Below are 140,314 nucleotides of genomic sequence, written 5' to 3' on the forward strand. Positions count from 1 at the left end.
TAAACTCCAGAGTGTTTTTGTTATGTGTGGTTTTCCCACATTCATGGGGGACCTGTGCCCCTAAACCCAATGAATGTGGAGGGACAAGTATATATATATATATATATATATATATGTGTGTGTGTGTGTGTGTGTGTGTGTTGTGTGTGTACACACACCCCCAGTAAGAAAGAACCTGTGGCAGGAGCACTAGGGAAAGCAATCGTCTGTTTGCAGGTTTGCCCTTTGTACAGCCAGCATCGCATAAAGCGGTGCCAAACCGGGTTATTTCTCAGTACAGGGCTGCATCCACACAGGAGAAATAATCCGGGTTGACACCACTTTAACAGCCCTGGCAACACGCTCTGGAATTCTGGGAACAGTAGTTGGTTGTGGCACCAGAACTCTGCTGTAAATTCATGCTCCTTAGCCCTGGTCTAAACGGAGGGCATTTGGGCATCCCTCCTGGACAGAAGGCTGTGAAATGGAGGACGCGTCCGGGAAAAGGAGGACGCTGGGCTGCGGAGTCCCGTGCCGCCGCCCTCCTCCTGAGGTTCCAAATTCGAACGCTGCGGAGCTGAGGGTTCCATCCTCCCCCCCCCCCCCGCAGTAGCAAAGAGAGGGAACACCCGGCTGCTCTGCTGCAGTCTTCTGGAGGGCGCAGAGGTGTCACCTGACCGCCGCCCCGCCCCTCCCGTCCCCCCCTTAAGTAAGGAGGGAATGGTAGGGTCCGGGGGAGGACTCCGCTGCGGCGGGAGACACCACCCCTCCCGCGGGGGAGCTCCCCAGGAGGACTGGCTGAATGACTGGCTGCTGGGCAGCCTGCCTCTCTGTGTGTTGTGTGTGTCTTTCTCTCTGGCGGAGCCCTCAGGTGAGTCAGAGGGAAGCAGGGCTGCGGGGCCACAGAGGAGCCAGGGATGGGATGGGCATGGCTGGGTTTCATGAGTCTTATTCTGCAAGGTATAATACATACATCTATAAAGGAAGAGCCTTCTATTGGAGATAAGGAAGAATGTGCAGAATAAGATAAGGACCAAGATACAGAAGGGAAGGTGCCTCTTCCTCCAGAGATGGAATTTGGACCTTCCTCCTCCTCTTCTTCCTTTTCTTCCCCTTCCATTCATTTTGTGTGGAAAGTGTTTCCTCCAGAGGAGAAATGTGGACCTCCCTCTTCTTCTTCTTTCTTCTACCTTCTCCCCTTTTTCTTCCTCCTCCTTTTAAGTAATAAGAGCCCCCCCCCAAAAAAAATTCATTTGTGTGGAAGAATTTTCTCCAGAGGATTTTCATCACCATCATCTTCTTCATCATCTTCATCTTCCCCTTTTCATCATCATCATCTTCTTCTTCTTCTTCTTCTCCTTCTCCTTCTTCTCCTTCCTTTTCTTTTTCTTTTAAGTAATAGGAGCCCTCCCTCCCATTCATTTTGTGTGGAAGTATTTTCTCCAGAGAATAAATGTGGATTTTACTCATCTTCTTCTTAATCTTCATCTTCCTCCTCTTTCTTCTTCTTCTTCTTCTTCATCATCATCATCTTCTTTTCCCCCTCCATTCATTTTGTCCGGAATGTATTTTTTTTCCAGACAAGAAATGTGCATTTTCATCCTCCTCCTCCTCCTCTTCTTCTTCTTCTTCTTATTATTATTATTAACCTTTATTTATAAAGCGCTGTAAATTTCTTCTTCTTTTTCTTCATCTTCCTTTCTTTTCAAGCAAGAAGAAGTTTCCCCCTCCATTCATTTTGTGCACAAAGTATTTTCTCCAGGGAAGAAATGTGGATCTTTTTCTTCCTCCTCTTCTTTTTCTTCCTCCTCTTCCTCCTTCTTCCTTTTCTTCTTCTTTTCAAGTAAGAAGAGGTTTTCTTCTCCATTCATTTTGAGTGCAAAGTATTTTCTCCAGGGAAGAAATATGGATCTTCTTCTTCCTCCTCCTCCTCCTTTTCTTTTTCTTCTTTTTCCTCCTCCTCCTCTTTTACTTCTTCCTTTTCTTTTCAAGTAAGAAGAGCCCTCTCCATTCATTCTGTGTGCAAAGTATTGTAAGGTACAGGAAAAGCCAGCAGGGGTAGTGTTCTTTTCTGGCATACACACAGGTCAAGTTTTTACCAATCTTTAAGAAAATGGTTTTATTTAAACATGGCATGGGTTGGCTTTGTGTTTGGTAATCTTTAATGAATTTGTAATGAATTTCAGTTGTTGTGGCACAAGGTTTCACTTGTTCTCAAATACATTTTCTGGTTGGGGTTTGCGGTGAACTCCTTCAGAAAAAAAGGAGCAGAGATATGTCTTTAAGATATATGGGTTTGGGAAGTGAAAGGAGGGAACAAGCTGATAATATTTCACATTTTCCAGCCTGGACATGGTCAATTGGCATTGTCACATGCCACAGAAGTGTATTTCGAGTAATGAAAATGGGGACAAAAAGGGTTAAAAAAAGAAGTCTGCATTTTAAAATGACGATTGGGGGGGAATTGACTAGAGGCTACTGTTGGTGCAATCCTATGTATGTCTCCACAGGCGTCAGTCCCACCTAGTTGTCTTGGATTTGCTGCTTGAGCTATAAAGCTGAAATCCTCTATGCGCCTGCCAGGGATATCAGCCCTATTGGATTTAGTGGGAGTTAAGGAAGGAACTGGCAAAGCCACCTCTGAGGATCCCTTGCCTAAGAAAACCCTATGAAATTCATGGGGTCGCCATAAGTTGACAGGCGACTTGAAGGCATACACACACATACAAGTGTACATAAATGTGTATAGGATTGCGCTGCAAGGCGTCTGTTCAGATCAAAACCAGGAATGCTGGCAGCTTGGCTATTGATCTGCTTGGAAAGGGAGGGTGAGGCGGATAAAATCCAGGGATGTGCAAAAATGGGTGTGTCCCTTAGACTTTTTTGCCAAGATTTGTAGCTCACGGTGTGCCCTGTCTGGACTGTGTGTTTGTCGACTCCAGAATGAAGCCAGAGCTTGGCTTTTATCAGCAGTCTACGATTGAAAGATATAGAACAAATGCGTAGGATGGGATAACGCCCAACGCATGTGTCTTTCTCTGAGACCCATGTTTGTACTCGATTAAACAGAAGTATTTTTTCCCCTCATTAACCCCCCCCCCCCAAAGATTAGATTTCAGAATAGAATCCATTCTCAGGTTAACAGAACAGGAAAAGAATGGTGCAGAATGACTAGTCAGTGTTTAGCTGAGTAGAGATAAGAGCCACAGAATAATGGCCACATTTTATGTATGTTTCATGCAATCCTTGTATATGAAACAGGGTCTTTATGATGCCTTATATAGCTGTAGAATATGCCAGCCCTATACAATTTAAGATGCTCAAGATTTGCCTTTGTCTCTAAGGGGTGAATAATGCCTAAGAGAAAGACTTTTCAGCACTTGGCTTCTCGATTGTAGAGCAAGTTATTAACAATGGTCCCTATTGCCATTATACATTTGACTCATAGTTTGGTTCAAGCTAAACTGTTTTAAATGAAGTCGGGTGCAAAGATTGATAGACTATTTAAAATGCGGCTGTGTTTTCTATTTCACTGAGACTGCTATACGGATTTTTCCTGTAACATTTTGAATCTCATCAAAGCAAGCAACGAAAAACCTATTTTCAGATATAAATGTAGATCACCAGACGTGAATTGGGATTAGTGGCGAATTACCGTAAGAGTGATTTAATGAAATTCGTTTTTTGGGAGTGTCCATTTCGACAGTCATGCTCATGTACATCTCCGGTTTTCATTTTAAAATGAACATGTATGTTGGCTTTTGTAACTGACTGTGGCATAAGACTTGAAACACTACGGGGTTTGTGTATGTGTGTGCCTTCAAATCGTCTGTCAGATTATAGCAACCCCATGAATTTCATAGGATTTTCTCAAGCAAAGAATACTCAGAGGTGGTTTTTCCAGTTCCTTCCTCAGAAATATAGCCTACAGCACCCTGGTATTCATTGGCAGTCTCCCATCCAAATACTAACCAGCTTAGCTTCCACGATCAACCGGGATCTGGTCCTTTGGGGTATTTAGGCCTGGTACCGAGGAATTTACGTCTGTGCAAAAACCCTAAAGGTGCCCAATCATACAAACATTCCTAGGATCAGGTTGTTTTAAAACTTATATGCTTCCTAAAACCATTTAGATTGGTAGACTCAAGAGCTTATTTCTGGAATAGGGGTGTATTCAGATTTTGAAAAAAACATACATGGTTTTTTTTTTGGTCATATTATTATTATTCTTTATTTGTATAGTGCTGTAGAATATGGGGAGGAATGCATTAGTTGGACAGAATTTGCATAACTAAAATTTCATCTCCTCCCTTTCCTTAAGATGAAAAATACTCAGAATTTACCTGAGTATATTTTAATATAACGCTTAATATTAGTAGGTCTGTGGTTTTCTGTCTTCTCGATGTTTAATTTTCTAAAAGTTGTTTTACAAAAAATAATCTTTTTGATCTTCGATAAGCTTGCAGCCTTGAATGTGATTGTTTGCGGAATCCGTATTAATGGGTGTGAAATGTGTGCCATCAGGTGTAGATTTTTGTGTTGCTATAAAAGAGAGGAGAATATATTTAGTTTCAGGGGTTTGTTGCCACCAAAGCAGAGAATGATAAGTGTGGTTGTCAACATGAATATGAAAGTGTCTTAAAAACATGACATTTCTTTATAAATACCTGTGTTATGGCGTTTATAGTCATGAGGTGCATTCTGGTTGTATGCTTCTGTTTGATCGCCCGGTATTTGCTGCGTTGGAATGTTCTGGAACAAAATGGCTCCTCACGTTGTCTCAGCGCATAGAGTTATGGAGTAGAGCATTCCAGAACACCTACCTATTCCTAAATGGCCAGTCAAGCTGAATAAACAATTAACTTCTCAAACTGACACAGCAAATGAAGTCCCTGGTTCAGTAGAAAAGTGGGAGCATTGAAATGGATCGTCTATGATCTTATACCAACTAAGCTTTTGGTCATGAAAGCACTAAAGTGTAAAGCAGTGCAAATCGCTCAAGCCTTTCTGTAAACTCAGAAGATGTGTAGCTGATCTGTTACCAGGATTTTGTTAAACCAGTTCCTTGTTTGAGATCCTCTCTCTGTAGCACCAGGAGAACAGAAAAACCCGCTGCATATCAACCAACAAACCAAATCAGTCTGGTGCGATAGGGAGTCTTTAGCCCTTCAGATGTTTTGGACTACAATTCCCATAATTTCTTATCAATGGACATGCTATCAGGTAGTTCTCAAAGATGAAGTCCAAAACACTGAGAGAGCCATGCCTACAGTATCCCTGATCTTTATCAGGACTAATGCAAAACCACAGGGTACTACTAGCACTTTACTGTGGAGGGAGGGAGGTGGTCATGAAATGGAAGATGTTTGCTTTCCTGTATCAGAAGTACTTCCAGATTACAGTTTGAATCAGTTATAGTATAAAATGAAGAAGCCTTTTTTTGCATAATTCATGAAGTTAGATTTAGATTGTGTCTGGTGCAGAAGATCTCTGGTTACAGCAAGGCACGATAGTGCAAAGAGGCTATAATCATTGTACCTTTCGAAAATACAAAACCAACATTTACTTAGATCTGGCCCTATATACTTGCCTGGATGCTGCAGTGGGTACAAATTGTCCTAAAGTAATCAGCAGAGCTCAGGTGTAATTAGTTACAAATAATTGATTACTGTACAGAATGCCTTTTTCCAATAGCAAAATTGCAAGTAAGGTAGGTCAGAAGTACTGGACAATTGCGTTGAGGCTGGAAGACCACTTTTCAGGTTGGCCCAGATCTAGAGGGCTTCACTTCCTTTGTTTTCTTGTTTTATTTTAAAAGACTGTTAAAGTTAACATATAAAAATTAGCTATGTACGTGTAAAATAAGTTGAAATTACATGAAATTAATTAAAATAATTGATTAAACGCTATCATTATTAATATAGGAAATCACTGTAGTCATATTTCATTGAGGTTAAATTTATATTTTGCTCTAAATTAACCTTAAATGTACTTTTGTTACTATGATACTGGTTAATTATCGAACTAAATGTAACAGAATTAGCTGTGATATTGTAGTGAGTTTAGTTCTTTCTCCCATTGGCGTTAGTGCATTTATTTCTTTTCTCCATGGACTATAGTCCATTTAGTGGCTCACTGCTTGAACCATAGTGGCAAATTGCAATGTCAGTCTTGGAAAAAAATCTGGGGACACTGGGAATCTCAGCAAAATTTCATGGGTGCCACATATGCACCATGGGCTGAACATTGCCCTGAGTTATTTATGATTCTAAGTTAAGGAAGGATTATTACTTTTGCGATGTGACTACTGCTTTTTAGTTCACATTTATAGATTTGGAATGCACTCATTTTTTAGTTACTTAATTTCTTTCCCAGAATTTGCACTCATGATATTAACCCCCTGATTCTGTTACCTCCTTTTAATGTGTAGCTATAAAGTGTGCCTATAAAGAAGTGTTTTTTTATGCTTCTGTATGGATAGTAGTCATCATTGTGGCTGCTACAACGTGCAAGAGATGGGTTTTTGAGACACTCAAAATTTTCTCTTGATGCTTATTCCTGAGATCCAGCCCCACCCACCCCCTTTAACCAGTTGCATAAAATGATGCATCTTTGTACTGTGCTCCTTTTTACTTCTAGGCACAGTAGATACATGCTGAAGGTTTTGGGGAATTTTTTTGGTTGAAGAGACTTTTTGCTCCAAAATTTAGTTTTGAATTAAAATTATAAGATTGGAAAACCAAATAAATCCTGTTCTGTGGTGTTTATTTATTTATTTACTTTAATCCTATGTATTTTCCTAAATGATATGCTTTTTCTGAAACTGCTGAGGTAGAAGAGGGCTACATTTTAAAAGTAAAAAATTTAAAATAATTAAAAATCTCAAACATCTTTTTTTGGGATATAATTGCTGGAATGTGGACATAGGTCTGGGTGAACGATTGTTGTTGTGTGCCTTCATTTCTGACTTATGGGGACTCTAAGGCAAACCTATCACAGGGTTTTCTTGGCAGGTTCCTTCAGAGGAGGTTTGCCATTTCCATCCTCTAAGGATAAGAGATTGTGACTTGTCCAATGTCATCCAGTGGGTTTACATGACCAAGCCGGGATTCAAACCCTGGTCTCCAGAGTCGTAGTCCAGTGCCCAAACAACTACACCACACTGTACAGTCATTCTCTTCTTAATTACACATGCTTAAAAAAAATACTGTGTATGTTTGTGTTTGTATTTATTTTCAGTGTTGTCTTGGGCTGCTTAAGTGTCTTTTGTTCCAAATGCCACTGGCTTGTACCATTCACATTTTAAAATATGAACAGGAATGTAAAGAACGGCTTTGGGGAAAATACAATTTTGCCAGTGTTTGAGGGGCTTAGAAATATAACAAATTGCTTTTGAAAATAACTCTCTAAACTCAACAATTTGTCACTGAACAAGCAGAAGGGGGATGTTTCACAATGTGTGACTGAGGCTTCTATTCATGCTTTATTTGTTCCCAAGTAAGCTCACTGGAAGAAGATGTTATCTCTAAATCAACATGCATAGGATTTTTCTGCACATAGGATGTATTTGTGGGCAAACACACTATTGTTTATTTATTTGTGGAATGGAGGAGATGGCCTAGTAGCTTTCAAGGTCTTTTTTTGCAATGCTGACATAGTATTTTGTCATTGTGGATTATGGTTCATTTTATTTCAGGAATACCGGATACCTGTGTGTGAAGGATGTTTGTTTTAAAACTTGAAACAATGGATTGTTGTATCAGATACTGTTCCTAAAAGTCCTGTAATTTCCAAAGCTGCATGCCATGTGGCATTTGGCTATATTGGGTTGGTCTTTTGGGTGGCAGAGGGACAGACAGAAGCACAGCGGGTCCTTGGGTGTTTTGAACTAGTTGTGTGCTTCTCTTGGATCCCTTCTGCCATTTCTCAATTGCAAAAGCAAAACAAACAAGGTGACTGTGTCTTAATTTGAAAGAAGTTGCTCCATTGTGTTGAAGCTTCATGAAGGTGAACAAACAGAGTTAAGTTGTGCCTGCGCTGGAGATTCTGTTGCCCATCTCAAGTCCATTTATATATGCTATTTTTCCATTAAGTCAAAGCTCTTTTTTGATATAAGTAGGGATTTGATTTGGTATCAAATTCTATGTACTTGCTCATCGAACATTCTCTCTCCTTCCCCAAACTTGGAGACCATAGAGTGGTTGGGAATATTATAACAGATGTTTGGAGTGCAGTTAAAGAACGACAGTGCCCATGGTTATCTGACCTACTCTGCATTCGTTTCAAGATGGACAAATGTGCAAAGCCACCATGCAGGTGGCCTATCTCTTTAATCCACAATAGATATTGAAGCTGAAGCCAAGCTTTTAAAGGCATGCACAAGATCATTCTTGCACTGAAAAAAATGCACACTTTTACGTAGGAGTCTAAAAATTGTATAATGTCTTCTAATTGATGTATTATGGAAGGGAACTATGTGTGAATTAAGAATGTTAGTCATATGTACTATGCAAATATATATATGTTGTCTCAGTTTCTTCTTTAGAAAAATACTGGACTGCCATACTTGGATCTATAGAGGAGTGGGGGGAAATCCCAGGAATATATAAAAATGTGTGTATTATGTGTCTTCAAGTTGTTTCCAATGTATGATGACCTTAAGATGAACCAATCATGGGGTTTTCTTGGCAGGATTTGTTGGCAGATGGGGTAGGTAGCCTTTGCCTTCCTCTGAGGCTGAGAGAATGTGATTTGCCCAGTGTAACCCATTGAGCTTCCATGGCTGAGCAGGGATTCGAACCCTGATTTCCAGAGTTACAGTCCAATGCTCAAACAACTATACCACTAGAAAATATGTGGCCTTTGAAGTATGTGTTTAATTTTTAATACTTTATTATGATTTTTGTATTTATTTCCCATTGCTGGTGGCTGTTAAGACTTCATACAGTTTTGCAGGATGCATATCAGTGGGTCTGATCATGATTAATTGTAATAAAACAACCCTACATATCTTTTAAGAGTAATTTTCTATAACGATGTCAATATTTCAACACTTGGCTAACATGTACCTGCTTATTTCTTTAACAATGCTGACTTGATTTTGTTTGGACATATCTGAGTATGTGTCTATATGTCTTTTAAATTGTCCTGCAGATGTCTTGCAGTGTTTGCATTTCAAATAGAGAACCTAGAGGTCTGTGTGCCAAAGTAGAAATAATCAGTGCCAGTATGTTGGCATATCATTGTTCACTGCAATCCGTTATATGGCATCACTGTTTGGACTGATATGTGCTTTCAGTAATATCAAAATTGGTAGTTGAAACATTTTGCTCCCCCTGGATGGTTAAAAATGCTTATTCATGCTCAAATTAATGCACCAATGTACCATTTGGGAACACATCTTCATGCTGTAACTATTGCAGACCGAAGCAATGTTGTTGTATTTCTAGATTACACTTGTTCCTTTTATATAGTGTAAATTTTATATAATATGAATTTAAAGATGATTGATTAAGAATGTTTAATTTAAAATGTATCAGTACCTGACGCTTTTCCTTGCAGTGATGAACAAGAAGTATTTCTTAATCATGATTTGTGTTACAAGTGATGTGTGTGTGTGTGTGTGTGTTCAGATACACTAAAAAGCTGCAGACAAACGAGAAATTAGTCGGAAATCTATTGTAATATAATAATCTTAGAAAATAGAAGACATGATCAGTCTTAGACTGAGCAGGGTGGGGCACAATGCAGTATTCAGCGCCCTGTCTTTTGTCTGGTAAAATGGCCGAGATGAAGTTCTTATTTACAAGTCATCATTTTGCATGACCTTTAAAAGGCAGGGAAACAAGTGAATGTATCTTTTTGTTGCCATGTAATACGCTAAGATGTTTAATGTATTGCCTTGACTTTTTGCTGCTTGGATTCCTTTCACAGCATGACTTGTTGAAATTAAATGTTGAAATTGATTCAGTGCATGTTAATCGCCTTATTTCAACTTTCGGGGGTGGGAGGAATTTCATTTGTAAATAGGTTTTGTTTGCAAAGGTTTTATTTTTTTCATATTCTGTCATGAAGCCTAGAGATTGCCATTATTTTCACATGTAAACCAAGGAGAATATACTGTACTCATATTGGTACTTAGAAATGTAGCATTGAAAAGCTATTGGAAAGTTGGGGGTACATTTCTGTACATTTCTGTCTGTTTGGCAAAGACAGGCATTTTAAACGCTGTGTGCAGATATCTTTTGAATTGCAATACTGTCTGTTGTAGTAGATTTTTAAATGGTCTTCTCTGGTTATTTTGGAACCAACATTTTAAAAATATTTTTACAGACATAATACATAGGATATTTATATTGTAATTTCAATTATTTTCTCTTTTTCTTTGCTCTTTTTAATGTCTTAATTGGCTCTGCCAATGTAAGAGTAATTAAAATAACTAGAAAAATAAATTGCACTACTTCATGACATGGTATATAAGAAATTAAATTCTTTGTGGATTGCCATGGGTTCTTTAATGCTAAACATTCACTTCTGCATAGAAAATAATGAATGTTCCTCGTTTTAGAGCATTATGGCCAGCTGAAGAGTGCTATAATGGAGACAGAGCCTTAGTTCTTGCCCATTTCTAGTGTTTGATTGTGTGATTCCAAGAATCAACTCACGGTGCCAAAATAATCATAGGAGCAGCTTATAGACACAAGAAGTGGGGGGCTGTTGTTGCTTTTTGCTGTATCACAGATTTGAAGTGGCCATATACTGGTTGGTCTTGCTCTTGGAATTGTAGTTCTGTAAGGTCTTTGAGGATCTATTTACCAACCTTCCAAATCTGGTGCCCACCAGATATATCGAACTATAATTCACATGGTTTACATTACAACCAGTGGACATGGTGGTGGGAGACTATAGGATGTATAATGCATGTGTATGTATTTAATACACTATATAATTTGCTTAACAAAATAATTTATTGAAGTGATGTGTGATACAAAAACATAACAACAGCCAATAAAAATCAGTATAGAAATAGTTAAATATCCAATTCAGTATAAACATATCTAAATGAAGAAACAAATTCAGGGGTCGCCAGGTTAGTATGCAGCAAAATAAAACAAAACGCAGAATCCACAAAAGGGCAATAATTTTGCTGGCCAACCAAAATGCACAAAACACATCATGCAAGCTTTTGAAGCTTCACTGGCTCTTGCTAGCAATCTCTAACACCATCAGTTTTATTCTCCTGTATGATTTCTAACTTCTTTCCCTGACAAAGAAGCCAGTGTAGCTTTGAAAGCTTGCATGATGTATTTTGTATATACTGGTTGGCCAATAAAGATATGAGTAACTTAAATGAGTAATCTAAAAATCAGGTGGGGTATCTACAACTTACAATCATAGATGCATTCCTTAATTCTAGGGGTGGAGTATTCAAGAGGGCAGGACAACTACCTTAAGAATGTACCCACAATGAACTTTTACAGCAGTTATGTACTATGAAATTGTCATGATTCTGTCCTATGGAATCCTGGGATTTGTAGTTTGGTGATGTATCTAGGATTCTCTGCTAGAAAGTTCTAGTGCTTTAGTGGATACTAATAGCAAATTTTAACCTTTTTTTCATTTGTCTCTGGTAGTTTTAAGGCTTGGGGATTAATTATCATGTCAATGGAAGCTACAATATGCAAAACCAATGTACAATCGCATGGTCATATTTCCTTGGAATAATTAGTTTTCCTAAGGATATATCTGTTCTGATGAGCAACATTTCTTGCAATATTGTGCTAAAATGAAAGGGAAGAAAAGGTTAGCATTCCCCAGGATATATCTCTCTGCAGGAATATGGTAGGGTTTTCTGAAATTAAATCTTGTGCTGTATATCTATTGGGACCAAGAGCCTTAAGACCTCATCATATTATGGTTTAAATGATTTTGAAAAAAAAAGTCATTCAAAGTCATACAGATGTAATCTGTAGACTAGGAACTTTCACTTTTTTTTCTTAGTTTCAGAAGAGTAGCACTTCAAAAAATACCAGTTTGGTTACCCATTAAGTGGACTTCATTTTAATGTGCTAGTACTGTACTTTTGCGATGAAATAAGATGAATCAAAAACAAGTTCTCTAGGTGAAGGGATCTGTTATTTAATTTTATGATACACCTTGTTTAAACAAGGGGAATAAACATAATTATATTTATAATGTTGAAGTACACCTCCAACCTGTGGCATGAGAACAAAAAATAATGTGGATAAACCAATTGGCGTAAAGGCAGTCTTAGATGACAAGCCAATCATATCCTCTCAATGCCTGGGATTGGATTAATTGTTATTGTTGTTGTTAGCTGCCCTCGAGTCAAAAAAAATGTGCATAAAAATGTGTACCCTTGAAAAGAAATATGTTTGAAAAATGCAGTCAAACATACTTTAGCCCATGGGGAAAAGTCTGTTGAAAGCTTACATTAAGAAAGTTGTTACATAACTTGTGTAAATTAGAAATAGGCTTTGAGTCCCATTTGGAAAAAGGTGGGATAATTTATCAAGTATTTATTGGTTTGAATTGTTTTCCTTTTCTGTTTTAAAAATATGAAACCATGGATGAGGGATATTATGAGATTAACTACTGTAAATGGTGTAGGTCATGTATTAATATTTATGCACTGTGGTGTTCCTTCTGGACCGAAGAGATGAGCAAGACACCAGAGGCAGTAAAATGCAAGAGATGTCCTAGACATATTCATTGATGGGTAAGTGATCTTGTACAGTACTTGGTTTAGGAAATGCAGCTATCTTCAGTGTGTTCGCTTCTCAAACTGTGAACACTTATGTCTCTACAAACCAAACGTGGTGGACATTTTCTTACTGCAAATTGAGATAGTCGGTTTGGCTGTTTAACTACTTGCCTTTGCTTCTGAAAACTTACACTTTACTCCTGTTCAGGTTTACTTGCAAGCAAGCCCCAATTTAACTGCCAAATAAGATTGCATAGGATTGCCCATCTCTTTTGTCGGGGATCACACGAGATAAATTGTGTGTGAAGTGTGAAATGTTCTAAATACTTGAAACCACTATTGCTGTACCTAATAGCGCGAACAGACAGGCCAAAATAAAGCTGCTTCAGGTCACTTTGGAGGTATGCTGTTTAAATGATGTATACATCCTAAGAGGCCAGAAGCTGCACCAAAGCCACGTTCCAGTCCTAAGGACTGGAACGCAGCTTTGGCACAGTTTCTGGCCTCTTAAGATGCATATGTCATTTAAACAGCATACCTCCAAAGTGACCTGAAGCAGCTTTATTTTGGCCTGTCTGTATGGACCCTTAGGCGCGTTACAGACACGCACAAAGTACGCGCTCTGCACGTACTAGGGTTAGGAAGGGGCGTGCTAGGGTTAGGAAGGGTCTTACCTTCCTCACGGCCCCTGACCCTAGTACGTGCAGAGTGCGTACTAAATGGCGGCCCCCATCCACACGGGGGCCGCCATTTTGACGTCTCGGAAGTCATGCGGCGGAAGTGATGCCGCGAGTGTGCGACTTGCGCCTTGCAGCACCACTTCGAGGTCCGAAGAAGAAGCGCCATTTGGGCGCTTCTTTTTAGCTGCTCCGGGAAGCCTTGCGGTTTAGCTGCTCCAGGAAGCCTTGCGGCCCGCTTTTGGGTGGTCTGTAACGCGCCCAAGTTAACAATACCTCTAACAGGGACGTTCCTTGTTACTGACATTATCATGCCTACTCAGCCCACCTCCTTTCCTCTTCATCCTTTTTAGCTGGAAGTTTTATTACAAGCATCAATATTGGGAGGATGGTGAAGGATATCTCTCTCTGCAGGAATATGCTAGGTTTTTCTGAAATTCAATCTTGTGCTCTATATCTATTGGGACCAAGAGCCTTAAGACCTCATCATATTATGGATGAGGAGGAGAGCTGGGTTGCAACAGCGTGAATGCAGTGAACAATGCAACAGACAAAGCTTGAGCTGGTGAAAGAGTGGGATTCCACTCTAGATGATCCTATTATAGCCATATGTGCCTACCTAAAGCGGGCAAGGTAAATAACAACTGCTGTCCAAATCCCTTATTGATCATGCAGGAACAATAAAACAGAAGAGGGCCTAGCAGATAAGCCTGCCACATTTGTCACCCCCAGAATGTTAAAAATAATGATTGTCAAAACAAAAATCATAGGAAAAGCAGAGTCTAGTGAAAGAAAAAATAATCCTAGGATGCATATTGAAAGAAGCTTTCAGGTGGTCTCTAGAAAGTTAGTTTTGTACCTAACTTGATCATTTCATTTCACATGTGCCTATTGTTTAGTTTTGGATGAAAAGGTTGCTGAAGCATATTGAACTGCCTTTTTTTGGTGGTGTGGGAACTGAGCCCCATTCCTTCCATATTATTTCTGCCTCTGGTACCAAATTTTCTGTTAAAGAAATTATGCCTAGGAACACATCTACCTTGTTAAAAAGTGTGGGGGGGATACACACACGCGCACAAACACAAATGTTTACTAGTATGTCTGCAGACAGAAGTCTGCCTTTATCTCTGAGGGCATGTCTACATGGGCTAAATGAACTGGTTTCCCCCTGTCCTCTTCATGATGCAGGGACGAAGAGCCCTGATTCGGCTATGGACTGTCTTCACAACGTAAAGCTAGTTCTGCATTGAACCTGGGCTGTCTCTTCCTTACACTGCATTAGAAAGAGTTACCTGTTGCATTGGATTTTCCATATCCAATGAGGAACATATGAGAAGTATTCTTTTCCTAATTTCGTCACCCCTTTTAAAAATAATTCTTGATGTCACATATTTCATCAACATTTTTCAGCATCCTGTCTCTGCTGCACATCAGAAGAGGCTTCTAAAGCTTTTACTAGGAGCAGCAGGCAAGACATCCCCCTATAGCATGAAGTGCATTTCTTGGATGGGAAAAGCAAATAAGTTAGGCAATGGGCTTAAGGCAAGGGGCTACAGGAAGTGAGGGTTTCCTGAACACCAGATATAAAGCGCTGCTTCCATCACATGACCAATAAAAAAAAGCAGTGAGATGGAAAGGTTGTTCAAAGGAGGAAAACCAGTTTCTGTTCCATAATGTTCCTGGATGAAGTTAGGGCAGCAAGTCAGATGCTAGGCATACACAAGTCGCAAGTTGAGTGGTGCATCATTTATTGTGACGTCAAGTCCAAACTGAGTCACTGAAGTGACTTGAGTCTGAGTCAGTCGACTGGAGTCAACATCACTGGTAACTATAATAGTATGTAGCCACTTCCTTGGATGTGGAAGCTAAGGTCTCTCTGCATATTTTGCAATTAGCTACCCTTGAAAACTATCCACATGTGCTGCTAATAATAATTGCTAATAAACTGCTTTCCTCCAAGAGTGCAGGTAGAACAAAATAATCAGGATCATCACCATCAACATTTAAACCAGAGGGTGGTGGGCAAAGTGAACTAACAAGAGAAAGGCAGCTGAAAATTATAATTGTAAAGACAGAGTTACAGGATTTTAATCTACTTTGTGTTTCATAATATTGGAAATTGAAACTGGAGAATATTCTCCCCTCTAAAAAAATAATTTAAACTTCCACAGAATAACATCATAACCAAAGTGTCTCCACTGTAGGCTAAATGGGTCTCTGGTATTAGGTTCCACAAATTGACATTAACTCATACTTCACTATAGTGTACAGATAGCTAACCATTATTAATCATTGGGTCTAAGAGGCTTATCCCCATTTTAAAGCACTTCTCTGGGGCCCTAATCCAGTTGTTAGTTCCAACTAGAGTAGACGCTTGGGAACTTGATCAGACAACACTTATATAAATTCAGTGGGTCTGCTTTAGCTGATGTTAAAAATTGGATTTAAGACCATTTCTTAACTTTTGATCTTTTCTCCCTTGTATTTCTGACTTGAGGCCCTTTCTTCTTCTAGTCGATGTTCTTTTTCACAAAAATTCAGTAGAAGTATCAGAGCTCAGAAAAACTACTTTTTTCAATTGGCTAGGCAGTTCTGGGAAATATAGCTCCAAAGAGGAAATTTTCCAAGCTTTGAAAAGCATAAAATATAAAATATGTGAAAGTATATTTGATATTTTCTACAATGTTAGTGAATGGTTTTCGAATAATACTTAATGTCATTTACCTCTTAGCACTAGATTTCCCCACCCTCTTCTCCTTTTCTAAAGAATTGTCAGCTTTTAAATATTTGGAGTTATCAGCCATTTCACTGAGTCCCTGATATTGTAGAATGTGCATCCCTTGGCAAAGGATGCAAACACTCCTTCTGCCCTTCTTCTTTTTATATCACAATTATTTGTCCTGTGTACACAATGCACATTAAGCAAATCTGCTCTGTAATCTGCATCTGCTTGACAGAAGTGCAAAGAGTGCTGAAACTGTCTCAGTCTGAAATGATTCTGATAACAAAGAACTCAAGAGACTGTCATCTCTCTACATTACTGTACATTATCAAACTCAACCACACTCTGTTTGATATCGAAGATGCTGCAAATTAAGTTATTTGTTTATTTATAATACTTTATATGGTTCACTTGTTTTCTTGTGAGCCTAATAGATTTCTAGAGGGGATTGAGGAAGAGGTATGTGACTATGTGGAATGTGTACTTCAAAATGAGATGATAAAAGATGCTACTTGTTTACCTTAGACAGTATTATTTTTCAGTTGGGCTGCAGAGATAGAAAGGTAACAAAACAGTGAGGAGAATGAGGCCCATTTAGTGATTTCTGTGAATGAACTGAAAGCCCATTGGGATTGTGGAAACCCTAAATGCCAGGCCTAAAGAAGAAGAGAGTGTGTAAACTGGAAATATGGGGAGGATGTGAAGCACATGCTGGTGTTAGCACTCATCATCTTTAGGGAACTGTCAAACAGGTTCCAATGCTGGGAGCCTTCTGACCAAGGCCCTAACATGCTGAACAGCAGGAGCAGCAACTGGGAACCATAATCAATAACTCACTGTGCCCCAGGCAACAGTATATTAGGGGTTTGTGGGTCAGTTCAGTGCTGAATGTTTTGTAGTTGCCTCAGCTCAGAAAGAGCTGAGGCCAGTCTCTGACCCTGATCATTGTTGTTGTTGTATGCCTTCAAGTCGTTTTTGACTTATGACCACCCTAAGGCAACACTATCTTGGGGTTTTCTTGGCAAGATTTGTTCAGAGGAAGTTTGCCTTCTCCTGAGGCTGAGAGCATTGGTGACTTGCATGTGACTCATTCCGTAGGTTTCATAGCCAAGTTGGGAATCGAACCCTGGTCTCCAGAGTCATAGTGCAGAACTCAAACCACCATGTGACACTGGCTCTCTACTCTGACCCTTATAGACAACTCCCTTCGGCATCACCACCTCCCTTAAGATGCTTATTTGTTTATTTATTGCACTTATGTCCTACCTTTTTCTTTAAGGTGGCTTATAATAATTTTTAAAAGGACTGGCCCTTATAGATCCTTTAAAAATTATTATAAGCTGCTATGGATCCCATTTAGAGAGAAAGGCAAGACAGAAGTGCAATAAAATAAATAAATAGGCATCTCAAGAGAGGCAGTGATGCCACAGGGAGTGAACCAAAGTCTCTTTGTGTCTGCGTGTGCCTTCAAGTTGCCTGTTGACTTAGTATGACCCCATTAATTTCCCAGGGTTTCTTGGGCAAGAAATACTCAGAGGTGGCTTTAACAGTTTCTTCCCCTGAAATATAGCCTACAGCACCTTGTATTTGTTGGCATTCTCCCATCCAAGTACTAACCAAGGCTGGCCCTGCTTAGCTTCTAAGATCAGACAGTATCTGGTACCTTAGGATGTTTACACTGTTGGTGTTTCTTTCCCCTTGTCAAAATAAAAATTAAAAATTGAAAACCCCAAGGTCCATATTTTGAGGCCCAGAAAATCAAGTGGAGAATGGGCAGGATGTCTAAAGGAAAAAGAATAGAATAGGCAATGCTCTGGGGAGGAGCGACATAAAATATCAGAGAATACTTGAGGGAGGTAACTCTGGAGCCTGATGACAAGAGAGACTGTCTGCTCTAATATGGAAAGGAGGTATGGAGAAGTAAGGACTATAGGCTGGGCAGGTGCCAAATTTTGCATGTTGATTTGATATAATTAGACAGGTCTCTAGTCACTAATGAATATATTAAAGGCACAGATGTCCGTGAATGTCTTTGGGACATTAACAGTACGCTTCTCTTCATTACGTTTCATCTGAAATTTGAAGATGTGAATAGATTATGATAGGTAAAACTACTTTGATATTTACAGACTGATGGTATCTTTGTGATACGTTTATATTTAGGGCTCAATTCACCAGTTTGCAGCATTTTAATAATTCTTTCAGTCTCGAGCTGCTTGAATATTTCCAAACTCCAGGAGAACAAACTTACTGAGGCACATCTGTCCTTTTTACCTTCCATGGCTCAATCCTGATGAGTTCTGTCATTTTGAAAAACAAATGAATACTAAACATGTTCGCAGTTTGACCACTCAGATTTGCATATGTGGCTAGGCTAGCTTGTGATAAGATATATCTTGTGTTCTAGCCACTGCAAGATTTTTCACTAGATTCAGTTTGAACATTCAGACTCCAATCATCAGGTGAAATAGGATGTGTATGAGCCAGCCCAAAAGAAGGGTCAGATCTTGGTGAAATTACTTTTTGGACTATAGCTCTCAGAATACCTCAGCCTAGTTGGGCTATTTTGGAAACTGTAATCCAAAAGTGGCTTTTCTAAGCTTTCGGAAACAGTATATCATGATAAGAACCATTGACCTCCTCTACCGGTTATTTCTGAGCTTACTCCTCATAATTGAAGTATAGACAGCTTTATTAGCTTATAGATAACACATTCCATGTGTATGTTACCTGGTCAACATTGCATTTCTCTTTTAATTCAAGTGTACTTTTTCTTCTGTTGCCCATCTGCAGTGCTGCATTATTTTCTTGTATCCAAGCACTGTAGGACAAAACAGTTGCCAAAAGAGGTTTCCTTGTTGCAGATCTCTAAGAAAAATGTTTCTTCAGTTTAGAAAATAATCTTCCATTACTCTCCAAACAGTTTTTCTCCCTTAATTCAGTGTTACCTGTAAACAGAATAACCAAGGTTAGGTATAATAGTTTTAGGTAACCTACTGCACATAAGCTCTTCACAGAGTCATTTTTCCCACCCCATTGACTCTCAACAAATATTGTGATTTGAAAAGGAGAAGAGCCTGGAAAAGCTACTTTTTTAGACTGCCATTTCCAAAATCCCTTAATCTATGCCTGGAGGATTCTGGGAGTTATAGTGGGAGGGGGGGGGGAAATCACCAAGAGACATTATTTCTATTCTAAAGGATAAATCCAGGAAAAAGTTTATTTGCTTTACTTCCTACTTAGACCTTTTCCAAACTCCCAGAATCAGTCTATTCCAATAAATAGAATTATTTCCACTGAGAATCTGGCAATGGAATAAATAGCTACTCTCTCAGAATTCTGCATTTATGCTACAACTCACTTCCTCTTTTAAAAATTTGTTTCTGAAGAAGAAATGTTTCTTCCTCCCACTGTAGGCTCTGCAGATTTTGACTGCCCTTGGTAGCTAGCCATTTACAGTTGTTGCTGCTGCCTCCCATTTGCCAGCATGCATAAAAGACAAGAGAGAAGGAAGGGATCAGTCTCTCTGATACATTTATGCTTTTGAAGACACATGCTTGCCACCAAGTATTTCTGAAACATTTGACTGGGCTGTCTTTGCCATGAGGCAAGCTGAACCAATTTTGTCAGGTGGTGAATTGAGATGAACAGTGGGAGTACTCACTTGCTGATCTCTGCCAGCCTTCCAAAAGAAAGCTGGCTCCATGCTAAAGCAGCAGTGCTGCTTCAGCTGACCCTGGGGCCATTTTTTTCAGTCATTCCACAGGGTCTCATTCTGGGATGCTCATGGTGTCCAAGCATAGAGGTGAGCCATTGTGAGTACTAAAAGATGAGCAGTCACAGAAAAGGATTGTCAAGTTGCTATAGCATGGGCTTCAGGTTGTGGCAACAAGGAGAAAGAGTGGCAAGTGAATGTCATTTACTGGTCCACCTTTGGTGGCAAAAGACTTGAACCAGCTCACTTAACTGACATTAAGTGAGAAGCTGCCTGCTGTTTACTTTCTCTCTGTACATGACCAAGACTTAAGGAGAAGTTTAGTGTTTGTTCCTCCTCTGTAGCATGGAGTGAAATTTTCCACTGAACACCTTGCTTCTCTGAAGTGCACTGAGCATTTACAGAAGGAGAGGGTTCTCATAGTGCTAGACAACCTTAGGTGGTTTCCAAAAAGATTTGTGGTCAAATCCTTTTTGTGCCAAAGCATTTCTGGAACCCAGCTCCAAGTCCCCATGTGTATTTGCTTTGTTGCCTAATGTAGCAGGAAAAATAGGTTACTTCGTCTACTAACTCAGCAGTAAAGGAACAATATGAGAACCCCAAGGCTTTCTTGAGTTTAACAGCTGTAGTATAGCAACTGTACTGGAAGAAGGAGTCAAATGATCATTTACACCCTGCTGCAAAGAGCTTTTGTGTGTGTTTTATTTTGCAAACCCACTGGGACAAGGCAAGAACTACATGAAATGTGCACATGTTAACTGGCTGAAGCACATTGAGCACTACTTGTAAATGTTGGGGCGTGTGTTGGTTTTTTGGACTACAGCTCCCAAAATACCCTAGCCAACATCACCATGACCTTACTGGTGGCAGAATCCTGGGAGCTGTACTCCATACTCTGAACTTGACCTTAATCACCAGCATCCATCCATCCCTTTATTTATGCCCTGCTTTCCCCGCACACTGGGAAACCAATATGTTACTGACAGCACTCAGAAACTGAATATTTTAAGTATGGGATATCTTGATTGTTAAATACCATGGATCTCAGGTGACTCTCAGTATGAGCTGATGTCTAAAATAGCATTTGCAGTATAGTCTGAAGAATGCAGGTGTGATTAGAACTAAGGACTTGTTAACATGTACAGTAAAATCTGGTGTGCTCCAGATTTGCAGAAATCCTGGGGCTTGTATCTACTATTAAAAGTGACATTGAGGCTGTCCACAGCAAATTTGGATTAAGTGGCTACATGTTGCTCCATTCAGAGGTCATGCTGGTGTAAATTGGTTGAGATTTCCTGAATTATTTTAGGTCACACAACAGTGGCTGCTCTGCATTATTATTATTTTTACCTGTCTGCCAAGGATGTACACGTATGTATTTGGTACCAATGCAGAGAAGTGCATGTAAACTATATCAGACAAGCCCTTTAAAAAAAAAAGGGGGGGGGGGATCATACCACTTAAACATTTTAGATGTCCCTTGGAGACTCATCACTTCCTGATGGGAACAGTCCCACCCACACAATGTTTTCCCGCCATTGCCAGTGTGACTCCACTGGCCACATTTATTGCACATCCAGATTTTTCAGGAAAACCCACAGAAAATCACAATTATTTCCCACTCAAACTATCTGTAAAATAAGCCCTCGAGTGCTTAAAAACTCCCATGCTGAGAATTGTTCAGAATGTCGTGTGTTGCTGCCAATATATATTAAGGGTAAGTGAGGAATTTTTTATAAAAGTGTAAAGAGAAGCCCTACAAAGGTGTGGCAAAATCTAATGCAAATGAAAATTGACACTGTCAAATAACTGTAGAGGAACTAGAGGGGGAGACAATGATAAGGGTGGTGGTGGTGATGATAATGATGATGATGATGACAACAATACAATAATTAAGATGATGATTTGGCATTTCTCCTAGAGCACTATTACTACTATAACCTCAGTTCTCTTTTTCCAAAGGCACAGATTCTCAAACTGTAGATCTCAACATTTTATAAACTTTTCTCCCTCTTTGTCTTCTATTCTGCTATTCCCCAGCATGTCACATCTATTAGGCAAGCTTTCTTCCTTTTGACCATAGTTATGTCTGGCATATTATATTCCAATTGTTTGTCAATTTGAATCTGCCGTAAGAATTTTTACATCACCATTTCCAGCTTTTTCAGGCATATGTTCCCACCAGTTCTTTGTGGATTGTAGATCACACTTTTTGCATAGATTCTAATGTGTCATTCCAGTCAGTTCATCATGACATTTCTTATATCCAGTCTGCAAGATCTTGCTGCATGAGCAGATAAAGTAGTCCAATGACTATCCAACAATACCTCACAGATTCCTTGATTATTAGATAGATCCAGAATCATAGATGGGCCAGAAACTCCAGTCAGTAACACCTACTAGATTGTGAAACCAATGATGATGGTGATTATGATTATGATGATAAGAAAATTTAAACAATTGTGGTTGTAAAAATTGTATATTATGAATCTAAAACAATTAGCTCATAGAGGTGACTGTAATTCGATGGTGGCTCACATGCTTTGCATGCAGAAAGTCCTAGGCACACTCCCTTGCATCTTGTTTGAGCTGTAAGAACTCCTTCCTGAAACTGGGGAGTCACTGCCATTTGGGTCAAATAAGGTGGCGTATTTTGGCAAAGCTGTGTACCCACTACAAACTGCACCAGGCCTCAAAATAGGGGCTTTTTTTAAAAAATGCAAAAAAAAATTGCAGGCATGGAGTGGACTTTTTGGGTTAGGTAAAGAAGCTTTTATAGCCCCAAGTTACTGCTGCTGGGGTGAGGGAATGGCAATTTTTTACCAGAAAAAAAAGTTTTGGAGCTGGGGGGTAGAATTGGTGTTTCAGGCACCAAAAAGACTTCAGGGGACTGTATGTGGGTCATAGATCACACACTTAAACCACCCTGCAGCTAGATGGACCAAAACCTAACTGTTGAAAATGCCGAAGGGTTAGCTGATACTGCCCAGCTTTGGGACACTGCAAGTTTCTTAAAACTGCCCTTGCCCTGACCTAACTTGCTGTGTTGGCATTATAGCTGTGTTCCAGGCTGATCTGGTGCTGCACAGTTCCTCCCTGAGTCCATCCTTTCCTTGTTCCTTTTTTGGTTTTTCTACTAGCAGATCAGTCCTGTCAGCAGATCTCTCTATTAGCAGATTGGATAACAGAAGTGGGTACAGCTAGCAGAATAACATTTCTGCTAACAGAAGAGGCATAATTTTAAGTCCTTCCAATTATGCCTCTTTGAGTATATATAGTGATCCTTAATGAGGAGGCAGCTTTTCCATTTTGCAAAAGCCATAGAATCTCCACTGCTGATCTTTCCCTCACTGTGAAGAAATCCTCATTTTTTTTTCAAGGAAGAAAGTGCGAAGGCAGGCTTAATGTTGAACATAAAGAAAACAAAAATAATGGCCATGGAGAATCTACACAAATTCAACATAAACAATGAAGAAATAGAAATAATAAAAGAGTTCTCATACCTGGGATCAAATATTGACCAGAATGGGGACTGCAGCCAGGAATACAGAAGAAGATTAAGAATGGGGAGGGTGGCTATGAAAGAACTAGAAAAGATCATAAAATGCAAAGCTATACAACTGAGCACAAAAGTTAGAATCATACAAGCCATTGTGTATCCTATTATCATGTATGGATGTGAGAGCTGGACAGTTCGGAAAGAAGATAGGAAAAAAATCAATTCGTTTAAGATGTGGTGCTGGAGAAGTGTGCTGAGGATACCCTGGACAGCCAAAAAGACAAACAAATGGGTCCTAAAACAGATTGGATCAGACATCTCCCTGAAATCCAAGATGACACTTTGGCTGTCATACTCTGGACACATCATGAGATGGCATGAATCATTATTAAAAAACAATAATACTAGGAAAGGTGGAGGGAAGCAGAAAGAGAAGAAGTCTGCATGCTAGTTGGATGGACTGTATTAAAGGGGACACAGGTATGAGTTTACAGGAACTAAGTAGAACAGTGAAGGACAGGGAGTAACTGGAGATGTCTCAACCACAGCGTTGCCATGAGTCGAGATCGACTCGAGGTGGATATCAACAACTAAAGCTCTGTTGCCATGATAAGCAGAAACATTCTTAACCTTAACAAAATTAATTGATTGATTCTGTATCCTGTACTCTGCAGGGTCTGCGATTGCCAAATTAAAAATGGCAGTGGGTATTTTGGTATGGCAGGGTTTGCTTCTTTGTTTTAAAAACTGTTTCGTATACAGGAAGGATATATAAGTTCTATGCATGGTGAGGCAAAGGCGCATGTCTTCAGCTCACATACTGTCTCGCATGGCTAGCGATGGGAAAAAATTCATTGAAGTTGACAGTCTCAATTAAAGTAGCCTCTTCACATCTCTCGAGGCACATTGTAAGGAGAAAAATAACATTACTTCAAGAATTCTTACCGTTGTAGGGGTTGTATGTCTTTTAAGAGAAATAAAATGTGTACATAATAGTGTACATATTCTAAAATGTAAATAGTTAAAAATGCATACAGTTGAAAACATATGCAAACACACTTTAATGAATAAAAGGATGGGTGTTTTTGGTAAATGATTAAATAAATCTGTACACAATGAGTAATGTGTGCAAAATATACACATTTCAATGGGGGAAGGAAAACTACAGCTTTGGTATGTGATAGGAAATAAGAACAAGAAGAAAATCCAGATGGGGTTTGGAGAAATGTAACAAAGCTGAGAGTGTGAGATTTGCACATCACTCTGCATGTCACATACAATCTTTAACATAAATGTAGGCAAATGAGTCCTGGTTGCATAATCTGTACTGCAAAATAGGGGCCTAATTCACATTTAGTTTAGTTTATGCACTTTGCAGAGAAAGAGCATTAGCCCATGATTCATCATAGTGTCTTCATGTGTTGTACAGCCATCATATTTTATCAGTAAGTGAACTGGCTTCACATTAGAACTGGAGTAGATGGCTGTCCAAGCCCATGGTGAACTCCTTGTGAGAAATGAAGGCTGAACAGAAGGGGAAAATCCGTGGGAAAATCAAAGTGTCATAGGTGTTTGCCTGCCTGCAAGCAGTTTGCATGCAGAGGCCATCATATATAGGACCAGGCTATTTGTGTAGTAGTGACACACTAAAAAGAAATAGAAAAGAAGATAAAAAAGAAAGAAAGAAAGAAAGATTGGGGGGGGGGGGATGGATGGATTTGTGAACTTGGTAACATTTCCATGCCACGTGCTCTCATTATGACCTTGCAGATGATTTTTAAATGCAGTCTTCTATCTTTCCTAGGAAAATGTGGTGCTACTATTGCAAAATTGCTGTGAAAAATGCTCATTGCTATGGATGAGGGTGAGGGAAAGAAGGCAGCACTGAAAAGAAGTCTGTGCTTTGTATGGACAAAAGGGTGTGGCTTAGGAACCAAATGATGGGAGAAGAAAATGCTCTTTGTTCTGCAGTCAGGTAATGCAGGTGGCTTTGCTATTTAGCTTTTTTGGCATCCAAAATATAAATGTAGCTTCCCTCCAGAGACCCAAATAAAGCTGTTTCAAAGATAATAAACAATACGTTGTCTTGAGAATTGTAATAACAGGCAACATTTACTATAATGCCATTGCTTGAATACTCTAGGGTTCAAGCTACAGGTTTTTTTTTTCTCTTTAAAAAAACTATTTTATTTATTTATTTATTGCTACTGTTTTCTTTATTATTAGATTCTTTGCTTTGATATTCTTCCATAAATTTCTGCAGTTTTTAATACTTGTTGTTTCAATTTTTGGCTTAATCGTAGGGGTGGGGACCCCCACATACACCCTTTTGGCCTAAAATTTGTATGTATATGGATGGATATGAGTTTTTGGCTTGTGCTTTGCCATTTCTCGATAATGTGAAACAGCATACAATATGGGTAACTGTACCATCTACTCTTAGGGTGAATGGGGAGGGGGGAAATAATGTGAGGGAAACAAAACAATTGGAATCCAGCGGCTGTTGTATATGGGGGAAATGAACATATCAATACATTTGGCAGATTTGAAAACAGGAAGTAGAAATTGCTTAGATTATATATATATATATAATCAATATAATCCAAGTAAGTAAGAAATCTGTCCATTTCCTCCCCATCCTTTATATGTCTGTACTTGATCTGAAACAGGGGATAAATTCCTACCTTACAAAGGAAATCTAAGTAATAGAACAGGGTAAATATTCACTGTAGAATTAATGTTGTAAAAATTGAAGTCTCTCTGTGTAAATCGGGATTATAAATTCTCTTTGTTTGCATAAAGCAAATTGAAATGCATGCACAATTACAATGAGAAATGAGCAGCATCTCCTTCTCTGTTTTACTAAATTCTTCTCAGAAAGCTAGATTCTGTGATTTTAAAATTCTTCCATTCAGATATTTCTCTCATCCTCCTAATTCCCCCCTCCAAAAAATATCCAGTTCCCTTTCTGGAGATGAATGAAGACAACTGCTTCTCAATGGAATCTTAGGCCGTCCCATCCAATGACTTGCTCACCTTAGTAGTGTCAGTGGTTTGTAATTTCTTAGTCAAAAAGAACCTTTCAGATCAGTTACCTCCCATTGAGAGCCAATTTTCCAGCAGCCAGGCTTTATCTGGATAAATAATTAGAGAGCAAGATGAAGACTATCACACTGAGGCTGTCTCCTATAACACACTCCATACAGTTAATTCTTGTGATTTTTCATTTCTTTGGAATACTTGCACAGTCGCCCTTCTCTAAAATCTGTAGGGACAATGGGCAACAAAGGCAGTCGCTTTGCATTTGTCATCGAAGAATTAATGACACTTCTTATGTATTTGTCAGAAGTAAGCAAACAGCTGCCTCTTGCATCTGCGGGCAAGGGATCTTGGCTTGCTGGCTGGCCTCCTCCTGTTAAGTCAGGAAAATCTATAGGGTCAGTATTGTAGAGAAGCAGTTTTTTTAATTTTATAAGAATATGTATCTTTAAAAAAACCTTTTCTAGATTGGATTTTTGGGCTTTTTAAAAGAAACTGTTGGAGAGCTAAATTTAGCTGGGATAATTAAACGTGACACTCGAGCAATGGAGAGAGAGAGGCACACATGTGTAGCAATTTAATGAGTAGACAGTATTGTGAACTATCTTTTGCTGGAGCTGCCCCTCTCTTGTAGGGTCCTCAAGCAATTGCGCTGCATTATTGACGCAAATCCCCAAGGAATATGTAGCAGCACACTGACACCTGCAAGTCCTTCTGTGCATACTGCTATTTTTAAATGGAGAGCTTTGGAAATCCTTCACTACAATTTATTCTCTCTGGGTAACTTCACAGCATTCTTATAGAGATCTGATTTAAAGTAGTTTGTATGAGAGTGTGTCTTGCACACTTTGAAGCGTGCTTGCCCCTGGCCCCTCCTCTCCTGCCGCTGCACATTTACCTTGAGGGGGCATGACACTTCCTTTGAAAATCTAGACATTAACAAAAACACTGCCTAGAGGTACTTCACAATCTCATTCTTTTACACATCAGCAAAATCAGAGGGCTAGCGGCATTTGTCCCTGAGTTGAACTAAATATATTCTTTCTCTCTCTGTCACAGACAATACTGGGGTTTTTCCCTCCCAGTGGAGCAGCATGCAGAGAAACCACCTACACAAAGGGCGGTTTTTATTCTCGATTCTCAGCATCTATTCATATAGCGAAGAAAAATGCTCCAAATGAACATTGCAATCCATTAAAAAACAGTTTTATTTAATACAAAAATAGCTCTGTTGGCATAAAGTCACTGCCTGCAAATTTCCTTGATTGCAGCTGCTTTGCTCCCTTGAAATGCATTTCTGGCTGTTGGGTTGGTATAGGGAAGGGTGGGGTAAGCAATAGCAGTGGGACTGTAGATGGGATGGTGATGGAATGTGACTTTCCTCCCCATAGAAGGACCACTTGAGATGGTTACTGTCTCGTGATTAAAACACACACACTCAACTCTGGATTTCCATATTATAGGAAAGGGATGGGCTTCTCCTTTTCAATATAATGGAGCCATTAACATCTATTAATAATGCAGACAGGGTAAGTAGCTGGAGTTGGAGGCTCCCAAGGGGCCTCGTGAAACAGATGTGTACTGTATCTTCCCGGATTTGATGGCTGCTGGGGTCGAGGGGGTTGCTGTGGTTCCTGTTTATTTCCTCTGGCAGTGGTTTTCTAATTTAAGCACCTCTGTCTCCTGGCTACAGTAGCCTGCTGTGATGCAGAGTTGGTGGGGGGGAGAGATGGAAGAAAAAGAAGGATGATGGTGGCATGCCCCGTAGCCACTAAGCCTGGTGCCTGAAAAGGGCATGCTGGGTTTTAATCGGTACACCTCTGTGTGCACCTCCCAGGCTGACTTTACTCTTTGTGTTTTCTTTATAGAGGCATCTGCTGTGCAGAAGCAACACAGAGTGAAGGTCCTTTCTTTTGTTACCGGCAATGAAAGGTAAGCCCCTTCTTCCTTCCTCCTGATTTGAAAAGGGGCTGTTTGGGGCATGCATTCTGCTGTTGGGGGGCAGGCATAGGGTGAGGAATAATACCTCTCATAAAAGAGCCCGTACTCTTCCATGTCCTTTGACACACATAATCGGAGGATGCCTGGAAATGAAAATTACCCCTTATGCCCCCACCCAAGCAAGAAAATTTTGCGCTTCAGTTTGTGTCAACTCTCCCTCCCTCTCTTTCTCTCTTCTTTCTGGCATCTATTCTGAAGAGACATGGATGCTTTCTTTTAGCTGCTTGGGATTAGAGAATGGTGACAATAGGTTGCTTTTTTAGAAAAGAAAGAAAGGTAGGTATAAAAGTTCAGAAAGCGTGTTGCACTGTGCCTTCTTAAAGTCCAGTTCACACTTCCTAGGACCGCAAATCTTTAGCTTGGCTAAACAAAAGCTTTTGTTCTAAGCGCCAATTTCTCATAGACAATATAGTGCAGCAGCGTTATTTGCATGATTCAGGGTAGGGCTAACAGTGTGGGTGGGGGTCGGCTGAATGTAAGGCAAACAGTGGGTGTAAATGTCTATGCTTGTCCACAGCTGGCTAGCAGCATTGTCATGTGTGCTTGCACTATAATGCAGCGGAATGCATTTCCGGACAGATTGTCAAGAGACATGTTTTAAAACACTGCAACTGTTTCCATGACTCATTTCAGTCCCCTGCAGCAACAAAATAATGCTGGAACTTTGGGACTGTACAAGGCAATAGCATAACTTCTTTGAAATGAGCCGAGCAATTTCCATTCCTATACAGGCTACTAAATAATAGTCTTTTGTTACAAAGAATGCCACCATATAAAGGGGAATCTATTGCATTCAGTTATTCTTTTTGTCTTGGAGCATTCTGTGGTTTCATTTAGTTCTAGAGATGTATATTAAATACTAGCAAGGGAGAATTGCTAGGAGCATGACCTGTGTTTCTTACTTTCTCTAAGGTGACACAGGAGTTGACCATATACAGTATAAAGATAGCTGCATTGTGTTGTCCACACAGTGTTGTTAATTGGAACCATCAGCATACTGTTAAAAGAATAAGGAACTGCTGTGGTGGTCCATTCACTTAATTCATATACCTCCTTCCCTATTTGGCATTGATAGGCATAAACTGTTCCCATGTCTCCTGGTAAGAATGATGATGTGACCTCAGCAACAAATGTATTTGCCTTCTCTGTGAACTCCAGCAGTCTTTATTTTGAGATTACTTTACATTTTTAAATTTCCAGACTTCTGCATTGTTATTAAGCATAGGAGAGCTATGAGCTATGTATGCTTTGTTTGATGGCACGCATTTTACTAGATATGCAGGTCTTAACTATAACATCTCAGTATTGTTGAATCAAGACTAGTAGTGTATCAGATACCTGGAAATGTAATATTTCTTAAGACAAATAAAATAAAATGTAAGGATGGTGCACAAGAAATGGTTTGGATTTATACAAAATACATGGACAATACTGGCTTGAAAGTTAACAATTTATATATACAAATACAACAATAAAATATGCACTTCTTTTAATGTGGTTGTAAAATTGTGTTGTATTATAACTTTCAGTGATGGATAATTTAAACATGGATTCATGGTGCTCAAGTACAGTACTATTTTTATGGCAAACATCTGCTGTAATGGACTAGTAAGAATAATGAAGGTTAAACATTGGATCCATCCTTTGGAATAAGAAAATTACAGAGAGCAAAAATTGTTGTTATTTATCTTTAACATAGAAGATATGGGCAATATTACAATGTGTGGATGAATTTCAAAGCAGAATTTAAATGCTATGACTTTCAGGGCAGTGGCAAATGTATACTTTACACTGATGATCTGATTTTGAAAAATATGGTTTAAAACCTTTGTTATCTCTGGAACTTTTTATTTAATAAATCTAGGAATATCAAAATTATCCTTTCATTTGGCATGGATGAATGCTTTACGCTTAGCATTATCCTTTTGTTCCTGATGAATCCCACTCACAAAGATTCAGTGATACCTTTCAGGATAGGAAGAAACTGGGGCAAAAATAGATAATTATTATTCCTCAAAATAATCTTGGCTTTAGGTTGTTGCTTTTTTTTAAAGTTTGTGTTACTCTGGCTTTATATCGCTGTAAGGGTAAGAATGCCCCAAGACAGATTGCTGAAGTCTTGGGGGTGAGAACAATTAAAAGTTTTAATGCTTATTAGTATTATGGTTACATTTTATAATAGCACCTGCTTTGTAGAGAATTTTGGTACAAGTAATGTGCCTTTGCAACATGAGGGTATTTTATATTTAACTATGTGCAAAATGTAGTATCTCTTGATATACATTTATCTATTGCAACAACTAAGATTTAAGGAGAAATGTGTAAAAGACAGTGAATTCTGGAATTCAGTAAGATGTGGAAGTAGTAGCTCTTGATTGTATCACCCTCAAATCTGTAGAGAATGTTGCAGAAAGAAAAGGAATAAACATGGGAATTTTATGTTATGCTTGTATGACACACCTGTTATCGAAAGCCTGTGTTCTGTGGGAAACAAAGGAAAGACTTCCTTTTGTTATTATTCTTTATATCTTTAACTCTTTAATTGCTAAAGAGGTTGCTTAATAGATGAAACATTTTATTCACTGCAGACTTTTTAGATGGAATATATAGTAACGAGAAGAATACCAACTTTATAATAATAAATGCTTTCTGGAGTAAAATGAGAAAGAAATACATTGCAGTACACCTTGTGCACAAATAAATGTGAATTTTCATGTTCAGAATATTTGCTCTGCAAAAATATTAAATTATGCAAAGAGAAAGAAGAGTTGAACAGTGTATATTTTAGTGTCACTGAGAAAAACAGTATACAGTTCTAATTAGCTATTTTTCTTGCACTGGTGGTGGACGGCGGTTTTTAAGAAGTAACAAGTGAATGGTACATTAGAAATAACTCCCCATTTATATAGTATGCAGATAGGGCTTCCCTCCAAGATTTAGTGTGACAGGCTAGTTTAAAAAGAGAAATTCACTGCTTCGCCACATCTGTTTATTTGTTTTAAAATGCAGAGTAGAATGCCTGCAGCAAATTTCTTTGTAGGTTGTTTTTTTAAAAGCATTCTGTTGCGTATGGTTTCCCCCTGCTCCTTCTGTGCCTTGGACGAGTAAAACCTTGTCTATTGAAAGTCTTTTTTATCTTTGAACTTTGGTTGTATGTGTGCTGGCATGTACACATACTGAATGTTTCAGTACCATATTTAACAAGTATACCAAAAACACATCATGTCAGACTTAACAAATAGTCATATATGTGTACTCTGATTTGCCTTGTACTTTCTCCTGGGTTTGCCTCAAAGGGGGAAGAAGATTAAGATGAATAAAACCATAATAGCCTTTTGAATAGGAAGACCATAGAGAAAGATTCATGGTCACTAGTGGCCTCTTTTACTATCTAAGAATCAAAAACCTTTTTATGTTATCAGTCAAAGTCTATAATGCAAATATGGAAAAAAGACAGTTATCCTCAACTTAAAACAATAACAAATTGCTGACATTGTCTTATTGCTGTACCGCCAGAAAGCAGAAGGACTCTTACTAAAGTAAGATTTGCAGTATCTTATATTTGGTAAAACTGGGTTATTTCATGTTTCCTATAGAAACCTGAAAAGTAGCTCACTTACCAGAATTATTTCATGGTAGAGTTGTACTAAATAATAAGGAATTGTTATAATGAATGAGAATATGTATTTTGATTATTCTAATTTACTAAAACACGGTTTAACAGTAAATTCTATCTCTTTTGTGCTGTATGCTTTGAAAGACTGAGGCAGACAGCAAAAGATCCAGTATGAACTATGCACTCCTTTTACAGGTCTGATTCTTACTTTCTCAGAAATATTTCCCTTGCCAAGAATTGCATAAGATAGGGAGAATACTCTTAGTAATTTCATGACTGCAAGGGATGAATTGTAACTTAAATATCTGAAATGACCACCACAGACAAAGCATTTATGACTGCTTTATATGATTTTGATGGAGACAGTTCACATGATCCTTTGAAGGGGAGCTTCACCTACATACTCAGCCTGAAGTGACTCCATCCACTTTCCCCAGTAGCCCTGCTAAAGAGCTGGGAGGGGGACTGAAACTGCCATTTTCACACTAGCAGTAAAACAGCAATCTTAGTAGAAGTTGCAGGGGAATGGGAGAGGCTTTTACCTTCAATTGTGTATCCTGTGTAACCACCACTGATATTAATTTACAGTACAGTACACAGGAAGCTTTGATTGGATCTAGCCCAGCATTGTTTACACTAGAAGTTCTCAGCTTTTGGGCCTCCAGATGGTTTAGACTTCAGTTCCCCAAAGTCCTAGTTAGTATGGCCAATGCTCAGAACGTACATAGGAAACTCAGTTTGGAAACTCAGGAGTTCTCAACTTTGATCCTCCAGATAAATAAAATCATGTCAAGTTCATGGAACTCTAACACAGATCAGAACTGTGGACAGCTCCTGGCAAGTATGAACTGGCTGGAACTTTACTGAACACGATAGAGTGATCTCCAAGTCATAGCTGTGTTAACCTGGAAAATCAGTATGTAAAGGGAACTTGTAGCATCTTTGAGACTTACTGAAAGAAAGAAGCTGGTAGAATGAGCTTTTGTAGACATGAGTCTGCTTCCTTCGATGCATGGAGTGGAGGGTTCAGGGACAGACCTATATAAGAAGGATGTGTGTGAGAATAGCAATAGTGTTACCCAAAATGCTGAGTTACTGAGAAGGCACCCATAAATAATATTCAATAGGGAAGTTAATTTAGCTCTACTGAATTATACCTTTGACTGGGGCAATGTTCAGCCTGGGATCTTAACCCTTTTTATACCAATCCCAAATCATACAAAATTCCAGAGGCAATTCCAAATAGGTTTTTCAGTTTTATTAATAAAGAATCAAAACACACATGCACACATGCTCTCTCTCACACACACACAAGAACTAATGTAGTAAAGGTAGAAGAAGGAGAAAAGTGGAGGCTTTGCTAATGGTAATACCGTACCAATCCTGAAGCTTGGCTTCAGTCAAAGAGTGTCTGGAGTTGGAGATGACTCAATAGCCACTGTGGCAAGTGGGCAGGCTGGCTTATTGAGTAGTGTGGCAGAAGTTGAACAGAGTGTCTGTCCTGCTTCAGACTAGACCACATTGCCAGTGTCCAGGCAGTGGTCTATATACTAAAAATCATATTGCGGGGCAGTAAACACAGAATGAATGGATTACGTCACTGCTAAATTGTTTTTCCAAAAGGGAAGAATGGTTGAGAGACTGAGGAAATGTTCGGACAATTGGCATGAATATCTCACACAAAGGAAACACTCGTGTTGCTTGAGAAGAGTACTTTGTCTATGTATACACAGCCACCTTCTTTGGCCAGAATCCCATCATCGCCCTCCATTGACAAAGGGATTAAGATGATGTCTTTGGGTGATCCCATTGTAGTGGGTGCCCTTGTTTCCTCGTTGCTAGTGACAGCTGGATTTCCAAATATGGTATGGCCAGGTTTCCGCAGTGGGGTCACCCACCCCAGCTTCTTTTTTAATATTAAATTGATATCAAAATTGAGGGGTGATTGTAGGGGCTGGCTTTAGGCATTTCAACACTATCTAACCCCCCCCCCCTCCTCATTGGAGTTCCCTTGGCTAGTTCATTACATGTCCTCTCTGGTTCCCACATTACATTCCAGTACTCATTCATATGGTTATCTACTCTTCTTGGCTTTAGGCAACATCCTTTGTCTTGCCTTTGTCCTCCTACAAAGTTGCCACTTCAGCTCCATACCCACAAGGTTTTGAATTTCAACTGACATTCCCATACACAACAGGCTTATATAGGTCTCTGGACTCTCCAGTCCACTGCATGCGTCTGAGGAAGTAGGCTCAAGTCTGCAAAAACTCATGCTTCCAGCTTCTTTCTGTCAGCTAGTCTCAAAGATGCTACAAGATCCATTTGGATATTGATTTCAGTGATATTAAAGAAATTATAAGGTGTGGTACAACCATGTCCTCCAGATGTAAGCACATGAAAGAAGACACTGAAGATCCCCATTGGAAAAAGCTGCCCAAAACTTGTCTTCTGATGAGTTAAAGCATATGTTTGGGGAGCAGTGATGTCTGTCACATGTAGTCTGTAATTCCTTGCATCCATAGGTGATTATATCTGGTTGCCGAATGTAAGTATCTGTATATATTAAGGTTGGAGAGGACACCCCCTTGTTGTGGGGGAGAGGCTTGCGTACCCTAATGAAATTGTGAGCTATGCTGGCGGTGGTATAATAGCCACTGGTAGGGCCTCCCATGCCAGACAGGTCACAACCAAAGGGTCTGACTAAGAGCACCAAAGGGCAGGATGGGCTCTCTAGCCTTATGGCAACCATACTAGGAGAAGGAAAACTCTAATCCCAAACCCGGGCAGATGTTTGGTCAACCACCTAAGAGAAGGAAACTCTAATCAAACCTACGACCCGAGAACCTCGCTGCCACCATCCATGCTTGTCAAGGCCTCAGCAGTCGGACCTCTGGTTTAAAGGGTGAGGCCAGCTCTGTGCACGCTGCGCTCCACCAGAAAAATCCATTGCACAGGCTCGAAGGATAGAAAGCATGGATGAGTCCTTCCTGAATCTTCGTTCGCGAAGTAAAGCTAGAGAGATATATCAAGGTTGGCCTAGTAGCCAAGCCATTGACATCACTAGTTGTTCTGCTCCCACCCCATCATGTGCAGAGGAGTCTTGAAAGAACACAAGATTATTTTATGTTGTAGTATAGAGAAGATAGGAACAAGCAAGAGTCTTCCTCTTTCTTAACTATTCCAAAGTGCCGCAACAGTGAAAAGATGGCATCTTTGTTCCTCAAGTCCTTTGTCAAAGCTGTGGGGGTGGGAGTCTATACATGTGGCTGAGATGAAAAGCAGCTGGAGAACAGCATGCTGTTTCTTTTCTTATTTGAAGACATCTTGATGTGAGGAAAGCCCCATATCTCTCCAAGCTGTGAAGAGATTTAAAAAAAAAACTTCAAGAAGGGAAAAGTGGGGATAAATTTCTCCTCTTTTCCATCCTATAAGTGATAGAATACTTTGTCTCCTCTTCATCCCACTGGCAACCTCAGGGATAGGAATAGTCTTGCAGAAATCTTTGGCAAAGAACATAAACAGCTAGTCCTTCCCCCACCCCAGTGCAGTTTCTGCCTTTTTATGGAGCTTCTGCAAAGAGAGTAGGCTCTTCATCTCCCTCATGCCTTCTAGGCTGCTGCTACACTGCAGACTTAATGCAGCTTGACACTGCTATAATTATCATGGCTCCATCCTGTGGAATTCTGGATTTGTAGTTTGTTGTGGCATCAGAACTCACTGGCAGAGAAGACTACATATCTTTAAAACTACAAATCCCAGAATTCCATAGCATTAAGCCATAGCAATTAAAGCAGTGTCAAACAGCATTAATTCTGCAGTGTAGTTGCAGCCCCAGAAAGCATGGAAGGCCAAAGGAAAGGCTGGGATCTTGTCCTACTTCTGTAGAGGCCAAAAGGTCTCCAACCACCTGAGGTGGAAAGAAAATGCCAGCTACAGTTTATATTTATTACTTGAACTGAGTAATTTCCATCTCTTTTGTCCAGCTCTGGGACTCAACATGGCTCACAGAAATCAAAGCAGTTACAGATTTTTAAAAAGTGTAGGTACAAAGATACCAAAGATTATTGTTACTATTTAATTTGATTTATTTGTAGGATTAAACAGTTAAAATCATATCCATTGAAAAGGTAAGAAACAAAAATAATGCAGCATGTTATTAAAAGCCATTCTGTTAAAAGAGTCAGCTCCCAATGCTTATCAGAATAAAAGAGATCTTGCCTGTGACTAGAAGGACAAGAAAGAATCCAGTCTGACCTCCATAAGAAGATTGATCTGAAACCTAGGAGGAACCACCAAAAAGGCCTCCTCTCATGTTCCCTTTAGCCATGGCTGTGAAAGTGGTGGGGTCTGGAGCAGATCACAAAGCTCAGAAAGGTTCATGTGGGTTCATGGATATGATCCTTCAGATAGCCTATGTCCACCCCCAGTATTACTGCTGCTTCACCCTTTCCCCTCCAGACATACCCTTTCTCCCTACTTGCCTTGTCGAGTCTTAAAGCAGTAGCAGCATCTGCTACTTCCCTAGTTTATATGCAAGGAGGGCAAGGAGGTATGTTGTGCTGCCATGCGGCAAAGCACAGTGAGAGTTAAGGGAGGCATTGCAAATAATGGCAGAATTTTTCATAGGAAAGTGGTAGAAGTCAGTGTTACTGCTAATCACCTTTCAAGGCAGCTTCTTGGTGGATGGCCAGCTCTGATAAAAGCTCAAGAGAAGGACAGAAACATCAGAAATGGCTTCTGCTTCTGTTATCACCTGCAGTAAATAGTGCCCCCATGAGTGACACTTGCCCATGGCAAGCAGGCAAGTAGCACTGGCGGTGCTTGGCCTCATGGATAAAGATTAGATGCCCAGAAAATGCATACAAGATGAAAAAATAGCCCTATACAGACATGACCTAGAAAGCTATAGAGTACTAAACTCACCACCACCACCATTTTACTAGAGGGCATTCTAAAGCAATGGGTTTTTGGATGGGCAGAGATGCACATCTGGTATGCATCTAGTACAATGCATAATCAGTGACACAAAGAAGAATGAAATGGCCAGTCTGAACTTGAACTTGAACAACATGACTATGGTCAAGCGGAGAATCAAACCCTAATTTCCCAGTGTCCTAGTCCAGCCTTCAAACCACTACCACACACTGAGTAAAAACCAACAAACCACTAGTTTAAATAACCTACCAAAAATCTAAGATTTAGGTCAGTAATATTATTTGTTTGATGAATAAAAGATATCAAACTCTGTATGTACTCAACCTGTTTAGAGAGAAAACAATCTATAGTGCAGTTGTGCACCACCAGTATGGTCTCTCCTGGGTCATCGCTTGCCTTTTCTTACCAACAGAGGCTCTGAGAAAGCAAAAGGCACTGAAATGGTGTGCAGCTACCTGCACACATTGATTTTGTACATAACTTTCAAAAATTGATATAAAATTTTAACTTGCCTGACATTAAGAATATAAGAGGATTCCTACTGAATCAGACAAAAGGTCTGTCTGGTCCAGCATTCTGTTCTTATAATGGCCAACTAAGAGGACATCGGCATAGTAGCAATCTTCCGCTTGTGTTCTCCAGCAACTGGAATTGAGTGCCATGTTACGTGTGATCTTGAAAGTAGCATATATCCATCATGACTCCATAGCCACAGATAACCTTGTCTTCCATAAATTTGACTAATCCCCTTTTAAGGCCAATGAAGCTGGCAGGCATCACTACATGTTGCTCTATATGTGTGTTGGGGCAGGGGGTACCCCAGGCTTTATTCAGCAATTGCACTGCTTCATTCATGGAAATGCATGTTTTCTCTTTGTTTTTCCATCTTTTTAAGTGGACCATAACAAATCTGTTAAGGAGGAAAAATGGATTAGTTGCACCATGCACAATTCCTTTTAATTGTCAATGTTAGGAACCTTCAGTCTGGAAGCACCATTATTAACAGCCTCATAGTTTAATTATGCATTGTGTGAAGTGCTTCCTTTTGTCCATTCTCAATCTCTCACCAAATTACTGGAAGCTTATTCAGATTGATGACATTTCAGCAGTGACCTCTTCTGTGTCCCTTTATCCTCACTCCAGTATTTAGAAGGCTTTTTGTTATCTCTCCACTGAACATGACACCATTTTGAATTTTAGTGGAACATACTATGGAAAAAGTGGGGAGAATGGAGTACAGAGATTTCTCTTTCAAGAGTTGAATTATACTAAGAGGCCTATCTGGTATCATAATGGGTCTGTAATTGGGTTAGCCGGGCTAAAAATGGCACAGATGACAATTCAAGTGAGGTTATATTAAATTGCTTCTATTTTCAGACACTTATTTTCTTATCCCATATGCTGTGAAGCTCAGTTTGCCACAGGTCTGAAATTATTATGTTGTGACAAAGTGACTGCCTAATGCTTCATTCTCCAACCTCTCCCCCCCCCCCCCTCCAATTTACTGGAGTATAATGCCCACAAACAATGGGGTGCTGGATAGGGATGATGGCTGTTGTGGTCCAAAACAGTTGGAGGCACCAAAGTATGGAAGGATACTCCATAGAGATACTAATTTACCAAAGGACAAAACATCTGTCTACTAATACAAAAACTCAAAGTATAATGTCTATGTGGGTGTGGTAAGTGTTAAGTGGCATCAGAGTTTGGACTAGGGCAGTAGGACTAACTGTGGGATAAAAATCTGTTGTGTTAAAATACAGACTGTTTTAAAAAAATTAAAAAATTACCAAGCTTCTTATAAAAAATAATGAAAAATAATGTGTAAGGAACATACAAAGTAGTATAAATAAGATTTTTTTATTTTAAATCCTGTATCAAATTGGCCTTCCCCCTCCCCCCTTGCTGATTTAAAGCAGTTTTACAGTATGATGTCAAATTTTGCTTTGATTTAAATCAGTCCACTGGGCGAACATTACACCTCCCATATTGCTGAACCTCCCTGTGTTAAAGGAAAGCACTTATATTCAGATCCCTTACTCTCACTCTGTATTACACCTCTTCCATATAGTATGCAGTGTTTTCTGTCTGTTAAGCTAGATGAAGCCAAATGATTGATCACAGAGTCACCAAACGTGGGACCATAGCAAGAGGCTAGTAGCTTCTGTAATCATGGCCCAGTGAATGCACTCTGGAATCAAACTTTGCCTTTGCAGGGGAGGGGGACTGCTGTTTTTAGTCCATGTTGCTTGCAAATGGATGTGGAAAAGGGTTGTAGATACTGCCACTGACACATTTCATTCAAATTGTAAGTAAAATCATCAGTATTGACCCAGGCCACAGCAGGCAGATTTCCTAATATATATATCTTCCTATGGGTAACTAAGGAATGGAGCTTAATTCCATGTAGATCAATGTGATTGACTTAACAGAGAGCATTTGTTGTTGTGTGCCTTCAAGTCATTTCTAACTTATGGTGACTCTAAGGTGAACCTCTCAAGTGGTTTTCTTGACATGATTTATTCAGAGCAGGTTTGCCATTGCCTTCCTCTGAGGCTGAGAGCATGTGACTTTCCCAAGGTCACCCAGTGGGTTTCACGGCCTAATGGAGAATCAAACCCTGGTCTCCAGAGTTGTAGTCCAACACTCAAACCACTACTCCACACTGGCTCTCATTCTAAACTACACTCTTTCAGGGATCTACCAAATGAGGAAGAGCTCTCCAACATGTTCCTTCATTACCACCTGCCCTTTTAGTGCCAACATTGACACTAGTCCTTATAAACATGCAGCCAAATCACTTCCTTCTCCACTAACTCTGAGGCAGTTTATTCCACTGTCAAACAGTTCTTAACAGTAAAATAATTGTTCCTAACAAATGCTGGTGAAACATCAGGAATAAACTCTTCTAGAACATGGCCACACAGCCTGAAAAACCCACAAAAAACTATGGATGCTGGCCATTAAAGCCTTTGACTTTACCTAAGCCATTCCTCATAAAGCTTGGTTTCCAGACCATTGATCATTTTTGTTGCCCTTCTCTGGACATGTCCCAGCTTGTCAATATCCTTCTTGAGCTGTGGTGACCAGAACTGGACACAGTATTCCAGGTGTGCTCTGACCAAAGCAGAATAAAGTGGCTCATTTTCATAGCTCCCAAGATCTGTTGTCTGACCCACTATTTTTAAGGCTTTAAAATTAATTTAATATTATGCTTTATTAATGCATTACTAATAAATAACCATCAAAACAATGGTAATATGAACACTAACACATTACACATTTTCAGTAACATTTCCAAGCTCTGTCTCTTGATTTGTTGCATGCACTTATTGTCAAGTTTTTCATTACCTAACTGGATGTAAAGAGGACCTCCCACACTCTCAAAATGTATTTTCCCAAGGTTTCTTTCTTCACTTTAAAGTATGATAAGAATCAGGAGCACTCCCATGTAGTTAGAACACTTACAAAAACATCCCCTCTGAAACTACAGATAGCCAGCAGTTCCTCACCTATACCATGACTGAATCCTCCTTTTTTTTTAGTAGGGGAACATTTTAAAAACCAACATTTATCATAGGATAATAAAATGTTGCTTCAAATGTCCACAGTCCAGTCCAAAGGTCACACAATACCAGTCAGTCAGTCACAGCAAAGAGCAGAGGCAAGAGCATAGTCACGAAGCAAGTCCAGAAGTCAGACAGCCAGAGTCTTGAATCCAAGAGCAAGGAACAAAGGAACAACAAAACTGCAAGACTGGTTGTTGGCTGCAAAGAATCTCTGCAGCTGGAGGTCTTTTAAAAGACTTCTGCTTCTCTCAACAGAAACTTATCAGGTCTCCTCTTGGATTCTAGCCTGGAGGAACGCCTCAAAGTCTCCTTGACCTGTCTTTGCTCCACAGGTCCTAGCACCTGCAGTCTAGAGTCCATAGAGTCTGTTTCTCCCTCTGCAGCTTCCTGAGCCTCCTCTGAGAGTGCTGATCCAGGCAGCCCCAGATCTGCTCCTGTCTCAGCCTCCTCCATGTCTTCAGAGTCTGAGTCCTTTGTGCCTCTAAGTCAGGCCCAGGGCAGTCCATGACAATTAGGACCACAGCAATGGTAAAAGAGTTATCTCCCTTGCCCTTAGTTTTCCCAGTACAAATTGTGATATATCCATCTGAGTTGCTCTGTGAAACAAAATACAGAGATGATATTCCATTTGTAATTGCTGTTGTTTTGAAGCTAGAAATCTAAGCCAAGGTACTCCCCAAGTCCCTCTAGTCATTTTATAACAGCACCCAATCTAGATCTTTAAGATCAGCATTCTAGAACAGCAGCTTCAGCTCAGAAATGGTGCTTTTGTAAGATTAACTACAAGGAGAACTCTGTCTCCAAGGCTGGTGAAGGTGGGAGTTGTAAGAAGAAAGACAAGGGTCCTCTCCTGACCATATGTCTGGGAATATAGTTTCTAGAGATGTTGGATGCATAGATACAGCATGGATGGGTGCAGTGCACATAAATGGAGCCATGGGGATAACAGTGGGAACAAACAGAGAGAAAGGAGATGAAAAAAGCAGCAGAAATCAGGGAAGATGGCTGCTGCAGGATCAAAGGAACCAGAGTTTTAAAAGGTGTTTTTCCCCTTATGGTTGGGACCCTAAGGAATCAACATGCCCCTTCCTGGGCTTCTCTGACTGCAGGCTGTACTTTTCACCTCATTTTTCCCATCAGGAAAATCACTTAAAACCTAGGCATGTTTTACATGTTCTATTACATACAGCAGCTAGAAGTTACAAACCAGTAGTACATAGCCTCAGTCTTTGCTACAATGTTACTCCATCAACCTTGGTTACTTTATCCTGCTTTCCCATGCTTTTTTTTTTTTTTTTTGCAATATTCCAATCCGTATAATAAATGGATTAGAATACTACAAAACAGCACAGCAAAGCACCTCTCAAGTATACCTTGCCTAAGAACAGCTTATAAAATTCATGGGTTGCCAGTAGTCGACAGGCAACTTGAAGGCGCACATACACACACACACACACACACACACACACAGAGTAAATGGACCAAAAGTGATGCACCGTGGGACATCTTTGCTTAGATCTCCCAACTTTCAGATCTCCCAACTTAAATCCAGTTATTAGTCACACACAGAACCAAATCCACTGAATCAATGGAACATATTTAAGTATTGATTTACTAAGTTTCCACTGATGCAAGTTGAGACTGGCAGTTTATTTTAAGCCAATGATTTGGGGACTGGATAGGGAAATCCCTCCTCTCCCTCACCTCTGTTTCATTGTATTGCAGTTCTGCACAGTCCATCTCACCTCCCAGATATGCAGTTTGAGGAAGGAGCCCTTCCTTAGAGTACAGCTTGTTCAAAGCAGCATCCTGAATAATGCTGCTGACACTGGTTGTTGTTGTGTACCATCAAGTCATTTCCGACTTATGGTAACCCTAAGGCTAACCTATCACAGAGGTTTCTTGCTTAGATTGTTCAGTAGAGGTTTGCCACTGCCTTGATGTGGGGCTGAGAAAGTGTGACATGCACAAGGTCACCCAGTGGGCTTCCATGACTGAGCAGGGATTCAAACCCTAGTCTCCAGAGTCTGAAGCTCCTGTCATACTGCAGAAATAATGTAGTTTGACACTACCATGGGTCAATGCTATGGAATCCTGGGATTTGTAGTTTGTTGTGGCCAGAGCTGTCCAGTAGAAAAGGCTAAATATCTCCTACACATTCCAGGGTTCCTTAGCTTTGACCCGCGGCAGCTAAAGCAGTGTCAAGCTGCATTATTTCTGCAGTATGCTGCAGTATGAGAGGAGCTTCAGACCCTGGAGACCAGGGTTTAGATCCCCACTTTACAATGTAGATGCAGCCATAGTTCACCACTCAAACCAGAACACCCCACAGGCTCTCAGCATTGGCAGATATAGTATTTAAATTATGTTAACATTTAAGGACTTAGGGTTCCAGGCTGGCATGGGAGCAGGAGTCTGGGTTCTAAGGCAGTTCTAGGCAAAAAAAGAAGTGTCCAATTCATGTACTCACTAGTGAGAGGAGCTGAGCAGGAGGGAATGGACTTGCATAGTAAGCTGCCATTTACCAGCAATCTGGCTGACTGTTGTGTGCAAATGTATCCGCTGGCTGCTTTATCACATTTTAAATTAACGTTCTGATTTTAAGTGATGAAATAAGAACCTTGCTCTCATTTCTCAGTACAATGGTTCTAAACTGGACGTTAATTGTGTACAGATAATTAAATATATGAGCCTAGGCTTTTTAGGCATGGCTTATGGAGGATTCTGTGTGTGTGTGTGTGTGTGTGTGTGCGCGCGCGCGCGCGCGCGCAAGAGAGTGCATATGAGAAAGAGAAATGAGTTTGCAAGTTGTGCTGTATTGCAATTCATTCCACTCTAACCTGCAGCTCAAGCTTTCCCTTTTTTTCTTTTTCTTTTTTTGCTTTTAGGGATTGTATTTAAAAAGGCTTTTCTTCCCTTTTATTCATTCAGTTGATGATATTAATTATGCTTCTATTGTAGCACAGTTAGGTTATCGTGCACCAAAAATCATTTGGCATTTTCAAAAGGAAAGAAAAATGCTTGTCTTTTGAAAAATACAGCTCTATCCAACTGAGGTCAGAATGCCTGGTTTTTGGTGTAGGAAGAACAAAGAAGAGGAGGTTGAATAAATGTTGGCACAGCCTTTTCCTTATTACTGTCTTATAGCCAGTGCAAGGTGTTGCAAGCTGAATTTAGTGTACATTAATATTGTTTTACATATGATTTACATAATTTTAAACAATCAATTAAGACACTGAAATAGTTCAAGATTCTGCAGTCATTAATCAGAATGGAGACTGCAGTGAAGAAATCAGAAGAAGACTAGGATTTGGAAGACCAGCTATGAAGGAACTAGACAAGATCCTGAAGTGTCAAGATACATCATTTAATACTAAAGTTAGAATTGTCCATGGCATCATATTTCTCATTTCTATTTATGGCTATGAAAGCTGGATAGTGAAGAAAGCTAGTAGGAGGAAAATCAACTCAGCTGAAATGCAATGCTAAAGAAGAATTCTGTGGAAACCATGGACTACGAAAAAGACAAATACGGTAAATGAGTCCTAGAGCAAAGCAAACCTGAACTCTCCCTCTAGAAGTCAAGATGACAAAACTGAGGCTGTTGTACTTTGGCCATATCATGAGAAGACATGACTCACTATGAAAGATAATAATGCTTGATAAGGTAGAAGTCAGTTGGAAAAGAGGATGACTGCATCCAGATGGATACACTCAAGGAAGCCACAGGGTTTTCTTGGGAAGATTTGTTCAAAGAGGGTTTGCATTGCCTTTTTCTGAGACGTGAGTGTGGGACTTGCCCAAGGTCACCTAATGAAATTCCATGGCAAAGCAGGGATTTGAACTCTGGCATTCTAGAGTCTTAGTCCAATACTTAAATCCCAACTAGGTATGCCTTTATATATGGAAAGTGAGACTGACGGTGCATTTGTACTTTGTATGCATTGTAATGGTTGTAATCCTGCCTCGATCTGCAGGGAGAGGCGGGAAATATAAATAAATTTATTATTATTATTATTATTATTATTATTATTATTACTATTTGCATTCATTTCCTCCTGGAAGACTTCCCACACGCAACTGGTTGGTGACTGTGTGAACAGAATGCTCTTCAAGCTAGTTTCAGCTAGAAATTTTGTTCAGCAACACCTCTGCTTTCTGTAATTCGTTCATACATTGACCCGTGTAGTTTCAGGCATGGTTTCCTCCTCACCATAAGGATTAAAAATTTCTGTCCCTTCCTTCTGAAACTGTGGCACAGGCAGAGCTTGGAAATGATACTTTTTATTATTATTATTATACTTCCCAGAATCCCCATCTAACATGTTCACTCTTTGGAGTTAAATATCCTGGTTTACTATAGCACATTGATTTTGCCAGGTGCTTTGTGTATACAAGATTCAGTCCCTAATCATAGGTATGACTGGGGGGGGGGGGGGATACTTGCCTGAAACCCTTGAGAGCCACTGCCCATTGGTTTCAACTATACCAAATGTGATGACCCAATTGTCTGATTTGATATAAAGCAGCTCGGCCATGTAAATACACTGGATGACCTTGGGCAAGACACTCTCTCAGCCTCAGAGGATGGCAATGGCTGACCCTCTCTGAAAATGGCCAAGAAAACCCCATGATAGTTTCACCTTAGGGTCACTATAAGTCAGAAATAACTTGAAGGCACACAAAAGAAGAAACAACAAGCTTCCCGTCTTCCTTTGTTCTTGTGACTGTGACAAAGGGCACACCCAGGGCTTTATAGCATGAGGATTTTCACAGTGGTCGCGTTTGTGGGGATGAAAACATGCCCCAGTATCACACATCTTTGCAATTATATGACTGCGGCTGCTGCTGCTGCTGCTGCCATCAGACTTTCTTCCTCAGTCCTCTTTAATGCAGCCTCCTTTATTTTATTTTAATTTATTTTTCTTTTAACTCAGACAATTCCACATCTCTACTAAAGTGACATTAGTAAAAAGGTTTTTAAAAAAGAATTAAAGAAATTGCAGCAGGGAAGGTAACTGGGTTGCTTGGGAATAGTAAGGTGTTGATGGGAGGGAGGAAGAGATACCGATCCTTGCTGACTGCCAATATCGCAATTGTCCTGGCAGCAACATTTCACACCTGAACACTTGCACTATTGACAGTTCATTGACAGGTTTCCTTCATCAGTTAAAAGGGACACTCTGAATGTGGTTTAGAGACACAACAGCTAAGGTCAGAGACATCATCATGTGATAAGTATCTCCAAAGTTATTTTTTTCCAGGTGTAATCACAGTGTTAAGCTAATATTTATCTGGATTCTCTGAAAAAGAGTTTCCATCATTTTGACAGAACAGCATACATGGCTTGTGACAAGAGTGTAGTGGGAAACTTTACCCTGAAATTTGTGCATGAAGTCCCCCCTCCCATACACTTGGACCACAGGCCATGACAGGTAGAAAGGGCACAAATTAAGATTGGTCTTGGTAATAGTATTAAAAATATGTGCCTTCAAGTTGTCTGTTGATTTATAGCAGTCTCGTGTATTTCATAGAGTTTTCTTAGCAAGGTATATTCAGAAGAAGTTTTCCATTTTCTTTCTTTTAAATATAGCCTACAGCACCTGGTGTCCCCTTGCTGTCTCCATTCCAAGCATGAGCCTGATTAGCTTCCAAGATCAGATGGGATCTGGTAACATCAGGCCAACCATCCCATGTTTTCCCCCAGCTAGTCTGACACTTGTAAATAACTTGAAGGTGGTGGTAAGGAAAGTGGTCACTGCCTCTTACTTGTCAAAGGGCTTATTTGCTGCTTCTGAGTTTTCTTAATAGCTGTGGCAAAGGCAGAAAATCCACACCCCTGAGATTCCTATGCTTGCCACAAAAATCAAGAAAGATCTGTCCATCTGTATCCTGTCAAAAAATGTTAGAGACCTTCCTCTTTTACCTCAGTTCTTTGAAATGTACTGAGATTGAAAAGGAGGATGTACAAGAAACCCTTTGCCAGTCAATCTTCATCTAAGTTACAGAGGTACCAAAAAGTCTGGAGTCTTGGAGAACTAGAGGTATAAAACATTTTTACTGCATTTGTTCTCTGGTTTGTTCCTGGTTGTTTGCTGGTCACTGGCTTGAAGTCTGGTGGAAGGTTATCAAAAAAGGAACACACGCTATCTTCTCCATAGAAAAATCTTAGAACAAAATGTTCTTCTGTACTTCTACATAAGTGGCAAAGGATCATTTTAGTTAGGATGGGTCAGGGTTTTTTTGCTCTGTTCCCCAATGGATTATCAGTCCCAAGCTTTTTTCAAATGGAACTTGTAACCGTGCAACTTCTTAAACTATTATCTTGAGAAGGATGACCTTTAAAATCTGATTTAATCCTTCTTATTGTTGAATAAAGCTGTCTTGCTCTCTGTTAAATCACATGGAGCTTTTTGACTACTTGGCACACAGGGTGCTTCGCTCCAGGGAGAGGAACAGGAAATAACAATTTACTAGTGTATACCCATCACTCTTATTTCACACTTGAGAAGAAAGGAGAAAAGCACATGGGCAAGGAACAGGGGCAAAGAAGTTCTGTTTGGACTGTTCTTTGCTCCCTTCTTTGCTCAAGAGGTCAAGGCAGAGGAGATACCTTGAACGCTCCCACACATTTCGCCTCTGGCATTTTATATTTTCTGGGTGGAATGGAAATGGAAGTGTAATATGCTTGTTTGATTCCAGTCTTTTCACCTCCTGTAATCATGTTTAGGAACCAGTGTGGTGTACTGGTTTGAGTGTTGGATTAAGGCTCTTGGAGAACAGCGTTCAAACACCTGTTTGGCCACAGAAATCAACTGGGTGACCCTGGGCAAGTCACACTCTTTCAGTCTCGGAAGAAAGTAATGGCAAACATCCTTTGAACAAATCTTGCCAGGAAAACCATGTGATACTTTTGCATTAGGGTCCCCATAAGTTGGAAACTATTTGAAGGCACAACAAAAACATCATAAGTATGAGATAAGTGAATAATACTATGAGCATTTCTTTATATTCCACTCTAATGAATGCATGCATATATGCTGGTAAGTACTGTACAGTGTTGTCATAATGGATATAAGTTGTTGTTTATTAAGGAGATAAAGAATAACTACAGATTTTCTTTTCCTCTTTGAGAAAGAGTGTCTCAACACACTGAGATGCCCTATCAAGAAAATTATTACCTGTTACTGGATTGTATAATTATTTATATTTTGCATTTGGGACTTTTTTTGCAAATAAATTAAATTGTTTAAAAAAAAACTTGCATTTTGCATTTGGATAAACTTCTGAAATTATTTGCCTTGCCTGCAAGAACTGCAAGTAAAAGTTTATCTCCCTAATAATCATAAAATGCAGAGCATATACATAATGTTTATGGCTAGAACACTTAATGTACTAATAAATTTCCTTGGGTGCTTCCATAACCTACAGATTTAAATTTTGGAATGCAACTGCTTTGAAAACCTGAATGTTGCAAGAATGCAGCAGCCCCTCTGATGCATCTGGGACAGTTGCATCCTTTACAGTGATGCTCATAGCAACCCATGCAAACCCAATTCTAATAAATTTAAACATTTTTTCTTCAGATATTTACTCATACATGTGTCTATGTAAATTTAAGCAATTGAAGAGTATACACTTAATCACCACAGGCTAATTTTACTGGCATGGGTGGGAAAGGCTCTCTAGTCATTTTCTTCCAGAGCTCAGAAGTAATTTGCTACAGATGAGAAGTTATTTGTGATGAATTTCTTCTTTGAAATAAGAAAAGTATAACCTTGGTTATTAGAAAAGCTATATGATTGTAACCTGATGAAGTATAACATCAGTCTTTTTGATATATAAAGATAATTTTTAGTGGCTTGTATAGTTGCAGGGAGTAGCCTCACTTTAGGTAAGGAAGGAGGACAAGCACATGGTTCAAGCGCTGGCTTGTGCCATACCTCACATCACTGAATGACACATTCAAATGTTGTTTCCCCACTAAATTAACTATTTTAGTTACCATAGAAAAAGGAGGAAACAAAAGGTACTTTTAAAACGTAACTATAACAATGCATTTTAAACATGTAGGGAACCAATAACTTTTTTAAAAAGCCACTTTCTAAAAGTTCTACTTTTGTCAAGTTCTTTTGATTTTTTTAAAAAATGAGCATAGTTTTCCTTTATTCTCATCATGCTAGAACATGATGAACTGGCACCACTACTGTTGTGCTGCTATAGTTTCTAAACTCCACACGTTGGGGACATAGGGGTATATTGGCATCATACAGTTACAGTAATTTCATCCCACCCAAATGATCATGGCTCCATTCTGAGGATCCTGCATATATGCAATGGTGAGTTTTCTGTTAGAGAATTTGAACTCCAGTTTCCATGATACTCTGAGAAGAGACAGATTAAACATTAAATCTAATTCAGTAGATTTATTTATATAGAGTGGCATTCAGGGTCCCTTGGGAACTGGAGTTCAAGGAAGTGGACTAGAACACACTGCAAAGAGCTTTGAAGTATCTCATGAAACTACAAATCCCAGAGTTCCTTTGAATGGAACTGTGTCAATTAAAAAAGTCTGAAAGTGATAAAACTGTGTAATGAAGATGCACTGGTTGTGATTAGTCCCAGATGCTTTTCCCACAGCCTCCTCTCTCTTCTTAATGAAATTAAACAATTTAAAAATAGCATTGTTGTTAAAGGGGGAAAATGTTGATAGCCACTTTAATGGTGGCATCTCTCAGGGCAATAGAGCATTTGGGACTACTGTGGTGCTAATGTGAGTGCATAGTAGCTGGCGTACTAGTGTACAGTTCTTCTGAAAAGAGAAGGAAAGAATGAAATCTGAAAGCAAAACTGCAGCTTTTATGCGCTATACCAGTGCCACCCAATGAAACGACTGTCTGGGGAAGAACTGGCATTTTTCAAGTCTGCCCTTGCCAAAGTTGCATCTGCAACCATTTTAATGATAGGAGCAAATATCTATCAGTGAAAAGGAAAGAGAAATCCATATCGTTTTGAAGAATGAATAGAAGGAGAATCGTTCACAGAAAATTATTTTGATGTGCAACGCTATATAGATGACGCATGATACCAAAGTGGCTATTCCTATTTTTGGAAAAAAGATGAAGTGTAATTACATTAATATTTGTGCCCATTGCAGCTACTACTGTTGCAATTACTGAAAGTAAATCTTTGTGTAACAAAAAAGGTGAAACTGTTAACTACCTTATCCCTTCATGTAGCAAGATGGTATAAATTGAATATAACAAATGCTATGGCAAAGTAGAGAGCTAGCATGATGTATTGGTTTGGGACCAGGGTTCAAATCCACATTCAGCCACAGAAACCCACTTGGTGACCTTGGGCAAGTCACACTTGCTCGCCCTCAGAGGAAGGCAGTGGCAACCCCACTATGAACAAATCTTGCCAAGAAAACCTTGTGATGGGTTTGCATTTGGGTCACCATGTCAGAAATGACTTGAAGGCACACAACAACAACAACGATAAAATAGCTGCAGTGATATTTTGACATTATTAAAACTGATGATGTAAATATCATATAGGGCTTTAAGATTCAAACAATTACAATGGATTCTCCAGAATTTTGAGCAACTGTGGATCATCTCTACCTCATTATTAAATGCCAGCAATATGAACATACATATTTCAGCATATCTGCATTGATATCACTGCTGTTTAATAATGCTGGGCACAATTATCCATGTTTTTTTCCTAACCATGGGGGTGGGGGAAGCCAGAACAGGACCCCTGTGGATCCGAAGGGCCCACTGTAGAACATACTATCCAAGACATCTGTGGTTGGAAAAAAGAAAGCTTGGGTTATAGATGTGGCAGTCCTGGAGGATAGCAGAACTGAAGACAATAAGATGGAGAAGATGATCAAATATCAGCCACTTTCAGTCAAAAAATCAGTATATTGCTTCTAGATCCATTTTGACACCCCCTCATTCTCCACCTGTTCATTTTGTGTGGAATTTGGCGGCACCTCTACCTAGCAAAGTAATCCACTGAAAGCAATGACATCATTTTTTTTAAAAAAAATGTAAAAACAGGTTAATTGTTGCTTTTAAACATTGTAACAACAGGTTATCTGTTACTATTAAGCACTGTAACAACAAAATTAAGCTTCACATTTTTGTGTCGTGAATACTCTATGTTGGTTATTTCAAAAACATGAGTTTGGAGGAGATATAAAGTGTTGGAAACAAAGCAGGATAGATAAAGTAATCCGTTCAGGCAGTGCATTTAGCTTGTTAAAGGTCTGTCTTTGAATCTCTCTCCTTTTTCTGAATTAGAGGCCGCCAGCAGTTTTTTCCCTCATCCTGAAAGGCTCCACACCATTAAGAACTCCATGACCAGGCAGGTACAACATGTCCTGTCCATGCTGGGGAAAGGTGTGCATAGTGAATTTGGCCAATGCTGCTAGTTAAGAATTTTGTTGGATTCATTATTGGATATGGGCTTCCTGAAACTTGCAGATTTCTTTATAACCAAGGTAGAAGGAATTTGAAATTAATAAATTGGGTGATATAAAACTGACAGATGGTCATCCAAATAACATTTAGGGGTAGCCGTGTTGGCCATATAGCAAATCCAATAACATCCAAACAATGGCCCATTCCGCACAGGTGTAAAGTACGTCCCCAGGACGTACAAAATGGCGGCACCCGTTCTACATGGGTGCTGCCATCTTGACTAGCGGATGCTTAGCGGACACATGTCGCGCAGCACTAATGACACCGCAAGTGTGCCATTGGCGCCTTGCAACATCATTAGTGCGCTGCAACAAGAAACGCCATTTTGGCGCTTCTTTTTTGTGGCGCCGGGGAGCCTCGCGGTTTGGCCGCTGGGGCTCCTTGGCGCTGCTAATGGCGGCGGCAGCAGACCGCCGTTTTCAGGCAGTCTGTAACATGCCATAGATACCTTTATTGGGCCAAGCAAAATGCACAATTGCATGTTACAAGCCTTCGAAGTCACATTGGCTTCTTCATAAGACAAACACGAGAAAGAAATTGAAGATGTTAGCCATAGGCCTGCATTTTCTGTTTCTGGTCTTAGTTCAGATGGTAGGGAGGGCTATCTGCTGGCTGGCACCTCCCTCTTTTTTGGCCTTGTGGTTATTGGTAGATTTTCAAACTCAAGGAAATTTAATGTCCATTTGTAATTCAATGAAGATGTTTCCTTGGAATTCAGCCTGTCCCCTTCTTTTGGGAAGCCACAGGCTCCTATGTAGATAGAGAACACTGGATTTCTCAAGAAGTCTTCATGTTTTGCATGAGGAAAACTTTAGGTGTTATCGTGGTAATGCATGCCATTCACTGTCAATATTAGAAAACATTGCTTTGCCTGTTGGAGGCAGAAGCTTCAGATGGCAAAGTCCCAATAACATCCAAACCTTTATTGGTCCCACCAAAAAGACTTCTTGAGAAATTCAGTGTTCTCTGTCTACATAGGAGCCTGTGGCTTCACAAAGGAAGAAGACATGCTGGAGGAAGTTCAGAGACAGAGGCTGAAGCCCTGTTGGCCAAAGCTGGGCTTGGGTTTCGTCCTGAAATCCGAGCCCAAAACTGGCTCTGGCTCCCTCTGGCTGACAGAGCTTCAGCCTCCCTCCCCAGCCTCAGAGGAGGAGGGGCAAGTGAGGGAGAATTTCAGTCCCATTGCCCCCAGTGGTGGAGGATAGGGAGTCCTGCAAATGTCTCAACAACAGGGTCACCATGAGTCGAGATCTACTTTGTGATTAACAACAACAACAACAGAATCAAACACATGATCTGATAGAGAAGAGAGAAGGAAAAAATGACTAAAGGTTAGCATGATGCAAAATGAAAATGAGTATGGCAAAGCAAAAAACCACAAAGTCAGCAAATATACATTTAGTGAATACAGTCGTCCCTCGACATTTGGGACTTTGACACTCGCGGTTTCGATTGTTTGTGAGGTCAAGGCCACTGTAAACGCACTCCTCCTCCTCATCATCATCCTCACCAGGCTTTTCCTCTGAGGAGGGAAAAAGCACAGGAGGGAGAAGAGGGAAGGGTGCATGCGCCAATCCCGTCCTTTCCAGGACAGAGAGCTGCCTCATTCCCTAAGCAGCTGTCTGCCTTGGGAAGGGGTTTGGGGGAAATAATCTGCCACCCTTTTCCAAGGGAAAGACAGCTTTCCTACCTTGGGAAGGGGTTTGGGGAAAGCGAACACGCCCTCCTTCCTGCCACTCCAAGGCTTCAGAGAGCTTCCCAGAGCTCCCTGCTTTATTCGTGAATTTTGACTTTTGCAGGGGGGGGGGGTTTGTGCTCCTAATCCCCATGAATGTCAAGGATTGACTGTATAGGCATACAAAGGTTGCTAATTCTTAACAGTTGGCTGGGGAATACTGGAATTGTGGTTTCTCCCCTCCTAAACAAACAAACAGAATCCTACTATAATAGCTTCTTTTCAGAATTCATAGCACTGGAGTTACTAGGTGGGCTGAAATCCTCAGGCATGGTATATTCACTATGTGCTGCAATCCATTTTCCCAAGGCATATGCCCAATTGTTAATTGTCTAAGCCAGCCTTGGAGCTGCCTTTTCTTTTCTCATACTCACACTTTTATTACGTAAAGAATTCAGCCACTAAGCTTTAGTTATGTTTCAGGATCTCACATTTTGCTCTGGATTTGTACTAAGTAGAAGGCAGCTGAACAATATAAGGTAGAACAAAATTCCCTCCTCTTTTCTTATTAGAAAAGCAAGCAAGAAAGCTTCTGTATATTGGGAGAAAGGTAGGGGAAGAAACAAGAATTACATTCATGAGCTAGTTCCCAGATTACAGCTGATAATAGTTCTGTGGACAGACTGCTGGGAATGAAGGAACTTAGTAGAGGCATTATATGAGAAATCAGGTGAGTTTTAATCAGTTCAAGAGTGCTGTGGAGTCCTGCTAAGGGAAAATGGAAACTAGAATTGTTAGCCTAAAACAGAAAGCACTGTTATTGAAAAATGAAAAAGGGAAAGAGCTTATTTCTTGCTGAGGGAAAGCTCTTTGTTAGCATGCTCATATTCTAAAAGGAATGAGCCCAGGGCACTAAACTGCCTGGGTTTTATGCCTGTTCTTAGTAGTAGTAGTATCGTGTGCCTTCAAGTCATCTTTGACTTATGACGAGCCTAAGGTGAACCTATCACGAGGTTTTCTTGGCATGTTTCTTCAGAGAGGGATTGCAGTTGCCTTGCTCTGAGGCTGAGAGAGTGTGACTTGCCCAAGGTTACTCAGTAGGTTTTTATGGCCAAGTGGGAATTCAAACCCAAGTTACAGTCAATGCTCAAACCACTACACCACACTAGACTTTACTTTATGTTTGTTATTATGTTGCTAAATTAGCACTAAAGATCTTAATTAAGAGAAATTCAGATAAATACCTAGGAAAAGGTTTTTAGAAGATGCCTCTTTCAGTATATCACAGCAGAACACAGAGAAAGGGACCTAAAGTGTTTAGTGCAGTGGTCCCCAAACTGCTCTTTAAGGGATTTTGGACTTCAGCTCCCAGAATCCCAGACTATTGGCCAACATTGCTGAGGCTTCTGTGAGATGAAGTCCAAAATCTCTTAAAGGGCATAGTTTGGGGACCATTAGGTGAGATGGAAAGTGTGCAGTGGAGCAAAGGATTCAATGGGATTCTCCTATCCCATCTCAATATGTCTACATAATTCTGTGTAAGTATGAAAAGATGGGGATGGAGACTGTAGGGAAATGGAGAGAGTCGCCTGTCTATTCATGGTGACCCCATGATTTTCATAGGCTTTTAAAGGCACAGAATATTCAGAGGTGGTTTGCCAATTCCTTCCTCTGATGTATAGCTTACACCACCTGGTATTCATTGGCAGTTTCCCATCCAAGTACTAACCAGGGCTGACCTGCTTGGGTTCCAAGATCAGAGAGGATCTGGTGCCTTTAGGCTATTTAGGCCCTCTGTAAGGCGATAGGAATCCAGAAATTCAAGATGTCAGTGTTTTAAAAGATTGTAAATAGGATCCTACAGAAATGTCTGCAAGAAACCTTCTTGGTCTCTTTATTTGGAACATTAGCACACAACACAGAAAGTGGTACAATTGCTTCCTCCACCAAAACTGCAAAGGTTTAGGATTTCTGGTGGTAACATTCTGGAAGGAGTGCTTCTCACTTTGAGTACCAATGCTTGTCGGAGAATAGTGCTGTTTAGTTGTGGGAGTTGATTATGTAAATTTTGTTTGACTGAATGAATATGTTTGTTCCTTGAATAAGCTTGGAAAAGTTGTGGTTTAATTTGGATTATGACACTCAGGATCCCCCAGTCAGCATGGCCAGTGGGATTCTGGTAATTGTAGTCCAAAAAAGTAACATTTCCAAATGTGGGTCCACCTAACAATATTGTCTACATTGGTTGGGAGCAGCTCTCCAGGCTTTCAAACAGTGATCTTTCTGAATATACTGCTAACAGTAATCTTAGAAGATATGGATGTCAGTAGTTACTACCACTGGTTCACAGGCTACCACTGGTGTAGGGACAGTAGTCATTGGGGCAACATTTCACTGTGCCTTCCACAGCAAGCAGAAGCAGAGAGAAATGTGGGTATATATTTGGAGGGAGAGGAAATGAGCCATTTTGCCATCCACCTTTCAAAAAATTACTCTGCTTTACCTCCCACTTTGTGATGTTGTGCCTGCATGCTAACTGGTGGTAATTTAGAGATGATTTGGGGAAAATGGGAGCCACACACCCAAAAGGTGTACCGTAGATTCATCTGAGAACACACATAAATACTCCAAGCATGCAAGGACAGCACTACTAAACAGGTTTTCTCCCACTCTTCCAAGTTAAGACACACTGATGTGAAAAATCTGTGTACACAGATTTTGTACTATGAAGAGGAACCTGCTAGAGCTGGCAAATAAAATAGAATGCTTGGAGATGGATGTAATTTTTTTCCTTTTTATCTTTTATCACTTCTGGACTGATTTTTTTAAAAGTCCTTTTAAGGGACAGTTTTGGATTCTCTTACCCACTCATCCAACTGCTCTATTTTTCTGCAGATAGCTGCTTGGAAAGTTAATTATTCTATTCTTTTACAGTGACCTTGACTGTATTTTATATCTGAAGGAAATGGCATTTGGGGTTTTCTAATTTAGGAGCACAAAAGAGGTTGAAAGAGACAGGACTAGTACCTGATTCACTGTGTGAAAAGAGCCACTCATGTTAAATTATAGGCTGCAGAAGCTGGAAGCAAAGATAACATTATTGGACTCTGACATTAAATATGATTAATGGGGCAATAAGAATATCATTTGGGTCACCTCAGGTATATATTTTATTTATTTTCACATTAAGGATTTCACAGCATTTCAAAAATATGTGATGCTATTGGCATTTTTAAAAGGCTTGTAAATTACTATGATTTTTGTATGTTTGCATGGTTTACTTTCTTCATATCTTCCAGAATCTACTGTGACAGGATGTCATGATAGACAGATCTGCCTGTTTCTTCACATTTCTGCCCATCTTACACTGGCATCTTTTTTTGTTTTGTTTTGTTATTCAGAAGATTTTGAAATATTCTTAGAGTAAGAAATCTCATTTAAGAGCAACTATGCTTATAGATGTGCCTGTAGATAGACTGAAAGTTGCTAAACTTATACATACAGCTTATCTGGAAGCCATTTTGAATACTGCACTAAACAGGAACAGCAAGATGCACAACTGAATCATGTCCCTCATCTCTTCCCCCCCCCCCCCGCACGCCTTTTGGGGGTGAACCCCCTTCCCCAACATTGTCTCTATAATAAGTTTGCACGTCTCTTCACAAAAAAAATTTCCCCTTGACTTGCAGTTTGGTTCAATTCAAAGTGCGGCTGTTGACCTATGAAGCCCAAAATGACTTTTGGACAGGGTATCTGAAAGTCTGCTTCCACCCAAATGAGTCTGCCAGAAATTTGAGATCTTCAGAGGAGGCCCTGTTGCATATCCCAGCACCTCATGAGGTTAACCTAACAGGGCTTTCTCTGTAGCAGAGAGTCAACTGTAGAAATCCCTTCCCAAGGAGGTTAGGCTGATCTCATCTCTTTGAAGCTTCCAGCAGGCAGTCAAAACAAGGTTGCTGTTTCGTATGGCATTCAGATTTTGAAATGGCTGTTTTAACTGTTTTAAAACTGAATTCTATGATTGTTTTTAGAATTTTAGGAGTTTTCAAAGAGTATTTTTAATGTTTTTATATTTGTATTTAAAATATTTATATTTAAATATGTTTTCATATTTGTATTGCTTTAATTGGTTTTTATTTCCTCATTGCTTTGGGAGCCCTTGTGAACAGGGAAATGATACAGAAATACTTTAAATAAAAATAGAAAAGAAGCCCCAAGGTTCCATAGGAATTAACATTGTGAAGATAGGCAAGATGGAGGGGTTGTTGTATAATATGTTTGCACAATTCTAAACATTGCTATGTTTTATTTACCTAGGTCCTCCATCAGGATGTCCATGTCAAGTCAGATGTGCAAACGATAATTTATGATGGTGATCCAGTGAGTGGAGAAGTAATTTCACCCACATCAGGCTCCATGCTGTCCATTTTCTGCAGTGTCAGTAAGTTGTTTTTGGTATTGTTACTGTAAAGATTACAGGAGAGTTCCCATGCAATTTAACATCATTATTTTAGATAAGAAACTTATGGTAGATTCATAAGTCTAACATTTCTACTGACAAACAAATGTATTCTTTTTTTAAAAAAGAAAGGACCAAACAACCACAGTGTGCTCATCTGGATATTTTCCTCCATAAATTAGATGTTCTCATTATTTGCTTTTGGAAAATATTTACTGCTGGGGGAAGCTTGCATTATTGAAAGAGATGAAAAATACACAGCAGATGTGCAGCACTGGCTTTAATGGAAGGCTAGCCTTCTCTGTTGTCTTCCTACCCCACTGTCTGATTTGTTTGTTTGTTTATTATTTCATTTTATTGCTGATTTTACATGGTGATGCACATTGAACATTACTTATTCTCATGTTTTTTTCCAGCTCAGAGCATGAAGAGTTCAGGCATGATATGTACATGGTTGCATCATTTTAAAAGCTTGGTTTATAGCTAGTAAGAGTACTGCTAGGTTTAATGATAGTATTACTATTGCAGAAGCTGTTCAAAAAAAACTCCTACCAGTAATAGTAACAACAGACATGGGTGAACATTGTTACATGCCTATATTCGGTCTTTCTTTTTTTAGGAATTCTGTAGGGTTTTAAATATTGCACATTTTATCTTTGTGCGTGTTTTTAAAATAGTTGTTCTAATATGCCAAGTCTTGCATATAAGTTTGCAAAATGACCTAAGCTACAGATGTTTCTATCAGTACCATCCAATACATACTGCACATTATGCATGTTGCAAGCTTTCAGAGTTCCACTGGCTTCTTCATAAGGCAAGCATGTTAAAAATCATACTGGATAAAAAAAATTTTTTTAATGATTTTAGTTTTCCCTTCTTTCTCCTGTATGATTTTAAACACCTTTGCCTGATGAAGAAGCAAAGTGGAGTTTCAAAAGCTTGCAACAAATGTAATGTGCATGTTTGGCCCAATAAGTGTCTCACTCTGTCATGGATTTTAGATGATACTGTATTTTGCTAAATGGTCAACATGGTTACTTCTGCATATGTTATCCAATACATCTTGTTAGTCATTTGAATTGTGCTGTAGCTTAATGGTAAGAGTACATCATTTGCATGAGGAAGGTCCTAGATTCAAATAGGCTTAGGAGTACAAAAGATTCTTTATTTTAAATCCTGGAGAGCCATTGCCAGTCAGTATAAACCTGGGAAGGTAACTTGTGGACCTCTAGATCTTGCTGGGGTACAATTCCCATCAATGCTAGCAAGCATAACCACAGGTGAGAGTTGACAGGAGTGCCAGTCTAGCAACAACATCCAATGGCCCACCCTATTGTAGACAATACTTAGAGAATGGCTTCATTTAGCATGAAGCAGCTTGGCAGCATCTCACTTACCAGATGTTGGACTGCATTTCCCTCATCCTTATCAGACATAGCTGATGATAAGAAGTAATGAAACAATAATCTTTGGAAGGTCACAGATTACCCAGCCCTACTATAAAATTTCTTCTTCACATTATTTAGCATCTTAGGATGCATCCGCACTGCAGAAATAATTCAGTTTGTCACCACTTTACCTGCTATGGAATCCTGGGACTTGTAGTTTGTTGTTGCACCAGAGCTCTCTGACAGAGAAGGCTAAATACCTCACAGAACTACAGTTCCCAGAATTCCATAGCATCAAGGCATGCCAGATAAAGTGGTGTCAAACTGGATTATTTCTACATTGCAGATGCAGCCTTGATCTATTTTCTCCAAAATACTAGCTCAGTAAAAAGCTGTTTTTGGACACAGGGTGGAGGTATTTCACAGCATTACAGCTTATTTCAGTTTTGTTTCATTTCTACAATTTGTCTTCAGTTTAAATGCAAATGTGAAATTCCAAATGCAGTGGTAACAGGACCCATAGCCATAGTGTCAACTTGTCAACTGACTTGTGTTTTAATTATTCTACCCAAGTGAGTTTCAATTATGCTAACAAGCACTATCTTTTCCTAATTGTGTCTTACAGCTACTATCAATTGTACATGCTGTCCATCCACATAACTATATTGAGATGTGTATAGATGTGAAAGGACATTTTTCCTGTGCATGCTCTTTTCAGAGAAGATACAAATATTTTTTCATGCAAGTCTTCTGGATCAGTTTCAGAGATCCAAATGTGTATTTCTCCTAATAAATGGTGTGAAAGTCAATAGAAGACCAAAGGGTGACGCACATGGGCCAAATAAAGCAGTTTCAGACTGTTTTGGAGGCAGAGTGTTTGGATGACACACGCCTCCAAACTGGGCAGAAACTGCATTGAAGCTACACTCTAGGGATAAAAACTGGAGCAAAAAGAACCAAGAATATTCCGACTTAGCCAGGAAAATGTGCATCTTCAGCCCTGCAAAAAAAGTCCCAACACCAGAGCAGTCATATCCTAACTCTAACCCTAAGGCCCCATATAATTGCACCAGTACAGTTGCGTGTTAAAAAAGGACAGAACCATCCTACCCAAGTAGTTGGAGCAGCAGTGCAAAACAGTGAAAGTGTAATATCTCCAATAGGTATAATTACAACATACACAAAACAGACAATCCAAGAAGAGGCATAGGGTGAAGGGGACATGTGGTGTCTCCCGCCCCCCCATGATTGTGCTTTACCATGTTTTACTGGGCACACTGATTCTCCAATGCCATGTACTGGTGAAAGATCACAGGTGCAACTATGTGGCCGATCAATGGGGCAGCCATCCAATGGAGTGACATCTAAGTAGCAAGCTGTCACTGGTGGTGTGTTTGTGCAACAGTGCACATGGATGGTGGGGAGGAAACAAAAAAATTACCCAGTGGCGCAGCTTGACACTGCATGGTGCAGTCGAGCCGTACATATTCAGGCTGCACTGGAAGTGGCCCGTGCAGTCAGAAGGGGTTTGAACCACTTTTGAAAAAATCAAGTTTGAGCTGCTTTTTCGTGTCTGTCTGTTCCATCCCCAAGATAATTTTTTGTCCTTCTTCCAATACTTGGAAGAGTTACAAAGTCATTTGTCTTCAGCTTAGTTCTTCATAACAAATGATTTTATAATATCAGGGGAATTTCAAGAATGACATTTCTGTGACAACAGTAGTGGTGATATCTGGATGCTGTTTGTCTACAAATGCATGTGAACTGTCTCCTTGACAGTGGAACTCTGTTGGTTGTGCAGAAAATGGGAGTTTGAAATCCAGGTTCTAGCCAAGTTATCCATTACTGACGTAAGGATTTTTCCCCCCATATGACTTTGTTTTATCGGAGAGTGGGGATTGAAAGAGCGAGCTATTATGATTTCTCCTGTCATGTGTGATACCAGTAATGTGAACAAGACTTGGGCAAGTAGGCACAATTTATGGGATGCAGCCATCTTTTTTTTATCATAGGGATGAATCATATATGCAGACCCTACACATATAGATAGATGTCCATCATTAGGTGGTGATATATGTTAACAATTGTGCTATATGTGCTGTGAGGCTGAAAATTTCTTCCACATACCATGTTTATAGTGATATATGATTTGAAAGTTTAGGCAATGGGTGAATGTGGTTTTAAAACTTTTGGAATCGTTCCACTTGTTGGTCCCCCAAAGGTATTCCCACAGATGAATAGGAACTTGGTAAACCAGCATTTATCTAAATACCATTGATTCATTGGGTCTGCTCTAACTTGTAGTAATAATTGTTCTAGGTCTTTATTTATTATCTTACTTTAGGGTCATCTCTTAATAGAAGGTGTACGTTTCTCTTGCCTAACACAACAAACCATGATGATTTACACACATACACAATCCAACATTTCTGAATTCCACATAATCACATTATATGATTACCTGCAGTGATTACATATGCAGTGGGCTTCTATATAAGATTAATTTTCTCCTCATATAAGGTGATATTGACAACATGTGATAAGATTTCAACAGGCAGTTAATGGTTTCTTGTCCTGCATAAGCCACTGTCCATATTAAGTGTATATATGGTGTAATTGGTGTGCATTGTGATGACTAACTTGTGACATTATTCACAGCCGTCACAACTAAATTGCTCTTCAGTCAACCCCAGTTCAATTGTAACACATTATGAGCTGCAACATGAGAGCTACAGGTGTAAATCAGCCCTGTCAAACATTGTCTGGGCCCATTTTGTAATCAATGGTTTATTTATTACCACTCTCCCTCCTTGTTGCCCTCCCTAAATTAAAAACTGTACAAGCCCCATAGCCACAAGAAGCCATGGCTGCACTCCAATATTTCAGTGGAATCAATGGAATTAATCATCAGCTTTCCATCTGATATTGAATCTGCTCAGGTACTGAAATGATAAATGACTTTATTATCTGTATGGAATCAACATGAAATGATAACTGAAGCTCGGTATTAAAAATGCTTTCGATTTTTGTACACTCAACACTTGCATTTTTCAATATTGCTTTCTTTCTCCTCCCCACTACTGTTTGGGTGGGGTGGGGTGGGGAGTGTATTAGCATTGAAACTGTTCAGTTGTACATAGAGAGCTCAAAGAACCACAAATAAATAAACATTGTCCAGGGACAATTCAGTATTGCCACTGGGAGAGCCTGGAGCTGCCATCCAAAAAAGTATTTATTGAAGTCTGCCCACAACTATTTCTGTGAGGGTAGTGACAATCTTCACCAAGGCTTTGGTAACAGGGCCCTTTGCTCAAACACCCCCATATCTTGCTAGCATTACACTTCTTTCACAGTTAACTGATTGCCTAATCTCCAAATGACTGGGTTCTGTCCTGGGCACAGTGTTATTCAACATCAATGACTTGGATGAAGAAATAGAGAGCATGCTTATAAAATTTGCAGATGACACCAAATTAGATGGAGTAGCTACTACTCCTGAGGACAGGATCAGAATTCAAAATTACCTTAATAGATTAGAAAGCAGGGCCAAACCTAACAAAATGAATTTCAACAGAGAGAAATGTAAGGTACTACATGTAAGCAATAAAAATGAAATGCACAGATACAGGATGGGTGACACCTGGCTTCACAACAGTGCATGTCAAAAGGAACTAGGAGTCCTAATAGACCACAAGCTGAATATGAGTCAGCTGTGTGATTTGGTAGCTAAAATAGCCAATATGATTTTAGGCTGCATCAATGGGAGTATAGTATGTAGATTGAGGAAGTATTAGTGCCACTGTATTCTGCTTTGGTCAGACCTCACCTGGAATACTATGTCCAGTTCTGAGTTTCACAATTCAATAAGGATTTTGACAAACTGGAGCTCGTCCAGAGGAGGGTGACCAAATGTAGGAAAGTACTGGAAACCATGCCCTACATGGAGCTGCTTAGGAAGCTGGACATGTTTAGCCTAGAGAAGAGAAGATTAAGAGGTGACATGATAGCCAGGTTTAAATATTTGAAGGGATGTCATATTGAGGATGGAGCAAGCTTGTTTTTGCTGTTCCAGAGACAAGGGCATGGAGCAATGGATTCAGACTAACATTAGAAAGAAATTCCTGACAGTAAGAACTGTTAGACAATAGAATATACTGCCTTGGAATGTGGCAGAGTCTCCTTTAGAGGTTTTTGAACAGAGGCTGGATGACCATCTGTTAGGAGTATTTTGATTATGTATTCCTGCATGGCAGGGGGTTGTACTGGACGCCCCTTGTGGTGTCTTCCAACTCTATGATTCTATGATTCTATAATCTTCCAGCAATAACAGCATCCTCCTTTGCTAAAGAGGAATGAGTGGAGGGACCCTTTTACTTCTTCCAGCAGCAGAAGTGTGCCAAGAATGGAGTTGCACTGATAGGAACCAGGGATACTATAGAGTCTGTAGAGTACTTTCTACAAGGTGCTACAATACAGAGTACTTTCCATTAATCATGACATCCAAATAGTTAAAGCCTAGCAATTAGTACATTGTTCCTACATATGCATTGCAAATGATGGAGCTAAATAGAAAATCGTCGGCACATTTATTCTAATGCTGCTCATGGAGCGATGGGGGAAGTACAGACACAGAGCCCTCCTCTCTTTTTGAGTTGTTGTCTTAATTTTTAAAAATGCCATTCCCTACAGTTATGAAGGTCAGGGAATGACACAGCTCCCAATCCAACACATTTGCCTACCACTGTAGTTGATGGAGATTAAGAAGGGGAGAAGGCTCTGTGGGTTCCTCTGGATTTCATTACAAACAAAGGCTAAACCTGTACCAAAAAGGTTCAAGAGGAGAAGACAAGCAAATGCTTAAAAGAATCATAGCTGGCAAAAATATTCTAATTTTATGAAGTATACAAAAGTCTTTATATACACTGGTGAGAACACATACATTAGAATGAGAGAGACAGGAAGCTGCTGAAAAGGAAAGCCAGGAAACAATTATTGTGGTTTCATACATGATGAAGTATAACTGTCTCCTCTGCACACTATAGAGCCATTGCAGTCTGACTAAATTCCATCTATTTGGAGGAGCCATATCACTAATCAGGAGGGAAGCAATGTGACAGCTAGATCTAATGAAGTTTGTGTCATTCTAGCAAGATAAATTGCAGTGGTTCAGCCAGGCCCCATTCAGTTAACTCTGGCTGCTCAAACGGGTCTATAATGTTCTCCTTAATGCATATAAAGGACACAGAGTTGCCACATTCCCAACCTTAAAAGCAATGAACTGTTGCCTCGTGGTCCATTTCATTGCTAACCTTTTGTCAAGCACGTTTCCACTGCTGACCAGTTAAATAATTTTTTCAGGGGTGCGGAAACAGTAGGAGAGCTATCAGATAGTTGATTTCTGCTCCTTAAGTATGCAGTTTTTTCACAGTCAACCTATCTGATGAATTCTCCTCCCTGTGGTCCCCATATCAAAGTACCCATAAGTCTACAGTAAACCTAACTATTATTCTGTCTGTTCTAATTTCAGACTTAGTGTCAAGGCATGCCCTTGTTGGAAGATGCTGAAAATAGGAGTGATAATGTCTCATTCTTGCTCTCTTTCCTCCTCACTGTTCCTTGAGAAAAGCAGGAAATTGTGTGATGAACATTGTCTCTCTTTGAGACACTCAAATGTATGAATGTAGTAATTTCATGTATTTTCTTACACCTTCAGGCACAGGTGTGTGGTTTCAGAACTGGTATCATGAAAGAGTAATGCAAGAACTGCCTCTGAGGAAAATTGTTAAATGATGGCCCATTGATAGTTTTATATTACAATTATTACAGTTAGCTTTCTTTTTTTGGAACAACCAATGCCTCTTTTAAGGGGAGCATAGTTGTAAGAACTAGGACAGGATGGAAATCGCATTTCCCATCAGATGTTAATGGAATACAGCAGCCCTGACCAGACCAGCCAGGGTTTAGGAGTGCTGGGAGTTCCAATCCAAAAACATCTGGAGGGATATGTGGTTCCTGCTTCTGAGCTAGGAAATACTTTGAATATTCATACTATCCAGAGCTTTGGGAAATTGGTTTAAAGGGGAACTGCAATTCTCAGAATCCCCCATCCAGCAACTTGGCTTGGTTTGGGCAGTTATAGTTCGAAAAAGTAACTTTTTCAATCTGTAATTGATGGATTTCTCCATCAAAACAGATCATAGTTGATGCACATTGTCATGTTCATGGCTACTGTGACTAGTTCATCATCTGGCAGGCCAACTGTATGGTGATGAATGCCTCCATATTTTGCTAGGATGGCTCTCAGATGAGATGAACAGAGTCCATTTCTGGAGATACCTTATCAGCCTTACAGAAAATACTAGAGCTTGTGTTCCAATAGTACAGCCTTTGATACCAAATTCACTTCCGCGCCACAGAGAATCAGCAGAGTGAAGAAAGGGCCAGGGAATTAACTTGTCTCTATGATGATTGTGGTAGATGACCTTAGTTAACTCCTTTTTCTTGTTTGGATAGTCATGGTGATTTCCCTTAACAGGAGTACTTAAAGTATTGTTGAGATGATGTTTATGAACTGGCCCTGTTATGAAACTTTCCCACACATAGTGCCCTCCAGAAGTTTTATCCCACAACACCCATCACTCCTTCCCATAAGGCAGGGGGTAAGGATAAGATTATAATCCCTGCTCCCATTCCCTGTGTTGTGATAAGGCTAGTTACACTTTGTTACTGACCTCTCCCACAACCTCAAGAACACTGAAAGTGAAGTAGAGGAGGTCCCATACCATCGCTCCTTGCATTGCTTTCCCTCTACATTCAGAGGTGCATGAGGGACCTGGCATCAAGTTTTCTGTCCTGTTGGCAGTCACTCATGTTGAACTAAGCACTTCCATCACAGACGTCTTCAGCAGATAAATTGCTAGGAGAGTTAAAGCCCTGCAGGCCATTCCTGCTGCTGAGCTCAGCAAGAAGTATAGATAGACCAAAATATTTTTTTTTAAGGAGAATAGAGGAAAAGGGCATAGTGAGAGGCTTGGCCCCCCCTATGCATTTGGACTGCAACTCGCATTACTTCTCACCAGCATGCTGAGGAGTCATGATAGCTGAAGTCCCATACGTTCCCCATCCCTAGAAGAGTGACTGAAGGAAGAACTGCTGAGAAAGGGGGACCGGTAGATAAATGAAACACAGCCAAGGGGCCAAGAACTTGTGTAGAAAAAAGGGAATGCTACAGGCTTGTATAGAACCTTTGAAACCATGCCCTATGCGGAGTGACTTAAGGAGCGGGTTAGGTTTAGCCTGGATAATATAAAGTTAAGAGGTGATATGATACCCCTGTTTAAAAATTTTCAAAGGATGTCATACTGAAGATGGAACAAATTTGTTTTCTGCAGCCCCAGATAAAAGGACCTGGAGAAAAGGATTTAAACCAGAGATTCCACCTCAACATTAGGAAGAACATCCTTAGAGCGGAACACACTGCCTTGGAGTGCGGTGGAGTCTCTTTCCTTAGAGGTTTTTAAACAGTCTGGATGGCCATCTGTCAGGGCAGGGGGCCTTCATTGTGTATTCCTGCATGGCAGGGGGCTAGACTGGGTGGCCTTTGTGGGTTGTTGCATCTCTATGATTCCATGGATAGAGGCTGGTAAATATGAAAAATGAGGCTGAAGAGCAAATGAAGAGTTTATTAGCCACAGTCCTTGGAAATAAAGACAGAGCTACAGACAAGGAGCCAGCAAGTGTTTATTGAGAGGGTTTAATGCTCACAGGAAGTGGGGAGTACTGTGAAATACAAACCCTGGCAGAAAGCTTTAATTTGATTGTGCAGAGGGCTCTACACACTCCACATGTCAGCAAGAGATGCTGCTTCTTGGGTATGCCTTTCTGCTTAGATAGACAAATGCATCTCCTCCTCGGAAGAGCAGGTTCGCTCCAGGGAACCATCTGTACATGTTACACAGGTTGTGCTTGTGGTTTCTGCTTTAATGAAATTTTTGCATGCTCTTTGTGATAATAGCAGACCTAGGTGGGCAAAGAATAATGAAAAAAACTTGTGTCCACTTTTCTGGAGCATTTTCAGTTAATCCATCTGTGATCTTAAAGCAATACGGCCAAATGATGTTAGATCTTGTTCCACACCAGGAATGCTTGAGGAATTAGGTTGTGAATTCTAATCAAAACTGATCTCATTGTCACCTGCTAGACTAACAAATAAATCAGAATTTAGTTGTCAAGCATGTTTCACTCTTCAAGATGCCAGCCACAGATGCAGGCAAAATGTCAGGAATAAACTCTTCCAGAACACGACCACATAGTCCCCCAAAAAACAGAAAAAACTAAGCACTAAAACTGACTGTAAAGAGAATCAACAGAATAATAAAACCTCTTGCAGTTTCCTGAATTTTAATTTTTACACCTAGTGGTGCCACATGGAGTGGTAGTAGTTATATTGTGCAGTTTACAGTTATCAGGATGTGCATATATGTATTTGTATGTGAACATTTCGAGCAGTTTTTTTGAGGAGGAGAGAAATACCAACCTTCAGGCATTACTTTAAGAGCAAGTCAAGTGCTCATACATGCATGAGAGAATAAATTTTCCCCTCTGGAAAGTGCTAATAGAAATATGATAGCAGGTCATAGAATAGTGCCAATTCAAAATGCAATATTTAGGGGAGGAAGCCATGTGGCATAAGGGCAATGGAAATCTCATAGTGGAACTGGTGTTCCAGAAAATCAGTTTCTGAATAACCTTTACGAAGCTGCAGAACTGTAGGCAGGTGAATTTGAGATTGCCACAGCAACATTTCAGTCCTTATTTCACTAAACTCATGATCTATAAAATAATAATAATAATAATAATAATAATAATAATAGTAATGTCAAAAGGGGTACTCAAGGGGGGGAAATGCTTAACTGGGGATGCAAAAGACAAAATCCAAAATTTATCATGCCACTAGGTTTAGCAAGAATCAGTGGAATGTATAAATACACCACATCATGGAAAAAGTGGCCCTAGGAACAGTACCAGGATGAAGATAGATTAGTACAGGAAAAAGGAATGTGTGGTCTCCACGATGTTGTTGGGCAGCAACTCCTACTGTCTAACATGGTCTAGGCTGGTGCTGGTTGATGGGAGTTGTAGTCCAACAGTATGTGGAAGGCCATATGTTTCCCAAATCTGCCTTAGGCTGCTGCCACTTTGCAAAATTAATGCAGCTTGACTCCGCTTTCACTGTCATGTCTCCATCTTATGTAATCCTAGGACTTGTAGTTTGTTATGGCACTAGAGTGCTCTGACATAAAAGGCTAAATATCACAATATTTACAAATTCTAGAATTCCATAGCAAACTGCCTTAATCCTGCACTGTAGAAGCAGTCTTAGTAGCTTTGTAGAGCTATTTTTGATTTTTAAAAAAGCAATGACATGGATCTAAAGAAAACCTGCTAGAAGAGTTCTGTCTATAATAATGAGCCTTTCTAATTCCATTTGCTATGACAGTCCCCATGACTCAGAGAGAGACTCTGTGGACTAGCAAGTAACATGTGAAGTGCAACTGCAGGGAAATTAACTTGTGTAAACCAGAGTCTGTCTGTCTGTCTGTCTGTGTCTCTCTTTCCCTCCCTGCCTCACACACACACACACCTTGGGCAAGCAGAAAATGCTTTCTACCCATGAAAGGCTTCCTTGGCATTCTAGCATGTTCTTCCTTTGGGTTCTAGCATTCATTGACTAGCATGTTAAAACAAAATTACATTAATACATGGAGACAGTATGAGCTATATTAAAAGACAACTGTGATATGGGGAGGTAGTTTTAAATATGTTATGGCATTGTTTTTGAAATCGTACAATGGGAAGCTCCTATACTGATGAAAAGGGTAGTGGAATGAAAATAAGGTAAGTTTGATGAAGTGTTCCTTAGCAGCATAACCTTTGTGACATTTTTAAGAGAGAACACAACATGTCAACACACATTTTTAGGTATTACACAATAGTCACTCTCTCCCACTCATACAGCAAAAATGTTTTGGTGTTGCATGAGAGCACAGTGGCACAACTCATTACAACTGGTATTCCATGCCTTTGCTAACCAGAGGCATGAAATTAAATCAGTGGATGGAGTTTATTGCACAAAACTTGCAGCTAAAGTTCAGCTCCTCTACCCACAGGAAGGAAACCCCATGAGTATTTTTGCTCAACATTTATTTCTGTGTGTGGAATTGCATACATAATGATTAGACATGTTAGATTGAATAATTCATTTTAAAATTAAAAAACAACCCAGATCTTATATTTTTGTTAAAATAATTATCACACTATCTTTAAACAAGATGAAACAGCAAATTAACAATTATTTAGTTAATAATTGTTACTTATTGCTGTTTCATTTCATCCTCCTTCTTGTAATGCATCCTATTCAACCATCACATTTTATCCTTACAACATTCCTGTGTTGTAGGTTAGGCTGAAAGGTGATGACAGCCTCATGGTTATTCAGATTCCTGAGTGACCAGGAATTTCATAGTATCATAGAGTTGGAAGAAACCACGAAGGCCATCCATTCCAGCCCCCAATTTGAACATGGTTCTTTCTAGTGTTGGTCTGATACTATAACTAACACACTACCATAGCTATTAACCATGAGTGGTTTCCTATGTGGAGATGCAACATAAAACAAACATCATATGTGAAGCAACCCTCAGTCTACAGCTAACATGATTACATGCATTCCTGATGGCAGCCATAATTACCCATTCATTTTGCCAACTCCCACCTTGTAATAGCTTCATTATTATGGGCTTGGAACAGATTTTCTTCTTTGATCTTTAGTTCTGTTTAAATCAATGAAGCTCCATTGATTTACAATGAGAATACTATGGTGATCCATAATGTTTTGATTTTAATAGTTTAACATTCAACCATCCCTATTTTATTATAAGCTGCTGCCTCCAGAGAAACCAGAAGAACTTGATTTTCCAAAGAATGTATGTTTTTGTGACAGTATTTTCAAAAAGCAGGAAGTATTTAGTATAAAAGGTGGATAGTTTCTTCTGTATATGTAATTAGGAAAAAAAAACATGTTTGCAGACTATGGACTATGAATGTCCCAGTAATTGTGGAGCTAGTCTTGAAAAATTACTCATGGCACAGACCAATATTCAGAGGATTAATTGCCCATGAATTATTCATTTAAGATGTAGAGAAATAACCTGTGTTTTGAAATACTGCAAAATACCCAGATAAACAACCCTGTAGGGGAATATAAATATCACTTCCATAGAGAATAATGAATTAGTCTTTACCTTGTCCAGCAAAAAGATTTAAGTGCATTTAAGACTTTAAGGCAACTCACACATTTAATATTTTATCACATTGGAGATTTTAGCAGAAAAGACTCAGTCAAGGAGCTAGTGATGGAATTGCATCATCAGCAGAGATGGGAGGGGAACAGTTAATCCTCTTCCCTTTAACTCCCGTTGAGGAGTAGGGCTGGATCTCAGCAACTGCATTAAAACATTTGTGGGTGAGATAAAGCCATGGGTTCAAATGGACCTTATTGATGAATAATAGATGCAGCAAGTTTTTCAAGGGAAAGAGAAGTGTCTACATGCCCTTGAGCAGAGAGGGATCCATTTCACCCTGCAGCAGGTGGTGGTTTAAGTCCTTAAGTAGAACCTGCCCAGACTGTCCCAGAACCAAAACAGGTTCTCTAGGATGGTGAACACTTTGTTGTTGTTGTGTGCCTTCAAGTTGTTTCTGACTTATGGTGATCCTAAGGCAACCCTATCATGGGCATTTCTTGGCAAGTTTCTTCAGAGGAGGTTTGCCATTGCCATCCTCTGAGGCTGAGAGAGTGTGACTTGCCCAAGGTCACCCAGTGTGTTTACGTGACCCTCAGAACAAGACTGAAGCTTAAGTCCAAGGCTTAAGCAGCCAAGAGTTACTCAAAGAAGACCTTCCAACTCAAATGGAAGGCCATTTTATCTCCTGTGAACACAACTAAGGCAGCTGACAAGAAATTCACTGCTCCCATGTCCCCCCTTTAGATTGAATGGGGGGGGGGCACATGTTCTCTCAAGAAAGTCAGTGAACTCATGCCTTTGTTCTTGTATGCCAAGCTGGGATAAACTGTTGGGCCTATCTACACTGTGTATAAAATAGCCCTTTCATGTTTCTTGAAGGTATATGCCTGTTCTGCTCACCTCTACTGAGGGCGGCACAGCAGGGGAATATGCCAAGGAGTAGTATAGAGTCCAGTGCAAGGGTCACACAATACCAGTCAGTCAGTCACAGCAAAGGGCAGAGACAAGAGCACAGTCACAAGGCAAGTCCAGAGGTCATGTAACTTGAATCCAAGAGCAAGGCATACAGGAACAACAAAGCTGCAAGACTGGTTGTTGGCTGCAAAGAACCTCTGCAGCTGGAGGTCTTTTAAAGGGCCTGCGCTTCTCTCAGCTGAAACCTAATAGCTCTCCTCTTGGCTTCTAGCCTGGAAGACCTCCTCAAAGACTCCTTGACCTGCCTTCTCTGCACAGGTCCTAGCACCTGCATCCTAGAGTCCACAGTGTTTGTTTCTCTCTCAGCAGTGTCCTGAGCCTGCTTTGCTGATCCAGGCAGATTGCCCTTGTCTCAGCCTCCTCCATGTCTTCAGAGTCTGAGTTCTCTGACTGTGCCTCTAAATCAGGGCCAGGGCAGTCCATGACAATGCCACCATTATGATTACTGATGACAGGTTTTCCTGGTGGACAGGTCACTCTTATCAGTCACTTTCAAAACGTGCTCTGGCAGATTAGGAAGCTCTGTGCAGCAAACAACATAGAGAGGTGCAAGGGGCAGGGGAGGAGAGAAAGGTCCCATCATGCTGTGAATGGCTCACTAGCATGATACTGTATTTAAGCTAATGGACTTGCACTATCTAGGTCTGACTCAGAATAACAAAGCTGCAGCAAAGCAGCTGCAGCATTGGACCAGTATCCATTGACAGTATTGTTTTGATCACAGTTAATAAAATTGTTTTACCCGTTGGCTCTAGTCTACAATCTACTTTCCAGTCACAGTGCTAGTTGACCCTCCTTACTTCTTCCTTAAGCCTAGTGGAGTTTCAGGTGTAAATCATAGCAGGAAGAAGCGTAAGCCAGGGAACTACAGCACGAGGTTTGTTGGGTGAATTGGTAGGTTAAAATAGAAATATTTGATGATGTATTGAAGAGTGTTGGATGCTTTATCAGGGAAATATACTGTCTGCTCTGGTCAGGATACCACAGGAGTAGCCCAGAGTATCCTGGTCCAAAGTTGCCCTGACCACCTCCCATTATTGTTTCAGCACCAGGCAGTTTTTCACGCACTGCTCTGCTGCCCGACACATCTACTGCAGCTGTGTGCCACTAGCTCTGAGGTCAAAACAAGGCTCCCAGTCATGTGACTGATGCTGGGCATCTTGTTCTGACCTCAGAGTAAGCAGTGTGCTGGGTGACAAAGTGGGTCGCATGTATGAACAGCCACCTGGCATTGGAATGAAGGGTTCCAGATCTTCTGGGATGATCCAGAGCGAACAGGGACTTATTTGAGTCCATATTAAGAAGAGTACACCCAGGTTTGGTGCTGATCAGGCTTGACATCATATGATCTGTTTGCACCAGGCTTGGAATTTAGGCCAGGCATAGTCTGGACTTCCTGCCAAGAGGGTGGGAAGTTGTTGTGTGCCTTCAAGTAATTTCCGACTTAAGGTAACCCTATCATGGGGTTTTCTTGGCAAGATTTGTTCAGATGGGTTTGCCATTGCCTTCCCCTGAAGCTGAGAGAGTGTGACTTACCCAAGGTCACCCAGGTGGTTTCATGGCAGAGCTGGAAACTGAACCCTAATCTCCCAAGTTCTAACCCAATGCTGAAACCACTGTGCCACAGGCTGGTTTAATTGGCCTCTGCAGACACAGTTATAGAAGTGCCATTTGCAAATATACTGATTTTAAAATGACAACTTTGTATTAATTGTTTTAGGACAGCTACACCCCTTGCCATCATAGGCTCCAGCTTGGCTAAGAGCTAGTTTTGCCACACCTTCTTCATTCATGGTGAAAGTTGTATCACTTGAGGCACATCCTTCAAGTTGTACAGCTCAGGAGTTAATCTTGCTCATGCTGCATCCTCCTGGTATAACTCAATGTCTCCCATGTAGTCTCTTCCACACTACACACTTATTGAACATTGATGCCACTTTACTTCTCATGGCTCCATCTTACAGAGTCTTGGGATTTTAGTTTGGTAAGGATCAAATCTGGTAAGGATCTCTCCACCAGAAAATTATACATACCTCACAAAACTGCAGAGCCCAGGATTTTGTAGAAAGGAGCCATTGCAGTTTAAGTGACCTCAAACTGTGTAAGAGTTATGAGGTGGGGTTGCTTCACTTTCTTACTTTCATCCCCAGTTAGTGAGAGCAGAAAGAGCTGTGGGGAGGAGGCACAGCTAGAAATCCTGCTGTTATTCCCAATCATGTGTGAATGACAAGCATGATTCCCAGGCAGGTAGCATTCAGGGGAATCTCTGCCCCCAGAGGAGAAGGGCATGTGGCACTTCCCTAGGCTTTCAGTGGGATAAATGGGAACCTTCACAGACCAGGCTCCTTTCGTCTGCTTTAAGTGAAAAATATTCCTGCTAATTTTCATGGCAGTTTTGCTATCAGACAAAATTGAATGGAAACAAAACTGTATGCACAAACTTGTATACACATTAAAAAATAAAGCTCTTTAATTCATTGGTGTATATGTGCAAACATTCATTTTTCTTTAAAGTATCTTCTGCCGTTTCCTGCATATTAACCTCTAAGCCATGGCAGCTGACTGGTGTGTCTGGGTCCCTTGCTTTGCTGTCTTCACTAACACTAATGCCTACTGAGCCTTTCTAGAACACCCACCACACAATCGATCCTTGCATGTGATATATTCCACAACCCTGAAACGTCTTTGCTGGTAAACTTGTTTGTTGCTGTTGCCAGTGTGAAAAGGAGCTGGTTGTCTTCCCTTTAACACACACAGTAGCATTTAAAACTCTGTCACCACAAATATGGTGCGGTGTTCCTTTTGATGTTTCACACACCGTCCTTTTCAAACAGCAGTCGTAGGGTTTTTGTTTTGTTTTTTGCAACAGGCACAGAAATGTGGAGGATATTTCTTTCGATAGCTCTTTGTTCTGTTCTAGCAACATTAGAGTGGTTAAGCTGCTCTCCCATAAGCACCTGCACAGTGTCTCTCAAGAATTCAAGAAGCAACTGTAGCAGAATTACTGCTGAAGTTCCAGCTATGAGCCAACCTATGGCAGGGGCACATTGAAACTACTTCTGTTGAAAGCATCACATAAATCACCAGGTTTGCCACTCAGTTAAGCAAACAGATTAAAAGCAACCATTCTGTGGTTGCCATAACTGAATGACAACTACTGAATGAATAATGGTTGATCAAGATTTCTCCTTCTTAGTCTGGGATGGGACTCATGTACTGGCTGGGGCTGCTGGGACTTGCAGTTCAATAATGTCTGGAGGGCCACATAATTCCCACCCCTGTTTTAAGTGGTGGAGTCCTGTCAGTCCTGTATGTGAGCCAAATGCATCTTCTTGCCTTCTGCCTTCACATCTTTTGATCTTCATATGCGAGCTGCCCCATTTTTGCTTATAAAGGATGCCAGTTAAAGAGGGGGGGGGGTTTGCTACTGAAGGTACAGTAACTATGTTTGCTGATCTTCAGGTTTCTGATTTCTATCCCATAATCAATCTGTGATTGAGCAGCATGTACCATTTGTAACAAGACAGGGCCTTCCCAGATTTCTGGATTTCAAGGGCATGCACCCAATTTAAATTAAAATAGTGGCAAAATGCTGTGCAGTGGTTAAATTATACAGTGCATCATTCAGTCCTTTGGACGTAGTGAAACTATGTAAATAGCCCTCTGGAGTGGTATGAGTTGTTCATCCTATATGAAAATCAACTTTGCACTGTATGATTTAAATACAGCTGATCTTCTGTATCCATGGATTATGTATCCATTGATTCAGCCATCCACAGCTTGGAAATATTTCACCACCACCCAAAAAATTCTTAAAAACAAACCTTGATTTTGCCATTTTATATAAAATACTATTTTACTCATGGTGTATAATGAGACTTGAACATCCACAGATTTTGCTGTCTAGGAGTGGGGGGTCCTGGAACAAAACCCCCGCAGATACCAAGGGCCAACTCCACCTCATTGTTTGGGCCAAGGTCCCATGAGAAGACAGTAGGAGTTCTGTGAGTGATTGTGATTATAAAAAATGAACTACTTTTTTTAGTTGTAGATATAATATTTTTAAAGCAGAAGTTCCCGAAGACCTAAATAAAAAGGTAAGAAGGCTGAGAAAGGCTGATTGGACCACAGCTTCTGGAATAAATTGTTATACATTTCATTTTGCCCATGCCTGGAAGGTGAAACACTGCAGGATATAACTCTTTGGGAGTTTATCACATGGGGAACATATGTACCTCCATCCCAATAATGATTAAAATGTCCACATCGAGCAAAAGCGTGCAAATGCATGAATGATTTTCACACGTAGAACACAATAACATGTTAGAGGCACATTACTAAAGTGAGAAAGAGGATAGAACATGCATTTGGTTTTCACACAGAACCATGTAAATCCTATTGATGGTTTGGGAATCGCATTTTTGCATGTGCGCACAAAAGAATTAGTTGCATCACCAAAGCACACATGGCAGCAAACAAAATCACCCAGAGAAATAAACAATTTTGTTTACACAATTTTCTTTATACAAATATACTGTGCTGTCCCTTGCTTTCCCAGAAATGGTATCCAGCCTATGTAAAAAGAACAAAACATTACCCAAAAGATAGGAAAGTTTTTTTAAAAGCATAAAAGGCTGCTGTCCTCTCAGCAATCGGATTCGACAAAGCAGCATTGGAAGTAAACTTGCCCCACAGAATCATGGGAAATCTAGCAACAAGTACAAAAACTGTGAGAATCCTGTGAATAAACTGCAAATAGCTTTCACACTAGAGCAATTGTGCAAAATGATATCGTGAATGAAACAGAAATGAAATGTTTTCCCGAAAATAACCAATTGCTGGTTCATGTCTCTTTCTGGTCAGATTCTTAGTAGTTTGCACACAACATCATGTGAAATCGCGCAGTTGTGCCTAATACGCTGGATAATCACAGGTTCTTTTCCTTTTAAACTTCCAATTTTCCCCATGTGATAAATTTCTTAGAGAAAGTAGAGTTTTCACTGTATTGAGCGCTTACCATGGGGAAACTACATATTAAGCAGATGGCCAGTAGCTCTCAGCAAGTCTGAGTCAACCTGGTGCGCTCCAGCTGGCTTGTCCACTGTGACTGGGGATAATGTGAGTTGTAGTCCAGTATATCTGCAGGCTTCTAAATCACTGAGCTTGCCAGTCTGTCAAACAGATAAAAACCATGGCTTTGAACAGTGGCTGACTGAGATTTCTCTTTGTAAGCCAGAGGTGGGAATCATGTGGCCCTCCCAGATATTGTTAAGTTGTCCCTAGCAGTCCTCATGCTGGCAAGGGCTTCTGGGTCTGGGACTTGAAGCCATGGTAAAAACACCCTGTCTCAGACACACATATCTATAAATGCCCATGCATGGACATTAAGCTGCCATTTCTTTCCCTGACTGTCATTCCACACATTGTAGCTGTAGACTTAAATATTGAACTGTCAAGAAAATATTTAATAAAATCTATCCCTAGGCAATACTGTTTTTAGGATCACTATCATATACACAAAAATGGGTTTCTGTAGATTTTGTCATCAGGCAAGATGCTTCTGTCTTTTGGGAAAGGAAAAGGGGAAAGTTTACTTGATATTGATGTTATGCACTGCACAAGATCAAAGTCTTAAGCTGGAAGAGAGCTATCAGATGAATGTTATAGTTAAAACGCATTGCACACCCATTTTGTCTTTCTCTTTTTAATGCGTTTTCTCAGGTAATAAAAAAGACAGGGAAAACAATGGGAAAACCCAGGATCATTACTAATGAAAGGAGACACCTGCCCCATAAACTTCTGGACTCCTGTTAAAATTCTGAGAATGGAGCAGGGCAATAACAGAGTAAAGGCCTTGTCTGGAAGCAAGTCTGAAATGCATTATGTTACTCTTTTAAGTGCTATACTCATTTCCGGTTACATGGACTGGCCACTGTCTATGTTGGCCAGGAGATTCTGAAAGTCCAAAAAAAAGGAAACATTTCAAAACTATCAATGGCTGATTTTTCATTCTGAAAATTATAAATCCAGGAGTTTACATAGATTTGTCTTCCACTGTAGCTGAAATTCTGTTTGATAGGCAACAACAGTTTTTTTATATTTGCAAAGACTAAAATTATTAAAATTAATTTTAATCAGTGTGTGTGTGGAAATGATCACTGCAGAAGCACTGCAGAATGGTATACAGGTGCAGAGAAAAGAGCCTCCATCGCTGCAGAATGATGGAGAGATGGGGGCTCCTGGAATGTTTATCTGAGATGAAAATGGAGGTGGCTCTCCCATATGAGCCTATTCAAATTATGTTTTTTAAATGGCTTCCTTAACTGCCCCCCCCCCAAAAAAAAATCACTCCTTTCTGCTATTCGCTGATGTTAAAGTTTTTGTTACTGCCTATGTGAATCAGTTGTTTTCTATTGTGGAAATTATTGCTATCAGACACCTTGGCATTTTTTTAAAGAGAAAGGGGAAAGGTGTGTTTCGAACAAATAAATGTGTTACGTCTTCCATCATTCCACCACACTTTTGCCATAAGCAAAAGGTGGCTCTGTTTTTGTGCTGCCTTCCCCAGCAAAATGTGCTCCATCTACCACGAATGAACAGTGTGTTTCTGGATGGTGTCTTTAGGACATTAAACTGATCAAATTGCCTTTTATTGAGGGTACTGTTTTGGGAAATTGTCATCCCCTTTCATAGCAGAGACAACCTCTATAAATTGCAAACTGAATGGCGCCCGAGTGCTTTCTGTATCTAAGTAGGGACAGCTGGTAACACAGTTTATAAGCAATTGGTGTCCAAAAGGCATCCATTTGTGCTGTCTTATTTTTCTCCTTGGACAATTTGCCCAAATATACTAACTGATTATGTGAAATACAGTATAGCTATTAACCAATAGAAGAGAATGCTTCTGTTGCCTAGTAACGTAACTCAATTGAAAAAAGGAAATAAAAATAGAAAAACAGACAAGCCCTGATGCCAAGCAAAACTATTATAACTTGCAGCAGTTTGAAGCTAGCATTCAAAAGTTATTTTTAATAGTATAGGCTGCAAAATGTATCAAGGCAAATAGCAATGCTTTCTCCTCTTATCTGACTAAATATACATTCAGGACATATAGCCTTGGTTCTCTTATACTGACATAAGGATATTCATATCACCGCCAAGTATGTGGGTGTAAAACTGTTGGAGGAATAAGCGGCTTAATGGAGAATGAATTATTTTCAGAATGAATTTAGTTCAACTGCCAGGAGGCCTTGTTGAAACTTATCCACATTACTGTGGGTAGGAATAACAAGCATTTGTACTCCAGAGTGTAATGAAGCTGACTGGAGAGTTGGAGAGCACAACTCCCTGTATATGTCACTTTATACCCGGGACAGAAAACAAGCTGTGGCCCTGCAACTGTAACTAGAATTCCCAGTGTCCCTGACCATTGATTAGACTAGCTGGAGTTGATTGGGGTTGGAGTAAAGGAACATATGTAGGATATGTTTATCATATAACACTTTTTTGTAATGGTTTCGGTGTTGGACTAAGACACTGGGAGACTAAGGTTCAAGTCCCAGCTCACGGGTGACCTTGGGCAAGTTATACTTTCTCAGCAACAGAAGAAGGCAGTGGCAACTCACCAAGACGAAATTGCAAAGAACTCCCTGTGATGGGTCACCATAAGTCGGAAATGACTTGAAGGCATGCAACAACAGCATACTGTTTTTCGGAGCGAAAATTCCCATCCTCCAATTTCCCAGACGTGTCCTCTTTTTTCAGAGCTAAAATTTCTGTTTGGGCAGATTTTTAAAATGTCTGTGTTTTCTTACAAGATCCAAACTGGAGGAAGTAGGTGACCAGGCGGTATAGCTTGGAGGAGGAGAAAGGAAAACAATATGCCAGGTTAAAGCAGGACAATGAAAGCCACCAAAGCAGTCAGGGTTAATCAAGTGACTCACTGACTTCTAGCTGTGTTGGAGCCTTCTCTGAGGAAGCAGTCTTCCTCACCCCCTCCACAACCTGGTATGAAACATCATAGATGAAATCAGTTTAAAATATAAATCTCCACTCCTGGGGAAGGGGTAGTTGCCAGGAATAAAGTGGAGTCTGGTAGAGTTTGTGGCTTTGAGGACTGCAGAAAGAACCGGGGGGGGGGGGGGGGACTGTGTTCCCAGGGCTACATCTTGCTTACTTCCATGTCACTTGATAATCAAAGGTTAAAATGGGCCAAGACCGTACAAAACCTGACATGATTGTTTGCCAAAGAATGGTAGAAAACTCCACCTTCTTGAATAAGGCAGTGGGTTAAGCAGTCTGAAGACCAAACCTGTCGTTCAGAAAGGGGATATGATTGGTCATAAAAGTGTGACTAAGAAAGGAAGATGCAAATAAGCAATAAAGCTGTATCAGAATGTTTCTTTTTTTAAAGTGATAATGAGACAGCATTATAACCAAAAGCACAATTGATACAACTGATCATGATGTATCACTTACACTGCCATTTGTTTTATCCAGTGTGTATTTTTGCATAATGACTTTTAGGAATGATTCCCTGTTAAAGATAACCAAACCATGGTGAAAGCACATTCATTACATGATTTGGCATATATTTTCGTTTCTCAAAAAGAGCAGCAAATTGTCTGGAACTGTACACTTCAATTATCAGCTGAAATCCATTTACACTATTTGTGAAGAATTTAGGATAGGGTTTTCCTTTTGTCTCTATAAATAAGTTGTCTTCAGCCATTTTCTTCAGAGGTTGAAAGAAAGCATAGTGATACAGTTGTATGATCAAAGATGCCATAATTGTTTCAGTGCCAGAGAACGTATTGAAGGCAGAGAGGATAAGGACCATTATTTCCTTCTCTTGCACTGATGGGCAATGGAGCGTTTTTCCTATGCAGAACCTACTACAGTTTAATGGACACTCCCCCTCTCCCTGCAGCCAGATTCTCCAGTTTTTCATGTTCCTTTCAAATTCTTAAACTGCATGGTCAAAAACCTAATATGCACCCTCGGGCTAAATGTTTTTGGATAATACACCTGTCACTAAGAACTGTTACATCCATTATTATTTTTGTTTCATTTTCAGCTCTCTGGTTATAAATGAAGCTATTATCGTTGTCCAATGAAGTGTATGATTGCTTGTGAGGCTAGGGAAAGAGCGTTACACCTTCATCTAATGCCGGAAACAAAACAGTGTCAGATCTTTGTGGAGGAGGAGAATTCCATTGGAACAGAGTTTTAATTAGCTTGGGCAATGGCAACAAAGATACATATAGTCAACAGAAGCTATTTCAGATCCACATGATACAGCCCTAGATGTCAGTGTGCTTAGATGAAGAGTGATTTTACTTGAGTAGGTGCTGTTGTTTTTTACTGTTTAACTAAATGTGCATAAGTTTGCATTTTTATTTTCTCTTTAATCCAGGATACTGTCACAGAAATCTCCCTTTTGTGTAATACTACATGCTCCACCCTTTAACAATGTCATCATGTTAATATTAGTTCAATTTATTTAATTTAATTAATATGAATTAATTAATTTTTGCCACCTAGTTCACACTCTAGTTGAGCAAACCTCCCTTACAGACTTTTGGGTCAGTTGGTTCACTGTAATTCAACTAAACTGAGTAGCCAAACAACACCCTATTGGTTAGCCATTGTTCATCGGGGGCTCTGATAGAATTCGTCTTTTGCCCATCTTCCCCTGAGCTTTGCAGTTCACTGAAAAGTCCTGCACTAGTTTTTTCGCCTGACAGAAATAATGAAACATAATTTAAGGCAGTGGAAGCCGGTGGGGCAGTGAATCCATGCTGGCTTTTAGTTTAAATTTAAAGGGACTGGGCTAAAATCTTGAGTGGATTTCCTCTCCCACTCACATGAAAGTCACCAGCCTCTACTTATTCAAAGAAGGCACTGATTTAGGTATTAATCATGCACTATGCCAACAGAAATCCCAGTAGGAGCAACTTCTGTTAGTGGTGTGTTGCATCTTTTCCAGGCTTTAGATAACTTTAAATCTGCGATGCTGAACCTAGTTAGGAATTGAGTCTAGCATCTTGGAGAGTTCTTTTAAAACCTGATTTAAAACCTGGAGTGGGTTCACTGTCCAACCTGCACACTCTTTGTAGGGGCCACATGTAGGAACAAATGATGATCAAAGGCTAGGCCAGTGCTATAAAGAACGGGTTAGGAAGCCAGATAGGTTTATGTTGGTGAAGAGAAGACTGAGAGGTGATATGACAGATATTTTTAAATACTTGAAGGGATGAAACATAGGGTGAATTTGTTTTCTGCTGTTCTGGAGACTATAACATGAACCACTGGAGTCAAATTACAGCAAAAGACATTCCACCTAAACATTAGGAAGAATTTCTTGACTGTAAGAGTTGTTTGAGAGTGGAATAGATTGCCTTAGAAGATGATGAACTCTTCTGCTTTTGAGATTTTGAAACTGTGGTTGGATGACTTACTCTCAGAAGTATTTTAATTGTGTATTCCTGCATGGTTTGAACTAGATAATCTTTGTGGTCTTTTCTGATTCTGTTATTTTGTGATCACACGGTTTATATTTTACCTCATGTTGGTGCCTTGTTCTTTGTTGTGGATGATGATCAAGATGAATTGGGGGGGGGGGAGTATGTTTTATTCCACAGGGTAGTGGATTGTACTATTCAGATATTGGGCTTTTAAGTAACCACAAGTACTGTTTTCATTACTTTTGAGAAATGCATAAAGAAGAAGTTTTCAAAAATGGACAGCTACCACAGTAACTAATATATTTCCCCCTTGTAGCTTTAATTGTAGATATTTATTCACGTAAAGTTACTCTTCAAGCTCTGGTTTCAACATAGGGCTTTAAATTTGCTATAGAAGGATGATGTGAATTATTATAAAGTGGGGGAAAAATCTGTTTCCAGATCAAGGTAAAGAAACCAAATGCATGGTCATGCCCATGTTCTAGCATGCTACTCCCTCCCCACCCCCACTTCCAGCCTCAGATCCATCCTCCTTGTTTCCTTGTGGTTAGAGGAAGGCACAAAACAATGGCTTTTAATGAGTCTTGTTCTGTCTGATGACTCACTAGCACCATGAAAAGGTAAAGCACCACTCAACTCCATCTGATCACGCATCTGTTCTTCAACTGGAAAGGAAGTGTCAGTGCAGAAAAATGTGCTGACAGAGCCACAGATGACAGTATCAGCGTTGAGTAGTGACAGGGAAATGAAGATGCTGCTGCAATTACCCTAAACAAAAGGAATTCAAAGCATAGAGCCCCCATTCCAAAGACTGCAGCGCACAACAAACACCTTACAAATGCAGAATTGTTGGTATGTTACACTATTTTTACTATGCTTTTCAATCTAAAAAGGTACCCAGAGTGCCTTACACATGCCAGTAACAAAAAGTCCTTTCCTTCAGGCCTAGAGTGCACACACACACACACACACACACACACACATATATATTTACAAGGCCTCTTCTGTTCATTTCAGCTAACTGTGTGTGTGTCTGTATGTATGGCTTGACAGGCTATATTAAATGAACAGGAAGCCCCAGGAGAGCACATCTTGGGTGAAGCAGCTGTGATCTGCATTAGATACAGACAGAAAAACTGCAACAACTTGTTACCATTTTATTTCTAACATCATCAGGCTGGAAAGTCCATTAAGATATCTTGGCTACTAGAGAGAGTTCAGGCTTGATTTGCTCTAGAACTCATTTATTTGTCTTTTTAGCAGTCCTTGGTATGTGGTCCCTAGTGCTTCTTTCTTTCCTGAACCCCACTTGCATCTCTAGGATTTCTCTCTCCATGTACAGTGAGGCCTCCTTATCCATGGACTTGCCATCCATGGATTTCACCATCTTCAGCTGGAAAATCCCCAGTTGTCCGCATTGGTGGCACGCGCCGATATTGGGAACAACAGGGGCTATCCCTAATAGCAACACAACCGCATGCATACACCACCATTGGGGACTTGAAGTCGCATGGATTTTGGTATCCATGGGGATATACCAAGGTCCCACTGTATAATTGGAGTCTGGGTTGCAGAATTTTGAGCATGATTTTGTATGGGTAATTAATGCTATGGCCTTATAGCTGCTGCAGTCCTTTGTTTCTCTTTTTTGTGTGGATGGGGATGTATATAGGGATGTATATTGATCATTTCCAGTCTGATGGCCACTGTTGGAACAGTTCAACTGGAATATTATCTATTCCTGCTGATTTATTTTCCACAATTTCTCTTATTGCAGTTTCCACCTCACTATTTGAAATTTGGGGTTCATCTTCACATGGTTCTTCGTTCTATGTGTCATTCATTTCTTAATCTCTTTTATATAAATCTTCTCTTTGTTGCATCTAATGTTTTCTTATTTCTTCCTGATCTTGTAGTATGTTCTTTTTATTGTCATAGATCATCCTGGCCCTTGGTTTGAACCTCAAGTTTGAGTTCCTGGATCTTATAGAAGAGGTCTCTCATTCTTCATTTTTTGTTATTGTCTTCTATTTCTCTGCATTCATCTTTGTAATAGTTCTGTTTATCCTTGTGCACCATTCGTTGTACAGTTGCATTCATGGTTCTAATTTTGTTTCTATCTCTGTTTTCTTTTGTTTCTCTTCTTAATAATAATAATAAATAAAATTTATTTTTGTCCCATCCTTCTGCACAATGCAACTGGGGTGGCTTACAGCATTAAAATGTACATTTCATATCTCCCACCCCCACCCCCTTAAAATACATTTAAAACATACTTAAAATGATAAATAGCAACACAAACAGTGGATCGCAGCAGAAATCAGAGTCAATAAATTGGACATTCCTTTGGTGGCTGGGCATCTATTCAAGAAAGGCCTTTACTGTTTGATGTGTTTCATCTGTTATTCATTGTTTCTTCTCTTTCTTTTTGGCCACCAATAGTATTCTGCTCTAAAAGATAATATGAGTGGTATAAAGTGAGTCATAAGCATTATTATGATTACAACTGTTAAGGGTATTTTGCTTGGTGTTCTTTTCTTTCATTTCATTTTTTTGACCTGGGTCATGGAAGTCTTATTTACTCAACAGAAATTCCAAGTTCTTTTTATTCTGCATGTGCCTGGATTGCCATGCACCCAGTTTAGTTATCTGTTGTAATTTTGCCTGGAACAAAAATCCCACTGTTTTCAATGTGCCTAAGAGTCGTCAAGTTTGACATTTACTATAGTACAACTTTTAAAGTTTTCCTGAATGTGTGTGGATTTCCCTTTAAAATTAGTATGGTATTTTTGTAGTCAAATGTGACTTGATACACTGAATTGAGTTCTTGAGGATACCCTTGCCCCAACACACACACATCGAGAGAGAATTCCCTCGCAAATCAGTTGAGAATATATTGCCTACAACCAGCTGAGGCAGTGACTAAAATCTGCCCCACAGCTAATAAAAGGAAATTAATTGCATAGCAAATAATTACCACCTTTTGCTTGTCTTCTCTTCTAACCCACTAAAAATGCAGAAGTTAAATTGTCATCTTTTATTATCCCTGCCAGCCCCTTATTTGCATGCATAACTGTGCTTGGCAGTTAGATTTAAACATAACCTGACATTTGTACCAAATATTTTTTTAATCCCCCCTTAGTAGGTTTATACTATTGAAACTCATCAAAACATTGCAGTTGAACAGTTCAAGTGCTTATGTGCTTGCATGGTAACATGCACTCAAAGCTGCTTCTGTAATCATCAGAAAAACATGGTGGATGGTAATAATGTCATGACAATGTTATTGGGTATTTCAGGATTTTTAAAAATGTTTAGGACATTTGGACTTGATAAAGTGGTAGGATTTTTTTAGTGCTATCATACTGTCTTTCCCAATCGGGTGTCCTCAAGCTATTTTGCTTACACCTCTCCTTATCCCCAACTATTGGCTAAACTGGGTGAAAGTGTGATGTGGTCCAAAACAACAGGAAACCACCAGGATGCAATAAAGCTGCTGTAAAACACTCTGCACAAGAGGTAATGCTGGCTTGTATTGATTAAGTGTTAGTGTTGTGTGTAATGCATGTTGACACTGAATTTGGTCCTAGGAGAAGTGAGTTCAAAGCTACCTCAGCCATGTAATTCACTGGATGGACTTTTATCATCATTTATTTATTTTTATCTCACCTTTCCCCAGTCTGGAACCCAAGGCAACCTGCACATTTTTAAGCAGATGCAGCTAAAAAAATTCACATCATACAAAAGCTAAAAATATGATTAAACTAACAATAGAAAAATAAGCATTTAAATACATGATCATTAAAAAGTAGACAGCAAATAAATATTACAGCCCATTCTGAGAGACTCTTTCCTCCTCAGTGATCAGTCCTTAAAGGCCTGCCAAAAATATTATTATTATTATTATTATTATTATTATTCCGTTTCCCCCCAAAATGGGGACTCAAAGCAGCTCCAAAAAGTCTTCACCTGCCTGTGAAAGGATAGCAGGGAATACCAGTTAAAACTGTACCATTCACTCTGACCTTCCTAGTTTCTGTTATTTTGTTCAGAAAATGAAGAATTGACACAAGGTGCGGCCACAATCTCTTATTGGAGTTAGTAGGTATTGAAGGGTTGCTAGGATTTCTCCTGCTAGATTTTCTGTGCCTTAAAATAATTCTGGGATAAAAAGAAATCCAGTTGCCTGCAGAGAAAAGTTTCATCTCTTTATTCTCTTTTTTCACTCAACCATTAAATGCACAGTCACTGAAATATACATAGGCATTTTAACCTGACATCCCAAAAAGCCTTTGCGCATATGGAAGCACCAGTAAATAAAATTGACTGCTAGTTTTGTACTTGAGTTTCCTTCTTAATTACATGCTGTTCTAAGGTGATTTACCATCTTTATTCTGTCTTGTTTTTGAAAAGAAGTCCTTGTCCCAGCTGTATTCTGGGCACAGTGATTCATTCCATCTGCGGTTTACATTTTGGGATTGAGTTTTACTACAGTATCCCTTGGCATCAACATCTGGTGAAATTTTTCGATTTTGCTGTTTCTTTCTTCAGCCTACCCCTTTTACCACCTAGGCAGATGAAGAGTTATGAAAAATTGAAAAGCTTACATGCTGTGGTCTTTAGATTGTGGACTTAATAACAACACCCAGCATGCCTAGCCAGCATAGCCTATGCTGTGGAATGCTGGGAGCTGCAATCTTACATCTGGAGAATTGCATGATTTTGAGCCCTGTATCAGCGATTTTTCCCAAGTCTGGACTTTGTTTTTCTTATGGACAAGCACAGTTATTTTGGGTTTTCAGGGGAGGATTTAGGGAGCTTTTTAAAGCATGATTCATTACTCTGTTTAGAGTGCCTCATTGCTGTAATACCTGTTATGGTACTAGCATGTTACTTGTAGGTCACCTGTAAAAAAATTAAACCACTTAAAAACACAAAACAGACCTCAAATCTCCCTAAAAGCATCTTTTTAGGACTAATGAATAAACTTTACTTATTGCATCAAAAGAAAAATCTTTATAAACTGTGCTGTTAATTTTGCAATAATGCCATTCTTATGCCATTGTTAGCCCCCAAAAGTAATGCATTACAGATGACATAATGACTTTGAACATGCCTGTGGCTGGAATCCTATCTGACAGTTATGAATACCTACAGTTGCACATTTGTAACTGATGCATATTCACGATCCCTAGTTTAAGGGCTGTGTAGGGACTGTGAAAGCCCCCCAAACCCTGCTTACCAGTAAGCAACCACTAGAATAAACAGAGGTCCATTCCCCTGTCAATCAAAAAAAGAGATCACAGTCTCTTATTGGTCTTGGTAGGTATTGAAGGGTTGCTAGGTATTCTCCTGTTAGATTTTCTATGTCTTGGTTCTGGGACCAAAAAAATCCAGATGCCTGCAGGGGAAAGTTTCATCGCTCCATTCTCTTTTTTCCCCCAATCAACTGTCAAATACACTGCTCACTAAAATGTACACAGGCCCTAGTCAGGAGAATGTTGCTGATGTTGCTGCCCCCACACACTCACAAGCAATTTCTAGCATAAAGATGATTTATGACAGGGGTCCTTTTCTTTTTGTGGTACTGGAAATTGTTCACAGGAAGGGGTGGGAGCATCAAGAAGCCACTTCTCAATCAACAAGGGAATGGACCCGCATCCATGCCAGCCACTGCTTACCTCCAGTAAGTGGGCTTTGAGGGGAGTCTGGCTGAAATTAACTACATAGCACTGTAGTTATGGTGCTATGTAGAACATAAGCCTGGTAAGAAGAGTAGCCTTATCTGAGGGACCAGCCACCCCACTCCTACCAAGCACCAACTGCCTTGCAAAGGTATGGCAAGCTAGTGTTATCATCAGCAGAAGATCAAGGCAGTGGCCGAAGGGCATTGTCAAATGACAATGCCCCCTTGGGGTCTGGATGGTGTCTGAATGAGTTCCTATCATAACTGCATATGTCAGACTAAGTGGAGGTTGGAAGCAAGTGGGTCAGTTACATAAGAGAAACTGAGGTGGAGGTCTAAGAGGTGGGAGTGACTGAACTGGAGTAAGTGGGAAATTATGTTTGTATTTGTATTATATTGCATTGAATGTGTTGTGTAATACCATTATATGTTAATATGTCATTAGTGCACTATGAGAATTTTACTTGCCTAGGTACTTCTGTAGGGGTATCAGTCATTATAATACTAATAAATCCAGCTGGCAGTGACTAGTAGTGAACACACAAACCAATAACAGTCTAGTTCGCTATAAGTCTCTGCCTTAATATGAGTAAGGTTGTAGCAGGCTGGTCATCTACTCAGTTCTACCAACCCAGTATGTACAGATTGAGAATTGTTGTCTGGTGAAACACTGTATCACTTGTTAATTGTGTAGTCTATATTTAGTGTTGCTTGTGGGGATTGTTTTATTTGAGCAAAATGTTAAAAGGAAATGGGTCAATATGAGTTGTCTCAAGCAGAGGGAGATATTTTGATGACAGGGTAAAGTATTGTTAGAGAGGAAGAAGAGAAATATGCTTAATACCAATCTTACCTTCCAATCTCTCTGACATCCCAAGAAACATGGAGAGTGAACCAAGCAACCCACGAAACCTCACCTTACACCTGTGTAATGCCAGTTCATTTTAAAATAATATATATATAATGCATGGTATTCTTAAGGATGAGGAAACTGATCTGGCATGTTTAATAGAAACTGGGAGATGATAGTGGTCCAATATGTTCTTAGTATCTCCCACTAGGATACTGTGCTAGTGAGCAGGTGAGGGAAAGTGGGTGAGGGATACAGTAGCTATGATCTATTAAGACCATCTTCACCTGACCAGACTATCTGTTAGGGAACTGAATCACATTGAATGTATATACTTGAATCTGAAAACCAGGAATAGACTGGTGGTTCTGTTAGTATTCAGGCCATCCTGCTGCTTGTCAGACTACCTGGCCAAGCTCAAGGAAGTGGCCTTGAAGTTAGTGTTGGAATTGCCCAGACTTTTGGTCTAGAGCAACTTCAACATCCCAAGATCAGTCTGTCAGATGTAGCACAGGATTACATGACACCCATGACAAACATGGGCCTATCCTAATTTATCCCAGATGCCACACACTCAGCAAGTCACACCCTTGGTGATCTTTTCAGTTCCAAGCAAATTGAGTTGTCATAGACACATTTTCTGATCAGAGTTAGCAGCACAGCTATTGTCTGTCCTGGCAGGGGTGGTGGACCTATTAAGATGGTCCACCCTTAAAGGCTAATGGATTCCAGAAAGCCTTAGAAGGTTGTGTGGCTGGTATCATGGATGGTCCGGTCAAAGCCCTCGTTGATAGATGGAATCAAGGCCTGACTAGGGCTATTGATACGATTGCTCCCAAACATTCTCTCCAACCTGTTACTAATCAAACTCCTTATTATATAGAAAACCACAGGGAGATGAAACAAGGAGGATAATGTCTGCCAAAGGAGGAAAATTCACTTATACTTGACAAGGCAAAGCCTTGCTCCCTGAACACAGAAACAACAACAATGTTTATTGATTAGTCGACTGACCATATCAACAATAAATACAAAATACCAAAATACATACACAGATAAACATAATAACTCATGTAAAAATTAGCTAAATAAATTAAAATGCATAAAACTTAAATAAATAGTACGCGGGCTCCTTGTAGGCAGCTTTCAGTATATGCTGAAGCCGCCTGGGAAATGGGTGCACGCCCTACATGCGCACATTGCTGCGCAGTGAGCACAAGCCCCATTATATCCAATGGAGCTCACGAATGGCATGCAGAGCCGCAGGGCACTTATACGGCCGCGCAGCCAGCATGAGCCTCATTGGATATAATGGGGCTCAAGCGTACACGTTTTTGCTTTACGCGGGGTGGTGGTGGTCCGGAATGGATCCCCCGCATAAAGCAAGGGCAATTTGATAAAAAAATAAATTGCAATATAAAATGGGGAGTGAGGTAATGAGCATAAAAAATTCAGTCAGAGTATTCAAATAAGCTCATCACCATGGCGGGGGATCCCGTCCCTGAACACACTGCATATTAGAATTCAGACCCAGCTGAACTATTCAGGGTGGTGAGGGGCCTAACTCAGGTACCTTCTCCTGTTCTAATTCTAAAACATTCTGCAGTTAGCTATGATACTTTTAACTGTCATTTCACAGACAAAAACTCATAGAAAAAAGCCAACTTAGATGCCATCATTATAGCAGAAACTGACAACAGGGTGTCCAGCAACTCCATGAATAGGATTATACTGGATCAGTTTCAGTTCGTGACAACCGTAAGTGTGGACAAACTTTAAGATGTGTAAGAAAGACAACCTATCCCGTCAATCCCTTCCTTGTTGCCTGGTATTCCAGGGAGCAGATGCAGTTAGATCTCAGGTGCAACATATTAATAATGCATCAGTTATGGAGAGAAACTTTTCATCTTGTTTAAAAGAAGTAGTGGTATGACCTCTTCTAAAAAAAGGTCTTCTCTGAACCCTCTAGACCAGTGGTTCTCAACTTTCCTAATGCCGTGATCTTTTTATACCGTTCCTCATATTGTGGTGACCCCCCAGATAGAGGATAAGACCATCAGAAATATGTGTTTTCCGATGGTCTTAGGTGACCCCTGTGAAAGGGTCATTTGACCCCCAAAGGGGTCACAACCCACAAGTTGAGAACCACTGTTCTAGATTTTTACCAACTGTAGACCAATGTTGAATTTTATTTTTTATTTTTATTTTTTGGCCAAGGCGATTCCAAGCATCTTTGTTTATAGCAGTTATCTAGACCCATTTTAACCAGCTTCAGAGTTGAGACCACTATAGTTGCCTCAGTGGATGATCTTCACCTGAGCATTGACAGGGGGAGTGTGTCCCTGTTGGTGCTTTTCAACGGCATTTCAGTACCATTGACCATGGTATCCTTCTGGAACTCCTGGAAGATTTGGGAATCAAAGGCATTGTGCTTCAGTGGTTCCAGTCCTATCTCTTGGGCAGGTTCCGGATGGTGGTGCTTGGCATAGTTGCTCCTCAAAAGAAGAAGAAGAAAGAAGAGCTGTCATATAGTATACCACAAGATGCCATTCTATACCGAAATATATTCAACATCTATATGAAAGCACTAGAAGAAATTATACGGAGGCACAGGACAGGGTGTTATCAGTATGCCAATGACACCGAAATGCACTTCTCCGTGCCTTCAAAAATAGCATCAGCTAATGATAGTGTGTCTCCTCTGAATGAATGCCTGGAGGAGGTAATGCGCTAGATTAGGGAAAACAAACTGAAACTAAATCCAGACAAGACAGAGTTTCTTACTGTGAAAGGTCCTAACTAAGAGTTGGGAACGTATCATTTAGGCATGGATGGGGTTACACTCCCCCTAAAAGACTGTGGAGATTACCACACTACACTCTTATAGTGCTGCTATTCCACTTTTACTGCTCTGGCTGCCTCTTGTTGCATTTCTGGATTTGCAGTTTAGGGAAAGGCATTTAGAATTTTCAGCCAGAGAGCACTTAGGCCTCACTGAACTATAAACTCCAGAATGCAACGAGAGGCAGCCAGAACAATAAAAATGAAATAGCAGCACTATAAGAGTATAGTGTAGTAATCTGTGTTTGCAGTTTAGGAATACTTCTGGATCCATCACTCCAAATGACAGCCCAGATATACAATGGTCAGGCATGCTTATTGTCATCTTCACCTGATACCCCAGCTGCACCTCGTTCTAGAACTGGAGAATCTAAAGATGGTAGTGCATGCACTGGTAACCTCAAGGCTGGAAGTCTGCAATGTGCTCTACATTGGGCTACCTCTGTACAAAATTTAGAAACTTCAATTAGTTTAAAACACAACAGCCAGATTGGTTATGGTGCATCTAGGAGTGATCATATTACACTTATATTAAAATCACTTCACTGGCTGACAGTTTCTGGGCAGGGTACAAAGTGTTAGTTGTAACCTTTAAAAGCCATACATGGTTTGGGTCTAGGTTACCTATGGGATCACTTTCTCCCATATAATCTGCCCCATGCAATCAGGTCTTCTGGGGGACATTTACTTCAGCCAGCCAGAAGCAGGCTGACAACTGTTAACCAGATGACTTTTTCTTTAACCACCCCTAAATTGTAGGATGACCTGCTGGAAGAGACAGCTAGATACACTATCTGTGTTTAAAATAGCATTAAAGACTAATCTCTTCTGGCAGGCCTATCCAGAAGGTTTTTAAAATTGTAAATTTTTAAATTAGGAATTGATTTTTTATAAGTATGCCTTCTAAATTGATGCTATGCTCTTTTAATTGATTGTGTATTTTAAATTGATGTTCATGAATTTAAAATGTGTTTAAATTGTGGGAGATCAGGGTTCAGATTCTTACTTAGCCATGGAAATTACCTTGGGGAAGTTATACCTTTTCAGCCTCAGAGGGAGGCATTGACAAACCTTCCTTGAATAAATCTTTCTAAGAAAACTCCCTAAGCCATAGGGTCACCAGATGCTTGAGTCAACTTGCACATAACAACAACAATAGCAAGATGTCAAGCAGGTTTTAGATTACAGTTAGAGGTATCATTAGGATTGTTAGGTTGAAAAAACATATAGTGGTCAGTATAGAAAATATAACTGTTAATCCAGTGTGGTTTCATATTTGGGTAAAATAAAGATTCAATGACATGAATTTAAAAAAAGAAGTGGATGAGTTTTCAGTATTACCAAAACTGCAAATTTGTAGGCGGTGTGATAAGAGCATACCAGTTGAGTGGCTTTAGCTAGTAACTAGGATCCAATTTAGCTGTTGAACAGCTAAAATCAATATTTTCCAAATGACATAAAAGGCAAATAAAAGAGAGATGGCTAGATCATGGCCTAATACAAAAAAGAGGCTACAGTTTTTGTAGATATAAAACAGAAAGAAGAAAATTAACCACTTGGCTACCGAACAATATGTGGGACAAGGCTTTAGAAATACTTGTCAGTGTCTTCAGAATGTTTGCCAGCTGGTTCCTTATAGCTTCTTTGCTTCTCTTTGCCTCACTGGGGGGAGCATAATTAGCTTTTAGCATGCCACTCTCCTATTTATTTTTCTAATACCTTTTTAAACACATGGGGGTAATTATAGTCCCCCACCCTCACCTCATGCAGACCATAGCATGTTTCTTTCTCCCATTCTTTTTTGCTCCTGTGCCATTCATTCTCTTTTTCTTACTATACATAGCTACAGGGGACAACAGGGAAAATCTCAGTCCTTGTACTTATGCCTATATACTTCTCTGACACGAGCAAACAAAGATCCCTGCTTGAAAGCTTGAAATATTTGGGAACTCGTTTAAAAAAAAATACAGCTGATATGGTGGAGAATTCCAGAAAAATGCAGCACGTTGCAGGTCTTTGTGATGTCATTCAAAACTGGCTGTCAAAATTTCCCATCAAGGAATATAGCAGCCTAGCATTTATGCACATTTATTAACGCATTCTCTCTCCAGAAGGCTTTGTGACTATCTTTTCAAAGGAAGCACATATCTTATCTTGCTGACTGCTGGAGGGCTGCAGAAACACCTCCCAAGGCAGATTTCTTCTGATAACGTTTTTTTCTAAAGGCAGTGATATTGTGGGTGCTCAAAGCTACTATCATCAAGAGCCAAGGATGCCCTTTTAATTTGTATAGACAGTTGCTTCAATCCACTGAAGCTGCATTCATGAAAAGAGAAAACCATGGAGCCTGAGACCATAATGAAATATCTGCCATTTATGTGGCTGCAGGGGTAAACCTCTGTTCCTTTTAAATGTGACTTGCTTCCTTAGTAGCATTGATAGCTGTAGTGGAACTTCAGGGAAGCCCTACCCTGCACATATGGTTCTTCCTACACAGACAAACAGTATTTCTGGACTACTGCCAGTGTTACCAAAAGGTGCTTGTATAGTTGAAGTATAGCTGATGAAATTCTGGGCTTTGAGCAAGGAATCTTGGACTCGCATATTCATTCAGCCATGGATGATCTTACAACTGTGGCTATTTCCCAGCCTAACCTACCTTATAGGGTTCTTGTTAAGATAAAATGGATACTTAAGGGGATTAAAATAACACTGTGTGCAGCCCTCAACTAAATATAGTGGAGCTGAGTTGGTAGCATTTCTGTTGTGGTGGTGATGATGATGATGATGATGATGATGATGATGATGATGATGTCAACTCACTTTCATTTCTATAAATTTAAATTAATATATTTTATCATGGGGAATGCAAAGTAAATAAACTTTAAGCTCTTTGTGTGGGGAACTCTGTATTTTTGCTATTAAGAATTCCCAAGTTACTTAAGATATCATGATTACAAACCTAGTGCGTAGGTGACTGAGCAAAGAACAGAAATAGTACAATTAAGTGCAGTACAATTAAGACCAAGGACTCCTTCAAATGTTTACAGTTGTTTATGATATCTCATATACTGTTATTTTCACTGGATTGTATAGCTCAACTGTAAACAAAATAAACCCTAATACAAAGTGAGACAGTGATAAATACAATCCAGTGTCACTGGACTGTATAGCTCACCTGTAAGCAAGAAAAACTATAATACAAAGTGAGACAGAGATAAAACAGCTGTTGATTGTTAATTATTCTGGAAACATACAAACAGGCTGTTTTATCATCTAGATATTCAAATTGCTTGGGAGTTTGGACAGGATCCAGATGCAGTCGTATTTAGAAGAGATCCACCAAAAGCAATGGGACATTAGTCATGACTAAATTTAAACATATTGATCTGAGTAGGTTTCCTAATCTTTAAGGTATAAGTAAGTCTGGATGTAATTCAAGACATTTTAAAACTACAAGTGTACTTTCTAAAATACCATCAGAAACATGGAGTCTAAAGTCAGTTTAGCCACTTTAAAAGAATGTATAAGAAGGGGTTGCATTGCCAATTTTTCTTCAGAGGGGTTTACCAATTACCATCCTCTGTGACTCTCACAAGGTCATCCAGTGGGTTTGCATGGCCAAGGAAGGAATCGAACTCTGTTCTCCAGAGCTGTAGTCTAATATCAAACCACCACATCATGTTGGCTCTCATTGTGCTCAGAATACATTTAAATTGTTTAGTTTGGTGATATTGCAGTATGTGTGTATTTATGACTAAGAAATCTATCCAGGATTGATGCTGATAATTTTTGCTTATTTTGAATGAATGTTTTGAGGTCCTAGCAGAGATTACAGAGAACAGTTCTGCCTGTGCAAGGTTTCAGCTTTATTGTACTATACCTCCCCCAACCATGCTAGCTGAGGGATTCTGAAATTATAGTTATACACAATTCAAAATGAGAACTAATTTTAATCACTTACTCAGTGTTATTATAATCTGCTTCTTATGAACTGTTCAGTTGGTAGATCATTTTAGTCTTTATATTGTAAGGTTTGTCATTTCCTTCTTCCATAAATAGTCACAACTCACTGCTTTAAAACAGAACATTGGCTGGCAGGGGAGCTGGTCCCTGCAGCATTTGTCCTAAAACCTGATTAAAGCAGCTCCCAGGAACATTTTTTTAAAAAACTGATTCTGCCAAGTTTGATTTTGCAAAGTGGCAAAGGCCTTAACTCTGTGAAACATTACAGTGGTTGGCATTGTGAAACAACCACAACGTAATGCGGTCAGATGAGACTTTGCAATTTTTGTGATCTCCTTTTGCATTGCAGGAAACAAACAAATACAGAATCTGGAAGCAATAGGGAATACATTTCTATACCGCTTATCAGTGCATTTAAGCACTCCCTAAGCGGTTTACAATATGTAAGCTAATTGCCCCCAGCAAGCTGGGTACTCATTTATGACCGACGGAAGAATGCAAGGCTGAGTCGACCCTGAGCCCCCTGGCTGGTATTGAACTCAGAACCTTGTGGCTTGTGAGTGGCTGCCGTACAGGCATTTAACACCTGCGCCACCAGGACTCTTTTACTGTGCCATTGCATTTAATGAGACTTGAGCATCCGCAGATTTTGGTATCTAAGGGGGAGGGGGTCCTGGAACCAAACCTCAGTGGATACCAAGGGCCACTGTACAAGTTTTTCAAAAGTATAAGCAAAACCAAATGGTTTTTCAGAGTTACAATGGATAGCTTAGTCATGTTTGGAGAGGCAACAGTTTTTGGGGAAGAGTGCATGTGTGTATCATAATTATAAGACAAAATATTCTGCAAGTTTTCCTCAGATTTCTACCTGTGGCTAGGCATCTGTTGTTCATAGCTGGTAGCTTTAATTTCCTGATAGTTTCAAGCTGTTTCCTGTTTATTGCACACACACAGCTTTAATCAGTCTATAAATGGTTTTCAGGCAAAACAAGAAAAAAAAGAAAAGAAGACCATTCTCATACAGATAACCACACAACAGACAGCAGGTAGAAACGTGTAGGAATGGAGAGAGCCCAAACTTCACAAAGCCTGCACCAAGATCTTCTAGGGCTAGATCTGACATTATTTATAAGTGACCCGTCTCTCTCTCAGCCATCCCAGAGAAGGGAGAAAAGAGAGCCCCCTTAGATCAAGCTCCTTAATGGTATTCTAGAACAACCTGTCATTTCAGTTTATGTGCCGGCATCAACAGTCCAGGGTGAGCATCGCTGTTGTCTGATTACATGCTGGAGGAGCCTGCTGCACTGGGAACTGATTAATAGATGCAGAAAGATTTGGACCACTGATTTGTCACTTGATTGAGATTGTAATTTCTTTCAACAGCCAACAAGCAATCCTGTAAATGGACATAGATTTTTAAAAACACTAACCGAAACTCATCCTTGAGTGTTTTCCTACTTTAACAAAAATATGGTTTTTAGAATATTAACGTTTATTAGTCCCCTGCATTTCCTGGAAAACAAGCATCACCGCATAAAGCCAATTGGCAATTCCCTGCTGTGTTTTCATTTTATGTACATCCATACACCACTATAAACTGAAAAAAACATTATTTAGGTTGTTGGCATTAATATCTTATATCTAAGTAGTTGTTGTTGCGTGCCTTCAAGTCATTTCTGACACATGTCGACCCAAAGGCAAACCTATCATGGGGTTTTATTGCCAAGTTTCTTGGTAAAAATATTTTTGGTTTTGGTTATTTAAAAAAAACAAAAAAACCAGTTTAAAAAGTGAAAATGTAAATTAATGGTCTGAATATTTGTTTTTTATGGCCTCTTGCAAGCATATAGTATAATTTCATACTATGGTATGATTGGCTAGTATTACTGAACTAAAGATCTGTTTTCATAAAAATGCAAAGCATATTATATACCACAGTGGTCTGAATAGGCAAGTGTGAAAGCAAACATCTAAAGGATATATTAGCAGCTTGTCACAATGGATAGTTTCCCTGTAAGCGTCTGATCTATTCCCAGGGACAGTAACTAAAGTCAATTAAAATATGTAAGGGTGGGGGAGAGAAAGAACCTCACTGCCAAGTGCTTGTGAGTCATCTCTGAAGTCCTGTTGAGTTGAGGCATTACTCGTAGGCATAGGATTGCAGCCTGAGACTGCATGCTCACTTACTTAGGAGTAAGCTCCATTGAACTCAGCAGGTATCAAATTGCTTCAGGAGAGTTCTAAACTCAATTTATTATGATGCGTTATAACCATTTTGCACCTCCCTGCTGTTCTTTCTACAGCAGGAGTCGGCAAAGTGTTGCTCCAGATATGTGTTGGACTGCAGCTTTCCACATTTCTCGCCATTGACTATGCTGGCTAGGGCTGATGAGATTTGTAGTCCCAACAAGATCTGGATCTATGCCTAACCCAGTTCTATTGGAAAGCAGAGACTGAATTTATTTTGATACTGAGAGGGCCTGTAACCCATTGTTGGCTCTCTAATGAACTCGCTGCCATTTCAGGAGCTAACTTTCAGTGCAATCTGAGGACGATGCATTCAGATGTAGCTCAACAATAACATAGCAAAGTACAGAAGCAAAAAATCCAGATATATGTATAGACAATGCACTGACCACTTTCCACACTGAAAAATAACTCACAGACACTGTTGATTTCATCCAAGTCCTTGGAGGTTCTTTATCTTGAGTTGCAATATGTAGAAACAATTACAGTCTCTACTCTCTGACTTCCATCCACTTTATCGTCTGTAGTACATCATCTTACAGCTTCAATTCAAACCATATCACAAGCCATCCAACCCAAACTGATCCATGTGATTCCAACCAGACCAGACCACACCAAGCCCAACAATACACATGTGATCTTTCTCCTGGCCCACTTATATACAGTATTGGTTGTGAGTCATAACCTGGTGCCTCACAACATGATGCAACCTCAGCAGAGTTTGCATCATGCATGTGCTCTGATTCAGCGTTCTATAGCAGTCACACAGGATATGATGCCACCTGTCAATCAAATATTTTCACAGCTGTTTAAATGAATATTTTTCTAACAGTGCATTCACATATGCACAGATTATCTGATCTTCCTTAAAAACAAGTTGATCACCCCTTCAGTGATGTAAAGGCTGAAATTTCCCATTAGGCCCTTTATGTTGAGCAGCTAAATTCTCTCATTTTTACCCTAATAACTGTTGCCCAGTTTAAATTCACTATTGTCAATAGGAAGTAACATGCATAGATCAGAAGAAATAGAACAAGTGATATTAATCCCAGATGTTCACTTCTTCTTTGACTTTTCTCCCTCTTATTTTGACTCACATCATCTCCCAAAATTGAGGGGGGCCCACTTAAAGTCTTACTGACATCTCTTCTATCACTGAATGATTTACATGAACTCAGATCATTATTATTATTATTTGGTTTGAAACTTAGTCATGCATGGCAAGAACAAATCAAGTTCTTTCCAGTTGAAATCTGAATTGCATTTGATTTTGCTGGCACAAATCAAGATGAAACCCCTAACTTCTCTGTGATCAGATGAATAATTGAACTCTGTCGTTATACCTGGTAATAGTCCCAAATTCCCACTATAAATGTTTCTTCTTTTTTAAATTATGTGCTGACAAAAAGGCAACTTCCTGTTTTGCATTTATATTTTCTACATGTGTATTGCATGTACTAGAGCAGAAATGACTGCCTGATCATTATTCTGACTGCACTACATATATTTTTCCCTCTTGACTCCATTTTTCCTCTCAAAGGATGCAGACAGATATAGCAAGCAATCGATGGAGAGATGTTCTGCCTTTACGAGATTAATTACAAACACAGGGATGCTGTGTCTAGCCTACATGTATGATTGATCTTAGAGGAGGAAATGCAGTCGGAAACTAATGCTTCATTTTATCCAGTAAGCAAAGTCCAAAGATGTTTACATTCTGCTAGGTAAGCACAGCTGTCAAAAGACGTGAAGACGAATGGACTGTTCTGTCAGCACAAATTCACACCAAGGTAGCACAGCAAGCCCTCTCTGTGGACTTCTGCTCAGCCATGAGGCTGGAGGGCAAGAAATGCTAATTTAGCAAATAGTTTAATTGTCCTGTGCTATAATTAGCACAGAAAGCATGCAAGGCCAATATGGGATGGCTGGCAAAATGCAATCCATTTTCCATTTTTATTATGGTCATTTAGACTCAGGAAGAGGCAAGGAGGATTCATTCTGACAGGCTGAGATGGTCGGCATTTTGCAGTGCTTCTGCAGTCTTTTCCTTGTATCCCATTCAACCTGCACTCGATGAACAGCACACTGATCCCTGTCTAGCTGTGTATAGATGAAAGAGGGAAGATGAGATTCATCTTTAACTTCTTGTTTTTCATACCAAATAGAGATATCACTGATTAGAACGATGCATTGTTGTATTTGGTCAGAAACAATGAATATGTGTTAAAGAAAACTCCATGAAGAAAATTCTCCATCCTCCTGGCATTTTAAAACACAGGAGTGACATGTGGGACCAGCAACAAACTGTTGCAGCATTTCTTCCCTTGTAAAATGTCCCTCAAATTCCCAAACCTATTTTCCCACCATTATTTCGATATAGTCCTTGGCTCCTGAGCATCTCCTGAGGGGACATAAGCATACAGTTGGCCCTCCTTATCCAGGGATATTTTATCCACAGATTCAAGCATCCACAGCCTGAAAATATTCCAAAACATTATAAACTCCAAATAGCAAACCTTGACTTTCCATTTTATATAAGGAACACCATTTTACTAAGCCACTGTAGTTAATGGGGCTTGAACATCCACGGATTTTGTTATCCATGGGGGTTATTGGAACCAAACCCCAGTGGATAACAAGAGCCCACTATACTAAGCAGGGATGAGAAGCAAACTCATGAACCAAAAGTTCCTTGCAGGAATATTGTGAGGATGGATGTGATAAGAGAAGGTGATTATCCATCCTGAACTTTAGTCACTAGTGACAGAGCAGCAGAGTTACCAATGCAGAATATGGGAATAGTAAGTCTTTGTTGTAATATACTTTCAGAACAAACATTCTTAAAATAATATTAAGTAAAATCAATATCATATTCAGCACTGGAATAATGGGGCAAAGGGAGGAAATGGACATAAGAAAGACTTTACTTAGCTAAGTTGTCCATATACTATTAAAATTACACATTGTGCCCTCATAATACAAAATTGCAGCATTAGAACAAGTAAAGTCGTTAAGGTAACTGAATTGACTGAAACAGAAACAAACAAAAGATTTGAGGATACTGAAAGAAACACACTCTGCAACTAAAGAAAAGTGAAGTAATGTCTTGCTTTCTATACCCTGCACACTTCGGTCCTCTGGGAAGAATCTGCTACAACCTAAGAAGACCAGACTCAGCGGTGACCCAGAGGACCTTCTCATCAGCTGCTCACTAGCTCTGGAACAACCTGCCAGACAAGCTCCACTATATTACCACCTTGGAAGCCTTTAAAAAGACTATTAAGACGGATCTCTTCTGGCAGGCCTTTCCAGACTAGGTTAGATCCATTAGATCCATTAGACTTGCCGCCTCCTCTATTGATACTGATATCAAAATTGATTGATACCATCGCCCCCGTTCCCCCCTCCTCTAGAGGAAGACTCATTTCTAGCGCTAATCTGCCCAAAATTTTAGTGTATTCATATTGGACAGTTTTTAATTTTTTGATGTTTAATCTTTTTTTAGGGATTGGTCACTGTTTTTATGATTGGGGGGGAGGGTTGGGCTTTGGGGGTTTTTAAATTGTAATTTTTAATTAATTGTTTGATGTTTTGATTATACTATTGGAATCCGCTTTGATTCCTTTGTGAAAAAGCGGAATAGAAATAAATATTATTATTATTAGAGAGCGAATGGTAAAGTCAGAGAAAGACTATCTCAACAACAGCCCACACACACACACTTTAGCTACTATGCATACCTTGCATGGAAAAGCTGACAATTTTTTAAATGCAACAGTTTGTTGTCACTCTGTGTGATGTCACACTGTGGAAAGGAGAAGGAAGTAGCCCTTTTAAAAAGTTAAAAATATAAAGCATTCTGCACTTTATATCTAAGAACAAGTGATATTGCATCAGAACGCTGGTACTGTTTGTTGCTATTCTTTTAAAAAAAGATGTGTGCAGTTGTTAAGAATACGGCACAAAATTAGGAGTACAGCACGAAAACTAGGATGTTTTCAAACTTTGTTTCCTTTTTTAAAACGTGTAGACCTGGCCCGAAAAAAATATAACAGTCCAAAGTGTTGATGTGTTCCTTGTGTAATAATTAATGTTAATGAGTCCATTAAATGGTAAACAAGCCAACAAAAGAAGTTTTAATGACACCCATCCTTGCATGTTTGTTTAATCTGTTTCTAAGATAATGAATGTGCTGTGACTTGACCGACCTCAAGTCCTTATTGTACAGAGAACGCACGAAAAGAGATTTGAACTGATTTTTTTCTTCTTTTTACACTTCCATTTAGTACGTTCAAGCTGACTGGGTAAGGTGGGGTGTCTGAAAGAGCTTGGAGGCCTATTTAATTATCTTGACATTCTGTGTCTGAAGGACATTGGCAGATGTCCAAATACAATGTTTGGCTCTTAAACCATTTAATTGAAACTACATAGGAAAAAAGACATCTTGGCAGAAAACTTCCATGAGGTTTTTAACGACTATTGGATTGACCAGACAGGGCAACAAAGCTCATAAAACAGGATTAGCAAAATGGTGTTGTTGGATATTATACGCTGTGTGACATGTACTGTAGCAAAGAAATTTGGCAGGATTAACCTGCAGAGGATAAAGATATCACAGACAAGGGGTGCTGAGTTATTGGGCTGCTGTTCCTAAAGAAAGAAGGTCTCTTGTCCTGCATATTAATAGCACCGATGTACTTCTACTAAATGTTGGCTCTGCTTTAAAACATAGTTGCACAGCTAAAATTGTTTCTTAATTACCAGCACCAGTACTCAATGCTATGGACATTTTTCTTTAAACACTTCAATAGATGTGAGTTCAATAATTCTTGAGAATTGTAGACTTGCTGGTGTTATTTTGCATGTTTTGAATTTTTGAATATTGTAGATCTTTGTAAAGCACTTAACTGAATTTGTTAACCCATGTGGTGGCATCAACTGAGTTCAAAAACTGAAATTACACAAATTAATAAACCTCACTGAGATATATGGGGAGCGGGCAGTGATGCAAAGAATAGTACATCAGGGTCAGGTGTTGTTTTTTAAAGCATATATATGTATGTCAAAATATTTAGATCTTTTGGGGATAGCAATGTATCTGACTCATCACAATACCCGTCCATTCACCTTAAAGTTAGGAGAGTTTGTGGCCAAATCTCTCTGTAGCAGTAAGAAGAATTTAAACTGGGAGATAGGGCTGCAGCAGAAGTGTCTGAGATGAGAGAGACAGTTGACCAAGCAAATATGACAGGCATTGCTTAAAGGTTAGTACATATTTCATGAGGTACTAGGTTTCAGGAGGGGAAACATAGAAGTATAGGTTAATTGGGACATTTGGCTTAGGGATGGATGGCTTGTTTACTTAGCCTGAAATATCTGACAGCGTGGGTGTGGGTGTGGGTGTGGGTGTGGTGTATACACACCCACACATAGCTTAACAGGAACCACTGCAAACCATGCATTCAGAAGAGAGAGGGCTGTCATGATGAATTTCTGGTGAAAAGGCCCTGAGTAGTCCAAAGACTGGCCACTGTTACATTGCCTGGATACAACAGGCTACCAAAGGGTCTGACTTCTCTGGAATATGGTTTAAATGGTCAGGGAGAAATGAATTTGAATTTATAAAGGATTCTTGTCTTTGGCATTCTTCTCCTTATCTCAGAAATCCATTGCAGAATGCTAGTGCCAAGTTAGTTGTACTAGCTTAAAGAGGTTGCTTCACACAATATGCTAACATGAGAGGAATACAATGCGCAGGATCCAGATGTAGCTATGCTTAGAATCATCAGTAAGTCTGTATCCAGCTCTTGATTCTCAAACCACGCCAGGTGATCAATAGCCAAACATATACATATTTGAATATGTCCCACGCGTTGACTTGCAGGCATCTAGTCTTGCTCTTAGATATCCTGCAGTTATGTGAACAATACATTCAAAGGAATTATTCTTCCAGGATCAGAGAAGAAGCCATCAGTCCAAATATATTCCATACTAACCGCCAAGGAAACATCCAGTGGAATTCTGGAATTTGCAGTTTAGAGAGGTACATTAATAGTTTTCAGCCAGCTATTTCCTCTGCTACAAACCCTAGGAGTCAATAGGATGAAACTAAAATAAAATGACAGCAATATAATTAAAGTTAAAGGACTCTGGTTCAACAGGACAGAACTGAACCAACCCAATTGCCAAGCAGAATTCTTTAGAGAGAAGACTAGTCAAAGAGACCCAAACAATTAACAAACATCCAAGCCTTAAACCATGCAGCAATTTCATTGGCATTTGTCTTGGTAAAAAATATCCTGTCACCTAGTCTGGGGTTTTCAATTTGTGGGACAAACATGACTACAAACGCCATCCATATGCTGTGGAATTCATCTGACAGACGTCTATTAGTGCTATTTTCATGCAAATAGATTTTCCTTCCTTGGCAATAGCCAATTAATTCAGTTCTCTTTCTGTCCTCTGCAGATGAATCCTGCCAAACTTCTTTGGTGCAGTAGATGTTATGCAGCATAAAACAGTCACCAGTGCAGTCAACTGGAAGCAGCCTTTCACCTTCCCCCAAGTGGAAGTCTAATTTATCCATGCAAATGCTGGAGCCTTTCAGATAACTCCTGCAATGAATTAGTTAAAAAGAGCAGATTGTTACCTTTAGGCTGCATCCTCACTGCAGAAATAATCCAGTTTGACGCTGCTTTAACTACTATAGCTCACTGCTATGGAATTCTGGGAACTGTAGTGTTTTGTGGCACCAGAGCTCTCTGACAGGGAGAAGGCTAAATGTCTCACAAAACTACAATTCCTAGGATTACATACCATTGAGCTATGGCAGTTAAAGTGGTGTCGAACTGGGTTGTTTCTGCAGTGCAGATGTAGCCTAAGAAACTTAAGCCCAGCATAAGTAATTGGTGATCCTCCAGATGATGTTGATTTCCATGTCCCTTCACTATTACCCAACATTGATCTGTAATCCACATCTTGACTATTTGGAGTAACCTACAATGCTGTTAGAACCAACTCCTGCCTTTCTGTAAGGTGTTGATTTTGTGGGGACCTGTTGTCATGGGTAAGACAGTATTTCTTGTTGGATGGACGACATGTAACAACAATACATCTCTACCATAAGTATAGGCAGGCTTTGCCTTTATGTGTCAATTTCAAGATCAGGCAACCTTAATAGAAACATTAATATAGTATTTAGTATCACTTTTGATTAGCTTGTTCTATCTTCCATGAGATATGTCACATAATTTTGGCACTTTGGGTTGAATACTGGATGTTTTACAGAGTGTAATGGAAAAAATGAGAAAATTCCTGTATGTTTTGTTCCACTGAACAGAAACCCAACTACATCAAAATCAAAATCAGAATGCTTAGTCTGTTAAAGATCAGGACCATTACTAGGGATGGGGCCATGGCGCACATGCCCTGGATATATTTCTCAATGCCTCAGATCTACTAGGTGTGTATGCAACTGAATATACCGTATATACTTGACTATAAGTCGACCTCATGTATAAGTCGAGGGCTAGTTATGGATTTTGATATGACCCATGGATAAGTCGAGAGTAAAACTTAAGGGCATATAGCAAAGGATCTAAAGGATGAAGCGAAGCAAAACAATGTCAAAGAACTTACAAAATTCCAGCAGACATAGCTCTTTGTGCTCACTCTTAAGGCTGGATGGATGAGAGAGTAGAGGGGATTGGTGTTTCCAGGAAAGATTATACTCTTGCCTTTCACCAGGGGATTGTTCCTTCTTTGAAATAAGAATTAAGATACAGTATTTATGTTGACCCTTGGATAAGTCGACTGAGGTTTTTTGCGTCAATTTTTTGACCTAAATTTCTAGATTTATACATGAGTTTATACAGTATGTATTTTCAATGATTCACTCTTAGCTGGGCTGGAAATAAGAAAAGGAACTGCTGATATAAGAAGGGAGAAGGAATTTGGGAAGACCTTGAATTAATTGAGCAATACATAAATGACAGTGCGAGGAAGATCTGGAAAGCAAATGAATGGGAAGGGAGTAAATCTGTTGAAGGGGAGGATTTGCATGAGTTGGTATATCTTAGCTACTAGTTAGCTTGTCTTCTCTAAAAAGGCATTACTTTACCATGTGTTTGGGGTCAGAGTGAGTTAGTGTTTAGATGAAGTAGATATTTCCCATTACACCTGTGCATTTGCAGGGCTTCTAATCTGTGCTTGTTTAAATTTATATCCTGCCTTTCTGCTCCCTTGAATGGTAGTCAAGATGACCAACAACAGTAACATTCAAAATGAGGCAAATACATAGAAGAGGTTATAAACACTTTTAAAACACCTCAGTAAATAGAAATAGTGCCTTTACCCAGCTTAGATGCATTAGCAACCAGGAATACCAAGTTAGGGACATGGTAGCTAGTCTGGAAAAACTGTTTTGGCGGTTGTAATATTGATGGACCTATGCATCTAGGTCACTCACTCCAAAGTCCAGAGAATTGCATCTCCCCATCCTTTGTGGATACCATTTTGGAACTTAACTGAGATTTGAGGTTGTATTTTCTACTTCAGAAGATGGTGTATTTTGCTATATATTATTGCTATTGTGTGTCACTTTCTTCTTAGCATCACTCTCATGTGCAGTTTTGCCAACCATCTAATAACATTCCATGAATCTGACTTGATTATATTCCACAAAAAAAGTGATCCTATTCTTAACATTTTTCTTGGAAAATACCACTGTCATTATTGCTACAGAAGACTTACACAGCTCAGCTTTGAAAAGTGAAGCATGCCATCCCCAGCGTTCCCACTCTATACTTTATGCTGTAGATTTTACCCAAGATACTGAAAAATCAGGCATAAAATAAACAATGTGAAATGAGCCCTACGTGTTTACTTTGGCATCACAAAATTTGATTTATGCTTGTTTGAGGGAAATATTATTAACACTGCATTGAGTGAGTGGCTTTATCTGGGGTAATGTTCTGTATTTTATAATGTTTAAAAGAGCAGCAGCAACAACAAAGGAATTACGCTGTACTTTCAGTTTAGACCTAACAAGATTTCTTTGGGCTTTTTTTTTCTCTTTGTAGGTGGACACAAAGAAGAATAATCACTGAATCATAATCTGAAGAGTTTGAAGAATAGAACAAGTCCAGCAACTGGAAGAATGGAGGTCTAAATCATATGGCTCGGTGTAGCAGCTGGTGTTGTGAATCAGGCCGTTGCCAAACACAGAACGGCTACTTCACAACACCAGGGTTTCCCCTTGCCACAGTCAACTGCCCAAAGAATTATTCAAAAAGAAAACACTCTGCGTACGTGAGGAATGGAAAGCTGGATGAACCCAACTTCATTGTGGAACATTTATTTGTTGTTTTTGTGTACCTTCAAATCATTTCCAACTTATGGTGACCCTAAGGTTTACCTACGATGGGGTTTGCTTGGCAAGCTTTGTTCAGAGTGGGTTTGCCTTTACCTTCTTCTGATGCTCGACTTGCACAAGGTCACCCATTGGGTTTCCATGGCTGATGGGGGATTCAAACCCTTGTCTCCAGTTGTAGTCCAACACTCAAACCATTATACCATGCTGGCTCTCAGAACATTTATAACCTACTTTTAAAGTAAATGGGTGGTTTTTGAAATGGGAAATACTGTGGTTTTTGAAATGGGAAATACTGTTCATTCTTCATTTCTGTAAAAGGTTAACAAGAAAATTGATTACAGTAAAAAGAATTAGTTTTCACTTAAATAAGATCCATTTCCCCTTAAACATAATCTATTAGGTCTTAAAATACTATTCTTTACATTGTCATCATTGATTCTGAGACTAATAGCACAGTGGTTAAATGCCTGTACTGCAGCCACTCACTCACAAACCACAAGGTTGCGAGTTCAATACCAGCGAAAGGGCTCAAGCTTGACTCAGGCTTGCATCCTTCTGAGGTCGCTAAAATGAGTACCCAGATTGTTGGGGGCAATTAGCTTACACTTTGTAAACCACTTAGGGAGTGCTTAAGTGCACTGATAAGCGGTATAGAAATGTACTTGCTATTGTTATTCATGCAATATGACCTGGCTTTTGAGCATCATTCAAATGTGCTATTAGCCTAGCTTTGGGCATATTTATATAGACATTTTGAATTTCAGTGTTATTTCAACTACAGAAGCTCATCTTCAGGAAGACCAGTTAACGTACTACCAGCCATAATTGCAATAGTTCACCTTGTGCCAGTTTACTAAAGGGCTTTCCCTGCATGGAAAACAGAAGACTTGATGTTCCTAATGGAAAGCATTGCAAGACAGTGCTCATGGACCCTACTTAGAAAACCTTCTTCAGACGTAGCGTTGGATGTTTTAATCCAGTGGTATAGCAATGGGAGTGAGTCTTTGCTCCCCCAGTAAGAATTTTCCCCCTTGAATAAAATCTTCCTTCAATCCCCAGATTTTAAGCATTTCACTGAGAGAGAGAGAGAGAGAGATTGAAAATAGTTCACACTTGGAACTCATATTTGCTATATTCACATTCCCTTGGTTATGTTGCCTGTCCCTTCGGTTTGGATGCCTAAACTGTATTTCTAAATGCTCAACTTAAGTTTTAAATTATTGTAATGCTAAAAATTTGGCAACCTAAAGGAAAATTTCATATCGGAAGGCACAATTCCTATTGGGGGAGCAGTGCACACCTGCTACCAGCTCAGCAGCTGTGTATCTGCACAGTTCTGAAGTACTGAACCCATATTTTGATGTGTCCGGTTATTTTCTTGTAGCTGGATGTGATGCAAAAGTACATCATCTGCCCAGACCACTTGAAGACCCCTAGGGGTCCCTACAGATGCCTGTTACAGTCAGTCAGCTACAGGAAAATAGCTGGATGCATCTCTGCTGTTCCCCTTGCTCTCCCACAACATTGAAATGGCCTTGTTGGGAGGGTGAGGGTGCATCATTTCAAAAGTGAGTTGTTAGCAGTAATACAGTGAGACATAGCTATGTGACAGACATATGTTTTCCAATGCAAGATTTCAGACTAGAATACTGGCTAAAAACTGGTATTCGTTACAATGCCTCCCTTTTCAGCCCCTTCCCCAAATTATAATTGTAATGATATTCAGAAACATGCTTATTTTCTTGTTCTGCATTTGTATGTTTCACATTTGCATCTTATTGTAGGCTGTGTTTGCACATTCCTCAGCTGGTGTATTGTAATATTTTTGTTTATTTGGCTGCCACATTTGAAATAAACTGATTATCAGCCAGTACTACGGAGTTTGGTTAATTCCACAACACAGTATTCAGGATATTGAACTTTGGATGTTGGCTCTAGTCAACTAATGCCATGTTGTAGGTATGTATGCATGTATATAAAATGTGTATGTAAAGTATGGCTTTATATAGTAAATACTACTATGAAGTAACTTAAGCAGTTGTCTCAACTTAAGACATCTAGAATTGAGCTTTGGGGAAACTCTGAGAGGCTCACTCACCAACATACAATTGAATGATACTACCAGGATACTCTAATATAAGAATGGAGAATCTGTGTCCCTTCAAGCATTATGGGATGAATACCCATCAGACCCAGTCATCACTGATAATAGGAATGAGAGCTGTAGTCCAGCAACATCTGACCATATAAGTTCCCCACCTCTGATCTGTTCTTGTTTCTGGTGAAGGAGCGACCATTTCTGGATTCCACACAGCTGCTATCCACATGCCACATCCACTCTGAATTGATCATGTAAAAATATCTTCATAACCATTCTCTAGCGCTGTTTTATGCCTAAGGTTTCAAAGGCATTTGCCTCAAACATCTGAATTATATTTAGGCTTATAATGTTATATGTAGAGTTACCTAGGGGTACATTTCCGTTAACACAGACTTATTTCTAATAGGACTGTGCTGCCAAATATAGAGCACAAGAACAATCCATAAACAAGTGCAAAAAGACATTTGTTCAAAGCAGATTAAAACAACTCCCAGCCAAAAAACTCCCCGCATGTGTTGAGCCACAGGGATTGTGTCAAGAAAACACAAGCTTTGCATAAGCATTAACGTTTCTGTTTTTAAAAGGTCTGTAATGAGGTGTATGTGCTTTGACAATACATCAGCTATGAACTAAAAGGTAAAAGCGGGAAAGCATATTGTATTTCACAATGAAAATGCTCTTGCTTTGATAGATTATAGATTAAAATTCTATATTTTTTCATACTATCACTGGAAAAGTGGATATTCTCAATGTTGTCAAGTGCAAAAGAACTCACTGCACTTCCAATGTACTGTTCTTTACACTGGGGTCCTCCCAATTTTGTTGGACTTCAACTCCCCATCTGTCCCCACCATTGGTTTATGCTGGCTAGTGCCAATGGAAGTTGCAATATCTGGAGCACACCAAGTTGCTGCAATTGTTGTGTAATACCATTAGTTGCAAATCAAAAGTGTCAAATCAATTGCATCTGCTCTAGCTTAACAAGTAACATAGGGACAATGCTGATACAGCATTATGGGATACACATAGAGAATGTAATGCTGCTGCAAATGCACAAAGGAATCTACATAGCCTCAGGTTAGTAAAAACATATTCTCACCTCCTGTGTCTCAAATGTTAAAAATCAGTCTCAGTCTCGAATGACTGTCTCTTGCTGGTCTATATGAATCAAAAACACTGCTCAGTCTTTAAAGTATTATACATAATTGCCCTTTACAATAATAGAAACCTCAGGCTATACTTTGCATTGGGAAACCTGTGCTGGTTTGTTTTGTAATCCACCCCATATTGCAATCCCAGTCTAAATCAAGGTTTCCTGCAACAGGTTGGATGTCTGTATGAATTCAACTATGGCATTTTAGTTTGGTTTATTATATTTATATGTCCTGCCAGTCTCATTCATGAAACTCAAGGTGACATATGTGGCACCAACCAGATGTAAACCTGCTTAGTTTCAGAAAGGTGATCACATGTGCTTTCAGACATACTTTTGAGGACTTGTATCACAGCTTTGTTGGCCAGCATAACACATCTTCTTTACATTCATCAAAGTCCCAGATTCAACCATTGGCATCTGTTTAAAGCATGTCAGATAGTATGTAATAGAGTTTGGACCACTATCGTCCCATTTCCTATGGAGAGGTACTACTGGACAGACAGACTGCAGTTGAATAGTCCAGTTCAATAAATGTCTGCTTCATAGGTTTTAAAGTAGAAGTATAAGCTCAAAACACAGTCAAAAGCAAAGAGTTACACTAAACTCAGGCAGTTCAGAAAGGTACATGTTACAGTGCTGTTTTTAAGACAAGCAGCTGTGGGCCTTGTTAATAATAATAATAATAGGAATTGCTTGAAACCCTCTTGTCTTTATACTGGGCCCTTGGTATCCATTGGGGTTTGGTTCCAGGACCTCCCATGGATACCAAAATCCATGGATACTCAACTCCCATTATAAACAACAGTGTAGTAAAGCAGTATCCTTTATATAAAATGGCAAAATCAAGCTTTGGTTTTTGAAACTTACATATTTTTAAAAATATTTTCGAGCTGTGGATGGTTGAATCTGTGGATAAGGAGGGCCTACTATTCTATTTCTACCTTAGAATGCTCTGTAAAGGTAAATATTGTCAGGGATGATGGGAGTTGTTGCTCTTCACCTCAGGCTGTAACTCACCACCTTGTTAATGAAGCTGAGCTGACCAGCTTTGGTCAGTGGTTATTGCTTTCTCCCAAAGCAGCAGAGTTTACTGAGAATAGGCTGAAGACCCTGACAAACTTCTCCAAGCCTTCTCACTTCTTCAGATGTCTCCAAACACCATCAGGATTCTGCTGGTTCTTGTATCTTCACTCAAGACACCAACACAACTCAGTAGTCTTAGATAAAAGATCTACTTTATTCTACTATATACAGTTACTATCTCTATATGCCCAACAATCCACAATATCTCTACACTCTACCAATACTCCACAACTACCCACAAGTTACATTAGCAAAACTGGCAATTATTATAGCAAATGTTTGTTACCACCCACTAGACAATTACCACCCAGTGGGTGTGTACATTCACAATGATTGGTTGACTTTTGTTCATCCCATACTCAAGTCCAACCCATGAACATCATCTGATCACCTTGTACATGTAACAAGTCTCAGGTGTTACCAATGTACATTCCATAATTTTGTCCTTGGCTCCCAAGACTTCTAAATTATATCATCCTTTACACCTGTGTGATTTCTTAATTGTTCATGCTTAGTCATTCTGACTCTCACATACATATTTTATTTCTATAACTGCATGTCCCATGTTGCATTTCCTTGACAAATATGTATAGAAATATTCAAAATACTGCAAATTATTTTAATATCTGTATGTACTCTCTTTCTCTGTGTATACATGTATGCATGTAAACATACTCGGATTTCTATAAATGATTTTAATAGCTGTGTGCATGACTTTCAGTGTATATATATAGATAGCTGCCTTCACCCATAAACATACATGCATGCTGAAAAATCTAGGAATAATTTTAATAGCTATTATTACTTAACAATATTGATATTAATATAATATATTCTGCCAGCCAGCTCAGCCTAGTGACTGAAAGCAAAGGAAACAATGGGGAAAAACACCCAGACCTCTCCCTTTCTCTGATAGCAGAAGGCAGGTGTGCTACATGATAGCAAAAGTGCCATATCTGACAGGCAAAGAACAGGAAGGGATGTGTAATGGAGGTCAGCACAAGGCAGAGGCAGCACATTATTGCTGCTCCTCTATGCAAGCCTTCAAATGGCAGAGATAACGTCATCTGAAGGCACAATGGTGCTTTTAGCAGCATGGCATGTGATAAAACCAGGAGACACAATCGAAAATATAAAAATATAAAGGAGGCAGACTGTTTATTTCCCCAGAGAAGGACTGACGATTAAGTTGTCTGCCTTCTACTTTAACAATAAAAAAAATGCAAGCAGGGGTTTTCCTTTACTCTTTCCAAGAGTTGCTTTTGGCTTTGCCTGCTTCACCCACAGTCTTCTTGGTTTCCCACCTTGCCTTTCTGTTTGTTCAGTGAAGTTGTAAAAGAGTTGTGAAGTGGGCATTATTTCTGAAGAAACATGTCAAAATGTGATGCAACCCAATCATATCCAAGCAGTGGTACAGCTGTTGTTTTTTAGGCTTTGCATTACTGGTTTTATGGCACCCCTTTATAGACAGCCATATAGGATTATTAACACATTTCTCTACCACAATAATTCCACAATATTTCTACATTCGTCATTTCTTAGAGCAAGACAAACCTCTTGGCTAACTCTGATTTGAAAGGAGAAAGAAATACTTTAACACGTGCAGTTTCCCATTTTAATCACCCTTACAATTATAGCACCTTTTCTCCTATGGAAATAAGTTTTTTTTGGGGGGGAAGGGTTGCTACTGCTGCTCTGATGCAAAACATCGACCTACATCTTTTGTAGAAAAAGAGCCCAGCACAAGAGGAGAAAAACAGCATTACACAGACACCTCTTCAGAGGCCTTCCTGCCAGTTACTGCTGCCAGGGGCTGTCTCTCTCTAGCTCTCTCCTGCAGACTGCTGCCAGCCTACAAGACCACCTCTACTTGCAGACCAGACCTCAAGCTAGTTGTTTAGTTAACCTTATGTAGTTAACCAATACCTTATATCCTGCAAGGGGATATAAACTCCATGCCTTGGGCAGCAGGCTCATCACCAGTGTGATAGGGTTGCCATATTCCAGCCACTCATATCTAGGCAGATAATTTGCTTAATATGCAACCTATTATTATTATGCATATTATTAATTTGCATTCTGATTATGCAAATTCAACACATTAATCATGGCACTTTTTCTACCATTATTTCAATCTCAGTGCAAACAGAGCTTTTTTTCCCCCTTTCCCCACTGAATGGTGTGAAGAAGCAGCCCCCCAAGAGCAAAGAGACTACATTTACTCTCTCGAGGCTATTTGGAAGCGAAGTTCCACTGTGCTGCCTAGATGCAGACTCAAGCCACCAACACAATCACCACACAACACATCCTTTCCTTTCCCACCTTCTGGACCTGTTGGGAGAAGGGTGAGGGAATGGAAGAGTAAGGTGGCAATGCTATGCATGTGCAAAAGCAACCGGGGCCTGCAGGGAGGGATGAAGCTCTCACCAGTGCCAGTCTTCTTGCATGGTTTCTTGCTTCATCACCACTGCCACATTTTAATCTACCCATCAGCCTGTAACAAAGGAAAAATCTGGGACTTACTGCTTCAACTGGCCCAGGTGGCCAGGACATTTTTTAGTCCCTTCAATCCGGGATTTTCCAAGTTTTACAGGGACCTATTCCCACTTACCATGTAATTCGTTTCCTGATCCGAATTGATGAATCAGATAAGCCAAGACCTTCATTCCTACTATTTGGGCCAATTTCATTAATTTGGATCAGGTGCCTGGGTCCCTTCAGTGCAGCCCCGTTCCAAGGGGCCCAGGGGAAGGCCGGCCATGGCTTCATCATGCATTCCTCCTCCTCCTCCTGGGCCGCTTGCCCTATGGGGTTCTTCCAGAGGCTTTGCAGGCTGCCTGGACTGCCTCTCCCATCATCCCCTGTTGCCGGCATCTGGTGCAGCAGCACAATGGCACAGGGCCCATGGGCCTTGGTGCTGGTGGCGGGGCGGCCCTGGCCCTGGCTGGAGCCCTCTTCACTGCTCCTGCATCCCAATCCTGGCCCCAGCGACCCCCAGTGACCTATCTCATCATCCCCTGACTGCTTCTTCACCCCATGAACAATGACAGCTAAGGAGGGGGCAGGGAAGGAGGACAGTGTCCAGAGCCCCACTGAGCATGCACAAAGGTGCCAGTTCGAATCGTTGAACCCTCCGGTGTGGTAATACAATGTACACTCACTCTGCTTTGCTTGAATCCGCATCACGTGACTTGCTTGGAATAGAACTGACTCCGCTTCCCCCTCACTTCAGAAGGACAACAGAAAGGCAACCAGGTGTGGTAAAGCATCACGTTTTAACCATAATTCGTATTGCTAGACAGGAGTGACTCTGAATCTGGTGTGAAAATACATCACACTTCGCATTGCTAGAACAGGAGTGACTGCAGATCTGAGCTGCAAACCCCCCCCCCCCCCATGTGTGAAAAGGTCCATAGTGACACCTTTGTTTTCTGATGTTCAGGGTACACAAACTTTATTTCATGCAAAAAATATTTAAAATATTGATTAAAATTACCTTCAGGCTATGTGTATAAAGGGTAAATTAATTTTGTGTTTAGACTTGGATATTTCATTATGTACATGTATGCAAATATAGGTATTCTAAAATCCCAGAATCCAAAACACTTCTGGTTCCAAACATTTTGGTTAAGGGAAACTCAAGCTGTAACATGAGTAGTGAAAGCCTCAATGCAGTAAGGCACAGTTCCATCCAGCCCTTCAGTAAAGTTTATTCTCCTCACCATACTTCACTATGTCAAAGAAAAAAGTGGGATATAATAATAATAATAATAATAATAATAATAATAACTTTCACATTTTTTAAAAAGACACATGGCTTGAAGGCTAATAGACAATAAGTTTCTGATTATATCTGCTTGTATTATGTACTTTAATCTTTAAATTTACTTAATATTTGCTTCAAGTCAATTATCTGCTGTCTTTGCATTTTTGAATATATTATATTCAGTTTCACTGTGTTATTGTTAGTTATATTTTACAATTCTCCCACCCACCTATCTTTTCCCCATCCTAGAACTCAAGGCGGCTTATGAATGTTAAAACAGGTACAACCAAAAGTACACATCATGTAAAAGTTAAACTATAATTAAACTATCAAATTAAAATTATTAAAAGTAGGTCCATTTGAAAAGAAAATTAACAGACAGTACAACACATTATGAAAGATGTTTGAAAGAGTCTTTGCCTGTTTATGGAAGGATAGTAAGGAAGGTGCCAGTCAGGCCTCTGGAGGAAGAGAGTTCCAGAGCCTGGAGCCAACCACTGGGCGTGGGCCCTTTCTGTATTCTCACCCAATGTACCTGTGAAAGTGGTGGGATGGAAAGAACACAAGACATGGGCAGGAGAATGGGAGAATGCAGTCGTTCAGATCCCCTGGATGTGAGCTACTGGCCCTAAGATCCAACCATAGTTGTATTTACGCTTGTTCAGGACCCAACTAAGCATCATCTTACACAGATTTTAAAAAAAAACCAGTTCCTAACATTAATACTTTCATTTTGAAGGAAAAGAAGATAATTGGGTAAGGAGAAGCAACTATATGTTTCATATAGTATGGGAAAACAGATTACTGTCTTTAAAGTGTTACATTCCACGTTGTTCCAAAAGAGTTCCCCCCACTCATCATGCTTCCTATTTGATTTATTTCATCCCACATTCCCTCTCCAACGGTGCATCTACACTATAGAAATAATACAGTTTGACACCACTTTAACTGCCACAGCTCCATCCGACAGAATCCCGGGCATTGTAGTTTTTGTGAGGCACCAGCCCTCTTTGGCAGAGAAGACCTTTTAATACAAATGGCAAATCCCAGGATTCCATAGGATGGAGCCATGGCAGTAAAAGTGATGTCAAACTGCATTACTTCTATAATGTATTGTAGATGCACCCCATGGTGAGCCACTATGAGCCATTTGCACCATTGGTGCCAATACTGGCTTTCACACTACGGGTATTTTCAAGGGAGGTGAAAATACCTCCTCCATCACTTCCTTCCCCTTTCCATCCTGCCTCTGGTTGCTAAGCAACTAGCATTATCAGGCAACCATGAAAATGGCTGCTGTAAGTTTAAAAAGCAAAGTATGTAATGCCAACACAGCTCTTTCAAAGTTGTCAATCTGGTTTTTATCTTCAATATGAACATTTGACTGTATGGATGCATGTCCTGCTTTGGCAATGCATGTGGATGATACTTTCTATCTTGCGTGTTCTTTTTCACTGTATGCTCCACCTGCATAACACTTTCTTCTTAAGCAGACATGTGAAACATGGTGCATGTATGAATCATGTATAGATCCCATGCATCTAAGGAAGTAGGCTCAAGTGTACGAAAACTCATTCTACCAGCTTTCAGTTAGTTTCAAAGGGGCTTGACAGACTGCCCCGAAAGGGCAGGCTGGAGCTGCCTGTCTTTGCTCCTGACAGGGGCTGCAGCAGCCAAATGGCACGGTCTCCATCAGGAGCAGGTTGTTTTTATTCCATGTGCCAGACGACATAAGTGCGCCCATGATGCAAGCATGGTGCAGCAATGTCTGGACGCTGCACATCGCATACATCATGATGGTGGCCACCATATGGACAGGAGACCACCATTATGGTGCTGCCATTACATGCTAGGGTTTGGGAGCATGCAATCGCTGTGTGCTTTCGAACCCTAGTTTGGGTCAAGGACAGCGCTTCACGCAGGTCTGTACCAGGCCAAAGAAGCTACAAGATCCTTTGGCATATTAATTTTCCAGACTAACACGACTATGTCTTTGAATTCTGAGCTAAGTACTAAAGAGTTCAAATCACAACAAACATGAACTCACTTGATACCCTTTGGTTATACACTGTCTCTCAGTTTCAGTAGAAAAACACACACATCATCTGCAGGGACAATAACAGTCTAAGGGTGTGTCCACACTATAGAAACAAAGCATCCTGACACCACTTTAATTGCCATGACTCTGCCCTATGTAATCTTGGGATTTGTAGTTTGGAAGCACCAAACTTCCATAACAGACCAGGCTGAATACCTCACTAAACTAGAAATACCAGGATTCCACAGGATGGAGCCATGACAAAGTGGTGTCAAACTGTTTTATTTCTGCAGTGTGGAATAGCTCTAAGACTACAGTGAATAAGAGTTCAACATGCTGTAGACCCACTGCTGATTCCAGTTTTATTTTTTTAAAGATGTATAGAAGGTTATTCTTGGAAGGCAGATTTATTCGTGATATTTATTATGATAAAAGTATTTATTTCTGTGACCTTTTTAAACAACATTATCAGTCTGTATATGCAATGGAGTGTCACTTGATATTATTTTTTAAAGTTTAATAAATCCCAACATGGTAATTGCTAAAAAATTTCACTATGTGCTCTTAGGTGATTCATTGTGTCTGCTTTAGTATGCAAACACACATATCCTGATCATAGAGACAATTATGGTATATGGTGCGAGCAGCTCCAATTCAAGAGGTTTATAGAAAACTGCTTTTTGGTGGCTCCCCTACAGGTTTGCTTGCAGGTCGATTACAGTAGTACTCCCAACATATGTCAGGTAGCTGTATTATTAATTCCCTACAATAACCTGAAGCAATCCTGTTTCAGGAGATACAATGGGAAATTAAAGTGGCAGCTGCCCGGCACAGATCAGAGTGCCACCAAATCATCATCTTCCCAGTTGACACATGTGAACAAAGTGGTTGATGTGACACTATTCTCTCTTTCCCAAGGCAACAAGAGCTTTGTAGACTTTCTAGCTCTGTGGATGGCAGACCCCTTTATTGCCATCCACTCAAGGACCTCTGATAAATCCGTAGTTCACAAATGGGGAGGATGTAATGAGTTAATCATGACATGAAGAGTGTATTAGGAGCCCAATTCAGATGTTATATGTTTTGATACCCTTGTGTTTGTTATTCAACATTTTATGTCATATATGCATAATTTTAATTGGATTAATTTACTGTTGACATGATTTCTCAAACATCTATATATTTCTTCAAGTCTTCCTGAATCTTCGTTCGCGAAGCAAAGCCAGAGAGATATATTTCTTAAATCTTTTCATAAAATTGTTTTTAAAAAATTCAAACAGACCCACACTCATAGGCTACAATGCAGTATACAAGCCATCAATATTTGCAATGGGTGATAAACCCCTCCCTGCATCATAACCTTTACAGCTTCTACTCTTCACCCCTGCAACAATAAAGCAGATGTCTGCTATCTCTTGCAATATTTGCTCCCTCCTCCTCCTCTCTTCTTAGTTTCCTGCCTGCTCCTTTAATCTGCTCTCATCGCCTATTCTTCAGTGTACACATACTGTCATCACACCTACCTTGTAATCTCCAGTGTATCTTCTTATTCCGCCACTGGATGCTAATGTGATTTTCAGAGACAGACAAGCATATCATGCCCTGTTTTCTAACCGTAAGGAAGGATTTAACATAACTTGTAAACTTGATTCCAGGATTTTAAACACAATGAGTTGGATGCAGACCATTTGTTGTAATTAATTTTTCACATTTGTTTCAGTGAGACGGAAATATTACTGACCAAGTTGGGATACATCCTCATCCATCTATACTTTGGGGGGGTGGGAATACCTACAAGCAGCAAATAAGCATAAAATAATATATACAGTCTCTCATGGTTTTTTTAAAGAGAGAATGAATGGGCATCAGTTACATATAAAGCAATAGGAAATGAGAAAAGAAAGAAGGAAACTAAACTGACAATGGAAATCAAGTGTGGTTGTAAAACAAGATATCAGATTGTTGAGGTGATGATAAAAATAAATTTACAAGCATTGCTGACCACCATGCTCTGTAGAAGTACTGTATAAGATTTTCAGAGGAGTCATGCTGGAGGACCAAAAGAGAGTTTTAAAGGGAAAGAATATAAGCAATGGGGGTGAGAGATGAGGGGGAATGAGGGAGATTGCATGATATGGGAGGGGGGTGATTTCACAACACATCATTGTTAATACTGCTTATTGTTGTTGTTGTTGTGTGCCTTCAAGTCATTTCCAGCTTATGGTGATCCTAAGGCAACCCTATCATAGACGTTTTCTTTGGCAAGATTTGTTCAGAGGAGGTTTGCCATGGCCTCCCCATGAGGCTGAGAGTATGTGACTTGCCCAAGGTCATCCAGTGGTTTTCATGGCCAAGTGGAAAATCGAACCCTAATTTCCACAGTTGTAGTCCAGCACTCAAACCACTACACCATGCTGACTCTCTGTTAATACTGCTATTATTATTTGGGGGAAAAATTTGGGGGCACAGGTCCAGAACCCCATGCAGCAAAATCAGCAGGAAAGCCACTCCTTTCCCAAAGCAGGCCTAACAGATTTTGAAGTAAACAAAGTAATGCACAATACTATCTGAACAGTGAGTAAGCAAGCAACATGCACAACATCCATCCCATTAAGCTCAGGGTCTTAAACCTATTGGTCATTGCAAACTAGAAATTCACATTGCAAAAGCTCTTAACACTCATTACAGTTTCATTATCTTCATATTACATGCACATTAATTATGATAAGAACATAGGTTTCACTTGACTGGTGAAATTATTTAAATGTAGCTATGAAAGTTCCCAAGTTATTAGTTTTTTTCTTCTCTTTCCAACAGATGTCAGCATCTATTTGCACACTGACTTTAGCTGAAACTTGAATTATGAAGAAGGAACTTCTGAAAACTGCATTTGTCACCTATGCTACAAAAACTAAGGAGATTATCACATGGCTTTTCCCCCCAATCTGGGCACAGGCTGAGACTGTGTATAAATGGATGTTATCACACAGCTCCATGCCCAGATCGGAGACATCCCATACCCGACTGGGACTTCTGCCATACTTAGCAATGAATGGAAAAGTATCATTTTTTGCTAAGTATGGGAGAAGTCCCGATTGGGTACGGGATGCCTCCGATCTGGGCACGGAGCTGTGTGATCCATTTATACATGGTCTCAGCCCATGCCCAAATTGGGAGAATTAATGAACACACAAAGGTGTTTCCCTAAACCAAAAGGACAAATTGGTAGAACCAAAAAGTTTAGGGAAAGGAGATTTTAAAAAAAGTATAAAAAAGTTCTTAACCAGTGTGATGGCAAGTTTATAATATAAGAAATGCCAGTTTTGACAATCAACATCAAATGCTGGAAACGAGAAGTCCCAGGTGACATACAAATAAAGCTATCCAATAGTAAAAGTACATACAATATCAGGAATGTACACTCTTACCCCGGGATACGAATGCGCCGCGATACGAAATTTCCGGGTTACGAAAAAAAAATAATAAAAAATATTTCCGGGTTACGAAGGTTATTCCGGGTTGCGAATAAAATTTTGGTGCTTTTCGGCGCTATTTTGCACGGAATCGCGGCTTTTCCCCATTAGCGCCTATGGCTTTTTCGGCTTACGAAGCCTTCCGGGTTACGAAAATGGCGGCGGAACGAATTAATTTCGTAACCCGGGGGCCGAGTGTATGTACTTCATAAGAACATATGTTGGAAGTAAAAGTATATAAATAGTAAATACAAATAAAATCATACACATTTCGACAACTGTCTTCCTCAGTGGTAAAAAATATATAATCTGTTATATCATCATTATTAGCTTGGAGTCATCCAGTATAAGTATGAAGCAAATAAATAATAAAATCAGAATCCTGGATACTCCAATAAGTGTTAGTGCTATAATCTCAGTGCATGCACTAAACTCATTGTGCCATTTCAAATCAGGAAAGAACAAGAGTGCCAGTGTCACAAATTTGAGGGCTTCTTCTGGGTCAGACCCTGGCAGCAGTGGTACAGAGATGGCAGGGGGCCTGGGAGTCAGCATTCCACAAGTTCCAACAGCAACACTAAATCTGGAACAATTCTTCATGTGTCATATGGGCCATATGTAATGATACACACCCTAGCAGGAATGGCTGCAACTATTGTAGCTACTAGGCATATTTGCAATCTTTATCATCACCAGGAAAATAATATAAAATTAAATTAAAAACATTGTTTTCCTTTCCTGGCTTTGGGTTATCATATTGAATATTTCACAGACTTTTATCCAGACACTTGGAACATTTACCCCAGACTGTCCCCATGCCTATTTTTGCAGTTCAATGGGCCCCGTCCATGTCTGCCCCACTTCTATGATAGCACAAGGACCCACCCCTAGTCTCAGAATCTGGTCCTGAAATCTCAGGGAATGGGGCACTGCTGGCCTGACAACCCTAGTTAGTGTTCGCAGTGGTATATATTATTGGAAAATATCTCTCTCAGGCTTGAGTCCTGACACCTCAAGGAATGGGAAGCTGCTGACCCAACAATCTAGCAAGAAACCCATGTCTGTGCCAAGGTATTGTGTGAAATAGTCAACAACAAAAAAGGGTATTGTACCTAACTGGGCATAAACAGGATGCTCTGATACATAGGAGAGAGGTTGGTGAATTCTTTGGATGGCATTTATTCCACATATTGTTTGTTATAATAGTGGTCACTTATTGATACCAAGCAACTGAAAAAGACTGTAAGTTGAAACACATCTGTCTGGTGATCATTTGAGACTGAATTCACAGACCTTCTGCCGAGAGATACATTGGAGTACTTATCCAGGACTGTGAGGCCTTTGGCATGGGCTTTGTCCTATCAGGACTTGTATAATTACAAAATTTGATTATCATTTTTAAGGCACACTGTAGTTGCATCCTTAAAGTGTGCATTTTAGGTTCTTTCTGTAAGGCAAAGTTTGCACAATATACCTTTGTTTTCAATGTAAATTGAACATCTAACAAACTTTGTTGATATCCTTATTATAGAATGTGTGAAATAGTCCCTACAGTGAAGGATAATGACAAAATAATGTAAAAGCTAATATTCTTGCTTTCCTATGCAAATTCATTTCACAACCAGGTTTGATTTAATGCATTCTCTTCATGAAAGTGACAAGATAATAGAGTTACAGTACTTGTAGTTAGAATATCCCACATGATGATCTGATGAAAGGGGGATACTTGGTATTCATCATTCTCTCCTATTCTCTTCTTCCTTCCTCTTGCCAGCATACTCCAAATCTTGAAGGATGGTCAGACTAATAGGATTATAGTCTGCAAAAAGATTAGATTCTGGGGAGGAAAGATTGATTGATTTTAATTAGTGTGAAGAATTATAATCTCAAGGGACACACTATCCCATGGTGACTATGGGAACCAAGTTAGATGAGAAATCAGAAACAGGTATTTCTGTTTAATCTTAAACTACAAGTGCAAATAAGATCACAAGTTGCTAGGCCACAACTTTTTCAGCCCAAATATGCCTATGGGTGAATACGTGACAAAGACAAAGCAGTCGTCCCCCCCCCCAGATGTGAGCTGAATTTTAAAGCACCAAGTTTATCTGATTAAATATTTCCTTTTCTTTATTAACACCAATCTGTAAGATTTTTCTGAGGCAAGGGGAATAATTTCATGACCATAACAAGGACTAGCTAATCTGCACTCTGCACGGATATCTGAGGAAGAAAATGGCTTTGTGATTGGTAAAATGAGCAGCCAGTCTGGACCTTTTTGCTGCTTTAACTGTATACACCTAGTCATAGGGGAGAGAGCCAGCATGGTCTTGTGGTCTGGATGTTGGACTAGGACCCTGGAGATCAGGGTCTGAATCTCCACTCAGCCATGGAAACCCACTGGGTGGCCCTGGGCAAGTCACACTCTCTCAGCCTCACAGGGAGGCAAAGGCACGCCTTCTCTGAACAAATCCTGTCAAGAAAAGCCCATGATGGGCTCACTTTAGGGTCATTATAGGTTGGAAAGAACCTGAAGGCACACAACAACGACAATCACAGGGGAAGCTTTGTTTTAATGACAAGCAGGATGTTAAATATTATAACTGTGAATATTACAAAGTGTATAATATAAATACTACATTTATGAAATATTATAACATTAAATATTATAAAGAAAAGTGAGCAGTTGGCCCGCCACATTTGCGGCTTTGACTTTTGCAGATTTGATTATTAACGCATTTGATTAATATGTTTTCTCTAGGAATTGCTAAGTCCTCCAGCATGATTCTGTGTCAACCTCTGCCAAAAGTCATACTGGAGGACCTAGATATTCCCAGATAGAACACTTTTCTAGGCATTTGTAGGTCCTCCAGTGCAATTTCATGGTCAAACTCTGGCAGATCTTGATCATAGAATTGCCATGGAGGACCTAGACATTCCTAGAGAGTGTTCTTTCAGGATAAAAAAAAATGTTTTTTATTTGCAGCTTTTCCACATTCAGAGTGTAAATGCTCAGTCCTGCAAACTTAAGGACTACTGAACTCCAGTGTTTCTGAATACAGCATACTCCAACAAGAATTGGATCTTGGAGACTACTTAAATCCACTGTTGTGAAATTGTTTTAAAAGTGAATCCAAGGAAATGTTTTATTCTGGAAACGGGCAAAACAGATAGGCAGGAAAAAGCAGCTTGAAGCTGCTTTTTCTGAAACCATATTGAAACCCACTGGCTGCATCAGTGGCTCCCAAGGCAGCCTGGATGCGAACAGACCAACCTCATGGTGTAGCATCAAGCCGTACCGCTGGGTAATTTTGTTGTTGTTGTTGTTGTCTCCTCCCCATCCCTGCACACTGTCACATAAACACACAGCCACTGGCAACTGCCTCCTCTTTAGAAGCCATCCCACTGGATGGCTAACCCCATTGTTTGGCCATACAGTTGCACTTACGACCCCCCACCACTACAAGGCATTGGAGCATCCAATCATGACCACCTTCATGCCCCCTTCACACCCCCTTCACTCCATGCTCCTGCTTGGACTGTCTGGTTTGTGTATGTTGTACGTATCTCCATGAGAGGTGTCATGCTTTCACTTGTGGGCATTGCCACCTCCATTGGTTGGGTACTTTTCCACACAGGGGGCAGTTGCTATGTGGCAATTGTACTACATAGTTGTAAGGCCAAACATCTTTCCCAGTTTCTCTATGGAACTCCAATACAGTTAACTGATACAGTCAACTGATAACATCCAAATTTAAGAAATGTTAGAATTAGCTTTTTGAGAGCAACTCTGTGAGTTCTTCAACATATCAAATTTTCCTTGGTATATCTGGAAGTAGGCTTCAATCAGGTCAAAACTCTGTCTGACAACAGTATTATAAATTGGTGTTCTTTGTACTGCTGTGCAGGATAAATTACTCTCATGTTTTTGCAGGCTAATTTCAAAGCAGTTGGAAGAAGGCAGTATAAAAAAGGTTTCTCTCTACTGGTTTTTATGTCTTTGATATCCTTCCAGTTATTTTAAAGAATGTTAAAAATGGTTGAAGTATAACTGTTAGAGACAGACTTTCAGAGTCTTTAGTTCATCTTATTCCTCATTAAAACTGGTTCTCTTTCCAGTCAGTGGATTTCTCTCCATCTCTGGAACTATCTGAAAACTCTTGCACTTCACACATACAGGAAAGCCGTCAATTAATACATAATATTATACTCATAGCAGTACTTGTCATTTAATGCAAGAAAATTCCTTTTTACACCTTCCCATTATCTGTCACCAGTATGTTTTTATAGCCATATTCTGATATTGTTATAACCTTTCAGATAACACTAATGTTTACTTTCTGGATGCATGACTTATTTTCTTTATACAGTATTTCTTCTGCCCCTTTTCTGTTACTGGTGATCCACTTTTTCTGTTATACTAATGAAACTGAAACACTTATTCCTTAACTGGTGGGACTGTTGTTTTTTTGAAGGGGGGATTTGTTTAGTCATTTAGAATGGCCTTAGATGGAATCTCCTTTCCCACTTCCTAAATTCCTTGCCTAGTAGATTGTTCTAATAGTTGATATTCTACAAGAAAGAGACTTTTCTACCCCTAAACAATGGCAGTGTTTTTGAATGGCACAATTAAAACAAGAAGTCAATGTTATTTGGACTAATAAACTGAATGTCTTGGACAGTTTTATTGTGCATTACTGTTTTGTACACATTATACCCATATATATTATACATACAATTTGTACGTATTTTAATGCAGATTTTATTCTGCTTTTCTGCTTTGATTCTTTGGACTGTAACAACAAACCAGAAGCATTAAGAGAGAGTGCACTGAAGTGTAAAACGTTTAAATGATATAGCGTCAAAATATTATTCAGATGTACATTTTAAACATAAAAAGAACAAAAAGTCTCACAGCACCTTCAAGACTTAACAGGTGCAAAGTAGAAAACAACCCAGGAGAAAGCTGACTGACCCTATATCAGACAGTAAGCTACATGGTGGAGTGGGGACTTGAAATAATTTGTTGGACCGCAGGTTGGGAAAATAGTTCTGAAACAATAAGAGAAAGGATTTTCCCCCTTTCCACAGCTTGCTGTGACACATGTTTATGAAAGCCTGCTGACTGTCACATAAATATCCCCAGTTATCATTTTCACAGGCTTCAGGAATCATTCTTGAGATGGAATCCAAATCACCTCAGCTCAAGGCAAATATATATATAAAAACAGAATCCTGTAACACCTTAAAGAATTATAAATTTATTACAGCATGAACCTTCACAGACCACAGCCAATTCATCAGATAAATTATCCAAAATTTCAGTAATATAATGTGTATATATGGTTGGGATGGGATTGTAGACATTGAGATCAGAAGAAAATTAAATTAAAAAGTACAGTACTGACAATGACATAGCTCAGAAAGGGGAAATGTGTGTTGTTGTTTTTAGAATGAATCATTTTGATTACCACTGTAGAAATAACTTCAATCTTGATAAGACTAAAAAAAGGTAACATTACAAAGGATTGTTTGCTGCTGAATTTTAATTAATTCTGTTATTTTATCCATAACAGCTTTTCCCATTTATTAAAAACAATTTTATACAATGTCAAATCTAGATTAGGATTAACTGGATTGCACTCAATCATAAAATTCCAAAATCATATTAAAAACATTCGTTTCTAATCAGGATGCCAGTTGACTTACCCATCTGTGAACAAAACAGAAATATGTTTTTGCTAAGCATGCCTAACTAAATGAAGCTTGGTTCACTTGCCTGCAGCTGAAGACAAATTAGTCTGATTATACTGGAAAGGGCACACAGCATATCTAGGAATTAAAACTGAGACTGGGTATTTAGGATAAAGAAAATGAATCACCAACATTATCTTCAGACTGTGTACCATTAACTGTTGCCAGACTGTATGCTGTTACTTTGCAAAGGAAATTTCCAAATGTTTTAGCTTGATCACACTTTTCATTTTGAACATGGGGGCTGGTCAATATATGCTTTCTATAAACTGTAGTATTATTCACTCCAGGATCTTATAAGGAGTTTACTGTTGTGACTTGCTGCCATTATTATTTTCTTAATGTGAAGAAACAGTCCTGCAAAAATTATTTCATTTTTTGTTAACAGCTGTTTCTTTCATGCACAGATCGCATATTCCCCAGTTCATTTTTGTCCCTTCGAGATATTGCCTTGTATGCACATTTTTATACGTGAATACTTGACAGATGGTATTTGCCGTACCAATTGGTATATTAAAGGGGAGTGACAATAGCTAGAAACACTCTTAGAAAATATTGAATTAGTCTGACTCTTATGTATTTTAAAAAATATATAGAAATACAAAAATACTAAACTACCTAGAAGATGTCATGTTTTAAAGTATAATAAAGTTAACAGAAATACTACACTACTTATCCAATCAAATGGCCAGTGACTATTTAGAACAGACCTGCACAACTTGGAAGGAGATAGGGGCCAAAATTAAGATCGCTAAAGTTGTTCACCATTAGGTGAAATGTCAGACATTCAAGAAAAATTGGGGACATGACCCAATAAAAGCTGAAACCATATAAATATGTAAATCCATACTTCTAAGCCATGCTCAAATTGGAGGACATTGCGGAAGCACAGAACTAACATTCTCCACCGACACTCCCATTCCATGCTATTGGCCAGCTTCTACATTAGAGCAATAGGCAGAATTTAATAGGATGAACTGAGCCCAAAGCAAAGTGGACATGGAACAGATTTTCTGACTGTAAAACTATGCAGCTCAATGTAACGTATCTGGGATTTACCCTTTTATCCCTAATCAGTGATTTGAGATAACAGGGAAAAGAAACCTTGCAATCCAAATATGGAATACTTGCATGCTTTATCTGGCTCCTGAACCAAAGGTGACCCATGCCTATGTTAGAAATAAACAAACAACAGTTTCTACTCTTGATTATAAATGAAATAAATGCTGAGTGTGTGCAGCTTTGCATGTTAAACGCTCTTAAATTATGATGCTATCATCACTACAGAGATAAAATGAAGTTTGCTTCCACCCCCATGATGCTAAGCATATTTAGCTATGAATAGGAACTATTTTATTATAGAAAGTGATAAAGTATTTTGAAAGTAAAGCTAACAAAATTTGCCCGTGTACATACAACTGGACAGTATTCTTTAAAATAAGAATGGATGTAGTGACCAGCATCATGTCCTGATGACTGATGTGTTTGCTACACCAAAATCATACCCTCCAACTGTCCGGATTTGGCCTATTAACCTGTCATACCACTATTTCTGCTGTTTCTAAAATGTCCTAGTTTCTCTCTCCTTTACCCCTTTGTCCTCAATTTACTTCAGTTGCTGCAAACTGAGTTCAAAATTTGCACTCAACTGACTCAGCAAGGGGGAGAAAAGAGCAAGGGGGAGAATCCTGTTCTTCCTGTAGCAAACTGCACCAGAATTCCTAGCTTGTTTGTTTTTCCCCATTAATAAATTTTATCATACTGACTACATATAGATGTTACTTGGAAACATGTTCCAATTTTCCTTTGTGAAAGATTGGAGTGTAGGGGATATCCTTTTCTGATACCCTCTGAGCACATGTGCAGGCTAGGTGGAGTATGGTTCTGAAGTCAATCTGGACTACAAATCCGCTACAAGATTTCTTAGCAGTTTTAGCATAGTAGAATCTATTCTTCTTACATAAACTACACCTGTAGGCTGCATCTGCACTGCAGAAATAATCCAATTGGACATCACCTTAACTGCCATAGCTCAATGCTATGGGATTACGGGAATGGCAGTTTGTTGTAGCGCCAGAGCTCTGGCAGTTAAAGTGATGTCAAACCAGATTATTTCTACAGTGTGGATGCAGCCTTGGTGAGGTATCCAGGAGATGCTTCAGAGCTCAAAGGTATTTGTTTAATAATAAAACCTCTTGCCATTTACTGATTGTTAGATTCTTCAAGGATCCAGAAAAATATTACAACAGTAATAATTGTAATCTATTGTTGTAAATAATAAAGACATATCACTTCACTACATCTTTTGAGCTTCTCAAAAACTGCACAGTCTGCAGATTGCAAGGGCAGGGGTCTGGAATATGAAATACATTTAGCGTACATAATGGACAACTTGCATCCGTAGGGGTGGGGAACTATTATTGCCATATTATGCACCTGTTTTAATTAATGGGCATATTTCCTTCCTGGTGTGTTTAAATAGCATAAAGTGATTAATATCACTGAAGACAAGATTAACTAATCATGCTAATTACAAAAGCAGTATAATGTGGATAGAACGTTGGGCTTACATATTCAAGGCCATGTTTGAATCCTCATTCAGTCATGAATCATATGATAGGTTAAGCAGGTACTATTTGACAAGGTTGTTCAGAAAATGGGTCAGCCACACAACAATATGAAGGATTTGGGGCACTAAAAAGTATGGGAGTAATGACAGCCACATCCTAGAGGAATGTAATAAAATACTATACCTAATGATAAGACTAAAATGTGAGACATACATTTTAAGTTAATACAATTAGTTGTATGCATAATGTGTTTGGTTTGGGTTTTTGTTTTGTTTTGTTTTTGCAAAAAGTGTTTTCAATACATTTAAAAGCAGTAGCAAAAGTAATAGCCAAACCGAAAATAAACAGTTATGTCTTACTTTATGAACTGGGAGCATTGTGTTTTTTATAGCTCTGAAATACTGTTCTAATACTACTACATTTAAAATAGTTTGGCTTTATTCCTTCATTCTTCATCTCAAATTTCAAAAACAACACAGGACAATAGTTTGTCAAAACACCATATGAACTGTTTGCTGCATTAAAGCTATTAGCAATAAAAGCAAACTGTAAAGAGTTTTCTTTTACTGCCTCTTTTGTGTTCCTGTTGTATAATTTTTACGAGAAGCATTTTCATAACAACATAGATATTATTCTGTGGGAAGGGTCATTTAACTGTCTTAATTGTATACTGCAGAAGATTATGATTACTTTAACAGGATATTGCTATACTATTAAGATAGTATACTCTAAATTCCTAAAATAATTTAGAATATACCATCTGCAATAACATAAACTGCATCGTTTTAAAAAGATGGGTAGTAGTGTATAGGTGGCCAATGCTCATGCCAAGGAAAGAAACAAAGATCTTTGTCTGCAATGCATTTATAATACAGACATATGAATGTACATTTATACTGACTAAGCAAAACAGCAGCAGCCTTTTGTTCACAAACCCAGCTACCTTATGTCAAAGATTTTATGTAACTAAAGATCACTGTATTACCACTGGTCTACCATGGAACCAGTATATCAGGAATCCTTAAATCTGTGAGCTGCCTTGGGTCCCTTCGGGGAGAAAGGTAGCATATAAATGAAAATATATAAATAAATCCTGACATATTAGTAGTCATTTGTATCACAGATAGAGTAGTACAAATGGTTTGGGCAAAATGAATTATCACTATACTAGCCTTACCTCTTGTGCCTAGGGGCTTGTCTACACAATTGAAATACTCTTCATTCTATTCAAATAGACTGTGCGATCCAGAATTTGGGCTTTTGGGACATACTCATACCTTGCCTGCACAAAATCCTCCATAAACTCCACAGAAAAAAGGGTTTTTTGGTGGTTTTTATCAGAGTATCCACAAAGATGTGCATTACTGAATGTATGGTGATCTGCTTCACATTCCTTCACATGGCTGCACATTTTCAGCAGAGGGAGAGCCGATGGCCAGGACAGACCATCACTTGATTGCTTCCCACCAAGCAACCTCCCAAGTGTCTGTTTGCAAATTGGTGGTAATACCATTTGGGTGCATGTGCCTAATGTGCTGAAGTGCTCCTATGCCTTTGTTCTAGTCTTTTCTTTCTTTCTTTCTTTCTTTCTTTCTTTCTTTCTTTCTTTTTACAAACTAACAGCTTTTTGAAGAGCATTTCAGATCCAACTACTTTTCTAACAGCTATTTTGGGATATTTTTAGGTTGGTGCATATAGGGCTGGCCTATTCTCCTGGCACTTTATTTATTTATTTATTTACTTACTTACTTACTTATTTATTTTCCATTGACATAAACAGCAATGGCTGAAGACCAGAGCTCACAGAGAATGAAAGGTGGCAGGGGCATTTTCCAGAAACACCAGGAGACGCTGGACCTCATTGCTTTGAGGAGAAAATGCAACAACAGTTCCAGCAGTGCCACCGCAATATTGATATTTTGGGGGGGGAAATGAATTTGAAATAAAGTTAAAGGGCCATGGGCAGACTGCTGAGAAATAAAGCAACACTTCTTATACAGAGGATACCCCCTTAAAATGATAAAGTTGCTGGTATGAACAGGAGGGATCTCCTGAAGAAGAAAAATAAGACAAACATAAGAGATAAGATGGTAACAGAATCAACCCATGATATCCATACAAATCATATTGGAAATATCATGCTTATATATTGTTTTTTCTACAAGATATCCCAATATATTGACATATTTCTATGATTGCTATAAAACATGCAATTAACCTTAGAGATAAGCTAGTACATTGTACATTAAAGCACCCTACCAGATTTAAAAATATTCCAACAGGAGGGAATTTATCCACAGGACAATTTTCCTGTGAAAATTGTAGTGCTTGTGGCAACTGTTGCAGCCCAAAATAATTTAGGAATCCTATAAATCAAAAGCAATACCAACTGAAACATTTATTTACCTATAACTCAAATGGTATTACAGCCCTCCCTCCATTCTCGTGGTCTTCGGACTCACATCCCTCACTTATGTGTGAGGGACGAACGGAGGGGGAATTAATGGAGTGCGCACTCACCCATGCACACCCACACACCCGTGCCTATATTCAAGCCAGTGGGGCTTGAATATAAGCAGAACTCCATTTTTGTGAGGGGATTCGGAATGGATCCTCCACGAAAAAGGAGGGGTGACTGTATTTACATCATACAGTGCCCATGTAAACTACTATATGTAACAATGATAATGAGGAAAATAAAAACTATAATCATTGAGCATAGGAGCTGTATCAAAAAACAGAAGGCTGCATGCACCTTTTGTAAAACACTTTTTGGAATTCCAGCATGACATAAAAGATATATGATTCTGGTGCGTGGAAAAGGCTATTGGTTAAACTATAGAGGGATCCAGGAGATTAAAAAGAAGAGAGATGTATTGGATATACCAACTCAATAGCTTTACCCCTCTGGGTCTAAATGATGAGGTGGACGGGATGTCAATACTGGAGTAGATTTTCCTTCAGACTGATGGAGATAATAGTGTACATTTTGATAAAATAAAATCTGTATAAGAACCAGAGACTGTGAATTTATAGAATTATTCTCTTTCCAATCTATGCATCTATGCCCATCTATCTTTTGTGGCCATTGGTTTTTTTTTTTAATGTTTTAAATATTCATTTGCACCACTGTATTATTATTGTTAATCTGTAAGAGTTTGTCTCATGTTTTGTTAAAGATCTGTACTTTGTTTTTACTTTTAAGTTTTTGCTGAACCAATGTCTTATATAGAAAGGCTATAATTTACAACAGATGTAAGGTGATTTATACTTTGCTATTTAACAGTTGTCTCTGCACAGTGTTTAAAAGCGATGAGAGAGAAGGAGTTCTGTAGACAATGTATTCTGTCTAGAATACTTTATTTGTGGTAATACTAATTGTTATTCATTTGGCTTGGTTTTTTAAGGAAGCACAAACCAAGTAAGAATGGCTCAGCCACTGAGGAAGATCTTGGTCGAAATGAATTTGGCTTTGAGCAGATGGTGAATTGGTATCATACAGAAGCCAAATGACTTCTTTCCTATCAAGGATTTTACTTCAGTCATGTTTTAAGAGCTTCTGTTTCCTTTCAGATTGTATATGTTCCCTTTCCTTTAAGGACTTTGGTTCTTCATTTTAGCATTTAATGGCTTATGCATTTTTCTAGTGATTATATTAAATTGTATAATTGAGGTTTATTAATTTAAAAAACTTCTAATATTTTTATTTAGTGACATATTTTATACATCCTAACCAGTTATTCAGTTTCTTTTCTTGTTGATTAGATATAGTCCCCCTCCTTTTTTTTAATTCTTAATATTCATTAATATTTTTAAAGAGTGGGGTATAAATAAATAAATATTATTATTAATAATATGTGCTTCTGCCTCATGTATGCAAATGCTTCTTCACAAGCACACCTCATAACACCACTTGTAAAGTTTGTTTGGTGTTTTGTTTTCTTTTGTAAGGCCACAATGACACTGACTGAAAGACTTGACCAGCATAAGTGGAAAATGAAAGACAATGGTGGCCCCAATGGATAAGATAATTCAGTACTCTATGGGCCAATGAACCATTTTTTGTAACATTTGGAGAGAGGTGGGAAGGGTAGAGGAGGCTAGAAAAAGCGAAGAGGCAAAGGATGGAGGATGGATTGGCACATAGGTGCACTGTGTCATAGTCCAGCACATCACAACATAGGACAAAATGGCAAGGAGAGATCATTTGGGAGCTCAGCATGTGAAGAGAACCCCCAATCCAAAACAGGGTAGAGAAAATGTGGATGTCAGCCAACAAGGTAATGAAGAAGTAAGGGAGTAATTGGTAGGTGCTTCTGTCAGCCTTGCTCTACAAGCAACAACACCTGTTGCTGGAAAGACTAAGCCACCTAGAAAAATAAAACAGCCCACCCTTTATCTCGCTAAAGAAAAGTTGTAGAGCATCATAATGTTCCAAGTTCTCTACCATTTCATTTTGTGAAATAATAACCTACCATGACCATTGCACCTCACCTCTTCTCTTACTGCACATAGATTGCCAATATATAATAATGAGGTTTTCTACAACAAGATGTTTTAAAATATTTTTAAATAAAATAATGTTCCTCTAATGCATTTGAGGAAAATCCAGGAAGGGTGGAAGATGGGAAGAACTGTCCATGGAACACATATCACCCAGACACTCCACAGAGGAGGATTTTAAGGAAGTGTGGTGAGAAGAAAGCTATTTCTGAAATAAATCTATTATCAACTCCTTTGGAGTTTGCAAAAAGACACGTGGCAACCACAGCAAATGTGTGGAGAACAAGTCTATGGTATGGGATACTGCTGGGTAGGCTGTTGTTTAAAAATATTGAAGTCAACATTATGTTATGATTATCTGTATCACCATTTGTGTTTTTAAACTGACAGGCAACTTATACACATTTATTATAGAAGTTGCATAGGCAACTTGCATGCCATGAAATGTTGGGAAGTAGTTGTAGTGGGTTATACAGCAGAAATAATATTATTAAGTCATGGTGATTTCAGACACAGGCACTAAGATGAGAGAGAAGCATGAGCCAAAACCAAACCTATTCAAAGTTGTTTCTCTGAAAAGAATCTGGTTGTAACAACAAAGAAAGTGCCTGTAAGGGAAAGAGAGGATAAATGTGTTTATTAATTATATTATGCTTATTAATTACAATGAATAAGAATTAAGCCCACCTGAATTTTGAAATTGTGTGTAGTTAGGTGATTTTAATATTTGCTGGTCAGTTCTGACAATTGACGTCACGGGACTATATCTGTAGTTTCTTAATAAAGGATTCCCGAATTTTAACTACTGAAGACTGGATTTCTGAACTAAGTATCTTGCTGGACTTGATATAGAGCCATTTAAATTTTTTTAACAAATTCTCTCAACAGCATGCCATGGTTTACTGATATGTAGATCATTATCATCTCCATAACTGTCCACATAAGAAAAATATATAACCCAAAAGTTACTCTTCCTATAATCCCAGAGAGTTTTATTTTAGCAGTGCAAATAACGGCATATACATCAGAAGGATCTTTTCCCCGTTGCCTGGACTCCAGCCAGTTAGTGATTTGTCAGTCAAGTGCAGGAAGCTTGTGGGAGACAGAAAGATAGATTACATATGCAGAGAGTTCTGTGCAGCCCCACAGGGAGCTTTTCAAGCCACAGGAAGATTCTGAAAGCATTTTATGTTCCCCACACTAATGTCTTCAGGAAGATTCCATATTACACAGAAGGCTACATTTACACTGATGCTAGAAACAAGAGTCCATATCTTTGGGGAAAAATTGTGTGGCAGGGTGAGTCACGGTTAAAACTGAAGCCAGCGCTTCAGGATTTAAACATGTAACATGTCAACAGCATCTAATGTCTGCAGTAATACCAAGATAAGCCATCATTCTCAGAGAGCAGATCGGTGTTTAAAATTATGCATAACTCTTTCTCACTTCAAGTTTTACAAATAACAGTAATCTTCACCTACTATGCAGCTGTCTTGAATATAGTAGAGAGATCCTTGCCTTGGCTAACAGGTCTGCTTCCATAAGGTGGCAGTTCTCATCTTACAGCAGTGAGCATGGGTATCTGTGTATGTGTACCATGTTGCCAGAACTTTCCACTTCTGTACTTATGCTATAATTATATAACACATCTTCAAACAGATTGTGAGCACATATAGACTGATAAGACCCAGATTTTTTTTCTCTTTCCATTTGTGTGTGTGTTCTTTCAAGTCATCTGTCAACTTATGGTGACTTCATGAATTTCTTAGGGTCTTCTTAGGCAAGGAATACTCAGTTGGTTTTACTAATTATTTTCTCTGAAATATAGCCTAAAGCACCTGGTATTCAGTGTCAGCTTTCCACCCAAGTACTAACCAGGGCTGATCCTAGTTGGACTGACCCTGCTTAAGCTTCCAAGATCAGATGGGATCTGATACTTTTCAGGTATTTTATACTAGGTTGAAATAAACCAACCTGGTATAAAAAGTCTCTGATTGTACCAAGAGCTGACAGGAAAATATTCTGGAATAAACAAAATTTGTATGGATCTCCAAAATAAAATCAGAAAGAACAGGAACAAAATCTGGAACTTCTTAATCTTTTTAATCAGTCTGGATGCATCTATGGCGGGATACAGAGAGGCAAAAAGGGGTGTGTTCATGACGTCATGAAGGTATAGCCTTCAGATGGCCCTTACCTGAATGCCGCCATGAACACGCCGCCCGCACGCCCCAAGCGGGAAGAGGCGGCATTAAAAAGGTGCTGCTTTTTTCCGCTTCTTTTCTGTATGCTGCGCAGCTGCGCAGCTCCGTCTGTAAGCTGCTGCACCGGTACGCCAGAATTGTTACGCTGCTAATTTAAGTTGCCCATTTAAAAGCTCCGTGTCTGCTGCGTCGCATAATGAGTCGGGGTCCTGGAACATGCGCAGTTTGCAGTCAGGCTTTAATTGCAGCGTCAGCTGCCATGCAGGTGTGGAAGCTGCAGCACAGCTGCAGCGCATTTTAAGACTCGTAACCCTAACCCTAACCCTAACCCTAACCCTAACCCTAACCCTAGAGCAACATGTACGCATGCACTGCTAGAATCGGGGAAAGTTTGGAATTTAAAGTGAACCCCTACACACATTCCTGTGCCATTTTCACCTAACAATAAAAACCCCTAAAACTTTAAATATTTACTTATGTACAAGGGAGGTGATGGGGGATGGCAGGGGGACAGCGGTGGCAGCGGCGACAGCTGTGGCTGTGCATTGCAGATTCAGCAAGAGCGCGGGGACCAAAGGAGAGGAGGCATCCATGATGCTGGTGACATTGACAACATGCAAGCGGACAAGGATGCCAACACCAGCTGATCACCAGCAGGCAAGAGACCACTATTGTTCTTGGGCAGGGCGGGGGAAAAAGTTTTAAAGGGGCTTGGGCACTTTAAATGTGCACATAGGCTTTCTGCCGCCGCTGCTGAGCGCCACAGCTGCGCAGCTGCGCATCCGCCAGCCGGCAAAAGAAAAAAAAAAGCCCTGTTTTTGGCCGCCCGTGCAGAAGCTGCCTCTCTCTTTGCAGCATCCTGCGAGGCGGCGGTTTGGAAACTGCGGGTCAGAAACGGCCCCAGGTGAGGCGTCTTCACTGCCCCCCATGTGGAAGCCCCATCACCTGAGCCACGCCCCCGGGGCGGTCGGTCTGGAGGCTCCGTATTCAGCAGAATACACCTCCAAGACGTCTTCCCCTGCCCGTCTGTATCCCGCCTATGATTTCAGTAACATAAATATGCCAGAACTAGCCTGAAACAAGATTTCTCTTACAGCAAATGATCAAACAAACTACAACTTCACATCAGAATAAGAACAAATACAGTCAGCCATCAACATTCATGGGGGTTAGGGGTGAAGAACCCCCACAAAAGTTAATATTTCTAGGCCCCCCAAACCTTAACTATGGATCAGAACACCCCAGGCATAAAGAAGGGGCTTCTGTTCACATTGGAGACACCCCATTGATATGGCGCATACCTCCAACACAGCCAGAAGCTGTGCCGAGGCTGTACTCTGGTCCTTTAGATTGGAGCAAAAAGGAGCCAGGATAATCCAGCTCATGGTGGTGCAGACTGGGGCCAGCAGTGGTCTGATTTCTGAGCAGGCCATGTGGTCACCACAGTCCAGAGCAGCCTTGGTTCCCTCCTTCCTGACTTCAGTTTATAGTCCTATTTCTATAGGCCAAGGAACCAAGCAAACTGCTTCCATCCTGCCATTCCAAGGTATGCTGGGCCTTGTTGTCCCAGATGTGGCTGAGGAGGAGGAAAGCAGCTGCAGCAAAGTGACCAGCAATGGGAGAGGGTGGAAGTGGAAGCAGGGATACTCTGTGTTATTTTATGCATTTATGACTAACTAAACTTTTAAAAGTTTTCATTACATATTCTAGTCTACACACATTGTCCATGATCTTCCGCAGTAGGCTACAAAACACTCAAAATTCCCATTTAACTAATGATGGCAAATCTGTGATAATCACATCTGTAAAAGTTAAACCAATGAAAGTCAAGGTTCAACTGTACTGCCAGTAAGAAAATCTTTTTTTCAAAAAGATGGACAAATTGTAGGTTTTCTAAAGAAGATAATGGGAAATGGCATTTATTTATTTGCTTGTTTTACAATGAAAGCAAGATCCAAGAGGACTTAGCAAGCTATCTTGTATTTATACCATTCCATGTAACCCCATGTGAACAGCTATGGGAAGAAGAGAAAGTCTGAGCAGTCAGAATAAAGTTTAATTCTTTTTATGAAAGTGTTCCTGCTGTGCACTCGAGAAGTTTTGAAGTCACAACCTCTTTGAAACTCCTCATGGTTTAATCTATTCATTGAGTAATCAGTAATGTTTTTAATGTATTCAAACTGTCTCTGTGTATAAATGGATTGTAAAGGCAAATTAATCACAACCAGAATAAATCTACATGCTATATATATTACATTTTTTCCTGTTTGAACTCACAGCGGCTATACTATTTTATTGTTACAGTGTAATCATACATCTTCCCAAAAGTAGACATCATTGCATTCTTAGGTAAGTGAATATGGAATTGTAATCTGGTTTATAGTTATTTTAGTCCCCCAAAAATCTGCTTTACAAATAATATAAACAACTTTGAGTAGTTTAGGGGTTTGAGTCAGCATCTGTCTTTCATGGGCAAAAGGCTCTGCTTGTGGAAATCCCACTTTTCAGTTTTAAGATATTCCAATCTTCCTATGTATCACATCTTATCCCATTCAGTACCATCTCCTGATGTATTTTCAGAGCGATGCATGATCTCTTGTGGGAAGGATGGGTAGAAAAGTACATTTCAGCCAACCCAGTTGTAGATGCCAAAATCTGGACCCAACCCTGTGTGTTTGTGTGTGTGTGTGTGTGTGTGTGTGTGAATGTTACAGAAAGAGAGATTCAATAGTACCGAAAATTTAAGTGCTAATGAATTATTTTATTAACCACAAGCACGTAAAAATATATCAGATGTATACTGTTTTGTCCACCAAAACCAGAAGCACATTCTTTTATTTCTTTTTTCTTTCTTTCTTTTTCTTTTTTTTGCACTAGGAAAACTGTTTAGTTATAAAGAAAGAGAAGAAGTCTGAGTGCTTCTATAGCAGGTGTTTCCTGCTCAAACAGGGAAGGGTAAAGACTATAAATCTAATTTTCAAAGTTTATAACCTAGGGGTGATATTCTGTCACTTCTATTGCCATCTGCACTAAAACTTAGTTGAAGCAGAGCTGCATTACACTTCCTCCTCCAGAGTATGTCCAAGTGTTAGCATTCTTGCACAAATGAAATGTGTTAATGCCAGCCTTCCGGCAAAGTAAATGCTTATTCTGTGCCCTTCAAAGGGTTTGTGAGTGATCCTTACCCTGCTGTCTTCATCCTTAATTGGCCTCCACTGTGGGGAGCAATTAAAAATAAATGGTAGCTTGCTGAGCTGCTGGGAGGGATGTTCTGCAGCTCTGAACATGAGCATCCCTTCATAGGTCCAGCATCCATGCCAGAGATGGGCAAAGACAGAAACAACATTATATTAAATGACAGTAAATATACAAGAAAGCAATAAACTCAAATCATGGTAGCAGTTTAAAACAGAAGTTAGACATTCAGAAAATTTAATTTGGACTGTTTATCTAACCAACTGCAACCAACCTTGTCACCTTAGCCTACACAAGTGAAGCTGAAAAATCCCATATTTTACCTGTTTAGCCCTGTGCTTTTAGTTCTCATGTCTTCTTCCTCTGTGGCAAAATATAAATTCTACGCTGGGCAGGAATCTGCCTTCTTGTATTTTACGAAGTGCTACACATAGATATAGTATTAAATTTAAACAATTTTAAATGCTAGAGATATTACACAGAAACGAGTGGCTATTAAAATAGGAGGATGCTAGCCATGCTTATCTAGCTATCATTCCATAAAGTGATTGCTGAAACAAAAATGTTGTAGCATACCTGAAAGACTACAAGGCAACAGCAGAGATTTTCTTTCTGAAAGTTTAAAACTTGAACACTGAGAAACCCTTGTTCTGCACCTTACCCAGAAATTCTGATCAGAGGTAATGAGAGTTGAGAGTGGATGTCAAGGCAAAGGGTGCTCCAAGGCTCTTTAGGACACTGTGGAATATAGTAAATTTGATATCAAAATGTTCACTACTGTACAAGCAAAGATTAAGGCTCTTATCGCACTAGGCTCCTCTCCCACTAAATAGTGGTGTTTTCAAAGGCGCAATGCAACCAGGATTGTCCTCTCCCCTATTGTACTTTCAAACTCTTTTGCAGCCTTTGTTCATGATAAAACTGTATCGCACATGAACTTTGGCACTGCCCACCAAGTACCACAGCTTTTCTTATTTGGCATGAACAAACACATGTACATACACATACAGATTTCCCCACAGAGATATAAATCAAAAGTTTAAAAGAAACTTTCCCCTTACATTTCCGCATGCGCACATGTGTGTCTGTCTCCGCCATTCCGCCACAAACAGTATTGATCAGACTTTTCAGCCATCTAAATTAACCAATGGAATAACGGCCTGAAACTAGATTTCATGTTTGTTTATGTATTTTCTCACTCCCGCCCCCGCCATGTTCCTTACATGGACATACAAAGGTGAGAGGGGTGTTAGAACAGCTGTGGATGGCAGAAGGGGGAAAGGATGCTGCCACTGTTGCATGCAGAGCAAGTAGCTTTCTGAGATGGAACGAGGGGTGGATTGATCAAAGTGGCATGTGGTCGCGAGACGTGGGTCGAGGAAAAGAATGACTTTCAAATTGTACTGCTTATAAAGGCAATATGTTGGGTAGAAAGACTGGTTGAGCAGATAAGAGCTGTAGTGAATGCTTCTACCTCATGAAGATCCAATATGCCTAAAGAGGTGGTGGAGGTGTGTTACTCAAAAATGCCTCCTGGACCACAACATAATGGATAATTTCCAGTCAATCTCCAACATTCCATTCTTAGACAAATGGCTGGTGTATGTACTGCTTATAAAGGCAATATGTTGTGGATATTGGCTCCTTCTATATCTAAATGAGATGCATTATCTAAATCCATTTCTGTCTGCCTAGATACCATTATGGCACAGAGACTACTTTGGTCTGCTTGGTGGACAAGCTATACCAGAAACTGGACAAGGAGAATGTAACCCTGTTGACTCTGCCTGGCCTCTCTGCAACTTTCCTGTCCTGGACCACTGGGCTGAAATGGGAGTTGGTGGCACTGTTTTGCAATGGGTCCATTGGAGAAACCATTTGAAAAACTACTTTTGACAGATTCCCAGTTCTGTCATGTGACCACTGACCTGTAGTGTTCCATGCCATTCTGTGTGATCTTCCATACTTTTTAAGACAATAATTGGAATAGATAATTCGGAATTTAGAACCACACTAAAGACCAGGATTAAAATCTCAGCTCAGACATGGAAACCCACTGGGTGACCATGGACAAATCACACTCTCTCAGTCTCAGTGGAAGGCAAAGGCAAAGCCCTCTGAAGAAAACTTGCCAAGAAAACCCCATAATAGAATCACTTTAGGGTCCCCATAAGTCAGAAAGGACTTGAAGTCACACAGCCGCCACCACTAATGTGTGATACCCAACTGTAACTGCCTTTTAAATCTAAATAAGCTGTTAAAGTTTCTAACGT

The 140,314-nt window shown here is 39.6% G+C and overlaps 1 long non-coding RNA gene across 1 annotated transcript; it reads left to right on the forward strand.

Moving 5' to 3' along the window:
• Window positions 1-28,221: 28,221 nt before the first annotated feature.
• LOC149309696 (uncharacterized) lies at window positions 28,222-105,993 on the forward strand. The gene is made up of 3 exons (XR_016281844.1): window positions 28,222-28,287; window positions 56,962-57,085; window positions 105,906-105,993. It is a non-coding gene; the product is annotated as an uncharacterized LOC149309696 (long non-coding RNA).
• Window positions 105,994-140,314: the final 34,321 nt, after the last annotated feature.

Source organism: Sceloporus occidentalis, unplaced genomic scaffold (genome assembly GCF_023333645.1).
Source record: "Sceloporus occidentalis isolate IW3139 unplaced genomic scaffold, rSceOcc1.0.p SCAF_7, whole genome shotgun sequence".
NCBI classification, from domain to species: Eukaryota; Metazoa; Chordata; class Lepidosauria; order Squamata; family Phrynosomatidae; genus Sceloporus; species Sceloporus occidentalis.